At 39.6% G+C, this 124,990-nt stretch overlaps 1 protein-coding gene across 1 annotated transcript; it reads left to right on the plus strand.

The window, feature by feature from the left end:
- The first annotated feature begins 44,569 nt into the window (after positions 1-44,569).
- On the plus strand, positions 44,570-97,584 carry NCK2 (NCK adaptor protein 2). Its single transcript, XM_033053085.2, has 4 exons — positions 44,570-44,641; positions 65,699-65,940; positions 86,257-86,978; positions 96,208-97,584. The coding sequence occupies exons 2-4, from the start codon at positions 65,715-65,717 to the stop codon at positions 96,400-96,402; spliced, it is 1,143 nt and encodes a 380-aa protein (XP_032908976.1). The 5' UTR covers positions 44,570-44,641; positions 65,699-65,714; the 3' UTR covers positions 96,403-97,584.
- Positions 97,585-124,990: the final 27,406 nt, after the last annotated feature.

The raw sequence follows: 124,990 nt of genomic DNA on the forward strand, positions 1-124,990 counted from the left end.
CAGAGAGCAAACGTACCAAGACCCTTCTGCTCACCCTGCCCTTTAGAAGGCAAGGAATTGCCAGATGAGGGCCCATAAGTAGACAACAATTTGACCATGAGATACATAAAACCAGTACAGCACTCATCTGAGAGAAAATAATTGATAGATATTTTCCTCAAGCTGCTTATGTAGAATGTTACTTTGATTGAAGACATGAGCAGGAAGTACCTGAGAAATGACAACTGAAATGCAGATTTGCTATGTCTTAATTTTTCATTATAGCAAAAAGACATACAGGCCTATTTGAGATTGAAACCCTTTTTAAATAAGCATATTATTAAAGAGAAAGAAAAAGAGAGAAAGATGAAATTAAAAGGAAAAAAGGAAAAAGAGGAAAGAAAAATGTCTTTTTAGAGTTACAGTAGTTTCACGAATACAAGCCCCACGGATTATAAGCCGCACTTCCGGTGCCTCGACAATGTTGCTGTCTTTGTCAATAGATAAGCCGCACCCCGAATATTAGCCGCACTTTCGTTCGTCGCGAGAATCCGTGCGCAGCTTTCACAAATTGGCCAATTAGTAACAGGATCGCGGCATAGCGGGCTTTACTGGCTCGGGGTGGGGCCAGGAAGGCTCGGCCCGCTCATGGTTGCCGACGGGGCCGGGTGGCCCAGCTCAGCGCCACGGTTCGGCGGGGCTGGCCGGGTGGTGCTGCCGCCGCCGCCGGGCTCGCTGGCCCCCCTCTCCCGTCAGCACCGCCCCGCTGCCGCGTTCGCTAGCCCTGCCGGCGGGCTGCCGCTGCCGCTGCCGGGCTCCCCCACGCTGCTGGCCCCGATTCTGCTGGGCTTCCCCCGCTGCCAGGCAGCCCCACCCGCTGGCCTTCCTGCTTCTGCCATGCTCCCCTGCACTGCTAGCCCCAGTTCTCCCGGGCTCCCCAGCCCTGCTGGCCCGGGCTCTGCCACCCCCCTGCCCCACCCTGCTGGCTCAGGCTCTGCCGCCCACCCCCCACACTGCTGGCCCCGCCTCTGCCAGGCTTTCCCACCTCTGCCGGGGCCGGCCGGGCTCCAGCTTGGCTTGGGGCTGCCGCGGGCTCTCACTTCCGTGTTGGCAGCTTTTAGAATTTTGTTAATGTATTAGCCGCCCCGGAATATTGGCCGCACTTCCGGGTTTCCACCAAAATTTTGGTCAAATTGGTGCGGCTTGTATTCGTGAAATTACTGTAATTCTGCAGCCATTTTCATCTGTTTCTGAGCTGGCACTCCATGACAACATTTCCTTTATATGCTGTCTCTGGTGTATTGCTATCAAAGCATACAGGATTTTTCTATTGAGTAGAAAATTGGCGAGCCTTTCTTGTTTACAACTGCAAAGGTAACAACTGATAAAGTACTGGACATCATTATGACACTTTTAGCCAAATTGTGGGAAAAATAATGTTGCGTTCCCTTAGCCTGGCCATTGCACCTGAATGTGTTATTCTTGAAATCAACACTGATGTTGCCTGTTAACAGCATCCCTGCTCAGAGAGGGCTGTGCGCACTCAGTGACCTCCTGGCTTCAACAAATCTTAGTAAAAACGCTCTCCAAGTGTAGCTTAAGGATTTTCACAGCAATTGGTGCTCTCAATACCACCAATTCGGCTCAGTTTTGGAAGAAGAGTGTGAGATTGACTTCTAGAAGCAGCAAGTGAAGCTCTGGGCTAGAAGGGAACTGAGCAGTTGTATCCCTTGTAGCAGAGTCCCTCTACAGTCCTTCCAGACTCCGCTGTGGACTGCTGCTTCTTCCCAATCGCCCTTAAAAGATCAAGTCCCATCAAAAGCTGAAATATAAATGGGCAGATGCTTTCCTGTAATGACCATGCCATCCCCATTATAAAGATTGACAGGCAAAGCAGTGTAATGCAAGCCTTGTTAAGAAAAACACTCTGAATGCAGTGTAAAGTAGATCTAGGTTGCTTGGAAGCACTTAAAAAACCACAGGATTACTATTCATAGAATCATAGGATCATAGAATCATAGAATAAGCTGAGTTGGAAGAGACCCATCAGGATCATTGAGTCCAACTCCTGGCCCTCAGCAGGACACCACAAGAATCCCACCATGTACCTGAGACATTGAGTCCTTTCCTCTGCATCTCATAGTGCCTCAGGTATTGTAGTCTCTCTCACCACACCACTCCCTCCCCATCCTCACAGCTCAGGGAGTTGAGCACTGCAAACCTCTCTGAGCATCAAGCTCCAGATCTAGCAAGCCCCCTGAATCCTCATCTTCTTAAGGAAATTCCCTAGCAAGCAGCCTATTCATTTAATGCTTTACCTTTGTGGTTCTCAGAGTGCTTTATGAACGTTCATCAAGATTATGTTATAACACCTGTTAGAGGTTAAAACATTGCTACTTTCCCAAGGGTGTGTGATGCAATTTTTGGGCATCCACATGGAGATGTGTGAAAGTTTTAGAGACACAAAGCACCCTGAACTACCAGCTTCTGGTACATGTAACTTGTGACCCGAAATAAGCACTATTAAGAATGCAGTGGTGGGCTTGCTTTCACTTACCTCCTAGTAAAAAAGAGTTTAGAAGTAAAAACATTTTCAAGTGTGCCTCCACAGCTCTGAGAGCAAGAAACTTTTTATTTGCTTGTGCTTTTTTGCCTGAAGGGAGCTGAGACAACTTAACTAAAGATGCAATTCAGGCAGTTTGGTCTGTAAGTAAAACAAAGTACACACCATATTGGATGACTCATAGTGAAATTGCAAGAGCAGATTAAATCAGTGGGAGCCATGAGCTTTTCCGTAAACAATTTCAAAGTTACTGACACCAAAGCACAAGGCAGTGCAGTGTTAGGCACCTGTTAGGGGAAGATACAACTAAAATACATGACATTGTGAGGTGATGTGTTGAACAGGAAGTGTGGGGACCAGCACAAAACAGCATTTGTAACATCTCGAGATCAACGTGAACAACAGCATGTCATCATGAAGGCACATTTCTTTCCCTCTGGATTGGATGCTTCCCAGGAATTCCCCTCCCGGGTGTATTTTGGTGGAGGGCGCAATGGCTAGGAGGTTTGGGACAGGAATGAGGAGAATGCAACCACTCCCCGTTATCATTTTTCCCACCCACCCTCCCACGGTGAGGAGCTTTTCTCTCTCCCAACACTTTCACAGGAGCTCTGAAGCAGCTGGCAAGGGAAGGCATGCCAGCTACAGCTCTGCTGGTGGGGGCCCTTAAGGGGGGCTGCAAAGGCAACTGATCTCAACCTCTGACCCTCTGCAGGGTCCCTTGTGGTCTGCTGGGAAACTCCTAAGGTAAATTAAACTGTTCTTTGGGGTGAGGGCAGAGGAAATGGTCTTTTCCTGAGTGATCTGCAAAAGGACTATCATGACCTACCAGTATCAACACAAAGTAAATGAGCTGTGATTAAGTTTGCCTACACACTTTGTCCTGTCAGCTGGCGACTTCACCTATCAAATTTTAAATCACATGAGAGCAGGTTACTGCAGTGTTGAGCTCTACAGAAAGTCAAAGCGTAGGTGATTTCAAATCTAGAACAGACATGATTGTTAGTATTGGGTCAAATAACTCATTGACTGCTACTTCTTCATACGGCAGCTGAACAGTGCTGTGCCTCCTGCCTGGCATGCATTCACAGATATGGCAAGCAATCTCCACTCAGGAGAGGTTTGGCATTGAGAGAGCTGCAATATTTTAAATTGGGATTTGAGGGACATGCAGACCTTTGATCTGGAATAGACTATCTCTTGCTAAGTATTGGTCCTGTATTTGTCAGATGCCACTGACTCAAGTGTTTACCCAGAGTGCTCTGATGCATATGTTCATGCATGTTCACAGACTACAGATAAATATGTAGTGACTTAGGTTAGTGTGACAAAAGTGTTTGGTTAATAAGCATCAAAACTACCAACACAACCGATCCTCCCAAAATTTATTGAAGAAAAAAATAGCACCTGATATATGATATATTTCACTTGAGTACTGGATTTGTCAGCTAAATCAGGTCTGACTTTGCTGCTGCAAGCCGTATCACTAAAATATACCACTTGTATAGGATGCCCTCTGTGCTTTACATCTACAAATTATTCCTCCATCATCCCAGTGAACTATTACTATAATCGTATAAAACCCAGGAATACTGAACTATCAAAGCTCTCCTGACTAAGCCAAAGCTATAAAGCACTTGGGTGACAGTGACAGTTGAAAAACAAAGAATAGGAACACTGATTTCTGAATTATTTTTCCTGTGTCTAGACAATTTTTGTATGTAATACAGATCAGGTAAAAGAATGGTAGTGATGCAGATCTGAGTTTACATATGCTCAGTTGTTATTGCCATGTTGCTGTCTTTGCAATAGCAGCTTAAAAAGGGATTGCTTTAAAAAACTCCACTCAAAACCAAGATACTCCAACTGTATTTTGAAACCTAATAATTTCTTCATAGCTTCATTATCATTATTAGAAAGTTTGTTCCTTAAAATAATTAATTGTGATACAATCAATATTTAAAATAAATTTTACTTTATTTCAGTTAACAACCCATAGTTACAATTTTGTATAGTTGAAAATGTTCTCCATCTTTGATTTAGGAATTCGGTGTTTTCAGATTTTTTAATGTAATATTTGTATTTGACCACTGATTTTTATAATGCTGTCTGGTATTCAGTTTTTCTGTTATGTATAATCATTCAGCAATTTCAATTATGACTGATGGAGTCAGGAAAATTTCACTTTCAACCATATTAGTTCTTCTCACTATTTTTCTCCCTGCTAATTCTAATTATAATTAGATGGAGCAGCAATTGATTGTACTGATGTACAATTCAATTAATTCCACAGCGATGACTGAGCTTATTTGCTGAGTGACAGCAAAATACCAGAGTACACCAAATTTTACAATAATTATATACCAGTTCTACTGGAAACAGTGGTCCAATACCCAAATCCTGATTTTAAAGTCACACCTAAATAGGTATTTTTAACCTATTTCCCATTAGGAAATGAGGATGACTTAATTTGTTAAGTGTAGAGATCACAAGCTCTGTAACGTAAAGGCTGAAGTTTAAAAACTGACCACACAAAATATCTCAAATTTATATTTTTCATCAGAGGCAGGCGGAGTCTTGGTTTGTTGTTTTGTGCCCATTGTTTTTTGCCTCCCATTACAGTAGATCATGTAGAAACAGGGAAAATCATCTAGTGATCACACTACTTATGGTCTTCTCTTTTAATTCTGGATTGAAAAGTAAAATACAGACTACACTTCTGCATTTTCTGAACCAGAAAGAACAGATTAGACTATGACCGTTGTAGATGATGTTTGATCATCTACATGGATGGATTGTACATCTGTCTAGACAGTAGACTAAAACCTTGTGCACTGATCGGTAAGAATCTGCATTACCCATTCAAATAGGAAATGTTGCATGAAGGTAAAATTCATGCCAGCATATAATAGCAGACAATGACTTACACTGTCTGACCTAATTCAGAATCGTCAACCTCAAACATTCAAAAATTCAATCATGACACCAATCATGGAACTAATGTAAAATCCTGATTTAAAAGCACATTGATTTTTCTTTTATCTACAGGTTTCTAAGTTCATAGAGAGCAGGCTTCCAGACTTTCCCTGGCAGTCATGAAGGATGAAAACATTGTTTTGAAGGTTGCACTTTTTGCATACCTTCTTTCACATTCTTGGGATCAGTGCTCTGAGAGACACAATACATTTTGTAAAACAATTAAAATAATTGGCAAAACAGTTTTCAAAGGCAGGGCCTATGATTAGTCACCAGTTATTAGAAAATAATTGGGAAGGCTAATGAGGAGCATTTGTTTCCTTCTCTGCAGTTTGTGAAACTGACACCTGTCAGACCTCTAAAGGGTGAAGTCAGCTCTTTGATATTAAGTTGATAATTAAGGCTGTAGACACATAGTAGAGAGCCAAGCAGAAACTTTATCCCAAGTCAGTGTGATGTCACAGGACTGTTGTGCTGCTTTCACTCACAATCTGCAGCTGCTTTTTCAACCTCTTGGCCCAACTCAGTCTCATCATCCCTCTGCTCCATTTGCCCAGGCTCTTGGGGTGACACAATAATTTATCTATGGATCTGCAGCACATGACTTAGCCACTTTTTCAGACCATGACTGCTGTAGCAAATTGGGATGGACCAGAGAAGATGTCCTGTCCAGGAACACAAATGCTGCAAGGTTGTGGCTGTGGGTCCTCAAGGAAGCTGCCATGGAACTTGGCCCACGGAATTTGAGGGCCCATGAACTTCCCTGCATCAGCAAACAACTACATACACTTGGAAAATGCTCCTCTCAAGCAAAGAAAGCACTGGTTCTTGGTCTTATACAACTCATAAATTGGTCATGCAGCCTCCTGGATCTCCAGGTAAGATAACCTCCTCTATTTCTTTTCTGTTGCCCCTCCCTACACAATTTTTCGCCATGGGAGGGGATTATCAACTTGCAGTCCAGAGCAAAGTACAGTGTGGGCAATTCCATTTTGCTGACATAACCCACCACAGCAGTGGAATGCTATATCTGCACCACTGGCTCTGAACTGTTGCACAGCTGTGGCACACAGCTGGGGGGTTGTGCTCCTCCCTTGAAATGGCTGCACCTTATGGCTGGAAGATACAATGCCTGTGCAGAACAGCCAACTCTGGACTGAATTTGGTATTTAAGTGCAAAACGGAGATTACACAGCAGAGTCAAAACATTTAACAGCAGTATTTTGAATTTCAAAACTGTATGAAAGATCACTTTTAACCTTTGAATAGAGTTCAAAAGATGTCCCTCAGCACACTTCCACTTTTAAATAAACAGGAGAATCAAGGGCCCTGACATTTCCAAAGCCCAAAACACCGGTTTGTTTTCCTTACATAAATACTTTGAATCTCAGCAACTGTCTACAAAAGATAACAATAGAATTTGTCATAGTTAAATGTGATCTGCTGATAGATTTAGCTTGCAGTTTTACAGCACCTTTGGGGAGCTTTGGTCCATTGAATAGAAGAATTCAGATGTATTGTGAGCTCTAAGGACACGTTCTTCCCCTCAATGTTTTTCATAAATGTCATTGAAGATGCAGCAGCCATGCAGTAAGTGAGAAAAGCAGCTGCCTTACCGTCAGGCTGAATTAGAATCATAGTGCAAATATACTTAAGTGACTCAGCAGTAACTAAGTGACTATTTGGGATCTATTCTCCTCTGGTAGTGGTCATGTAATTCCCCTTCATCTACATGGAAATTGAGCACATGTTTTAAGCAGAAACTAAATGTGTAGTGATGTAAACCTTTCAAGATTTTTCTTGAGAGAAAAGACACTGACAGAAGTTTTCTGTTATCTTCTGTTGTTTGTGTTATTAAAATGAGAATTTTTTTCCAGGTTAGGGAGAATTAAAAATTACTTGTTTTTTCCCCAGAGTGACCATGGGTTTTTTACCTTTCCATTTGTCAGTGACACAGTATTAACAACCCTATGTGTATAAATGGAGTTTATTAAACTACTGATACCTTTAAAAGGCAGTTTTGAAAATCAGCTTTTGAAAGAGGTTAATCACAGAATCCCAGAATAAAATAGGTTTTGGAAAGAACTCTCACATCATGGAGTCCAACCTATATTAACTTAGATTAAGTATATTTTTACCCCAATGGACTAACACAGAGTGACCAAACACCTTTGCTGTCCACCTCTCAACTGGACAATGTTGTTTTCCAGATTTTCAACTTACCTACCAGTCCCTCTGTCTCACATCCCTGCTAAAATGTCTCCCAATGGGAGTGAGAAATAGCTCATACTCTAGATAGAACAGCTGGTGAGAAAACCTGATTCATCTGGACAAAAGATCAGATATTTGCACAGAAGGCAGCAGGAGCCACATCTGGGAGGTGGTTGCTGTCTCCTGCCACACTGCGTGTTAATACATTAGTGGGGTTTGGATCTGCATGACTGGGATCCATACATTCACATGCCCATCCTGTGGAAGCCACTCCTCTGCCAGGCCAGTGGTAAAGCATGAGCAGCAGCACATAGGGGACAGAAAATGGGTAGTCATGAAAAAGAAAGGTGGAAAAAAAATAAAGAACTATAAGCTAAAAGACATGCTATTTTTTTCTAGCCTCTTGTGCAAGACACACACATCAAGATGAATTGACTGCCATTATGTAATTGCAAAAATAGATGTATCACACAACCTCTGGGTCTGGGGTTTGCATGTAGCACTGTTTGAAGCAGCAGTACGAGGCATGCTGTTTCCTAGCCAAAGAAATAAATACATATTTCTATTACTTAGCTTTTTTTTTTTCCTTTTTAAAAATAATATAGTTATGGCCTTAGGCTGAGAAAAATATTTATGCTCTTCTCTCCGGTGTATGTATTTTCTAAGGACAGCACCACTCTTATGCATATGCAAAAGTGCATGCTTTACATATTTACTTTCTTTATACAAAACAGTGTGCCTGCCACATCATGTACTGCTTTCACTTCTGTGCATATTCCCCCAGATTTATCATCTTCTCATATTTAGAATGTAATTCTCACTCAAATCACAAGCAGCCAGCTCTTCTTAATAACAGTTATTTCAGAGATAACAGCTAATTATGACATTTTAAAAGGCATCCATTAATATTTCAGTAGGCTCAATGTTTTGAAATACTACTCAGGGCAACATCTTGGTTGTTTTTGCAGGGAAACCTAAGGATCCCTTCAGCAAACAGGCAGTGAAAACATCCTTCAACATACACAAACACTTTCTGCAGTGTCTTCTGTTCATCATAAGCCATACTTTGGGAAAAAAAACAGCTTTAATGGATCGCTTCTTAACGTAATTAAGTATATTTAACAACAGTATGCTTCAGAGTCCTTAAATTAGTCCTTTGCCTCAAGACAATGTATTCATCCAAATCCCTCCCTAAAACATTCTTATTCTGTAAATCCTATTAGCATTAATCTGCTAAAGTAAGGTGTGCTTTATAATTTTTTTCCAGATACCTGGAAATCTTTGAGAGCTACTGCTCATACAGCAGTTTATGGTTCCTTCTGGAGGTCTAACTTAGCCTGGAAACTCTGAAGGGTTCATGCCACCTTGCCTTGGACATCTTCAAAAGTGCTATAGGGAAAAGTACTAAGTGGAGGATTTATTGTAGGATGGCATTAGCAAGGGTGTGGTAAGAAGGGACAAAACCGAGACTGAAACCTAACTGTGTACTATAAATGCAAAGGAGAGAAGTAATAATTCACCTCTCTTTTATCACTTCCACAGTGCATTTTGTTCCAGAAACAACAGAGACTTTTATCTGAAAGTCCTTGGATGACCGATCCCATTTAAATTCAGCCTCAGCCTCTGCAGGCTGAAGTGAGGCCTGACATGCTGTGAGGTGGAGCCAGCAGGGACCCCAAATATTTTCCAGCTCTAAAAAAGCATGGTCAGATTATTGTTTCAAAAGGAAGATTAACACCTCTCTGAAGTCAAATGCATGCACAAAAAGCCAGGAAAGGGGATTTCTGTTCCTCCCTGAGGTGAATGCAAAGTCTTTCTTGGAAGAAAGAAGTGGCTGCATTTTCCTTTCAGGTTTATCTCACAGGCATGTGAAAGGCAATTGGGGCTTCCCAAACCATCAGTTAAATGCTGTGAGAATTTGTAAAAGTTAACAAGGGGAAGAGGGAGTTATCTGAGGATTTTAAAACCATTTTAAGCAGGAGCATGGAAAGATTGCCAAACAAATATTTTAAAATCATCATATTTCAAGCTTCTAAAATCTTTGTCCCAAGATCTCACTGCTAGATTAAGCTTGGTCACAGAACACAAGACAGCAGGGCTGCTGACTTTAATTTGGATTCAGAAAGAGTGGTGTTGCCTTGCCTTGCTCCCAAGCCAGGAAATGTCTCCTGACAACCAGTATGCCTAACACTCCAGCCTTCTCTCCCCCGAAGCTGCCGTGTTATACCATGTTTTAGAGTGGCTTCCCCCTTCCCCCCTGCCCTCCCCGAGGGATGATGTTTCCCCATAGCCCAAGGACACTACTGGGGAGGGGAAGAGCCAAGGGGAAAGAACTGGGGCTGGCAGGTTGGCCATTCCCACTACAGACCAGGGCCACCATGGGGTGCTTTCTGTCTTCTGCCTACAACCACTCGTGGTCTTTCCCGTGAGTGGAGGGGGACAGCGGTTGGCACGGACCGGACATACATCCAGCCACGGGGCTCTGTGGAACTGGCTTACCCCAGGGACCGACCTGAAGTGTGTAAGGGGTGGTTTAGGTCGGGTATTAGAGAAAGGTTCTTCAGCCACAGGATGGCTGAGCACTAGAACAGGCGCCCCAGGGAAGTGGTCACAGTACCAAGCCCGACAGAATTCAAGAAACGTTTGGACAACGCTCTCAGCACATGGTGGAATTCTTGCAGTGTCCTGTGCTTGGCATGGAGTTGGACCCGATGAACCTCGTGGGTCCTTTCCAACACAGGATATTCTCTGATCCCATGGCTTGGGAGGGCTGCTGTGCCCACCATGCTCTCAACATCCCCCAGTCACGGCCCGACCCTGCTGAACACGGGGCAGTGAAGGAGGCTGAAACTTCGCCCCGGGCTGGCAGAGAGCAGAAGGGCCGGGAAGAGCCGGGGCTGCGGCCGCCCCGCGGCTCATGGGCGGCGGCGGAAGGGCCCCGATACCGCGGCCGGAGATTCCCGGCGGCAGCGGCCCCGCGCTCCCGGCCCGCGAAGTCCCCGGCCCGGGGCAGCCCCGGGGCGAACCGCGGCGCGTCGCTCCCCGCTCCGCGGCGCTTTCTCCGGCCCAGCCCCGGAGCATACGCGTCTACCCATCCCCGGGTCTTTCAGCGCTCGCCAGTACTTTTCCCGGGCGCCTCCACTCCCAGCGGGGCAGCTTCCCCGGGCAGCGCCGGGTCTCCCGGGGATGGAAGGGGAGGAGGTGCCAGGGCGCTCCTGCCGGGCAGGGCCCCCTTTGCCCCGCCCCGCGGTCTGGAGAGGTCCTCCCGCGGAGGGGAGGGAGCCACCCCGGCTGTCCCTGCCTGTCCTTCCTGCGCTGGGGCGGGGGAGCAGCGGCCCTCCCGGCGGGCAAGGGGGAGCCCGGGGAGCTCCTCCCGCGCGATCCCGGCAGCGGCAGCGGCAGGAAGGGCAGGGCGGGGGCGGGGGCTGTGCCTGTGCCGGGGGGGCGGTTCGCGGAGGAGGGGCCGCCGCCGCCGCCGCCGCCGGGCGCAGCAGGCAGAGGGAAGGCAGGGAGCGGAGCTGCCGCCGCCGTTGCCGCCGCCGAGGGCCGGGGCCTTGGACGCGTCCGGCGAAGAGCGCAAGAGGAGAAGGAAGGGGAAGGGGGGGGAGCCAGCCGGCCCCTCTCGGAGGACGCGGCCCGCATCCGCCCGGGGAAGGGCAGAGGGAAACGGAGGGGGAGCGAGCGGGCGCCGCCGCCGCCGAGGAGACAAAGAAGCGGAGCCCGCCTGGGCTGGGAGCCTCCCCGCTGCCGCCGCCCGCCCCGCTCCGCTCCCCACCGGCCGGCCGGAGGTGAGCGCGGCCGCGGGCGGGACGGGGATGGGGCCGGGGCGGGGGCTGGGGCCCGCCGCAAACTTGTGGCGGCCGTGGGGGACGACGCGGGGAAGGGGCGTCGGGAGCGGGGGAAAGGCGGGTGTCACCTGGACGGCCGAGGCTCCGCGGCCGCCCCGCGCAGGAGGGGCCGGTACCTGCCGGGGGCGGCACGGGGGGCCCGGAGCGTGAGGAGGTGTTGGTGTGCCACGTCCAGTTGCGGGGGGGCTCGGGGGCGGCTCCTCCACATCCTCCCGAGTTGCTGCTCGTGTGTGTGTGTGCGTGCGTGTGACAGCCGCCGCTTTGTGCCGCCCGACCGGGGGGCAGCGCCGGGCCGGGACGCCACCCCCGACCCCGCGCGGGGCTCCGGTGAATGGAGGCGGCGTATCCGGCGGGCGCGGGGCAGCGCCGGGGGAGGGCGGGCAGCGCCTCCCGGCCGGAGCGCGGCGCAGCCCCAAAGTTTCCCGGGCGGGAGCGGCAGCGCCGCCGCCCCGCGCGGGGACCGGCGGGCGGGCACACCGGGCTGCGGAGGGCGCACGGCCCTCGGCCCGCTCGGTTCGCTTTGCTTACCGTCACCGACTTTCGACTTCACTAGGGCTGAGGCCGCGGCTTTTCTCGAGGAGCGGGGTGCGCTGTGGCCTCGGTCGATGCCAGTGTAGGTAAAGAACAAAAAGGTAAAATTGCATCTCGTATACTGAGTGTTCGGTGAAGCGCATCCCTGTATGTTTTGGGAAGAAAATTACTGAAGTTTGTAAGTCTTCTCGCCCTGTTCTTAATTAAAAATGTGCCCAGGCTAACAGATATCCCGTGCTGGCAGGGTAGGCACTTTGGCCTATCTCAGATCAGATTGTCAGATCGGGATTCAGGTTTGTAATTCAGGTCTGACCTGCAGCTGGCTGATCATGAGAGCTCTCGGCTCTAGTTCCTGTGTTATATCTTCCACTGCTTTGTAACAGTGATTGTGTGCATCAGTTATTCCGTGAATTCTATGTAGTGTTTCACTCGGAACTGTCACGCTTTTGTAAAACAAAGAGAAACCTTTTGGAATTTTAAAAGTTGAATGGTGACAGAAAGTCGGCAAGAATTTAAAGCATTTTTCAGCTTGATCAGTGTTTCTTCGCATGAAGCATTTTTGTTTCTGAGGAACATACTGCTGCTGTTCTAGCAGCTCAACGTGGGAGAATTAGACTTCTCTTTCATGAAATGCGGTAGTGGCCTTTGTAAAAACAAATTTTCATGGCCTAACCATGCGTGGTTTGTATCATCGGGAGTTTGGACTGGTAACTTAATATGGAGGAATTTGAAAGGACTCACTGGGTAGGAGATGATGCAGAATTTCTGTTTGAAAGTACTTGTTTTGCCATTGCTTTTTAGGGATCTGAGGCAGTCAGCACCACATAGATGATGATAATGGTACTATGTGTTCATTTTTGGGATTATAATTTCTGATGTAATGTTATTGCTTCTCTGAAGTATTGATTTCACAACTCTGGTAATCAAAAGCCTCTGTCTCACCCCAAGTGCGTTTAAGAAGTTAAGCAGATCGCTTTGTCTTTGTAACTGACTTTCTTCTTGTGACTTTGACAGAAGATGTCACTTTCGGGAACAGTGAGTAAATGTAGCAATAGAAGGCACCTGTACCATGAAGATCAAGGCTGTAATTAGAAAATATTTTTATATAGGCCATGAAACAGATACAGATTCATTATAATGTTAGCTCTTATTGCTATTGTTATTCTATCATTGCAACATTAGCTGTTGCTTTTACCTCCTACTTCTACCAGATTACATTTCCGATTGCTTTTGTGAAAAAAAAATACACAAAATCTCTTTTGCTGTATTTTCCAAGACTAGCAGTAGATAGTCTGCTGATAGTCTGGATGATCCTTTTTATTGCATCCTGGCTACTGAACATATGATAAATTCAGGACTTCAACCTTTGCCTTGTTGCTGTACAGAAAGGGAACTTATCTCCCCTTCTTCTCTTCTCTATTTTCCTGGCTAGCTGTCTGAAAGCTTAAGGAAAGGTGTTTGCTCTCTTCTCTGTCACCTTACATCTTCTGTTAGCTAAAGAAGAGGGACAAGGTCAGCAGTGTATGCTGCTTTTCCAGCCTTTGTTTTTTTTGTGCCTTGTGTTGCTGTTGGTGTGTTAATCCTTTGCAGTGCTCATGGCTTTCCTCAGTAGAAACTATAACAGTAGCGACTCGAAAAGTGATACCCGGATAGCTGTGTTTGCTGGTCGTGGTCTTGAGCACCCCGGAGTGTCTGCATTTTTCATGCTCCTTGAGCATAAAAGCTGCTTCCAGACTCATGGAGACAGGTGCTGTATCAATTTACTTGCCTCAGGTTTGCAATCAAAACTAAGGCATCTTTGAGTATAAAGCGTATGTTCTAGAAAAATATTTTCTGCTTGTATTGAGGGACTGATGGTTTCCAAGCCGTGGGTATTCCCAAACCCCACTCCCACTGTGTTTTGAGGTAGGAGAATTGGTGATGTGGATTTATTAGAGGTGTTTGAGGGAGTTTTTAGATAGCTGAGAACTGAAACCAGGTGCTGCTGTGTTTCGGTTAGTTTAGGCAGCCCAGGGTGAGATGCTGGATGCTCGTGGCTGGACACCCTCTTCCCCCAAAGTAGGTCATCTGGTGTGTTGGAGAGGCAGAGAATTGAGGCACTCTGCAGGAGAGCTGCTTTTTGCTTCTCATGAAATAATAAACTTAAAGGTAATACACTTTGTCCTTGTATTTACTGGGTACAGAAATGTTGTAGAACAATAATTTCCAGGGAGTGAAAGTCAGGAATTCTTGCTAGTTCCTGAAGTGAACGATGTTTAGAGAGCTAGGATGGTGTTTGTAATGTGGGAAATAGCATTGTTTTGTCATCCTGAGGTGAAGAAATGAGGCCTGCACTAATCATTTCACCTGTGCACCATTGTCCAGTCTTTACTGCAGGAGATCCTGGTACACCTTTTGAAAAATGACTTTTCTGTTCATCTTGTGTTGCAGATTTATGCATGTTGGCCCAGGAATCCAAAAGTTATTTCTGTTTTAGGTAGTTCCAATTTAAATTTTTTCCTGCAAATTAATTAGGCCCATTAGTTTTCTCATAATAATGTAGTCAATGGTGTTCTGCCCAATTAAACTGTTGCTCTGTTCAGTGGAGGGTAAAGTAATTCTTCCAAAAGCAAAGTTTTTGTTGTTTTGGGTTTTTTTTCCTTGAAGTAATCTTTTTCCTCATCATAAGAATTCTTAATTGTTTCATAAATGCTAATGACATGAGTAAGTTGAAAGTGCATTGAAATATGAAATATATGTTTTATATTCAATTAAGTATATGTGACAAAACAAATCAATTTGTTTCTCGCCATTAATGGAATTCGTCTTTTAAACGCGCATAAATAATAACTTTGTGTGCAATGAGGTGGCCTGACAGTGTACATTTTTAAGCTTTCATAGAGTACTACAAATTCTAAGAATTCAAGTGCAGAGGAATAAATCTTGATTAGAGAATAGCTACCCATTGCATTTAAATTACTGCAGCTGTACACAAAACCCTGATGCCAGTAAAGTTTTGGAAATACTCATGCTATGAAAAACATTTCTTAGAGTGGAAGCTCAGGCATGCTGAGATAGCCTGTGTTTGTTCACAGTTGTGGAAACAAACTTTGTAGCTTAGAGGCTTTTTTGTGCTGGAGGTTTGGTATGCTGGTTTTGGTCCTGATCTCGTTAACCAGTATTAATATGGTGACATGTAACTACTGTTGATTATTTGGTGGAGCAGACAGTGTGCAGCAGAACGTGGGACACTTGGCAGACCCCTGAATGCTCACAAGTGTTGCTTCTCTCTTACAGTCATGACAAAATGTAGATGCAAAGTAAACTGCTATATGGGCGTGTTTTTACCTTACCCAGTTTTCCTCAGCTCATATCAGTTACTGTATGCAGAGTACACACAACCATAGAAACAGACGTGAAAACAGGTAGTGAGATATATCACATTAGAATATCAGAATAGCAGAAATTTTATTGGACAAAAAAAGGTAGATATACTATGTTTACAGAATCAGATAGCAACTGTCTTAGGCAACCTCCTTTTAAAAATATTTTTTAAAAATTAATTAAATTAAATACAAACTTTGTTTCAAATAAGGTGTTTAATCAGAAAAAGAATTATTGTTAGGTAGCCTATTGTGTTTCAGCAGTTGTGCTGTTTAAATAGGTGGGGCATCAATAACCAAAAATAAATGAGCAGGCCTTCAGTTTATTACCTATTTGATAAAAAGGCAGATTTTAGCCTTCCAAGCTGTTTGAGGTTTCTACATTCCAGAATGATCAGAGTATTTATGAATGCCTTAATAAAAAGAAGTCACACGAATGTGAAAGCAGATACTGAAGTTTATGGAGAAGCTAGAGGCTGTGGGTGCTCTTCCTGATGCAGTCCTCTGAGTCCGGGTCATGTCCTCTTACAGTGAGAAGCTGCTTTTAGCCGAGTGCTGTCTCTTGCCTGTCTTTCCCTAAGGGTTACACTGGATCAGCTCTGTGAAAATACAGAGCAGCCATCAGATGCTGCAGGAGGACAGGGTTAACAAAGGCAGGTGCTTTCTGTTCGTGCTGGGATGGGATTATTGGTTCTGCTAGCGGTGCATAATTTCAAAAGTTTGTTTTTGTTTTTGTTTTTTTTTTAAGAAAACAGAGGAAAAGTCTTGGGGAAAAAAAGTCAATTGTGCTTCAAATTTAACTATATTGTTCTTATTTATATTATTTTTAAAATGTCATTAAACACTGTCTTATGACCTTGCCTTCAAAATAAGATTAGATTCTTGCCAGGTTGGGAAGGTTTAGAAAAGAATGATGGTATTCATTAAGCATATAAATTATAAATGAAACAGTTGGATTTTCTAACTCATCCTTGTCAAATTTAAGTTGTCTGAATAATGCTTTTTGTATACCAATTAATTATTAGTTAACTATATAGTAAAATAAAACACTTCAGTCCTTACATAGGTTTGGGAGAGAAGCTGAACACTGTCTTGTTGAAACTTACTCTGTATATGGAGAGTTAAACTGGTGTATTACTCAAAATTTTTTAGAGCATTCTGGACTAACAAACGTTTCAAGGAACAGCTGTAAGTGAAGCCTCCTGTTTAGCAAAACCTGGCACTGATACCAAAGAAGACTCCCAAGCATTAATCATACTGACCTCTTGGTTTTAATGCAGTAAGAGCACCCTCAGCATACCGTGGCTGCAAGGTTTTTCCTTCCTGTTCTTACAATAGCAGTGTATCCATCACACTTGTTTTCTCCCACATCCGTTGTGTGTCGGACTTGGCTCCCAGTGCCATCCTGGGCCACTGCTGTTTCAGGGGAGCTGACTTCTTAGTTGACATCCTAATGATGTTTTGGATGATGGCAAGGAAAGTATTTTTCAACCTTTTAATACAGAAGGAGAGATACGTGGCTCTATGATATGCTCTCGGGCTGAATTTTGATAGCTGTCATGACAACAAATGGCACGTTCATTTCCCTGAATGGATGGTGTCCTTCCAGACACACACTGAATGTTATCAAATTTGACAGGTCTTGAATGATGGCATGTCAAGGATTCTGGATTCCACCATAGGAGACTTGGGCTGCTGCAAATGCACACTGCCACCTGGCTTAGCAAAACTTAGTTTAGGCTTTTTCTTGAGTTTGAGTTTAGAGTTTTTTCAGTTTGTTTTTACAAATGTCCTTTGAGTTTATATTTTAAATACATTTAATATTGGTTGAAAATTTAGTTGATAATTTTAAGTTGAAAATTTGTTTGCTAAATAGTAGAAAAGAAAAAAAAGGTAGTTGGATTTTATCCAGTTACTTTAAAGATGTGTGTGTTTTAATTGTCTTCAGTATTTTTACTAAAAATTTCAGCAAAACCAGAAGGATAGGTTTTGAGTATTTGTTAGGTTGGAAACGAGCATTCTGTTCACTGGTTTTTTCATTTTGTCTTAGTGCTGTTAGTCAGTGATGGTGCAAACACTCCATGGTAGTTCATCTGCAGAGTGCAGGGCCAGGAGCTGACACCTGTGTAGATGGGCTGCAAACAGGGGCAGTAAGTGGCACAGATGGCTTATTTGGTTTATTTATAGGCTTGGCTGTTGTTTGTTTGTAAGGTTACAGTCTCAGTTGGCCAGGTGTTTCTGGTTTAACTGGACTGAAGAAGTCCTGTAAATTGGGTAAAACCCTATAAATGCTGAGTTTTGTGTGTTTTGTGTTGGGATGTTAAGCTGCATTATGGTGTGTCAGTATCTAGTGCTCTGGTAACTGACTCAAAGGACCTGCAAACAGCAGTTTTTCATGCATGGTAGTGTCCTTATTTATAGTTATGAATTACTTTTGTTAGCAAAACTGTCTGGCTATACCTGTAATATAAGTGAAATGATAACTGGTACTGTTTAGGTGCTAGGAGGAAGATACCATGTTTGTGTCTTTAATTAGTCCTTCCTACCTGAACTTGGAATTCTGTGTATGTAGCAACGTTGGAAATGTAAGATAAGACATAACATTTTTCCCAGTAAGTATTGAAATTTTATAAAAGTCCCTGCTATTTTTTCAGCTTTATGGTTTTAATTAAGAATGCTTTTGTTCCAGTCATAAAAGGAGTTGGTTATGGTATATCTTGTTTAATTGTGCTTTCCTTTAATCATTGCTTGTTGAATGCAAAAAATGTAGGTGGCATTTATAGGTATAAAGACAGGTATTTTTACATTAAAAAAAGAGTGAAGCCATTTAGAGTATAAACATCTTGAGCTTTACCTTTCCTGTCTTTCAGAAAAAAGATGAAAAGAAAAATTGATGATCAGTCTCCTTCCTTTACATTTTCAGGTCTGTTGGCAGTCTTTCTTCTAGTGCTTCAGGGATAATATAGAAATAATTATATTGTGGACTATTCATAAATTCACACTGTTTTGAATTCCATTTAATTCAAATAGAGAAAGAAATTAATGCTAATATCCCAAATAATTAATGCTATAATAAATGATCTGCCTTCCACTTGACACTAAAGGACTTATGTTCTGTTGCATCAAAAGACCTAAATCATTTTGAGCATTCAATATTAAAATTCTAGTTCATGAATATTAGAAATTTAATCAGATATCTCAGTAAGGGCTGTGTGGATTGTATTGAGTTTAAACACTGGTAATCACAAAGCTTGTGTTTAGTACATACAAGTATCAAAATATGACACATCATTTTTATGAGCTTTGAGGCTCTTAAGGGATGCATGGGGAATCATAATGAACTGAAATGTTATAGACTTCCTATGGCAGAAAACTACCAAAGTCTGGGTAATGTCATTACTGTGACAATGTCCTCCTCCGTTAGTCTTGTCTTATAATAATACTCTTGGTTGTATTCCTTTAGGATCTTCTCTGGTTTTGCTGACAGGAGATTCTGGATGTTTATTGTATTCAGGTATTTCTTTCACCTCTCTGGAAGACACAATGTCAAAGCTTTACCAAAGTTTCATTCTTTGTTTTGTATTCCAACTCCTTCCTCTGTTGCTGTGGCCCTGTGAAAATGCAAGCATGTGCTTAGTACCACTAGTGGTCCTATTGGAGTGAACGTCTCTTATTTACTAAACACAAAGTTGAGCCATATGCATGTCTTTTCCAAGACAAGAGCCACTGTTACATTGCAGGCCAATTCTTTTTCAGTTGCACATTCTTTGCTTGTCACAACATGTATATTGAATCATGGAACTTCTGCTGGAGTGTCACACAGACAGCTTATTTTTAGAGACAGACATTGTGCCTATACATTGTGTATGACATTAGTTTTCCAGCAGTCCCATAAAGTCAGTGTGGCTCCAAGTAGTTTAGGATTGTTTATTTAACAGGAATACTGAGCTGTTATGGAACAGGTGTGGATCAGGCAGTGCTTGATATAATGCCTGTTTAAGTTGATGGAAAAGGAAGTTAGTCCCTCAGCGGGGAAACAAGGAACTTGTTAGTTTGGTGTTTTATTTAAAAACGTGAAACGTAGAATTTAAAACAGAAAACTAAAATGAATGAAAGCAGGAAAAAATGGGAAAACTAAAATGTGATGCAAGAAAGGCTCTTAAATATATTCAGGGTTGTAATTCCTGGTTTGGAGGAACCAAGGTTTGAAAATAAGTATATTAATGCAGATCATGGAAATTCATAACTTTTAAAATGCTTTGCCCCCCATGTTTTAACTGTATTAGATTGTTTAATGGTGCTGCTAGACCTGATTTTAATGTTCTGTTATAAATGTCTTTTCAGCTTGCCCTTGTGATTTGTCTGTTCTTTGGTGTTTTTTGTTTCTTTCCTGTTAGATAATTTTAGTGGTTAAGTAGCTGGTCATTTGGATTCCTTTGAGTTAATATAAGTGATATACTTGTGGTTAAAAGAAGATAGCATACATAACTGCAATCTGAATTAATGGCCATTTACTTACTCTTCTGCAGCAATGGCATACATACCATTACTGAGTGTACATAGCATTTGAAGCAGCCTTGGTATTTAGTAGATTATACTGTGCTTGCTAAGCAGGTAGTAAAATTTTAAATGCTTCATTCTTTAAAAGTAGCAATCCTGAATCTGATGTTAGTGAGTCATGAATGCAGGTGAGTCAAGGTGGAGTTGTGCTAGAGAGGAGGTCATTTTTCCAATGCCACTCCTTGATCAACTCTGCCTGCCTGTTGCTCGCCTGACTGGTAGCAGCCCTTGGCTCTTTTTCCTGTGCCATTTTCCTGCCATAGGCTTTTTTGAATGTGAGGGATGTGCCTAGTTTTCAGGATGTTATGCCTGACGTTAAGCACCTGGATTTCAGTGGATTTTTAAATTGTTGATGCTGTTGTTCTAAAATTGTGGCACCTACTAGATATTAAGAAGACCTCCCCACAAAACCCAACAACAATCAAAACTCCAAATCTCAATATTAATACTTGCATGTGGTATCAATATAATTCATAGTTTTGGAGTTGTGTACATACACCTTTAGATTTTCTTAGGGAAGTACCATTTTATTTTATGAATCTGTAAATACTTAATTCAAGAAAAACTTTGGTTTAGTTGGTGCATACCTTGATTATTGTGCTATCTAAACTGATGGTTGTCACCTGTGTCTTTGCTTTGTTAATCTTATCCCTCCGGCTTTTCCATTGCACAGTATTTTGTAGATAATTAGGATTAGGAATAGCCTTGATTGTGAGAGGACATGTTTTTGGGTTGTCTGTAATCCATTAATGTGGCAGAAATAATTAAGCAAAGAAAATAAATTATTTGATAAAAATAGAAAAAAATGTATTCCGTCTAGCGTGATTACACACATTTGGGAATGAGTAAGATTTGACTGAACATTGCAGTTGTATGATGTACAGGAGTAGAGTTGATGAGATTTCTGAAGTGAGGATACACTTGAACCCTGACTTACAAAATTTCTGAATAATTGTTTTTAACTTCTTTCTCCTATGAATATACTCTGAAATTGTGTTAGGGTATTGGGGTGAGCTGCCACATGGATCAGTCAATATATGTCTTTTTTTAAGTAGCAAGAAACGTTTTCACATTGAGAAGTGTAATGAATAAATGTTTTGCATCATTTTTCTAGAATTTTAAGTGGCATTGATTTGAAATACTGTAAATTTATGGAAGACTAAAATGACTGTGTCCAACTGTTTTGCAGAGAAATCTGTTTTCCTGCAGCTGCTGTGTGTGACTGATCAGTTGCCTTGCATCCACAGCCCCTTGTTCCAATACCTCTTTCAAAGCATCCGAATCTGCCTCTTTCCCCCATCTCCCTTCTGCTCCCTTTGCAGCACCGGGGAGCACCAGTCGTCACTGCCTCAGAAATCCGCATCCTCTGGTTAATGCACTCTTTCTGAGCAGCACAGGGGCTGTCAGGTAGCTGAATGGCGTCCAGCTGCTGTGTTATGAAGCCCTTTGTCTAAAGATGTGCTGTTAAAGTTCCCGTGGAGGCTATTACTCATGTATTCTTCATGCCGGAAGAGCCTTTCCATTAAATTAACAGCTGTGAATAGGATTTGGATGAAGATATTTTTGTTAGTGTTTTGTTGGCTCTCTGTTCCAACTGAATATGTAGTTGCACACAGTCACAGAAATGAGGTTGTCTGTTTGCTTATATCTGCTCGGGAGAAAGTGTAAGGTACTTTACAGGTTATTCTACCGAACATCATATTCTCATTTTCTACCTTGATATATATATGCTTGCTCCTTGGTTTTGGGTATGATTAATTAAATCTAAACTTAATGTGGTACAAATTGGGGCAGGATTTACCAATATGAACTGGCTTTCGGCTAAGATCAATTGTATGAAAATAACATTGTACTTTCCTTCACTACACATTATCCTCCTTCTCCTTGTCCACTCTACAGTGTGGGAGAGCTGCTATAGAGAAAATTGTGTGATGAGGTTCAGCACTGGATCCCAGTGTCATAGGGTGTTGGGGGAATGGTGGAAGCAATATTATTTCAGTTTTTTCTGTTATCCAATAGCTGGATATTCTCTTTTTTGTAGTATTTCTTCAGAACATTGCTGTTCTGAAAAGTCTGTGTTGTTCTCTACTGAAATGAAATTTAGCCTGGGGTTTTCAGCTTCTAGATGTGCTGTAATATTTTAACTGACAGTTGCTGATTCTGAGGACTTAATATGCAACACTGATCTGATACTTACACATTCTAAGGGCAGGTAAAGGAAGGAGAGTTGGAAAATAGAAATCTTGAGTTCAGGAAGTTAGACAAAGGATATATGATTCACAGTTAGTAGCCTTAAATGTATATCTGCATTTTAAAAAGTTTCATGTGGGCATACTTCCAAGATTGTTTTTTAAAGTAATTGTTTTATGCTTATCAACTTTTACTGTGAAGTGGACATGATGCAGGTTGCTGAGTCATTGACCCTTATAACCAACAATTTGTATATCTTCACCTTGTTAGCTTCATACCAAGAAGCAGTAGAAATATAATTTTTTTTTAAATGTAAAATCACTAAGTGAATATACTTGTTCACAAAGGAAAGACTTAAATTTTTCTCTGGTGTGTCTAATTTTTTATCATTATGTGTGGACTTACAGAATGTGCTCAGCTGAGATTGATCACTGGTGTGTGAAATGACCAAATTATAACAATGGAGGGTTTTGAGGTGGGTAATATATTTTCATATGTAGCTTCCAGCAATGACTTTAATGCACTGAAGGCCACACTTTCAATGCTTCTGTTTATTGAAATGTAGTGCTCTGATCGTTTCTCTGCTGAACTTCAATTTAGAACTTCATCTGGAAAGCATCCAAGGAAAAAAGCATCAAAGCAAAATAATAATTGTCTCAGAATGCAGGAAGATCTTTAAGTATAGAATTAAAATAGGTAGCGGGAGCTTGAACAAGTGTACTGGACACCTTAAAGGCTAAATCTGTAAGTAAGAAAGGAAAAGACTGACATGTACCTTGATGTTGTAATGGTTTGCTAACTTTGCATACAGGAAGTAAGCTTCTGCATTCTTACCATTTCCCATCTTGAATGCTTTGGCTTTGCTTTACCTGAAGGATTGTTGCCACTTTACTGATAGATCCTCAGGAAGTATAGTGCCACTCACAAAGTTCTGAAATGGTCCTCTGCTGCACTTCAAAGCCACCAGGTGAACTCTTCCAAATATTTAATCTACTGAGTTATGATACTCAAACCACTTATGAATGTGTTTAGTTTACTTTTCTGAGGTTTGGATTTGGAACTTTGTAAAGAAAAGCACATATGAGAAGAAGACAATGATGATTAAAAGAAATGTATGCACAGCTGAGAATTGGTTCTGGCTCATTGGCATTTTAGGTGTGCCAGTGTGAGAACAGTTTCTCTAGTTCCTCTGTCAGTGTTGTAATAGCTGTGGGATGAGGCTTCAATAGCTGACAGCTTTTTTGTTTTCTACAACTGCAATTAGAAGTACCATAAAAGTTGAATTTCACACTACTTTTATTGGAAAAATGATTAAAGAAGAAATGTACAGTAATTTCACGAATACAAGCCGCACCAATTTGACCAAAATTTTGGTGGAAACTCGGAAGTGCGGCCAATATTCCGGGGCGGCTAATACATTAACAAAATTCTAAAATCTGCCAACACGGAAGTGAGAGCCCGCGGCAGCCCCAAGCCAAGCTGGAGCCCGGCCGGCCCCGGCAGAGGTGGGAAAGCCTGGCAGAGGCGGGGCCAGCAGTGTGGGGGGGCGGGCGGCAGAGCCTGAGCCAGCAGGGCGTGGCAGGGAGGGCGGCAGAGCCCGGGCCAGCAGGGCGGGGGAGCCCGGGAGAACTGGGGCTAGCAGTGCAGGGGAGCATGGCAGAAGCAGGAAGGCCGGCGGGTGGGGCTGCCTGGCAGCGGGAGAAGCCCAGCAGAATCGGGGCCAGCAGCGTGGGGGAGCCCGGCGGTGCGGGGGCCTGCAGTGCCGGCCAGGGCGAGCAAACGCGGCGGCGGTGCAGACGGGAGGGGGCAGCCGGCGAGCCTGGCGGCGGCGGCAGCCGCACCACCCGGCCAGCCCCGCCGAGCCGTGGCGCTGAGCTGGGCCACCCGGCCCCGTCGGCAACCATGAGCGGGCCGAGCCTTCCTGGCCCCGCCCCGAGCCAGTAAAGCCCGCTATGCCGCGATCCTGTTGCTAATTGGCCAATTTGTGAAAGCTGCACACGGATTCTCGCGACGAACGAAAGTGCGGCTAATATTCGGGGTGCGGCTTATCTATTGACAAAGACAGCAACATTGTCGAGGCACCGGAAGTGCGGCTTATAATCCGTGCGGCTTGTATTCGTGAAACTACTGTAATCTGTATTATCCAGGACCACCTCTGTGTACTATGCTGAAGTTATTCAGATTTTCCTTTCTTTACAGTAGGACTGGACCTGTCAAACACAAATTTTGGTGGTTCTTGAATTGTTTTGGCAGCATCAGCAGATGGTTTCAATGCCATCTGCAAAATACATGGAAAGTTCTGTAAAGTGCAGATTTTCTAGAGTTTTGTTTGGTTTTACGGTGCTTTGCAGTGAATATTAAAATGTTCAGAAAATTTAGCATACTCTGTCTACTGGGCTCAGTACAATTTTGCTGTGGCATATGGAAGCCTCTTCTCATCCCATCCACAAGCTCAGTGTACCTGAAAAACCCAGTTACTTGCTGTGGAATCTGTTGAGGGGAGATCTGCTCTTCAGCCTAAATCTTACCAGACACGGGGATTTTCTTCACCTCTTGTATTACAGAGGGTTCTTCTGCTTGCTTTAGTTTCTACATTGTCTTTTCAGCTCAGCCCACACATTTTTCTTACTTTTCTAGGAGTAGCTTCCCTAGATGGCAACACGAGTGGCTGGCAGCTCTGTGCTTGTTACGCCTGGGGAAAAAGCCCTGGCTTTCTCAAAGCCCACTGCCTCTAGCAGCAGTGAGCAGATACACTCATCATTAGGATATGTGAGTGGCAGGTATGTGGTATGTGGTAGCCTTGTCTGTGTATGGCTGCAACCCTCATCAGCTGCAGCAGCTGAGTGGATCCTGGTCTGGGATGAACTTGATGGATTGGTGTAGTGGAAGAGTGTCTGTGCTGTGTTACGTATTCCAGTTGATGCTGCCATGAGGTGCTTGCAAATATATTCTCCCCAACAGGTCAAAATGGTCTTGATATTCTTCTTTATTCATAGAAATGTTGTAGTAGGTCTGCATTGGACTCTGATCTTAGAATCATTCCTTGCCATTTTTTTCTGAGTCACCTCTGCATACTTAGATAAAGAGCACACATACACTGTCTCCAAGTTGGTATTTCTATGGAATACACACATGGGAATTTTTGTTACAGATTATAGGATCCACCCCTCAGGAGTAAGATTTTCTTGATTTCTCTGTGTGTTTAAAAACATAGTATCACCCCCAAAGCACATCAACAGAGTTACTAGTCCCTGTTAATTTTCATCTTTGAGGTAAAAGAATCTGTGTTAGGATAACTTAGTTTCAAGATGCAATGTGAGATTTAAGGTGCTGAACTGTGTGTGCCAGCCAAGAGGAGAATGATTCTCTGTTTCTCTGTATCAGTGATTCTATCCTTGAAAGAAAAACACAAGGAGGAAACTCCTTGTGGTCATATAATGTTATTCGATTTCAGCTTGCGATTTCGAGTTTCCTTTCTGAGAAAAGAGAGATAATTTGATCACAGATTGCAAATAGTGGAAATTAGACACCCCTGGAAAGTAGAAATGATATCAGAATTAGTTGATTTCTACCTACAGCACAGGATTCACTCTTTTTGGCAACAGCAAGATGTTTAGTTCAGCTCTGCCAATTTTTTTGGAAGTCTCACTCCAATTTGCTGAGCTTGGAGACGGTGTGATTATTTCAACCAGCAGGAGAGCCTTATTTCTTTTGTGAGTTTTTTTTTTTTTTTAAATCTGTTTGTTAATTCTTTGGGGTTTTGTTGGGGGGCGTTTGGTTTTTTTGGAATGTTACTTCATCATGTGCACCATTAAACATTTTATGCAGGAATGAGAAGTAATTATTTCTTCTTCAGTTGGTTCACACTGGAATAGCCATAAAACCCTTGGTCCTGATTCTTCACTGTTCTACAGCTTGTAAATCATTTACTTTGCGCTCCAAGTGCGGTGAGTTTGTATAAATCTACTATTGATGTTGATGTATCATTTCTTCTTCAGTCTCACTTAAGGCAAGTGTAAATAATTTTACAGTGTTGCAAAACAGTAGGAAAATAAGCCTCCACAAGCTAAGGCATCAGATTTATTTTCTGGGGCAAATGAAGAGGTTCTTTGAAGCTTGATCAAAGCCAGGCTCTACAGTTGTGTGTAGCATAAAGCTGATGGCGTTTGAGCAGAATTTGTTTGCTTCAGGAGTTTTTGGTTTTGTTTTCTTCTCATTTTTAATTTTTTTTTATTAGGGCTTTATATCTCTGGAACCCATATTCAACATATTTCTGGAAATGACAAGTGTACTGCCATATGGCATACCAGATTTCAAGCCGCTCTGAGGTGCATGTGTGAGTTTTAGAGTGCCTGGAAGAAATGAATGAAAACCATATTCTCAATTTTATCTATTGCTGAGCTCTGTAGGCAGAGAAATGGGAAGGCTTTGAAGTAAATTCTGCTGGAGGGATTGTGTGCTTATTTGAGCCACCATCCTAATGCAGCAAGGTGTAGATGTAATTTATGTTTCAAAATATGCACTAATTTCAGTAGGGCTGTCAGTTTATGTGCTGCTCTGCTATTCTGGGAGATGGTAAGAAATACTGAGCATCTTTTGCTACTGGCAACTGTTACCATTTTCAATTCTTCATTTCCAACCCTTTTTGTGCCTAAACTTCTCTTTCAGACTTTAATGCCTGAACCTAATTCTTAAGTATTGTTGAGCTGTTATTTCTGTATATGCTCTGCTTCCTTAAAAGGTTCTGTATTGATTATACTTTGAGTGGATTTCTTGAGCTTTTGTTGGTTAGTAAAAGCTGAGGAAGCATTACTGAAGGTATTTGTACCAGGGTTATTTTTCATTCTTTGTAAACTTTTTAAATGCAGAAAAGATGTTTGGGGAAGATGTGTCAGGTTTTGGTTATAAAAAGCATCTCCTCCATGCAGAAGGCAAGCTATTAAGGTAGTTCCTTTAGATTAGTTGTGTGAATTACACAATTCTATGAATTTTCTTCAGAATCAAAGACAATTAATTTTGAAGGGCTTTTTGATGGAGAAAGGGGGAAGAAACGTACTTGTGAGATAGCTAATTTGGGTGATTAATATTTTGTCACAATAGTTGCTTAGCTGGTAGAATTTGGTAAAATTAATTCTTTCTCCCTCTAACAATAAGAGAATGTTCACAGGGGAAATCATGTTACTCTACTAAATCCTTTCCCCCAAATTAAATTTTTCTTTTCAAAAATGTTCCTTGATACAGTTATTGTAGAAAATGTACCTGGATACATTAATTGGTCATGACCACTTCCAATGCACAGGCTCATGCTCTTCGGTTTGTGTGAAACCCTAAGGCTTTTCATAGGATTCTCAGTTTCCTTCATGTTAGGTCATCTCCATGATTCAGTTTAACTTGCTGTGTGCCAGTTAATTGCTATTTCTGACCTTGAATGAAAGAGTATGTTGTGTGTTCCAGTTGTTTCAGAAAGATGACGGCAAAGGAATGATCTTGCAGTGATGCAAAGAAGCAGTTTTACAGGTGTTTGTAATTACCAACCTTTCTGATGTTCTCACAACACATGGTGGAAAAATGCTTTCCTTCTTCCTAGAAAATACTGATTTGTTAGGTCTGTGTTATTTAATAAATCAGTTTGCCGAGGTTGAATGCTTTGAGTTGAGAAGCAGGAAGCTGTGGTACTTGCCAGGGGCAACAGGAGGGCCAGGATCTACCTTTGGGATCTGTGTGTGTGCAATCCTCCTCTGGCCCTTGGGAGAGCTCTGCCTGGTAGGAGGTCACAGTCAGGAGCCTGAACAGACACAGAGTGGGGGGTTCCTGATGCTGAGAGCATGTCCTCTGAATGACAGTGGGTAACTATTGGGAAATTTATGGAGTTTTCAAGGAGGAGAAAATGGTATCCTTTCTTTCTTAATTTTTGTTTTGTTTTGTTTTTTCCCCCCTTGGTGTGTGATGTGTTTTTAAATTATCTTCCTCTTTCTGACAACAGATGTTTTTTAAATAATTTAAGCAAACTTTTTTTTAAAATACAAAATCTTAGTTCATATCTGTATTGCACTTAAAGACTTCTAGAGTACAGAGATCCCCACAATAGTTGTAAGTCATTGTTCTTTGCTTTTGAAATTCTGTCACTGTATATAGCACCAAGTATACATTCAATGAAAAAATTTTATTTGAAATCAAGAATTTTGAATTCCTGGAATGCAATTTCTGTGTATTTTGGTAGGAATAAAATAAAGGACATTTTAGAGTTTTTAACTTTACCTGCTTTACAAACAAACATTTGAAATACACAAGGTTTTGTGTCAGAATGGCAATGCATTTCTCAAATTGCCATCTATATAGAAAGTGGTTTTGGAATGGTTTAAGAGGGGTATTAGTACACAGAATTTGTTAGTTAGCCCTCTTTCTTCATATATTTGTTTCAAAAATCTAACCTTTCTAGAAATTCTATGTATATTCATATCTTTAAAGAAACCTAGGTAAGAAACTCTTAGAAAAAAGAATTACAAAATTGAGCATGTACTCAGCCTTTTGAAGAATCCCTGTATGCCAAACTTTTCTTCATGTGTCTCTGACTTAGATCAGAATTAGCAACAAACATCTCCCCAGTTCTTCCCTTTGACAGACTGACTTCAATTTGTTAGCATTTTGTCTTATCTTTCAGTATTATAGTTTAAGCTGTCAATTGCAATAGCCTAGCTAAAACCTGAGCTCTTTTGGTGCAATAGTCACTGCAGGTGATATGTCTTTCCTTTATTGTGTATAAATGTTCTTAGATGCATTATCTCTGAAATTTCAGTGCATCAAAACCAGTGTTTGTTCCGAGGCTATTACCAACCAGCCCTTATTTTCTACCAAATTGTTCTGAGTACTGTAACAATTGGTGGTTGTCATGAGTTGAAGTTAAATCTAAGCTCTGCATATGTCTTCTGTGTGTGTTTTTCCTACCCTGTCTGTGAAGGGAATTGCTAATTGCTTAAAATCTTTCCGCATCTCTTTCAGTGTCCTTTTAACATTTTGGCTGTTCTTGTCTTGTTTCTTTGTCTGCTTTTTTACTGCTTGACCTTCTCACATGAGTTATCTTCACCAGCCACTTACAACTACACCCTCTGTCAACGTTCTTGTTTTGAAAACACCAGCAAAGAGCAATTCTGAAATAATATTGTGATTGTATGGCCACCCAAGCTTTATTGCTTGATAGATATTGCAGGTTATGGCACTAAAGAAGATATGAGAGCATGTGTTAGCAAACACCATGTAGACCTGGTAGATTTGAAATCTCGTTTACGTATTGATGCTGTTTGGAGAAGCTCTGTAGACCTGAAGCAGAACTCTTGCTACCCTTAGCCATCACCTTACACGTACTTCTGGTTCTGCAAGTTTCCTTTGAAATCATAGGTATGTGTGGTTGGCTTGTTTTGTGTTGGTTTTTTTTAGCAAAGAATTGTTTCTTAGCATTTGGTAGCAAATAGCCTGAGTCAGTCATTCGAGATGGAAGGGGGAAATGCTGCCCTGCTGAGAATCACAGAAATCTTGTGATTCTGATTTTTGAGGACTGCATGATCTCATACCATTTTTGGTAAAGCTTTTGTATAGGTACACAAGATGCCATTCAAAGTTTGTGGATGTGTTTGTATTAGTCTAAGGGCTTAGTCTGTAATTTGACATTATACATTTGACTGATTAGCATGTGCCAATAACTCTCCAAAGCTGGTGCTTAAATCGGGATTATATACTCTCCTGCTCACCAGTGTAAGCTGTCTTCAAGTAGCAGGTCCTCCTGCCTCTCTGCTCCAGGGAGAGAAAGCACTGATAGGAAAGAGAAGGTTTTTTGCCTGGGGAACATTGAAAGGCTGGACGAAGAAAGAGTACCACCCTTTTGATGTGATTCTTCCTTCAAGCTTTATTCAAACAGGAGGCATTTTTCCCCTGTGACGTATTTGAGTTTGGTGCTCAGACCCAAAGTGCTTATTTTGAATCTCCCATCAGGTTGTACTCTGCAGAAAAGAGGAGTCATGTTTCTGTGGTGAAGCCAGCTGGCTTTTTTAGGAGCAAAGCTAAAACTGGCTTCTGAAACACCAGCTAAGCAAAGTGTGTAACATGTATCCTTGCAGTTTGTAAGTGTGGCACTGTGTACTTCAGAATTTTGTTACATAGGCATAGAAACCCATGCTAGAAATTTTAGTTGGTTTGTCCTCTGTAGGGTTGTTCTTTTTTCTGTCTTCTGTTTCCTTTGTATCTCACAAAGTAAGGTAGTAATATGTCTTTAATAAAAATAAATTGCCCTGAGTTGCTTTGTTTTGGGTATGTTTTGAATATTGAATTGACTCTTCTTGAGCTTATTAATGCCTGTCATAAGCAGGAAACATAAGAATTCTGATTGAAGGAGGTTTGCACGTGTAAAATTGCTGCAAGCTGGTAAAATGCAAGATGGGAATAATTTTTTTGGCAGAGGAATGAATGAATGGTGTACTCCATTTATGGTGTCAGAACCAGTACTAGATGATGCATCATACTTTTTATCCTTGATATTGTTTTGTCATGGTAGGTTTATTTCTGATTCCTGGAGCATCACCAACATTTTGAATCCTATTCATGTCTGTTCCTGGGCTGATTTTTTTTTTTTTTTCCAAATTTTTCTTCAAAATTTTTTTTGTTTGCCACCATATGTCAAATACACTAAGAGCATGAAGCTTGTTGTACTGCTTTCTTAAGGTATCTAGTGCTTCTAAAAATTCAGTAGCTGTAATTTGTGCACTTGATATGTTCACAGTCTGTAGGTAGGTTCTAGTTTTGAAGATATTAAATTCTTACTGGGAACTGCTACCTTATATTTGTCAAGAAGAAAGCACTTGTGGGATTTGTGATGTTGCTGATTTAAATAAAAGGTTGCTATAACAATTTTTTTGAGAAAATTTGTGAGTATGCTTTAGTAATTAACAGTGAGTTTTTGCGATTGTTGCTCTTAGGGTTCATGTCATAGACTTGTGTTCTGAAACATGTGGGATGCTTGTCCTCTTTTGCAGTTTGAGACGTGTAACTTTCCTAAGGGATCTGTTCTTGTTATAGGATCCATGTTTGGCATCATAGTCAACTGAAAGGAATGATAAATTACAAAGAAAACCAATATAATCAAAATCGTTCTGCCTTCTTTAAAGTTAACCAGAATTTTCAAAATTATTTAAGTATACAAGTACCTATTTAGTGTTTTCAGGTCTTCATTAGTTTTTTAAAACTCACAGCTGATACTCTTAGCTTCATTTTTAGGCAAAGATGTTTGGATCATGAAGCCAATTCCTTCATATTTCTCTTAGTGAAGCTTCTGTTCCTGCAGGTCAATAAAACCATTTTAAAGTTTGTGCAGAAAACACTGTGGAAATACACCAGAAAAGCCCATGTGATTGAGTAATATGCATGGAAAATGCCTCCACCTTTTGTTTCCTTTTGTCACAGAAAGGAAAAAACCCAAGCAAATCCCAGCCTCATGTTATTGTCTTTTAATTTCTGCTGCACTGAGAAAGCTCTGGCCCAGATCTTCCCATTTGGATTGTGGAATTGGAGTACAGACCTTAAAACTACTTAATTACCCTCCATCCCCCCATCAGCATGCTTTCTCTGTCTGGAATTTAGCTGTTTCTCAGATTGTCATTAAGCGTGTAAAGGCCAGAATTTAATAAAACTATAGCTGTATTTGATTAATGAAATTACTGAAATATTTATGTCTGTTCTTTAAACTTTGAGCCTTTCTGTACTAGAAACAAAGCATTTGGAATGTATGTTTGAAAGTGGAATGTATATGTTTTCTTGGCTTTTTTCTTTTTTAGCAACAGTGTTTAAATGGCATCATGACATTTTAGTTTCTGGCCTGCATGAGGAATATGATTTAGTCAGGTTGGCTATTGAGAAAGAGCTATTCAGCAAGGCACTTGTGTACCCTTCAGAGAGAGCTTTGACTGTTGTGACTGCCTACTACAAATGAGGGATTTTTAATTTGTTTTCTTTTGGGAACAAAAAAACGAAAGAAAGGACAGGCCTGGACATCTATAAATGTTTGGGGTAGTTGGATGAGCTTGGGAAATACTGTGTGAAGAGAGGGACACATGATTATTATATTTAATTTCATATTTTATATCCATAAATAAACTGCACTGAAGTGGTGAAGAATTCATGGTTTCTGAAAGTTGTCTAAATTTACGCTGAAATATTTAGCAAGGATAGTAAAATCCAGATAGAATAAGAGCTTATTTTTTAAAATTTCATCATTTCGGTACCCTTCAGATTGGTGAGGTCTTGTTTTATTCTCCCCTCCATGTTTTCCAGCAAGAAATAACCCTGTGTCAGAAGGTTCCTTACCCAGGAAATCTTTAAAAAACAACAGACAGACAAAATGAAACAACCCCTAACAAACAAGAAAATGAGAAGTGGACACCATTGGAGTAAATGTTGAATTCACCAGGTGGTTGTTGTTATGGTGTACATACATTCTGAGCATTGAGAGGAGGACAAACTTCTGTGCCACAAGCAGAAGGAATAGTTGTTTGAGAACTATGAAATAGGAACTGGCTTCTTCAAGGAGTAGTGGGAAGAAGAGGCATTTCCCAGGTCTTTCTGACATGCCTGGCAGAGAAAGGTAGCTCTGAATTTTCTTCCTTGTAAAAGAAATTTTATTAAGCTGTGATTGCCATCTATGTCATGCTGTAAAGATGGTTGAAAAATGTGCTGATTCTCATTTCATTCAGTTTATTGTCATACCGTATGGGATTTAAATGAGACCTAATGGAGTAGTAATTGGATTTGATTGGATTTGCAGTGCCTGTGTGACATGAGGGAGGATTCATGGTACTGTGCTCAGTCCACTGTAGAGAGCAAATGCAAAAATTAAATCTCATACAAAACTGGAAATAAACAGATTAATTGAATATATCCTTAAACTTAAAAAAAAAAAGTTGAGGAAAATTGTAGCTGAAGAATTTTGTTCTAGACTTTGTCAAAATTCTTCTGACAGGCTCGTTGTCTGCATGATTCAGTTGGGAGATATTTTCAGTTAACTGTATATTTTCATATATATTGACTATATTGTATTTACATACAATATACAGTTAATATACTGAAAATAAAGTTATTATTAGTTTAGAAGTTTAGTTAAAATTATTGTGTCTGATATTCTCTGTTATGCTTTAATGGAAGAAAACATATGGGCTACTGATTTGAATTTGGGTCAAACCAGTAATATCAAAAATTGCTACCTTGCATAGAGATGTCTGTGAACACCTCTGAAAAATGATTTTGAGACTAAGTGTCCTAAGAAAATGGTAGCTGCTCTTCATTGGCACTGCTTTTGAATTAAGGTTATCTTGAATTTTGAAGTGCATTTGTGTATTAGGTGTTTCTTTAAATTTCTCTTTGAATTAACTCTGTATTCTAAAATGGACCAGATTTTGACCAAGGAAGTTTCTTGTTTTCAAACTGTTCTGAGTGTCGCTAATGACTGTATTCAGGAACAACCCAAACAAAACCAAAAATACCCGCCTCTAATTGTGTAAGTCTTGATGTAAGAAGCACAGGCTTGGAATATGCAGTCCTAAATATAGCCACATTAATAATGAATGCTTTACTCTCTCCTGAATTTTATACTGTCTTGATACCAGAAACACTTGCAATATGTATAAAGTGAACTATATCCTTATCACTGAAAATGTTCTGGACAGATCAGGATTAGAAGCTTTGTCTAAACCAGTCTGCTATTTTTGATCATAATTTACTTATATTTAAAGGTCTATTTGTCTATTCATAATAGAAGTAAGGCTTTCTAGGTTGAATGTATTTACTAACCAACACATATTGCTGCAGTTATTCAGCACATGCAATTTTTTTCTTTAGTTTCAAAATAGTCTCTTGAATAGCTTCATTTAAAAGCAGATAAGCTTATATTTTAATATGCCTGCAAAGAAAGAAAAAAATTCCTTATATTATTTCTTGAATTAAAGTACTGTTTCCCTTTCTCCTTGATCCTTATCTTTAAAACAACAAATAAACAGAAGTCTGTTGCAGGGTTAGTAAACTGCATTTGCCATGTAATTAAGCAGTAACACACACACTTCCAAAGAAAAAGGGAAATCTGCAGTTAAAATGGCTTAAGGAAAACAGCAAGAAATCATACTCTTAAATTAAAATACCATTTTTCAATGAATATCATCTGTCAAAATTAGGGAGAATATTATTTTCTTTTATGTAGATTTCAGGTAAATTTATTTTGTGCTTCTGAGAAGTTGGCATGGTGTACTACTGCTGTTAATGTTTTGTTGGGAAAAAGATGTTTTGGAAAAACCAAAATGGTAGTTGAGGATGAAGAGGTAAGCAGAAATCTTGTAATTACTTGAGTCAATATGTCTTTTTTCAAAGAACTGGACCTGGAAGCTATTATCTTGGGGGGTAAGTTTGGATAAGGTAATTGGCTTTGACCTTTTGCCAGATGTCTAGCAGTTCCTTTTCCCCTCTCCCTTGCATCCAGATAAATGTCATGCCTTTAGGTTTTTGTTCCCTTGTTCTGGTTTCAAGAGTGAAGCTGCTTATGTAGCTAATCTGCACTTAAAGTTATTTCCACTTCTAACCCCAGTAGGACTCTCTTTTGGGGTATTCAGACAAAATTGACATAATTGGATTTCTGCCCAGATACTGTATTTAGATAGCTTTGGAGATGTCATTAATTTGGCAGCTGCCATAGGAAATCTTTGTTTTGACTATTGTTACAGAGCCTGCAACGTTTCTATTGCATTTTCATTTGTAGTCTGCCACTGAATTGCTGTGATTAAAATGAGTAGAATAAGGCACCATCAAATGTGTATAAGACATGAAAGAGAGAAAATCAGTGCTAAAACCCTCAGAAGGTAGGCTGTTGCCAAATTTTATTTGGGTATGATGAGATTCTGGAATACCTAGTTATCTTCCAAACACCAATAACAGCACAGCCTGCGGCTAGAGCTGCCGAGTGCTGTGATGGAACCAAAGCTGCGTTAACATTTCTTTTGTTGCCAGCCTAAAGCAAAGTTTCTGTGTGGTTCAGGCGAAAACTACTTCAGCTGCTTTTCTGATGGTTAACTTGGAAGGAAAAGCAGATTTTCTGGAGGACTGTGTTCATGGAAAGTGGAGATCCTGGCAACTCAGCCATTATTTCTGAAAGGAAACGTGGATGTAAGGATCTTTGTCCTGCACAGTGAAGGTGGAGATTCTGGGGACTGCTGTTCTGCCATGTTCAAAGACGATGGTCACTGTACCACCTACCAACTTGTGTACAAGTGGCAAAACCACTTAGAAATTCCATGTGTTTGTCTTCCAGTTCCCTATGGCTCCTAGATGTGAACCGGTAGTTTGGTAATTTTGTACTTGAACCTTATGCAGGTTGCTGAAACTTGAACCTTGTTCTTTTTCACCAGTCACATCATCAGAGGAGACTCAGAAAAACTTCAAATCCGAAATCACAGCCTTTGATATACAAATAGACTGTTGAAAAAAATCTTACTCCTCTCAAAGAAGATAATTTTAATCAGAGTATTACTGAGTACTAACACCAAATATTATTTGAGACTATTCCAGTGCCAGTAAGGGATTTTATGTTGAGTGGTCTCGCCCCACGTCAATTTTACTACTGTATTCTAGCTTAGTGTCTGTTTATGTGAGTTCTTCAGCCCTGGGCTTTTTGATATTGTAAATGAAATACTGTGTTTCAGTAGAAGGTAGATCTCAGCTTTTCTTGATGGTGGTCATTTAGAGAGGTTTATTCAGCTTACTCCCTTAGCTGAAGTCATTATAGATTTCTTCACCTGAGGGCCAGGATGCCTGGACTTCTTCCTGCCATCCTCTCCAAGTCAAGTGGCTTGTTCATGCTGACGGTACTTCAGATGCAGTTTGCCTTAAGAGAATAGTGCAGAGCTTTCAGAATCTTCAGTGTCAAATACTCTACATGGACAGTAATGCCTAGAGCATCCTTATTCCTAGTGGCTGAGCATCTGGAGGAAGGGTAAAAAAATCCCAGACACCCTCAGCAAACAGGCTCAGGTGTGGGGTGATGGCTGCAGCTGTTGGTGATGGCAACTTTTGCTGGGGAGTGCCCAAACTAGGTTTGTTCTGTCATTGTAAATTATCCACTTGCCACCTTGCAGTTTCAGTTATAAAGAAGTTTCTGACAGTGGTTTCCTTGAAGACATCAGTCACAATCTGCTCTGTGCATTTTCTCTAGTTTTCTGTATCTGCCTAGTGGCTTCAAAGACAAGCACTGACCTTGACCTCTCTTAAAATCACCATTGCCATATATTTTAGCACCAAGACAGCAGTGGTAATATTGTTTTAAATTCAGACAGTGCTGTCTTGAATGTACACACAGGAAAAGTTTTCTTCAGACTAAGAATGAATAATTTACCAGAATAGAAACTCTAATAAGGATTTCAGTCAGCCTTTAACTTTGAATTGCCAGAAGGCGAAGTCTGCCTTACTTGACTGTAGTTCCTGGTACGGTACATTTTCTGTTAGATCTCACCCCAAAGCAAATCATCTCAAACTGTGTAACTGTGAGATTTATTTGCTTATTTTAAATGTTAGTCATTTTAGCCATGAGTGGTAACCAGTTGTCTCTGTCTAGTATTTCTCTGATACTGACTTAATGTTACATTCTTCTGTGGTAGCTAATTCATTGGAATATGTGATCTTCAGTTCTGCAGAAGGCATCTGTGAATCTTTTTCCAGTGGAGAGGTTAATATTCACTAATCTAGATGTACAGATTACTAGATTATTACAAAGAGTATATTAACATGCTGTCTGTAGTCATCTTTGACAGTCCTGAAATCCAGAAGTATTGAGTCAAAAGTATTGACTCCAGTGGAGAGGTTTGGAAGACCTGCTATAATTCAGTGGGTTAAATGCATCTTTGCCTTTAAAATATTTTACATAAAGATGCAATAGGCAAAACAGATTTGTGAAGGAACTGCTTGGGGCTGGTAAATTGCTAACCACTGAGGTCATCCTCAAAGATTCGGAGCTGATTTTATATTTAATGGAAAAGACTGTTGTACAGTTTTTACAAACAAAACATTAAATTATTGATAAGAAAAAGGCTGAAGCTCAAATTGAACCAATTATTAAAAAGTATGTACAAAGCACTAGTTTGTTAAATTCTTACTAACTATAGATGGTAAGATATTTCTAAAAATGGTATCTGTGATTTGAAGAATAAAGCATCCTGTTAAGGAAACCAAAATAATTCTTATGCTCAAACTATGGCCTGAGAAGCTCACTTAGTGAAGTATTACCTAGGGCTGAAGTCTAATCCTTTCCTTTCCCTAGAGACGCTGTGAGACAAAGTTTAAGAACAACCTTAGTATGTGTAGTTCAATTTCTGCTTATCTATTGGCAGTTATAATTGGCAATGCAGGTCTTTCCACGTACATTTATAAGGGTTCTTGAAATGGTTAGAGCTGTCCTAAGCATGAATTAAGACCTTTGTTGCATCTCTTATGGGCTTTAGGGATATTTATCCATATCCATACAGAGCTACCTTGTAAACCCTTAAAGAAAGAAAATAAAGGTTGCAAGCTCTGTTTTCTTATTGCAGATAAAGAAGAAAAACCAGGGGATTTGTATAAAATGGAGTTTGAATACTTTACTTTGCACTGATAGTTCTTGAATAGGAGTGCTAAAAAGACCTGGAGCTATGATGATGGCACAACACGTTTGTTGTGAGCTTGCAGAGTGACTGGTCACAGCTTGCACTGACTTTGGTGCTTGATTTTTGGTCTGAACTACAGATGTGTGGGATTTTGGTCATGGGGGTTATTTGGTTTTGGTTTTGACACTGCAGTATTGCATGTATTCTCAAAGAGTTCATAGCCTTCCTGTTGGTGAAGCTTTCTGGCCACCCATTCATGATTTTTCCACTGTGCTTCATGGGGCTTTTTTTTGTCTTTTTCTCATGCAGGGGATGCCACAGAAGTTTAAAGCTCAGCATAATCAAATATGAATTAGATCAATATCAGCAAGTATCAAGATAGAAAATCCTGCTTAATCCAGGAATTAAAAAAATGGCATATTGAGATGAATTTAGGTAGTAATTTATCAACAATTGTTTGGGTTTTCTAATAGCTCAGACTTTTGGGGAAGAGCTAGAGCATGTAAAAAGCATGTGATTTCTCTTAAATAATGTAAATTTGTACAATGTATGTTGTAGAAGTCTCATCAGATGCTTCCACAAACAAATGTAATCCTCCTCATTTCTTTCCAGTTTAAAAAATGCTAGTCATGCAAGTGATTGGAGAATATATATACAATGAATAGGAAGCGTGCAATGGCAGGCTTTGGAATAGGTTTTGGAAGACAATATTTATTTTAAATAGTGATATGATTTAAACAACCAACTACTTGTGTGTTGTGAGTAGATCAGGTGGTTGTGCAAATATATGCAAAAATAATCTTGGTTTTTGAAAATATATCGTGTATTCCAGAGAACATGCATTTGACTGCAGGAGTTAAATGAGAATACAAGTCAGCATATATTTTTTTAATTGTGTGTCATGAAAATGTGAGCCATGCATGTTTTCTCTAGCTGCATTTCTCTTCCTATTGCCCCCCAAGTATATGTTTATTTTAAAAAAGAGAGTTGTTTGAAGGACCATTAATATGTGTCTAAGTGCTTCCTCTTTGAACAGACAGTATGGCCAGAGGTGCATGACAACCCTTGCATCCAGACAGGAGCACAGAGAAGATGCACAACCTCCTGTGTGCTGTTCAGTAGGGACATGAATTTCTTACACTTAACTTTTACAGCCTCTGGTGATGGCTCCAAACCTGGGCTACTTTAAAAAGCCCATTTAAACACAGAAATTTCTCTTCACTTCAAGGGCTAGTCTCATTTTTATAGCTGGCATACAAGCTCAAATCTTCCCCAGTGTTTTAAGTATCTCGCAGTGTTTTCTGCATGCAAGGCAGTGAACCTATTCTTATGCCTCATTTCACTTGCTTCCTTGGTGTTAGGGAACCACAATCTTAAGAGAAGAAAAGCTTTGTTGTATAGATTATATAGTATGAAAGGATTTTAACTCTTTTGTTTGCTTTTAAAAAGTTATACACATTGTAATGCAATGTTGTGACTTGCTGCCTTTTTGAAACCTTAAATATGATGTAAATCCTCTTTTCCTTTTTCTTTTCTCCCTGTGTTTCATACTAATTCTAAAAGTGTATTACTATTTTAACATAAACATTTTCTTAGCTGTAGAAGAAGGTAATATTGAATTTTTGAGATGATATATATGACTAGGAGGTTTAAAATACAAAGCATATACCAGAGTATTATAAAACTTGTTGGGTTTCTTTAACCTAAGCAAATTCAGGCATTGGGCTTTTGAGTGCTTAGGCTGTGTCTGCTGTTACATGGAACTGGATTGTGCTTGCCCAATTGTCTGCATAGTTAAAATATTTTGAACATAACCTATTCTAATGTAACTTCTTTTGAAATATCTGCCTAATGGAGAAGTCTTAATGGAATACTTTAATAGCCCAAAGTGGTTACCTGCAATTGCTCCAGTGTATTTCAGTCAATTACAAAGGAAGGCAATATTTAATGTTGAAGTGAAGCTAGATGGTGTAATGAACTGGCAGATTGCCAACTTGATCTTCTCCACAGGAGAATTTGTATTAATGTGATGCTTTTCATTTGTTCTGCAGAAGGTCACCAGTAATATGTCAATTGGAGTTAAAATTCCCACTCTGTGCAGTACAGGTTTATGGTCAGATCATTCTTGTGTATTAGCATATTAAGTATCAAAGAGATTATTTTAGCTATTTCATGTCAGAATTTAAATAGGAGGTGGTTGGGTATTGGGAAGAGAGCCTGAGAGAATTGTCATCGAAATTGTTGCTGTAAGGCTGAATCTGGATTTTAGCCATGGAGATAAAGAAAATGGGGCACGTTAGAGCTATTAGTGAAAGAAGAGGTGGTTAATAACTGTGGATGTTACTTGCATTGTAATCATTACAAACCCACTAATTTATTCTGTGAGGTAGTAACCTTTATAATAAGGTTCTTATTATATTAGATGTTACTGATATTGCCTTCTGGTGCTCATTTGCAAGCATCAAGTTCAAACTTTTATTTCTGACTATTGGCAGAGGCTTTTTACTGTGGAACTTTTATAGTTCTTGTGTTTGGAAGACCTTGATTTAGAAAGCAAATGAGTGACTAAAGTTACTGTTGAAGACTGGATAAATCTGTCTTTTTGCTTTGTGTGTTTGTACCTGTGTTCATCCAGTTCCTATACTCTGCCATTCCTACAGTGTTCTGTTCCTATGCTCTGGGCCTCAAGGGAAGTGTAGCGTATGGAGAGACTCATGAGTGGTGAGGAGCTGTGGCGTTTTACACGTGGCAGGGTTGACATTACTCCAGTAGTAGATGCACTGAGTGAGGTATGGCAGGTGGACATTGTGCTAAATGGTACAGAAGTGATGGGCATTGGGACACCATGGGAGGAGAATGCTCATCTCTTTGCATCCATTTGCTTTGCTGACTTCCAAAAAAAAGTTGTTGACTTTCCTTAGTTTTCCAATGTTGCGCCAGTTTGTCTTTTGGGTGAATACTGAGTCCTACACGCAAACACTACCTGCTGATACAATTTTTTGACCCTTGAGAAGAAAGGTCTTTACTTTTGTAACTGAAGGTTACTTCAAGGAACACATTTTAAAGGAACATTTCAAGGAATGTTTCAAATGTAAGTGAAATATTTGAGGTCTGGATTTCCATCCTGAGTTTGTGTCACTTGGCAAATCACAGTGTTTTGGGCAAAGCTTTGGACTGTGGGGGTGTGTGATGGAAATTGGCTGCTTCTCTGGGGAAGTGACTGTTAGTATGACTCGTAGAAGAAAACTTCCTCTGGCTCTTCCAAAGCCAAGTGAAGATTTTTAACATGAGAAAAATAGAAAATGGAATCGCGATGCAACAGGATTGAACCCAAGGAGGACAGAGACCAGTCTGCTTCTTGTGTATCTGTTAGATTAGCAGTTTTATTTCAATCTAGATGTTAGAAGTGATGGGTTTTTGTACATCCTTTGTCCTTTGACTATTTCCACTATCACCATTAACTTTCCAATGTGTGTTAATTGAGCTGCCAAAATAAAACCATTCTTGCTCTACAGAAGGAAGTTAGCATTGTTATGTTGAGATAAACACATGACTCATTCTTTTCTTATGCGTTTAGATGAAATTTCGACTCTTTCTTTTCCCAACTGTACTTCTCTATTTGACTGTCTTTTTCAAACCAAGACAGGCTAATAAATACTGGGCTAGTTTTTCAAGTATTGGTGATGAATAGTGCTGTTTTTCAACTCACTTTCAAAGACATGTTCTATTTGCAAGTGTGCATTTGTGAAAGTGGAAGCAATTATTGAGGAAGGTGTTGTGGTTTTTTTTAAGGAACAAAGCAAAAATACCCTAACAAAATCAGAGGCTTGGTACTGCACTTCAGTGGTAGATGGTAATGAGCAGTAGATGATTTGTGAGGTAGGACAAGGAAAGGTAGTACTACTCAGAAGATCTTGTGCCAAAACCATGAGATTTTTGTTTTCTTATTTTTACCTCTTAATATTAAACATGTACTTTTATTATTGACAGGAGAAAAACCACGTGCTGCAAAACATTAAGTCAGCAGGAAAATAGATCTGCTCTGCCTCAGAGTTTTAATGTTGCTTCATTAAAGTATCTCTCCCATTTACTTGGTATTTGTCCTACAATTTCAATAGAGCAATTTTCAGTGGGAGCACTGTTAAGGTCTATAATTGGATAGAAAAATTGATACAACAAAGTGTTGTTGCCTGTGGTCTGAGTCTGCAGAACGCTGAAAACCCAGGTGGGGCAGCAGCTATTCCAGCTACCACATGGCAGAGGAGAAGGGATTGATCACCTTGTCCTGTCTGATTTCTGCTGTCACAGGCAAATCATTCAGGTGGTGAACTGGATCAGGAGGCTCTTCTGTTGGAATAACATTTCCTCGTAATTTGCCATCCTCTATTATTCTTTTTATTTTTTGATCTTGTGTGTTTTTCAGGAGAGCTGGCAACTGTTTGTCTCCCCCTGCAGCTGCTGGGGTGAGCTTCCATGAGCTGAGGGTCAGGGAGTCTTGTGTTCTTGACCCCCTAACAATATGTTTAGGTTTGAATGTTTGTCAAACTGTGTCTTTAGTTGTTCTGTTACTCCACCTATTAATGAATGGGAGAGTAGTGATTTCACGATTATAAGCCGCACCATTTTCACTAAAATTTTGGTCCGAACCCGAAGTGCGGCTTATAATCAGGTGCGACTTATATATGGACAAAGAACAAAAAGTTGCTGTTTTAGTTTGGAGGACAGGTGTCTGCTGAGAAAGGCAGGAGCTTCTCTTTGAAATGGAGAATGTAAACCCCCTCCCTCCAAATTATTATAATTTTGAAATCAAGGGACTCTCAGGCAAAGATATGGGAATTAGGAATAACAGCTCTTTACTAGGGAAATTAAAATAGAAATACAGTACTACAAAGAAACAAACTCCAAACCCTGACAAAGTCAGAGTACAACCTGACACCCTGTCAGGCAGGGTGTTGGTAACAGTCCCATTCAATGGTGGCTGCATCCTCCTGCAGTGACAGATGTGGTTCAGTTGGAGCAGTGCTCCTGCAGAAGGTGCAGTTTCCCTCTGGAGGTCCAGTGGTGATGTGGAGAAATCCGGTTTTCCTCTGGAGTCCAGTGGAGAAAGGGGCTCCCTTAGTATCCCAAAACCTCTGTTTTATCTTGGTAAGAAATGTTGGGCTCTTCCCCCTGGCTGGAGCAACTTCCAATGGGATGCAGTAATTTTATCAGTCACACAGTGGGACTCAATGGCCATTAGCAGAAAATGACTGGCTGGAGGAAGGATGGGTTGTGAAAAGATAAAGAACAATGCCCCGCCTGGTTTCAATGGATGGCCCATTAGCAGAATATCTGCCGTTGAGATAAGGATCACTGCCCCCACCCTCCAGAGATGGTGATAGAATAGATACCTTTTATCACACTCTGTATTGTAACATGTGGCTTATAATCCGGTGTGGCTTGTAATCGTGAAGTTACTGTAAATCTCACTTTGAAACATTTGTAAGGTATTTATATTTGTAAGCTATTTATAATACCTTTGTCAATACCTTTTTTATTCTCTCCTCATTTTGTTATAGTGCACTGCATCACTTGCTCCTTTGAAGTTAATTTCTTCTATGATGCTTTTGTGAAATCACAACTGCTTGGAATCTGTTCAGAAAAGACTTTGAACGGAAACATTTCTGCATGAGTGGCCTAGGGTTGTATAGGAGTTTTAACAAATCACCCTTATGAGAAAGAGGCTGCAGCACAAGAAGTTACTGAGAATTTTTTTCTTCTTTTTGAATTAGATCTTAATGGGTTTACTCTACCTGAATTTGTCAGACATCCTGTGAAGTTAGAAAGGTCATTAAAAACAGTAATAAGTGTTTGAATACTCTGACCTTTCTTCTGAACAGTTGCTTTTGTGGCTAGAAATACTTAACAGAACAATGGAGAGCAGGAGGGACCTCTGGACAAGCCATCCACATTCTGTCGGGGTTGAGACTGAACCTGGGCCATGTTCAGTAGAATTTGAGACTCCCAGGAAGGAGAGTTATCACTTCACAGAGGGTATGTGGCTGTGCTTAGCCAGCCTTGTGCCTTCTTTACATCCAGCCAGAATTTCCCTGAATGTGTTTTTCTGACTTTCTGACAAGCTTTACCAGTGCTGTCAGAGCTCTCTTGTTGGGTCACCATCTCTTGTGCCAGAAGGCTTCAAGCCACATGTGGTAGCAATCCAGCTGAATTACACATCTGTATGTGTGTGAGTGCCTTCTGGATGGAAATATTCACTGCCTCACAAAACTCCTGGCTATGCTTTTGTTGTTGTACCTGTTTTCCACATGAAGAGGCATTTTCTTTTTCTTAGAAAGTACAGTCAAGTTAAACTTTCTAATTCAGGAGTAAAGGAAACAGCAAATAATGGTGCTTTGTAAAATACAATCTTTCTAAAACTAGGATGAATTTTTAATTCAGTTTCTTGATTGATTTTTCTCTGTTTTATGAAGGCTTAACTTGTACATGATTTGGATTGTTTGGGGTTAAAATCACCTAGTATTCATTGAGAGGAGTTACTAAGTCTGAAGATGGGGTCTGTTTATGCTAAACAGGTGGATCAAGTTCAAGCCATTCTGCCTGCTCTTTGACATCTTATCGGATGAAAGCTAAATTACCTATTTGGAAGTGTTCTAAGTTTAGTGCTAGAACTAAAATATATGTTTGTTGTTTCAGGTGGTGGTGTATATAACTTTGTTGGAGAGTCCTGCCTTTCACTGCCTGGATCCTTTTAACAGTGTGTCAAAGGTGAGTGGTTCAAGTTCAGTGGTTATTGTAGTAATTTAAGACAACAAGTGAACTGAATGTATTGCTTGGTTTTGGTTTTTATGTGATAGCAGTGCAATTGTGATTTACTTTTTTTTTAACTGCTGGATGAATAATTAAGTAGCATGTCTTTTTCTGTCAGTGATCTGGGGCAAATCAGTTTTAGCTCTTTCAGAAAAAACAGAAAAACAAGAAAAATTATAGACTCAGACTATTAATGAAGAACTAGGTATCGCTTCCACTATTTTATGGCTTCTGTCTCCTGATACCCACTGCTTTGACTTGGGCTGTTTTCCCCTGAATGTGCTGGCTGAAAGCACAACATGATGGTTTGGGAAATGTGGAGGAGAAGCAGTCATCCATAAACCATGGTGTGGGGCAGGCTTCATATTATTCTTTGGTTGAATTGTAAAAACTAACTAATGGCTTTAAAAGTGTTGAGTATTGAAAGTATTGGGTGGAAAGGAGGTTTTTGTGTTTTCTGTGAGAGCAGAAGAGAATTGCATTCAGTGTATAGAGAGCATCTTCCAATGCTGACTCTAAAGACCTGAAATAATCTAATGATGCTGATGTTCCTGTAGAAATCTTTTTGTGGTAGAGTTCAACTAAGTTCTTCCTTTTAATTTGTGCACCCTGTTGTCAGTTTCTGGTAGCTGTAGTTGATCTCTGTGATTTAGCAGGAATTTATTAACAGAAACCTTTAATAAATGACACCTCATTACAACTGTACCAAAAAAAAGCAAAATGGCAGAACACTGAATAAACATTTAGCATTGTAGTAGCTCCAGCATGGAATCTTGGCTTTATTCAGTACTTTACCAGGTGGATTTGTTACTTCTTACTCAGATTCTCTGTTTATAAAACAAAAGTAATATTACCTTCTTTGGGGGAAGTTATAAAGTCCAATTATTGACATTTTGGAACCTTCAAATGGAAAGCAATCTATTAAGTTCTGTGTGCCTTGATATTTCCTGTGGGTTCCGTTAAATAATTGTTCAATTAAGTGTTATGAGATGTTGAAATTAGATTTATTTATTCAATGAAGTGAAGGTGAACCAGTTAGAATTAAAAATGCAATTCAGTCTTAACTATAATGTCTCCATGTGTTTTTGCAAATGATTGATTTTCCTTTCAATTGAAAAGGAAATTCAGAAGTAGTACTGAGATAGTGAGCTTTTGCACTATATTGTCAAGTTATCTGATGTACGCCTTTAAATGTACAGAAAAAAATTTATAAACCTGACCTTTCTAACAGATCAGTGCAACCTTGAACTCTTAGGTGTTTAAAGACTTAGTGAGAAACTTTTTGTACCTGTTTTCTGGCATAGAAATTGTAGTAAGTTTTCTTTAATACTCTTTCTATGTTGTAGATGTAGCAAAATCAAAATATTCTTGAAAGAACTGAACCATTAATGTGGAAACAAAATAAATACACAATCGTAAAGCAAATGATTCATCAAGCTGTTGACATTGTCATTGTGAAATTATTTTTCTGCAATAATTTCTTCTCAGAATTAAGCTGGTAATTTATTGACTATGAGCTAAATTATGTTTTTATTTCAAATGTGTAATATAAAACACATTAGAGTTTTATCTTTGGAATCTCTTTTTTGCCCTTTTTAATAATAGTTTTAGGTTAAATATTCAGTGAAAATAATTTTTTAAATAGTCCACTGCTCACTTAAAGGAAATAGGTGCCTGAAATCTTGGTTATGTACTTAGTCATCTTTATTTCTTGAGCTAGTTGCTGTGATACATGGCATATTGAGTAATTTTCTTTTTACTCTTTAATCCAGTAAATGTGGAGGGTAACCAGACATGCCCAAAGTCGAGTTCTTTACATCAAGTGAAGGTTTTATGTATTTTGCCAAGAGGCAGTAAGTTCCTAACAGCTCACTGAAAGGAGGTGACAAAGAACTACATGGACATGTCAGTTGGTGGGGGGTGTAAGGAGTGTCTCTCTTTTTGTATCTTTTTTTTCCCCCCTTTTTTATTGAAGAATGAGTACCCAGGATATTTGCTGCATATGATTAGATCACACTCAATTTCAGTAACAAAATTAAATCTAGCCATATTAATATTTTACGCATTTTTCCATCCTTTGCTTATTTCTGATGGACTGTATTCAGCTTGGTAAATGTGTGAATCTGCAAAACCTGGAGCATTCTTACTGCTGTTCTCAAAAGGAAATTAATGTGTAGGTGTAGGTTCAGTAAAGTCTACATTTGTAATGCGTTGTTGAACCAGAGCATGGTAAAATCTCTTACCCTTTGAAAAGGAAATGAAATTAGCAACAAAGTAAATTTTCAGAAATTACACTCAAAGTCCTTAAACTTCACCTAACTGCAGGCAATCATGTATCCTTACAGGATTTTGTGGTGGTTATCAAGGGCTGCCAGGTGTTCTTTTATGTAGCTGGCCAGGCTGACTTTTTTCAGTTGTTTGCTTTCCTCTCCCTCTCCTCTAACATCGTATTCTATGTAGTAGTATTCTGTACTTTTGAACTTGTCCCTCATTCACTTGCAGTAATTGAATCAAAAACAAAATCTCATTGTGTTTTCACAATAAAATATTGTGATAAATAAGTGGTTGCAATATTGATATGTGCAATGAGCATTTTGTATTTTGGATTAAAATTTTCTGAGAAATATTTTGGGATTTTTTAAGACTTGATACTCTTTTATGGAATGATTGGTTCTTTAGAGTTACCTCTGTACATGGGAGGGAGATTATTTGATGAGATCAAAAGCAAACTGGTATGAGTGAAGTTACTGATATCTTCATACTCAGATTTGTCAAAGGCTATAGTGCCACAGCATAGAACAGAAGTCCTTGTCTGTAAAGATTCTCAGAGCAACCATGACAGACTTCTGACAGACTGATCCTCCTCCTCTGTTTGAGAGCAAAAAGCACCATAGACATTTTAACTCGATGGAGCTGTTTGTGATGCTGTATCAGAATATTTCTTGGTATTTTTCTGTGCTTCAGCATGTTTGTAGTTGTTAATTTTGGATATTTTTTAACCCAAGGAAAATTATGCCTGCTCTCAGTGTTTTGTATGAGTTAGTTGTGGGAAACTTTGATTCTGACAGTTATGAAGAGAATGAAAGGTATGTGCTGAGTGGATGTCTGGATTCCTTTCCCTTAAAAAAATATTTCTGTAGTTATGCCAATTATCTCAGGTGCCCACAGTGATTGTAAGACTTTGAATGCAGCTCTAGTGTTACTTAAGTATATTTACAGACACTTAGTATAATGAATGAATTTATAGGATACTGCCGGTTATGTTATGCTAGTGGCATACTACTTTCAAACCAATAATTGAGGACAGTGGGGTAGAACACTTTCAGCCCACTCTTACACTTCCATTACCACAGGTACACACCCAGAATTGATCTTCCCTGAATTACATTATTTTAGTATTTAATTTTTTTAGATTTTTCTTTGCTGCATTTTTTCTGTTTATCTTTGTAGTAATTGTAGTTGTTTGCTTCAACTATAGGCATGTTGTAATTTACTAATAATATGAAAGTTAAGAATCATTTGTCTAACTTCTTCCAGTTTTGAGTTTCAGGTGCAGGTCATTTTTGTAGGTATCTGCAGTACCTATTACAGCCCACAAATGTCCTTTACAGGGTGCTTTAACTGTCCATATGGATTCGTCATCAGGGAACACTGTACAGCTTTCATCAATACAGGAAAATTAATTTCAGTAAAAACACAACAATAACCACATTTTTTCTGTCATGGAAGTAGTTTTGGCATATGATAGCCAGTGTAGACTTTGTCTTGTCATCCAGCATGTCAGTTTTTCTGGTTTGGTGTTTTATCTAGATACTGAAATTGGTGAATTTCACAGAAGAGAGGAATATTTAGAAGTTACTGTGGTATATTTCTTGTGGAATTCTTTTTCTAATAACTTGGTTAATTAATCTTGGATTACAGTTACTGTTTGCACTGTAGTAACAAAGCTCCAATTGTAAGCAGAGAGGACTGAGAAAATGAGCTTGTCCTGTTTATTTTTTAAGCCAGTAGCAACACGAAGCATAGAATACCATGCATACAGGTGCAAACCTTTTACAGTTTTTCCTTCCCTGATTTTAAGTTTGAGCGCCTTATTTTATGACATCACAGATGCCTTGCCTTCTTGTGGATTTAAGCCTCCCTTTCCTTTGTACTGTCTCTTCAGACCTTTTTGTTTCAGGGATCACTCTCATCCCACCTTACTTTGGAGGCTGTTGTTGGTGTCAGCTGCTCTTAGTTGCTCACTGAAATAGAGCCTGGGTGTAGCCTATTTTCTACCTGCTCCATCCTCTTTTATCCCCCCACCTTTCTTTTAAATGATCCTTCTCCTGATTTTTAATTCTGCAGCTCTGTGAATAATTCTGTACTGTACAGGCACTGTTGTTGCCACTCAGACTATTTTTTTGTTTGTTTTTTTCCTTGCTGGTTTGGGTTCTTGAATTTTTGTAGTACTCCTTTTCCTTGTGACTGCTTGTTCACCTCTTCCTACCAAAATTTTAAATTTACCAGTAGCCTGATTTTTTATTTTTAATGTGCAATACCATCATCTTAACAGACATCTTCCTCTATGTGAACTAGAAATCTGCCTCATGGAAGCAGCTACAACAGGTGATATCAGAGAGATTATTTCCCTGAAGCAGCAGGTAGTTGGAGGAATCCAAATTTTCCCAAGAGGCTGATTTTGTATTCTCTATCTTCCACCAAAATCCATAGCTCTTAGCACATTCCCCGATAAACTCTGTTGTCTCATACCATTACTTCTCAGGTTATCACATACCAGCCCCAAAAATGTTGTTGAATGAGGGTTAAACTTCTCTTTATATTTAATCTCTGAATTTGTTTTTCAAGATTAAGCAGTCAAAGTATTAGTTTTCCTTGCTTAGTTCTCCCTGAAGATTACTGAATGGTATTTTCTGCCAGCCCAGGATTTGCATGGGATGTGGAAAGGTCTGTTTCATTATTATTGCTGGAGAAGAGGGCTTGTTTATGATGGTGAGGATATGAATGCATGGTAATGTGAAACATCTCAAAATGAAAGGGTGTTGATATCCCTGACTTTACTTGAATGTTTGGACTAGAACTGCAAAACTTGTCTGTGTACGTATGTTTATAAAATTGGTTTTGGAACTACCTCATAAGCAAGGCTTTGACAATTGTGCTCCGTAGAATTTGAATTGACTGTCAAAGGGATGATGGAAGCTAGCATTCTCAGCTGCTGACTTGCACTTCAGACACTCTTTGGATGCATGGCTGCTGCAACATACTTTCTGACTGCAGTAAATGACTGAAACTTCAGGGAGTCTTGAGCTGTGAACTGTAAGTTTTCTTCCATGTGACTGCTCACACATCATTATGTGGCCAAAATGGGGGTGTCCCATTTGTGCGCTGGGCTTATGTCCGTTGTGTGAAGAGCAACTGCTTCTTTGTATTCTTCAGGAAGAAAAGTGGTGGCAGAAAGATCAGAAGCCTGCTGATTGTTGTGGCCTGCTTCCTGCCTGTGGTTTAGGAGAAGGGGAGAGAAATGACAGCACAAAGTAGGTCACTGGACAGCTAAAGATTCTGGCCTGTAGATGGTGGCTGGGCATTTTGGCATTTCCACATCCTGAGTCATACCCTAATTAATCCTGCAAAATGCTTGAAAATAAGAGAAACAAAACTGAGGGCAGTATTTGATGAAATTACATGGTGCTGCTTAGCGTTACAGACTATAGCTTGGTTTCAGGGTGGAGTTTTTTGAACCTAAATATATTTCTTCCACACTAGAGGAGCAGGAACAAGTCATCAAATAACAATTCAGACCAAGACCTGTTCCTCAGAGTTTAATTTGCAAAAAGCTAAAGAACAATAAAATAAAAATACTTGGTATTAGTCACTTGAAACAGCCAGGGATTTTGTGGTAGAGGAAAGGAAAAGGAATGTCTCTTCAATGAGTTCTCCTTGGGTTCCAGAGAAGGAGGGGATGATTATATCTTCCTACTTGTCCCTATTCTCTTTTTTTTCCTCTATTTTTTTAAAATTCTGTTTTATTCTATGTTACCTTGAGGTGGTTTGTGAATTTTTACATACTGGTTCCTATTTCTGTTTAGTCATGGGATTGTAACCTGCTGCTCCTTTAATGCTCTGCTCTACAGCTGCCAGTATTTGTGAATCAGTTTTCTTCAGAAAGCCTTTGATTGAGCCTTGATCCAGATTTGGTAACACTGTTGTCTTGTTTAGTAAGGTCTGATTCAGATAATGAACAAATTGTCTACTTCTGTTGTAACATTACTTTTAACAGGGTTGTGGTGTGTTGCTCTTGATACTGACTACAAGTAACTCGTAGTTGTCAGCGTCTTGTAGTACCTTTGTATTTTGTGTGGCTTCCAGCTGATGAACTGGAATGTTTGAGAGAGGTGACAGAGTAATTTTTATTGAAAAGCTGTAGCAGTATACATTTTTAGCAGTATATATTTTAAAATTTATATTTATCTAGAAGGATCAAGAACTCTGTGGATAAAGTTCCACATTTCAGACCTGTGGTTTTGAACCTGTTTTTTTCCTTTATATAATCTTTGTTCTTGTACAGCTGTTAATCCTCACAATCTCTATCCATGCTTAGAAATTATTTGGCTTCTGTTATTTCTCTTATTTTTATTGATGCATTTTATTGTTATCTGGCAGGAGTAAGGGAGAAAATATGTCTGTGAGTGTGTGAGGGTAGCATGTCTCATCAATGCAACAGTACATAACATTTCTGGATGAAAGGGAATGCAATGTAGCGGCCAAACCCAAATGTTTAATTTTAAACCGAGTTATTGCAAGGAGGTCTTATTCAGGAAAAGCAAGCTTTGGAGAAATTTGACAGAAGATAAGAATAATAGGAGGAGATTTAAAGGTGTTTAGAAGTACTCCATTTTGGTCAAGCACTGAAGGTGAGAGGAGGAATAAAGGAGGAATGAGAGTCTGGCATCATAAGGCAATGTTCGTCTCTCTCAAATGTATATTTTGCTCTTAGAAATGCATGTTTTTCTAATTGCTTATTTTTGGTTTTGGGTAACTGTTTCTGTGGAAAAAGTCAGATATCCCTACAGTGAAAATTTACTTTCAGAGGCTTATCCTTTTGAGCAGCAGATCTGGTGCAATGGAAAATTGTGTTGGGATAATAGCAGTAGAACAACTTTTGAGACTGTCTGTGTAAACCGTCTTAGAGCAGCTGGCACCTGAACTGCAACATAAGAGCTCAGAATTAGGAGCATCTTCCTAATGTACTTACAGCAGCATGTGTTCTCTGGAGCACTCCTGAGGTTTTAGAAGAAGGGTTTTAGAAAATCCGCTTTCATCTTTTTCCCCTCTTCTGTGAAAGGTGTTTCTCTCTTGGCTTTGTGTCCCTCTCCATTGACTAAGGAATTGCAGCTAGCTGCTGTAATTGTGTAGCAGAGCACTCACAAGTACAATTTTTTGGAAGAGGTCCTCATTTAAACTGGAGGAAGATATGCAAGAAATAATTTGATTGAAATAAATGAAAGCTACCAACAATCCAGACCAAAAATGTGGTCTTGGATTTAAATTTAAAGCATGCTTTAAAAGTTATAGGACAAGTAATTTTGAAACCTGTTTTGTTTGGAGGGAAGGTGTTTCCTCTGCATTTGTGTTTTGGGAGCAGTAAGAGAAGATTCCTGTATTGAGTGTTGCTAGATGGAAGAATAAATAATTTAAAGGGGAGATTGGGATTGCCATTTTTTTGCCTAGGCTTATACTTTCTTTGATAGCACAGCAGTCAGTGTGACTGACAAGAGACTTGTGAACCTACAACATTCACTCACATCTCATAAAAGATCCAAGAGTGTTTCTTTATATGAATTGTGCTTTTGCTGGGTACATGTCCTATCAGGAAATTAAAAGTATAGCTTTCTGAGTAACTATCTCATGTTCCAGTCTTTTTCAGGAAGATGTACAGATTTATACAGGAATAAATTTAATACTATTAGCTGTCTCTTAATGAAATCTAACGCTGCATCTTTCAAGCTGCCTCTTTGGTTCCATGTGTAAGCACAGAATCAAGAATGGTATCTTATGTCCAGTGATTATTTTTACCTGTACTATTCAAATACCCTGCTTCTAGGAAGTAGCTTTTTGCCTGAGAAACCCTCCTAGATATATGAGAAATAGGTGTTCATTAACCCAAATTCAGCTTTGCTACTTTGCCTTGCGATTTAAATTCAAAAGTATCTTCTTCCCCATCCCCCCCCCACCCTGCTGCTACATGCACCCTTTCTTATTGGATAAAAAATTTTGGTCCTGGTGACTTGGTAAGAAAGTCCAGAAATCTAAGAATTTATTGAGCATTCCAAATGACAGTAAACTGGAAAGTTCGTGGGAGAAGAGTCTGAACAGTACCTTTAAATTACTTAGTGTTTTGTGAACTAGAAAGTTTGAAATATTATAACAATTAAAATTGTTTTCTCGTTTTCCTGCCATTACGAAGTAGATTGATGTGGGGTGATTTTTGGAATAGCAAATATTGAATTGGTGAAGACTACTGACTGAATGTTGTCTAGGAATGTACAATATATATATATATATATTTCCCCCCCTTAAAAACTTTGGAAATGAATAGGTTTTTGAACGGAACAAACATCTCTTCCTCTTTCTAGTTAAAAAGTGAATGTATGGTTTTTCCATTGGGGAACAGAAGGTCAGCGGTTCAGTTTTATTTTCAGCATTTTATAGCCAGTTTAAAGTGAAATCCCTTGAAAAGTAGGTAGCGGTGTTTCAAGGGATTAGCAGTAAAACGTAGCAACCCACAGTGATTCAGAGCTTTGTCCTTCTGTGCGAGATCAAGGTTAAACTTCTTATGTCTGAGGACTGTTCTTTGTTTATACAATACATAAATGTACTAATACTCCCAGTGAAGTATAACTCCTGCAGACCATTGAATGTTTGAGCTATGGGAAAAGAAGCAGCAGTGGAAGAAAATCTTTCAAACACTTTATTAGTTGAAATCTTGGAAGAAATTCAAGGATGTCTCCTTTATAAAATCTCATGGTGTTTACCGTTCACTCAAGTTCACCAAGTCCTGAGTGGCTGCCTAGTTTAATTTCGAGAATAAAGTTTTGTTGATAACAAGGATGAAAGTCTGTGAACAGGGGTACACTTAATTTGTTCTTTCACAGAGCATATATAACCAGTCTGTCATATAGCTAAGTTTACCTAAATGTCCTCTCAGTAGAGCATCTGAGGTTTTATTTCTGACCTTGTGTGCTTGGCTCTCTCCTACTCTGTTTGTGTAAAGAGCTGTGGAGAGGTTGTTAGGTGTGAAATGATTGGTAATTTTGTCTTATGTAGACACCTAAGGTATGTTTTATTCTTCCTGGACTTTCCCTTCTTTTATCTTGTTTGTTTTTGGTTTCATGTGTTTCTGAATAGAGAGGTAAACTTAAATGCTCTCTGCTGGGAGGAGTGGAGAGAGAGCCATCCAGAGCAACAGCAACAAACATTAAGCTTATCTGTGTCTCTTTGCAGAAATACCAAAACACCCATAAACCAATGCAGAGATGTGGTCATTAATCAGTGCTGCTGTTTTAGAGGTGAAATGACATCTCTTTTCCAAAAGTTTTCTTTAGGGCTGCAGAGTTTATTAACTACATCGTTTTTATGGAACTGCTTTTAAAAAAATTCAGGAAGAGGTGATCCAATGCTCTTTCTGGCCCTCTTGCTACATCTAAATGTGAGGCAATTTGAGATTCTGTTGTATTCATACTCTGCACCCAAGAAAAATGGGCCAAAAAAGCTGCCACCTTCCTGTTTGTCTCGTGTTGTTTGCAGTCAAAAGGTCTGCAGATATTTTCTCTGCACAGTCTGGGTTTTCCCACTGCTGTCTAGAATGTACCATTGCTCTTGATTGCCTTCAAAATAAAGCAAGAAGTCTTTTCGAGCTAATAGTGGAAAAAGTCACCACAGGTTGGGGTCATTCACAGTTGCTGCATCTGCATTAGGCTGCTTATGGAGGCAGAAAAAAACCTTGCAGCTGCTGCCTGTACTTGCCTGAGCCCTGCCTGCTGCTGGGGATTGCAGCAGCAGGTGCTGGAAAGGGAGGTTGAGGGCAGATGGCACAAGCACAGGGAGGGTAAAGGCTGGAGGAAGGGCTTACTAGGAAGAGGGGTATTAGCCAACTGTCTGTTATTGGAGTTGCTTTATATTCAGACATCATTATTTTTACTCATCTTTCAGCAAATTAAAATCAGCAAAGGTGGCAGTTCACATTCCTTGTGTTTTCTGCTAAGTATATGATACAAGGGCATGAAACTATGTATAGTCTTTAAGATACAAAGAAATACCTTCTTCCAAAAATACCATCTGAGATAAAGCAGTAAAAATCATCTAACTACAAAAATCCTCTCTCTTAGTGTTGTTTTTTAGGGTTTTTTGCTTGGTCTTTAGAAGGTTGCTGGTACTGTCTGTTAATCTCTCCTGTTTTCTGAATGACATGCAGATACGCATTTCTTAAAAACAACACACGCCCCAAACAAACTGAAACATGTTTGTTTGGTTTTCTTAATCCTTTAAGGTTGTCATCCCATATTTATGGAAAGATTTGAGCTAGGTTTTTCTTACAAGCCCTTTGCCTTGTCTGTTGGTGACTATAATAAGCTTAGTTAAAGATGTGATGAGATGTTTTCTCTGTAATTTCAATTACTATTGCTATTTGTCTTCTAAGCATAGGTAAGTTATAAGGCTTGTGGCTAGTACTGTGTAACTGTAACATGAGCTGCTATAATACCAGCTTGTTCCTGTAAAATACCAGCTTTTTGTCCTTTGAAATAGAACTTTAAATTTAAATCATCTGTCAAAAGCTGAAAACAGAACACTGCCTACTTTATAACAGGCATACTGTTCCAAAAAATGCTATAGAAATATCCTTTTCAAGTAAAACATCAAAAGAGTTTTAAAAACTCAGCTTCCTGAAACAGCAGAGCACTTATGTAAATAGAAAAGACTGTAGTTAGTACTATGTATTTTAAAGTCTGCCCCTTTGATTAAGCATTTTTATCTTGAACTGTACCAGATGAGGAAATTTTGTGGTGTAGCAGCGCATTACTAAGGAAAATCTTTAAAAATATTGAATTGGGAGGGTTAGCTTGTGTGAAAGTCACAGCATGAAACAAGAGTGAATAGTGCATAAAATTAGAGTGGTATTGCATGATTAGTAGACCAGAACCCAGATTTGTGTTGTTCTGGTGTTGCAGCAGCCTAACTTATAACAACCTGGATGGCTTTCTCTTTGTACTGCTGGAGAGTTTGCAACCTAAAGTATCCTCTACTTTTCATAGCATCATATAATGTTTAGGGCTGGAAGGGACCTCTAAAGGCATCTAGTCCAACCCCCATGCTGTGAGGAAGGACATCTTCAAGTAGATCAGGGTGCTCAGAGCCCTATGTAATCTGACCTGGAATATTTCCAGGGATGGAGCATCTTCCACATCTCTGGGCAGCCTATTCCAGTGTTTCACCACTCTCATTGTAAAAAAGATTTATTCCTTATATCTAGTGTAAATCTACTGTCTTTTAGTTTAAAACCATTACCCCATTGTCTTATGCCAATAGGCCCTGCTAAAATGTCTCTCCCCATCTTTCTTATAGCCCCCCTTTATGTAGTGGAAGTTTCTATAAGGTCGTCTCTTTTCCGGGCTGAACAACCCCAACTCTCTGAGCCTGTCTTCATAGAAGAGGTGCTCCAGCCCATCTCAGTGGCCCTCCTTTGGACCTGCTCCAACAGGTCCATGTCCTTCTGTGCTGAGGGCCCCAGGTCTGGATGTAATATTCTGGATGGGGTCTCACCAGAGCAAAGGGGCAGAGACCCTTTAACCTGCTGGCCGTGCTGCTTTTAATGCAACCCAAGATGCAGTTGGCTTTCTGGGCTGCAAGTGAGCATTGCTGGGTCATGTCCAGACTTTCATCTACCAATTTTTCACAGCCCTTCTCTGGAGGGTTGCTCTTAATCCCTGTATTCCTCAGCCTGTACTGATATGGAGTTGCTCTGACCCAGGCACAGTACCTTTTATTGACCCTTTGGAACCTCCTCAGGTGCCCATGGGCCCAGTTCTTGAGCTTGTCCATGTCCCTCTGGATGACATCCTATGCTGCAGTTTTCTCAACCATAGTTTGGTGTTTATGTAGACTTGCTGAGGATGCACTCAAATCCCCTGTCTGTGTCACCGATGAAGACTGAACAGTATGGACTCCACTTGCCACTCATCTCCATCCAGACATTGAGCCATTGATCAATGTCCAAATACCCTCTGGATGTGACCATCCAGCCAATTCCTCATCCACTGACTAACCTATGCATCAAATCAGTGTCTCTGCAATGTAAAGAGAAGGATGTTGTGGGGGACTGTGTCAAAGGCCCTCCTGGAGTCCAGACAGACATCTGTAGCCTTTCCTTATCCACAGTTGTAGGCATTCCATCCTACAAGGCCACTAAGTTGGTAGGGCTTGCATTTGGTGAAACCACTTTATCACATAATTAGCAATTTTATTCCTATTGGAAATTTTTTAAAGTCTTAGTTGTGTTTCTTATTGCAACTTTTTGATACTGTATGCCTCAAATTATGAAGCTGTATTAGTCTGAGTAATGGGCAACTGTGACTGTGAGGTGACTCTGGCTTTCAAGAAAGGAAGAAAAAACGTGAGCTAGAAATTGGCACTCACTGCATTCATGGTGCTTGGCAGCCTTTTCTTTTGAGGACATCCTCACCACTCTTGTACAATAGACACTTGTACTACACCTTCCTGCTGAAGTGGAGCTTGGAGAGCTGGAAAAACCTATAGCCATCAGACATTGGCATCACTAAGAATCTGAACTACAAGCAAAACATAAGTGGGTCTTGCTGAGGAGATGAAGCCTTTTTGTTTAAAACTATTCCTTTTCCTTAAATGTTCAGTTTACATTTTAAGAGATCATTTGAAGCAGTCCCTGCTTGCTTATTTTACCCGAGCAGACTCATTCCTGTGATAGACATTATGAAAACTTTGCATAAGAATTTTTTTTACAAACGTCTCTTTTATACGTTCTTAGATAAACACACAAAGATTTAATTTTTGTTGAATGGTAAAATGCTGTACTGACTCCTTAGCAGCAAGGATGTATTTCTGGATGTTTCTAACATGTATTCTCCTTTATTTCTTTGTCTATCTTTTTAAAAGACTTCTAAGCTACTTAGAAGACCAAAAATTGTGCTTAAGCTCTGTGCTTTATTGGAGCTATGCAGAAATTCGTTACCACTAAACTAGTGTTGAGGTTTCCTGTTTGCAGTTGTTCTGCAATGTGAGATGCAAAGTGCTAGTGCACCGTTGTTCTGCAATGTGAGGTGCAAGGTGCACACAGCTGCAGCTGTATTGGAGATTGGGATATCAGATATGCTGGGGGCTGGGAGAGGCCAACCTGACCTAGCAGCTGTCAGAAGCATTTGGCTGCAGAAACAAACCCCAGCCTTCACACCGCTGTACCTGTAAGGAGTGGCAGGGCACACCGAGGGGTCAGGGTCTGAGGCGTGTGAGTAGCAAGGTCAAATTAGTTAGTACAGCTCTAAATTACTGGATTATGAGTGATCCTTCACTTTTTTCGGAGATATACCAACTACTTATGTTAACAAGAAGTATAATCTAAAAGCCCCGTCCTTTCCATGCCTGTAGAAGGGGACTGTGGCAGGGCTGTCCTGTTGGGTTCATGGGCTGTAGTGCTTCTGGTGCTATTGAGTGTTGCACTGGCCTGTATCCCTCTTACCCTTTCATCTATAATTATGCCTTTCTGGTTGTTTTTTAATTTTTTTTCCCCAAGTGACTTGAAAGGAAACCAAGCGCTTTTTTGCACTTTAGAACAAATGCCCTGGTCCTGCCAGCAAAGCTGGCACCTTCTGAGCCTGCCTTTCCTACATTGTGGCTAGGGCTGTCCCTCAGCTGATTGTTAAATCTGTTCAGCTTGCGTGGATGGGTAGACCTAAACCAGGATCTAAAAAGAAGTGGAAAAAAATATATAGTGACTAGTTAATATTCTGTAACAGCTTTGTGGATGTTTCTGATATCTTGGGGTGTATTTGAACATTAAAAATGTTTTAATTTTTCTTACTGCTTTTATATGCTAGTTAATTACAAAGAAGAAAATGGTTGTCTCTAAAATAATCCCATATATAAAAATAAGTATTGAACCTTTTTCCTGCGTCATGTGCAGTCAGCTTATTATTCTAATTCTGTACTTATTATTTCGCTAATATTTAAACTGTTTCAATGCAGTTTTAGTACCTTTTTTACAGTTCTTGATGAGCTGAATTTTACTTCTTTCAATATTGCTATCAGTTTTTCCTTTTCACAGAAAGAATCAGGGAGAGAGGAAACAGAAAACCTCTACAACTTTTTACCTTACTTTTTTAACAGGTTATTTTTTTTAACCAATTCTTCTTTTGTAAATGTTAAATTGTGAAAGTAGGTTGCAAATTGTCATAAAACATTTCTCCTTTACAGTGGATTAATTTGTTTACATCTTTGTTCGCGTTTACCTTTTACAACCTTCCACTCATCTCTGCCTTCATCTTTGGAAAACTGAGCCCCTAAAATACAGACAGCAGCATCTATTGATTGTGTCTGTGTCTTCAGTTTGCACATCAAAGTAAATTAGATAATAATTACTTGTACTTATTCAGCTATCACTTTTAGTTCTGTAATCAATGCATCCTAATAAGACCTAATAGTGAAATACCCCAAATTAATTGTGCTAAAACAGTCAACTATTTTAGGTTGCCTGGTTGTGGGGGGCTTTGTTGCTTAGGTATCAGTTTGACACCTCAGAACCGCATAGCTGGGTGATGAATACTTGTTCACTACAGCTGTTTAGTTAACTTCCTTTAAAAGAGGGAGATAGTTTTTAATGCAATGACCTCTTTCCAAAGAAATGTGTCTTTTGGGGTGTGTTGACTCCCATTAGATAAAATATTCAAGTGCTAAACTGCAAAACCAGTTAGACAAAGTGGCCTTTATGTGATCTATCTCTGTTTGTCCAAGCACCAGCAAACAGCCCAAGCAACAAAACATGGAAAGGGTTTTACTGGTTATAACAAAGGTTATAATTATAGGAACTGGTTATAATTTGGGTCAGTTTGTTTACTCTTTTTTTGAGGTTTCCTTGTAACAATCATTAGAAATCTGTCTTCCTTGGTTTAGGTTAACTTTGGCCTTTGAATGAAGGAGATGATACATTCCTGTTTCTTCAAACATATTCCTCTGGAAGTAATTAAAAATAAATCCTAAAGGTGTATTGTTTTTCACAAGTGTTTATTTGAATTCACATTACTGGCTCTTTTTAATGCCTTCTGAGTTCTGCCTTTGTGTTAGTGTTTTACTAGGCCTCGAGAACTGAACGAAACAATTTCAAATGTAAAGATGTGTTTTTTTGATATTTCTATATATCAAAACTATTCATCTAGGCTGATATAAAAAAACTAACCACACACCCACACATGCAACAAAGACAAAAACTAGGTGAAAACAAAAATTCAAATTTCCTGAAACTGTAGGCAGGCTAACCAGCATCATCATAAACAAGAAAGCTTCAGATTTAGATTGTACTTCAGATGAAGTGATCTAATAGGAGTTATTAATTGCAGAATACAGTAAGTACGTTCAGGGAGTATGAAACAAGTCTGTGTGAACACAGACTTCTAAAACTTTATTTTCTGCATCTGTGTTACCTTAGAGGACCGAATATTGCCTGTTTGCCATAGCTGATGAAGCATTAACCAGGTGGGCACCAGATAGCCGGCCTGTGAGCAACAAATGCTGCATGGTCCATAAAACATTTTGATTTTTCAGAGTTTGGGGACAGGAGGAGAGGTTGTTTATTCTTCAAATCTTAAAGAAAACCATGGTCCATCATTAGCTAGTTTTCGATTCTTCCCATGTAATTAACTAAATATCATATAGTAATTATATTTTACTTAATTTTGTATAGCAGTTAGGTGTTTTATGTACATCAATGTCATGTAAAAGCCTCTGTATGAATTCTGTCCCTTTCTTTCAGTGTGGCTTAGGAAGACATCCAATTCCAGAACAGTCTATTATATCAATTGGCACTGCCTATTATTAGAATTTTTGCTTGTTCCCTTGGTGAGGGATTAAATTTCAAGCATTACTGTCAGTCAATTTTCAGTCATGTTCCTTCTTGCGAAACAAATTGTGAACAAGGAGAGCAACTGCTTCCTTTCTCACTGCATCTTTACCTTCTGTTTGCATGGTCCTAACTAACCCTGACATAACTGTGAGCTTTTCTCTTTAGGGCAAGAAAAGATGCTGCTTTTCTGCCTGCCAGACCAGGGCATTAAACTAGTCACAGTGTTAACTTGTGTCAGTCTATAGGAGAAAATTCCAGTTCAGGTGGCATGCTGATAAGAATTCTTTCCTATTTGTCATTGTGGGAGAAATGCATTACTCCTATGTGGGGAGGGGGGAGAGTGAGGATTGATATTCCAACCCGGTAAAAAAGAATGGGATCTGCATAACAATTCTTCATATTTTGGTATTTAAAATGACCATCTGAATAAATATTTCATGTAAAGACTCTCTAGTAGATGAACAAGCTTGATGGAGCAAATTCTCTTAAGTTCCTCTATGTTTAAGTTTCCATCATCTCAAATATTACTTGCATGGCTCGGTTTTAAGCATGGCTTCAAAATGGCGCAGGTGTTTCTTTGTTTAGTTTATCTTCCTGCCATTGCTAAGTTGTTGGATTGTTGAGAGTTTGTTGAGTTGACTCAAAGTCATACAAAAGCTACAGTACCAGATATTCCACCAATATCTGCATTATCCTTCCTTATGGTTAGTTAATGTTCCTCACCTGGCAGAGCAGACTTTCAGTACAGCTGTAACTGTCTTGACTTTGGCTTTTGTTCATTGCCTTCTTGGCTGGGCAATATTTCAGTTTTTGCCCTCTCTCCCAAGGATAATTTTGTGTAGAAAAATTTTCGTATGTGCTTCTGCAATAGGGCAGCTTCCATTGAAGACAGAACTCCTTTCCTAACAAAACTTAAGATGAAGGGAAGTAACAAAGTGGCTGAAAATACACAAACTCAATCTAAACTATATTAGTTTTAACATTTCAGTAAAAATGCAATGTTGGTAAAATAAACTAATTTTTTAAGACTGATAGCAGTGAAGAAATTGCAGGATTAAAAGGAGTTGGAATTGTGTATTGGTATTATAAGAATTGCCTTTTGAAGGTCGGAGTTATGGAGTTCTGTTTGCTCTCATTTAATGTGGTGTCTTCATTTTGAGTTGTTTTTGATTTTTAAGGTTGGAAGTTGGATTGCCATAAAAGTAAAGCAAATGACTTGATATGATAAGGTAAAAACCAGGGCCATGTGAAACAGTATTGTATGGAGGAAGGACTTGCATTTCATCGATTGTATGGAGAAAAGACTGTTACAGTTTCTTGCAGAAGTATTTGAAAGCTTTTCTCTGGTGGTTTTTGAAGTGTGGAATGTTCTTCTGTCAGGTAGAAGACCACACAGTATTGCAGGAAAAGGACTTCTGAGCTTTTTGAGAAGGAACTTTCCAGAAAGTTGAACACTTCTAGCAGTAATGGATTTTCATTTTCTTGATGTGAAGGCATCTTATGTTGCCATTAAAACATTTGGGAACTGTGATATCTTTTATTTTGCAGTATGTAAGCAGTACACTAAAGAAATTTAATGCTTTTCGTCTGTGTCAAGTTTTTACAGTACTCTCAGATGCTTTGGGAGGCTGTGTTACTGTGTTTTCTTTTCATTTTCCCCAAATCTTGTTATGTTGTCTGCTTATAATCATTGATTTGGCACATGGCTGTGTTGCAGAAGCATTTCAAAACTATTACTTCTACAGCCCTCCTTCTGGGAAACAAATGTTTATTTACATACTAGGAAATCTTAACTCTGCAGATGTCACAGGAAGAGCCATATTGTCCTTGATGGAGACAGACTAATGATGTAATCATAAAAAAATAATTTTAAGAACTTTAATGTATTTCTCCACATTAAAAGCAAATGAAATAAAACAAAACAAGCAAACAACCCCAAAACACAAAACAAAATTCGCTCCCCCCCAAAGAACAAACCTAAAACTAAAAAAAATAACCCAACACAATAAATTCTATACACACATATACAGCTTTAAATGGAAAAATGTTTAGCTGCAATTACATTATACATTATGACTCTAAATCCTGTTTCTGCTTGGGAAGGAAAGTTTGTGCCACTAAACATTTAGTAAAACCTGGACTGCTTTACTGAAAGGGGTTAAGTGTGAGCATGGTGCTCAGGAAAATTGGCTTCTCTATATCTGAATACTTCTGCCAAAATTGCATTGTGCAAGGGCCTGCTTGTGAAGTGACATCATTTCTCAGACATGGTGACAGTTTTACATGTCTACACTAATGGGAATTTAAGAAATCGAGTGGGTTTGAGCACCCTATCCTGGTGACTTTCAGAGGACTGCCGTTGATGATGTCAGCCCCAGTATATAGTTTCTTCCTGTGCCTCTTGCCCAACACCATGGGGATAAGCTTGATGACTCTTACAGTAGGGGTCAATTAAAATTCATTTTTCTTCAAAGGTATATTAATAGTTTTACACCAGTCCCTACTCAAATATTATTCCTAATGTGGGAATTATTTTTATTTATTTTTAATATTAATATGCTATAATATTGATCACTTTTACTTGCCTGTATTGTGAAAATCACCTTTTTTAGAAGGGGAACATATGTAGTGGTGACATCAACCAACTGCATTGATGATGTCCTATTTCTTCACTTTCTCCACGTCCCCAGGAATAGTAAGAATTGACCATTTTACAATTGCTGAGATAAAATAAACCAACCTAAATTGGAGAAATAGATTATATTGACAACACCAACCTCCACAACATGTTTGATTGCAGTCCCCTGTGGCTACATCAGCTTATCGACCAGTAGGGTCTGTGTCCATTTTATGTCAGTCAGAAAGCTGGGCAGTTTATTGAAGGCTGAGGTCCAAAGTTCAGGCTCTTCTCTGTCACTGTCAGATGGGATTATTACTTTAGGGGGAAAAATGTATGTGAATGGTTACTGGCTTATTTATTGTAAAACTATCAGTTCCACTGCATAAGTCACAGCCCGTTTGAGTTGTAAGGATTGTACTTCTCAGTTATTCAAAGCATCGTAACTCCTTTTTAAATTCCTCTTGGGGAGCTCAGCCATGCAAATGCATATTTGAATAATGTTTTAATTGTTGTATGTTCTTTCTGGTTTTTGATTGATTGGAAAATGAGAACTTAAACCTGTTCAAATCAGTTCTAGACTTTCAAAAATCATACCCTACCTTGGCCATGAGGGGTGATTTTGCTGGTGCTTGCCAGAGCTTTGCTGTCAAATGTCAATAGCTCAGGCCTATGTGATGTTCTCCTAGAAACAAAATTCATTATAAGAGGAGGCTATTAATTTATAATAGGGCCCACTATTATGTTTTATGTTTATAGATGAAATAAGGAAAGCATTTATTTTTCCTAGAGTAGATAAGCTGGCTTGTCTGTCTGGCATGCACTTTTCACAGTTTGTGCTGTAGCTAAAGGGGGAAGTGTGTGTGTCTGAGTTTGTGCATGTATTTACAGACTGCAGAAGGAACCCTTTTAGAATATAGGTGATATAACTTACATGCTGAACAGAATTTCTGAATGAAGTTTGGTTTTTAATTACCTTTCTGTCACGTAAACCACTAGGTATCAGAGAAGATAGGGTTGTGGACTTCCAAGACCTAGGCAACAGTCAAATATTACAGAAATCTTTGGACATTAATAGTTTGAAGTACTTCTGCACCTTTTTCTACTAATCTGTAGTTTAAATTAAATCTACACCTTTTATTTAAAAATCCCAAAATCTGCTGCATCGATTTTCAAATATGTTCTCACCTCCTGCTCTTGCTGTCCTCCTTCATTTCCCTCTCCCCCAGCCCCCACGGCAGTAATTAGAACGTTTTAGGTGTCTTCTCAGAATTTAGAAGGTAAAATCAACATGTCTCAGTTGGCATTATAACATATTGGAATGTCATTGGTACTAGCGTTGGACTTTTCCTTGCACACTATTGTGCCTGCCTCACATTGTTCCTGGTAATTGCTGGGATGCGTAGGAAAACGTGGAGGCATGCAGCTGTCTTTGTGCAGCTGACAAATAGCTTTGGAAAAGATCATTGTTCTTACAGGTAAGTGAGGGAAAGACAACTCATTCAATCTTAATGGAACTCTGGATATGTTTCAGGTAGGGAAGAAATGAAATCTGGTGGGTGCTCTTTTCTACCCCACTGACTAACGCCTGGTGCAGGACTGTGCTGAGCTGGGATCTTCTGGGAACAAAGGAGGAAGTGAAGACTCTTAAAGGCAGTTTTGTGCTGCCTGCACAAAACGGTGAACAAAGGCTTCCTAAAGACAGTGCCCTCTTATTGATGGCAGATTTCCTTTCTGGGTTGCATTCTTCTTGAATTATTTCTTAACTTTCTACTAAATGAAGATGGACAACTTTGTTTAAATACAGGAAATTTAGATTGTCATATTAGTATGAGGATGTGGAACTAGTGCAAAAGGAAAATACATTTTTGGAATGCTTCTATTGATGTTTTTTTTCTCAGAACTTGGACTGCCACACGTGGGATACTTTTATAATGTTATATGCAAAAATTAAACAGATTTTACAAGTAAGCTTCTGTTAATATATATCTGTGTAATATTTTATATACATTCTGAGGAAGTGAAGGTGATACATTATGACTAGAATTTAGTATCAAGATGCTGTCATATTTTAGTGGCTGAAAAACCAAGAAGTCATTATAACTTCCCTTATTTTTAAAAGAGGATTTTCCCTAAATGGCATTCTCATTTTCCCCTAGTCTTTTTCTTGCATATTTTAGAAGAATTCAAAGGAAAAAATGAATGAGAATTATATGACATAATTTACTGAGGATAATGTTTTAATATTTTGTTGCAGAAGGACTCCATGAAAGATGACAGAAGAAGTTATTGTTATTGCAAAGTGGGATTACACTGCACAGCAGGACCAAGAACTTGACATCAAGAAAAATGAGCGTCTTTGGCTATTAGATGATTCTAAGACATGGTGGAGGGTAAGAAACGCGGCCAACAAAACGGGATATGTGCCATCAAATTATGTGGAGCGAAAAAACAGCTTGAAGAAAGGTTCTCTGGTTAAAAATCTAAAAGACACATTGGGTAAGTCATTTTGTATTTTGGAATAAATTTAGTAGACTTGATGAGTTTCAGGTTGGGAAAGTAATGTGGATATAAATATTTCATAACATGCGTGTTTGGATTGTCTTTATGCTTAGTTTGAGGTGACATGATGGGCAGATGATTGAGGGAGGGAGAGACAGAGAGTGGGTGTGGGTGGAGAATCATGTGTAAAAATCTGTAATGTGTTTTCTTGCACCGCATCCAGAAGAAAAAGATGTTACTTTTGTTTCAGTTTGTCAAAGGTTGTGTATTTTCAGTGGCTGACAAACTGTGAGTTTCATACACGTGTCAACTGCTGAATCCTCTCTTTTCATGCCAGCTCCTCTCACTTGAAAGATGAAGGATGTAAACTGGATTGTTCAGCATAGTATAATAGCCAAAGATAAATCACTTTGTGAATGGGATTTTATGGCATGGCTACGTACAGAATCAGGGGTTAACTTTCTGTGGTCTGCGATGTTCTGTTGACTTTCAAGTCCTTAAATAGGTATTCTGTTTTATACTTGCACATAAAGTGTTCACAACAGTATCTCATACGTATAAAATCTAGCTTTGAAAAATTTTGTGTGTGTTTTAAAGAAATCTATTTGAAAGTTAAGTGAAATGTTTTTTTCCTGTGTTCTGTGAAGTCATACATAGGGAAAATATGTTCTGTTGCAGACTACTGTAAACAGCATGACTCTTCAATAGAAAAATTAGGATTTGAGATTATTAGAAGCAAAAAGGTTCACTTAAAAATAACATGGCAATAATTTATGTGGGATTTTCCTGTGCCAGTGTTGTTTCTAACAGGTTTTGTTTCTTAGTCACTCCTTCATTACCATGTCTTCCACTACTGAGCTGCCATAATGTATGTAGAAATTGAGGACTAGAGGATGGGTAGCAGGCAAACAAGGTTATCATAAAATTTACTGTGGTAATATTTAGTACCACACTCCTTTCTACAGATACTCTTGGAATATACTGATTACAGTGCCAGGAAATGTGATTATGCCTTTTCAAAGATTTGTGTGGTTAAAATCAAAGTCCCAGTTGTGACATTAAGCTCCTTTTATATAGATGTATGTTGTTTAAAACATAAATTTAATGTATGTATTTTGTCTGAAAGGTCCTTAAGGAAAGGATTGCAATCCTGTTGTAATAATATTTAAAGTGTTCATGTAAAATGTGGGCAATATTTACTTGATGTAAACACATTTTTATTTATGTCCAACAGAGATCTATTTAAGTGAAGGAATAGAGTTGTGTCCTAGCCTGTGTGTGTGTTTGTTTTCAGTGGTGAAAGGTGCATGGTGCAAGGTTCCCTTCACTGTGGTGGGGAATGATGAAAAGGTGTGAGAAAAAAGCTTGGTGGTTTAATGGCTGAGCCATCCCTAGGTGTCACATCTTCCAAGGCTCAGCCCTTTGTGCACACCTGCACAGGTTTTTAAGTTCTGAAGCACTGTTAGGACAAGTTAGGCATTCCCTGTTCCCTTTCTAATGGTTTTCTCTGTGTTTGTTCAGCTGAGGCAGTAAGTGCCTTAGGATGGAGTCTGGCTTTTTTTCTGCAGTGTCACCACACTTACCTGGTGAGCATCCAGAGTGTAAAGCACTTCTCATGCTCTTTTAAGCTCGTACACCCTGGGACACTGAGAAACTGCCTAAGGCATACCTAACTCACAAACAGATTCAGAATATTTTTAACATCCACCCAAAAGAGCTGGTACTCTCAAGAGTATTCTTTTTTAATAGTTTAGGTGCTGTGAACTCCTTACCGTAATGAAACATGTATGTGCTGTGCACCACGTATTTGTACAACTTTTTTTACCTTTCTTGAATCAGAATCCTCAACTAAACCATAGTCTTTAAGCCTTTCCTGTTTTGTTATAATTTCCCATTCAGAACAAGCAGAGCATATGTCCTTCCTTAGTGGATCCATTGTTTTGAGAGGCCATCAAAAATGTGCTCCTTCTTTTTAAACAAAGACTTGCAAATTGCAAGACTGATGCTTCATCTAGTGAAACAGCTTTTGAAAGTTTTGCTTTGCCCAGTGAAACAAGTTCTTAAGTTCTGTTTATACAAATATGTCTAATGTATCATCATGCCTGCCTCTCCAAGGATCACAAGAAAAGTCTCATTAAAATACCTCCTAACCCAGCACAGTTGGGAATGATGGTCATGAGTATTAGTCCTTAAATCAAATCTGTTTCCAACTTTGATCTTGAAGCTACTGCCAAAATATCAGGTACTGAACTTAAAATAAACCCAAAAAAGTGTCACCTAATAGTCTTGTCAATAATTAATCATGAATCTTGTGAAATCTCGAGAGAGAAACAGCCAACTCATAGCTACTTCCAGTGACGTACTTGCATCCCCCTTTCATACTTGTGTCGCTCAAGCACATGATTGTTCCCATGGAGATGCACTTTTCCCTGCCTCTTTCCTAATAGATTACATTTCCTTGTGTTAAAAATAATAATTCATCTGAAAGCATCATTGTCATGCAAATGATGTCATGCGTTGTCTGTGTGATTATCTGCCACTCTTGTGCTTATTCACAGTAATTACCAGTGTTTGATTTATATTTTTATAATCAATAAATATGAAAAGTGCCAGCCGTAGTTCAAGTTGTGGCAGACCCTGTAGGAGCTGTAACTATTTAATTAATAATTCCCCTCATTTGCTGTTGAAGATACATCATCTGAATAGTTGTTCATCTTTGGCAGCCTGTGTTCTAATGAAACTTTATGCCATGAGTTATGTTGGTGTCTTGTACACAAAAACACACAAAAGTACACCGCAAAAGTTGGCTATGTTTTCAAAGTTGCTTTTATCAGGAGAATTTATAATCTCATCAGACAATTAAGTCATGCCTGTTTGATGCTAAAAACTAATTTTCCCAGAACTGTTGGCTGTCATTAATTATATCTCAACCCTTGAATATTTTATTAATAGTCCTATCAGCTTTACCATTTTTTGGCTTGGGGTTGGTGGAAGGTTAATGAACGTGTGGTTACCTAGAATAGGCAGCTTGATGTTTTAAAATATCAGCCCATTTTTAGCAATGTCTTAAGGCTTCTTGAATTTCCATTTTATTTCAGTATTTTTGAAAAAAACATCAAATAAAATGTATTCAGAGACAGCTCTCCTAAATGTGTTGGGTACTTATTAAAATGCTGATTAACATTTGTTCAGCATATGTTCATTAAATCAGTTCCTTGTGGACTGAAAAATAGCTCACCCAAAATCTCAAATGACCCCCAGTAATTTCTGAAGAGATACTTCAGAATCATCCTATGCCTTTTTACAAAACAATAGCCTTTTCTATGCTGTTTGCTTCATCTGTACCTTTTTAAGGGCTTGCTCAGTTCTATTGTATCTTTTTTTAGGGACATCAGGGAATTTTCCATAACTTTTAACTTTCCTTAAATTACTTGGAGGAACTTCGAGTCTTGTAATTCTTGAATTGATGGATATCTGGTTTTGTAATTTTTCTGTTTGATATGTGCTACTTGTGTCTTCTTAAATCTCTTTCTTGAATGAGGTCTAATGAATAGTCAGCTACAATGGTCTAGTTTTAATTATGGAAGTATAATGTATAGGCCACCTATAGAATATTTAAAATGATTCATCTTCTCATTCCCATTTTTGTCTTAACTGATTGATACTGCTAGTAAAAAGTTAATGGTAATTTGGCCATTTCAAATTGCTGTCTTCTGTTTGCTCATACTGAATGAAATCTGGTAATTATGACTATTCTTAAGGCAAAAGTCAGCTTCCATGCCTGTGATTAAAATTTCATCTTCATTCATTATAATGAAGTTTAAAATAGATTCCTCTTACAGTATTTCATTTGTGGGGAGGGTATTTTTTGTACATTTTTAGTAGGTCTTGCTAAGTAGGAGACCTCCAGCATGCGTCTTTTAAACTGTAATTTTCTGTAATATAATTCTTCCCATGTGCTGGGGGGTGGAAAGGAATTCCCATATCCATTTGGTTGGAGTGGGTGTTTGCCAGCACCACCCCCAGAGCTGCCTCTGAGTGCGGCTCCACGGGTTTCCCCGCCTGCAGCAAAGATGATCTATGCCTGCTGGCTCATCTCTGTCATGCCAAACAGAAACCTTATCTGAAGGAAGCCAAAATAATTGAGAAGTCAGTTGTTTGTGTACTCAAAATAAAACTTCTACATTTTTTCCATCCCTTTGCAAGTCATTTTCCTGGCAGCAGCACAACTCCCCAGGCAGCAGAGTGCCATGAGTGACTGAAGCGTGTGATCCAGCAGCAGGGTGCCATTTTCATGGGAATCCATGGTTTTCTCAATGTTACTGCTTTTGCTTCACAACCAGCACTGCATATAGGCTTTTCTTACAGGTTTCTGGTCTTGTTCCCTGTGTAAGAAACCCTGAGGACATTTCTACTCTGCTGTTGGTGTGGACTTTTGAACAGTTGCCCTGCAAAAGAAAAAGGTTTAATAAAATGTGTGTTGAAAAGGAGATTGCACACCAAGAATACAGGAGAGGTATTTCCAAATCTGTAGGAACAATAGAAATGGATGAGTTTTGATGGTGATGGCAAGTAACACCAACCTTGATAATATTTCAGAGACACGTTTGAGTGGCATGAGAGACTTTTAAAATTGCTCCTTTATTAAGCTTCTGGAAGTCTGCAAAACTTTTCAGTAACTTTTTAGTTTTAATTCACCCAGTATGCCGGATTTGGAAAGGAAGAATTGTCGAGTAAGATGTAATGTAGAGAATCTTGCTTGCATCAGTGTTCCTAGCAGGTTAATCCAGAAGTGTTGTGAGCATCCAGGAGTATTTCCTATGTTTGTCAACCCCTGTGGTCTATGTCTGCTTGGGTCAGGCTGTAGATCTGCAGCAGTCCCTAAATGCCATATATACTGATGCTTCCAGGAATTAATAGTTTTATATCTCTCTCCTCAGTTTTTTTTATGAAAATGCTGGGTGTTTTTTTCAAATTTATAACTTCATATTTTCCCATTTGAGAGCTACTTAGTACCACTTTCTCAATGCGCATTTGAAAATTGACAGGGAAGTTAGCCCTTTTTTGTTTGCAGAGTCACTGCCTAGTAAGAAGAAGAAATGAGGAATTGGACATTCTTTAATGCAATTTTTTTAGCAATGGAATGCTGTTCCTCTTGGTTGGTTAAGAGGCTTGGTGTACTTCCTTTTTACATATAAATATTTCAACTCAGATTTACACAGTTACCATCATAGTTCTGTATAACATGATTATGAAATCTCATTCTCCAAGTTCTCGTGTGTGTGCTATTGGCCTCTATTTTTTTTGTTTGTTTGATTTGGTTTTGAGGACTTTAAAAAAATATTTTAATATTACCAAAATATATTTTGGTAGTTCTGATGTGACGTGTGTGGCAGATTTAATTATATAAGTTTGTATTTTGACATTCATCAGATTGGTTCTAAATCTTGTTTTAAGTATTGAAATTTGATTACTAAAGTCTTTCACTGGTAAAAGTTACTTATATGACTCTAATGTTGTGGGTTTTAGCTGAATATTTTCCAGTTCTTCCAGACTAATTTTTAGAAGTGTAATCAGAAGAAGTATGCACAGTATTTTTGGCACAGTCAGAGCTTGATGAATTTGTTTGTTTGTCAGTGACCTATCTGAGCCTCTTCTACAAGATCGCAGAAAACATATTAAATTCATAATAGAACTAAGTCCCAGTTTGAAAATATTTCTGTTAGTTCTTAATTAGTTATTTCCAGTTCTTGTCTTCTCTGCACACCATAAGGGTATAAAATTTGCTAAAGAATTAAAGAATGGTTGAAATAAAATAAATATGGTATCATTGTATAATAAGTACACTGTTGTATAGCACAGCCTCTTAAAATTTATACAGCTCATGTTAATAAAAACAAGTCTACCTTACAAGACAAACAAGTTGTTTTAATCTCTTTAGAGCTTCAAGCTCCCAGTGGTTTTGGCCTTCCTTGTCACAGACCTGTAAGAAATGCTAGTCTTTCCATTCAAAAAACAGCATTTAATGAAGTTGATTTTTAAAAAATATATAACTTATTAAAGAATATAGCTACTTGTCAAATTATTTATCACGTATTAAAATTCCTAAGAAGGAATTCTGTGAAGTTTTTGTTTAGCCAAATATTTCTAGCTGAAATTAATGGTAAAATCAATCCCTTCATAGGAATTCAGCAAACATGAAAGTATTTTTTCTGTGTCACTTATTGTTGCTTTGAAGCTTTCTAGCTTGTCAGAAAATGTGGGCATGACAGTAGTGACATGTCTGTTGTGCCTCTTGGAGAATTAGCTGAGGGCAAGTCATCTCTATTTGCACTTTAAAGGAGTTAGCACTCTGGAATTTTAAGTTCAAATTTAGGGAGAGGAAGTAGTGGAAGTGTTTATGTACAGCACAAATTGTTCCTCAGTTTCCTAGAATAGCTCATTTCATGGTTGAATTTGTTCAACTGAGGCATCTTCTCTGCTGTGCATCATCCTGCTTTGTAGTCGCATTGCTCAAAGTAGGCATGTTTGTTTGTGAGACAGTGTGGCAATGGTGGTGACTCTTCACCAGTGATGAAATTGAGGAGAACATGGTTTTGTGGTAGTGAGAGAAGTGATGGTGTCCTTTAGGTGTGGTGTCTTTAGTTTAGGGGAAAAAAAAAGCTGGAACAATTGCATTTCTTCCATGTTCACAGTAATAATAGATTATGTGGTTACCTGGATTGGTAAGAAAGGAGTAATGGGAGATTTTCACAATGATTTCAAACACAGGGAAGAGATTTCTTCCATTCCCACCTAGAGCATGTGGAGTTAGGTGCTGGCAGTGCTGGTGCCACTGGAGTGGTAGCAGATGATTTGTATAATATGTAATTGTAATACTTTGCTGCTTTCTGAAAATATGTCTACGTCACAATTATCATTAAGACTTAGACTTAGTTAAAGTAGCAATTTTAACATTTTTGATGAATTTGAAGATACTGAGACGTACTCAATGGCAGTAGTTTTGTATATGGAAAATGACACAAGAATATACTGATGACAAAGTAGGGTCTGCCTTCCTACTGTCATTTAGATACATAATTTCAAAAAAATATATTAATTTTTAATGAGTGTTACTATAAAATGTTAAAATGTTTATCTAGAATCCAAAACAAACACATGAATTTATGATTTTGGGCATATTGTACACCCACAAACATTTAAATAATTTTAAGATGCATATCAACTGTGTCCACCAAAAGTAACATTAAAGAAATCCAAGTCTCTGTTTGGTGCAACTAAAATCAGGCTTTCTAAAAAATATTGTGTTGTAATTTCTAAAGAAACATCTGCTTGGAGAAAGAAAAAGTCTGAAGTTGCAGAGCAGACTAATTCCAAACAAACAAACCCACAAGAAAAATCCCCACTGAAAATGAAACACAAACTTGAAACCTTTTAAAGAGCTAAAGGCAAAGAATTTTGGTGGATATTCTGGAGAGCATGTGGTTCAGAATACTGCTTCTTTTATTGCTTGATCAGACTTTCTCTGCTGGATGTATGTACAAGGCCATTTATCTGCTCCAAAGTGAAAAACCAAAGCAACAGTGAATGCAGAACCTGAAGCTTGTTGCAGTGCTAGCTTGTAATGTTTCAGAAGTTTGCTTTTATCAGTTTACAATTATACATTATATTCTGTTGAAGTTTTAGCTTTATTGGGGTAGATTATCTATTAGAGTAGATAATTCAGAGGATGTGCTGCTTCAAGAATTTTAAAAAAATATATAATGGAAACCATGATGTGTGCTACCTTTCAGCAGATTTTTCTTCTGTGACAGTTGCAGTAAAATGTTGCAAGGCTGAAGGCATAAAGAAATCCTCCTATTTTTAGTCTATATTGAGTAAATGAATGTGTTAATTGTATTAGAAGTTTTATCTAATAGATAGACTTTTTTCCTCCTTTCCTGTACAGAATGTCTGCATGTGCTTGGAGGTACATTGACATTTACAGATCAAAGAATGAGCCTTTATTTTATTGATAATTATGTGTGGAAAGATAAAAGGATCACCTTAACTCAGTGTGGTTGTGTGTACTGGTGTCTTTGGTGTTATTTCCCTCAATCATCACCTTGGAAGACCCTTGGTCTTGCCACTCTCTGAGCTATTTATGTTTCAACCTGTAAAGTCTGGCCTTGAAGCAAGCCCAAAAATTAGCTCCCGTGGTAGTTTCACAGCTCACTATTAAAGAGAGTCACTCCATTGCCAGTAGCACTTCCTACACCCTGTTCCAGCTGTGGAGGCAATCTTTTACTTTCTTACCATTAAAAGTTTGTGTCTGAGCTCTCAACCCTTTTGATGTTTCTTTTTTTACATAGAATAAAATACTTTAAGCGTTCTGTTAATTATGTCTCTTCTTCTGAACCAGTGAAAATAGAGTAGTTTTTTCTTTTTTCCCCAGATACTGTCTTGTAGTGGATTTCTTGCATAGTGTTCTCTTCTGTCTTCCTTTCCCTCAGGTTCCTGGGAGAACTGAAGTTGGCTGAGGCAGCAGAACTGGGGCTGCAGTGTAAGTCACTGCATTGCACCTATCTACCTGGGTTGGGCTTTTTCCATAAGCACACGTTTGTAGGGGTACATGTGTTTGTGTGCTCTGAATACTGTCATCCCCTTTGGTTTCACAACATATAAAGGTGGTAGCAGAGAGAAGAAACAGATGACAGTAGCTGAGGTATTAGAGGTATTGTGTACTTTGTTTGGTGTGTGGAGCTGAGTCACTGTTCTAAAGACCAAGCTAAGGTAACTGGCAAAAATCAGTGCCCTCTATATGTACTCTGGGGGACACCATTTTCCAAAAAATCACAGTGACTCGAAGGACAAGAGATTCTTCAATACATAGGTGACAGTGACTGTTCTTTCTCCCACCTTAGAATCATTGGGGAGTTCTTTTCCTTCAGATGTGGCTATGTCCTTCAATATGCAACCCTGAGTAGTTTAATATTCCCGGGAATTTTAAGTATTAACTTGTTTCTTTTTCTCTACGTGTTTGCACTTGGGTTCCATTGCTTTCTGTTTCTCAGGTTTTTCAAAGACCTGACCAATAGGTGGTTATTCTGTGGCACATTCTCATACCATGCAAACAGAATTTGTAAGTTAGCATTCATGCCAGAAGAAACTGGGCTTTGTCTTACAATGTGTAAGGAAGGGTTTCCTTCTATTTTTTGAGTCTCAAAAGTGTTCTGTTTTGTGGAGTCTGTCCATAAAACAGGAATTGACATGTGTGGAGTGTATGTAGACATAAAGTGCAAAGCTGTAATGCTGGAGGGAATGCCTATCTCCATTGTTTTAAGGGGAAAGGTTCCAGCACAGATGGCATTTTATGAGAGTTGCTTCAGTGGTGAATGTGACTGCTTACTGACGAGTTATTTGTGTGATCTCAGCAAGTTCATTTGGACAGACACCTCTCTTAATGGTTGGTCAGCTTGGACAGGTGGACATTTAAGCGTGCTCTTTCTAGTAGATGAATATTTGTAGCTATATTTTGCACTAGGAATTGATTTAGGACTTAGGCTGTAGACTCTCTAAATTGTATGCAATCATTACCATCACTCCTGTTGGCAATCTTTGGGATTTTGTAGATTAAAGGAAATGGAAAATGAAAGAAAAAGGAAAGGAAAAATGTATTTTGATGTGGTGGAAATGTTATTCTTCTTGTTTATGGGCTGTAGCAGTTTACTAGCCAACCTGTAAGATACTTTTTAAATTGTTCATTCAAGAAATTGTTCTCCAGAATATGAGATAAATGTAATACTTTATTGTTACTCTATAGTTATTGAGTTTAAATCTACGGAAGAAATTGTTCTTGTTTGTGTGGGAGTCCTGGGTTTTGTGTTTTGGCTGTGAGGACTACACCTCAGAGGAGATGGGCTGTTTTGTTAAGTGAGCCATTTCATACTGTTACTTCTCCTTCAAACATCGAGAGGCCTGGCTTTGTGTATGTAGCTGCAAATAACCTGAGAGGCCTTGATTAACGGAGCTATGTGCATTGAAATTCAGAGAGGAAATTAGTACAGAAAAGATGATGTTTAGTTTGCCTTCCCCTTCCTTAAAGGAGTTTGCAAGAAAACTGCAGTATTTGGCTTCTAAGGATTTTTAAGGTTTCTAAAGAGAAAATGTAATAAACATCTTGTATTTTCCTGTAACGCTAATTTAATGTTGGAAAACATTAGTATAGTATAATGTGGGCATTCTGGCAGAATTTCTAAGGCTTTACATCATGCTTGGTGTTAGTATGGGTCAACTGGAGTAAAACACAGTAAACTCAAAGGGTAGAAGACTGTTGTACTTTCAGGAGGGACTGTCCTGAGCTTTTTGATGCTGAGATACTGTCCTTTAGTCAGTATTTGGATCATTGTCTTCTAAAGCATTTCTTTGACTTGAGGGGCTGTATAATTGCTGCTTTGTAGTTTCTCTGTTCTAATTTGGGCTTGGTGATCCAAACTTCAATCTCTATCTGTAACATCTGTGACATCTTTGCTTTTAAGATACAGAATTCAGAGTAAATATGAGCATACAAAAAGTGAAAGGACGAAGTTAGAAGTATAGTTACGTGTGTTTAAAATAGAATAATTCCATCTTGGTTATTTGGAAGCGTCTTTAAATTGCAGGGTTGCCATCTTGCATTCAGGATAGTCTACTTTGTACTTGCTGTGGTTTTTTTCCTCCATTTCTTTTTAATTGAGTGGGTTAGTGTTAGGAAGTCACATTTGTATCCTGAGCTGTCCTGTGCACCTTTTTTGCTTCATGTAAATGTGAGATAGCTAGCTATAAATCATCTTTCCACAAGTACTGGAAGGGGAGAGGGAACATAAGGTATGATATGCTTCCTGAGGGACAGGAGTATGCATTGAGGTAGACAGTTTGGAGCTTCTCATGCATATTAGTGATTTTTTTTTTGTCAATATCCTCTGTTAGTGTTCCTGAAGGAAAGGCAAATCAGTGTAGCTTCTCTCCTCTGCATCAAGGGAGCAGAAACCAATGGGAAGTCTTATATGGCTGCTGTGCCTTCTCCTCACATTTTATAGATATGTTCTCAGAATTATAGGGCTACCTTAGACTTAAGGTATTTCTGATTATATTCTTTTATCAGTACATCTTTCAAAATTGAGATAGCATAACTTATAAGATTACAAATTAGGTGGAAATATTTTTGTGTTTGAAAGCAGAGACTGCATACTTAAAGCAAGCAAGCTTCAATTTAAATGTGTAGAGAGAAATTGGAATGGTAGGTCTTGAGAAAGCCCATTCATTTTATATACAGTAATTTCACGAATACAAACCACACCATTTTGACTAAAATTTTGCTCCCACACCAGAAATGTGGCTTATACTCAGGAGCAGCTAATATGTGAATAATTTTCTGACATTTACAACCCCAGAAGTGTAGCCAGGGTGCCGAGCTGAGCACCTGCCAGTAAAACCCAGGATTTCGCGATTGTTACAAATTGGTTACTGTGTTGCGCGGCAGGTGGGGCCAGCTCAGTGCCGGCAGCGCGGGGTGGGGGGTGAGGTAGGGGAGCTCCCTCCTTCAGGCGGGGGAGAGGCGGGGGGCTCTGTGTTCACATCCCCACGGCTCCTGGGGTAAGCGGGGGGCTCCTGACCCCGCCTGCTGCAGCAGGAGCAGGCAGGCTCCGCCTCTGCCTGCCACCACCACGGCGGGAGCGGGGGTGCTCCTTCCCCTCCTGCCTTCGCCACCACGGGTGCCGGCAGGCTCCATCCCCACCCGCTACTGCTGCCATGGGTGCCGACGGGCTCCGTCCCTGCCTGCCACCACGGCGCAGCGCCAGGCCGGGGAGAGTGAGCCCAGTGGCAGCGGCGGCCAGCCCCAAGCGGCCCCACCGAGCTGGGCCCCCTGGCCCCGTCGGCAGCCCCTAGCGGGCCAAGCCTGCACAGCCGAGCCGAGCCAGTAAACCCCGCCATGCCGTGATTCTGTTGCTATTTGGCAACTTTGTTGCACGCAGGTCCTCACTGCGAACGACAGAGCGGCTTATACTCAGGTGCGGCTTATTTATGGACAAAGAATGAAATGTTTGCCAACACCCAGAGATGCGGCTTATAGTCCGTGTGGCTTGTATTCGTGAAATTACTGTACCTTTGATCTGAGACCAAGACAGCTGTTTTCCTGTTATATAGAGGATTTGAAATCCCAAGACCATTTAAATTTGCCGAACAAGTCTTCTACTTCATTTTGCCACTGGGGTAGGAACATATATGAAGCAGTTTATGGAAACCTCCATATCATGCATTTGTTTCTGTCCACATATGTCACTATATTACATCTTTATAATTTTAACCTTTTGCTCTAAAATGCTCTGGGTACAGAAAACTCAGTACCTGGTACTGGAGTGTACCTTTCCTAATCACAAATAGGCATGTGTAGTGCAATGTAAATTACAGGAATTAATCCAATAGTTGTTTTTAATACAGCTGTTTTAATAGAGTTGATTTCTTTATAGAAACCTCCAGACTGAATAGTGTTTGATGCATGGAAAACTTTCACGCTGCTTTTTCCTGTATTTGAAAAGCAGTGATAAAGCAGCCTGGTTGTTGAAATGTCAGAGTTTCACTTTGACATTTAGAGAAGAGTTTCCATTTTCTGACTAGTTCTAGAGTGGCTTTTCTTTATATTGAGCTTCTTAAAGAAGATACAGAAAGTCATTAATTGAGCTGTAAAGCTTCATTTCTGTATTACAAATGCAGTTGGAGATTTCTGGAATTTATGGCAGTGTCCTTTAAAGAGTGCTGTTGATGGATATGTTGCTTCTAAAACACTGACTATCCCATATGGATCTTAGCCTTTGAACATTTTCTTGGAAACTGGACGTGTAGGTGGAGGGGGAGAAGGAGTGGGAGGCTGCAGTCTGAAAATGTGCAGAAATGTTTGGTTTTTCTTTCTGTGTAACAGAAGAAACTTTGGTCTGCTGAATTCCTTAGTAATAAAGAAGCAAAGACAAGTTAATTTGAAATTACAAAAGCAATAATAAATAACAAAACTACATGAATGTCTGATTTGAATATTCCAGTTGACAAGAAGTTGTGTTTAGCTCTATACTGGGTGGATGAATTACTTAATTTGCATTGCATTATGGTCGGGGTTTTTTTGGAAAAGTTAATTGCTTCTTTCTTAATACAATTTTTAGTTTATTTTAAAACAGACACTGTACACTTTGCACTCTTATTAAATGTATGCATTAATATGCAATATAATTCATTGTCATAATATTCAGAGATGAATAACTTGTTTGTGAAACAAGAAAGGATCTTTGTTTTTAACTGCATCTGTATGAGAACAGATGGAATTGCAATTGTTAGAATAGACAAGAAAAATAATTTAAGTATCTTGAATCCAATTGGCTAAAATGTCAAAGAAATACTACTTCTAAATAAAAATGAATTTTGAGAAATTTGCTTGTTTCTGTTGCATCTAACAGAAAACACTAGATTAGTAAATTGAATGAAAATTTCTGGTTGCTTTACCTTTGAATATTTTTAAAACAAGGAGAGCTGTTTTCTGTAAAATTTAATGTAATGTTTAGGGGAATTAGAAGATATCTCAACTTCAGATGAAATTTATTTCTTAATAATTTCTTTATTTCTTTTTATATTGCTCTGAAGTTAGAAGCAATTATTATTATTATTATTATTCTTATTTTTTCCTCTGGGTATTTATATTGGGAGTTCTCCTAGTTAATTTATTTGACTTCCTCAAATTTATCAGGCTCAAACCTGTTTATCTTGAATCTTTCAGCTGTTTAATGGAAGTTGTTGTTTTAAAATATTTTAAGAAGGTTAAAGTTTTCAGTGCTCTGGAGTGCTTTGTTCCATTTTGAATTGGAATGGGTTTATTTTTAAAGAACAAAACCCATTACTATAAAAAAATAGTTGAAATGAAAATATTTCCATTAAAATTGTACTGTACTCATGTTCTTTGTGTGGCTTCTATGATTTTATAGGGTTCATTGGGTGTTTTTTATAACCATAAAGCAAGTGGTACTGTTAAAAGCGTTTTGCTCTAGAGGGAAGGTGCCTAAATGAAAACGCATTAAAATTAATATGAAAAATTTTACAAGTAATTACTTTGTTTTGGGTAGTTTTTTGTTGTGTTTTTTGGTTGCTTTTTGTTTTTGTTTTTTTTTTTAATTCAGAGGGTAATGATCAGTAATATTTTTAGAATTTGAGTTACTGGGTAATTAATATTTCCCATCAAAGTTTTTTTTTTTAAAGTTCTTTTTTTCCCATAAATAAATTTTCAAATATTCATGTTAAGTTTGAAATCCATGCTTTGACAACCTGTATGAGAGTTGTGGGTGTAATGTGTCCTTTTCAGCTCTGGTATCAGTTTCTGTGTTTTCATTAGGTGATAACAGCATATTTTAGTTTTTTAATTGAAAAAAAAGCTTGTTGTATTTGTAAATAGACTATGAAAGCAAGTACCTGTTGGTATTTGATGCACTATTAGTTCATGATCTCTTTGACTATTTTCTTGCTCAAGTTACTTTTTTGCCAGTTTACAGCTTTGTAGTAATGCATACTAATTTATCAGAAAACTTCTTTCAAATGTAAAGGGTTTAATACATTATAGAAAATTCTGGCTTGTTATGATGAAAATCTATTAAGATATGTAAATATGGCAGTAGATTAAAATGTACAAATAGTTGGCTTTCTAATTGCCGTGGGGAGAGCTAACAGCTTTACTCAGCAGCATCCATTTTTATATTTTCAGCTGCATATTTAGACTTAAAACTGGCTTCTCCAACACTGATGCAGGATATTTTAAGAACACAATTTAATAGAACTCTAGTCCCTTAAAGACAAAGTAATTTTCAAAACTCAGTTGTATTGAGACACTTTTGTTGTTTTTGCATGTATTCTATAATTTAAAGGTCCTTCCTTAATTGTTCTTGATATTTGAATAACAAGCTATTGGAGGATTCTTAAGGAGTTGTATCTATTATATTTAGTAGTATTTGGTCTTTTTCACTGAGTTCTGAATTGAGGAATTCTGTTTTGGATATTTGGTATTGCACTTATGATTTCTCAAAGCAGTCATTTCTTGTATTGCAACATTTTTCTGAAAGAGTTTTTGGGGTTTTTTTTGTCCTGTGATTTTGATTTGATGTGCAGGTAAGCTGCAGAAAATATCTTTGCTCATCATTTGTATATTAAAATTATGTATTAAAATCAGAGAAGGTTTTAGAAAAGGTGGATTGGGGGAATTCAGATGACACTGATGACTTGCCAACAATTTCTCAGAAATTCATCTGTACTGAATAATGATTTTTGTATATGGAAGAGGGAAAAATATAAAAGACAGTGATATCAAATCAAAAGACAGTAATAGCAAATCAGGTATCAAATGAAATTAAATTTTTTTCAGAAAAGAAATGTAACTGTATTTAGTTTAAAGTTAAGTTACGTACAAGATTTTACAAATTTAGGGAGCAGTCTTGGGAAGGGAATGCTAGAGAATTTAACTACCTTTAAATACCTTTAATGTTTGATTCATGTTATTCTTAAGCAGAACTTAATAACCATGAGTATGGATAAGCCTGTGGAGATGTTCTTTTATCTCTGGGGATGATCGGATGCAATTAAAATACAAAATGTGGTCACTCATCAGTTTCAGACAAGGATACCAGCTTGCAGGAACATGGAAATACTTGCCAAATAAAATTTCATTAAATTAGGATGTTGTCTGTTTTATAAATAGACTCTTTCTAGTAATGGTAGTATGGAATATTAAACTATAATTAGCAAATTAAATACAAACCTATACTAGTGGCAAAAAATCCCTTTCTGTGCAAGTGTTATGTATGTGTTTGATAAGGTATGTTATAAGATCATGTTTTAAATATAATTAAACTGGTTTATCCTATGAACCAATTTTCAGAGAGGTTGTAGCTCTGCAGCCTTGTTTCAGTGCCATCACTGAAGGCAAAAGACAGAGAGAAAAATCCTTTTTTTTTTTTTTTTTTTTTTTTTTTAGCAGGAGAAGGCTGGACAGGTGGGGCATCTGTTCTGAGAGGCAGCCAAGCTTTGGCCAGGAGCGTGACCAGCATGGCAGGAGACTCATGTAGGGGTAGGGGAACTGGCACTGTCCCAGCATTGGGCCAGAGGAGATTGACCAGAGGGAAATTCCACCACTTTGAGCTTTGGGCTTGGGGGAGCTCAAGGGAAGTCTAAGGAGGATGAGATGGGAAGGCTGGAAAAGCTGTGTGGAGAGGGAATTGGAGATGCAAGCTCGAGGACCTTATAGGTACAATGTCTCAGGCAAAAGCTGGTAATGAAGGGATGCTTGCACAGTGGAAACTTAAGGGACAGGAAGCAAATTCATAGGAAACTGGTCTTCAGCCTACTGCTCAAAAAACAAGCTATTCTTTGGAGCTGCAGCTGAGCTAGGAAAGGAAGACAGCACGTAGTGATGCGACAGGCACGTTTCTGAGTTTCCCTAGCACTAACCATGGGGCCAGAGCATTTCTTTCACTGTAGAAAAGAGGAGGAGGATTTGCACTGATTCCCTTCTCAGTAAATGTTGCTAACTAGTTGATTTTTTTTTTTTGTCTCAGTAATATATCCTCAGAATTATACCAGCTCACATCACTTGCCAATGTATTTATACAAGTGAAAATGAAGTAATTACTGTGGGTAACTTGTAGATTGTGAATAGTATTACTTCCTACAAATTGCAGTAACAAGTCTTTCTGCTCCTTTGCAATGCTTCTTTTCCTCTCATTTGAAAGCTAACCTCTTGCTTTAGATTACTCCTTATGACAACTATTTGTGTTACAAAGGATTATGGCTTCCGTAGGTTACAGATGAACTGTAACCACTGAGTTAGAATAGGAAAAACACAGTTGTAGCAGATAGGTAGATAGATTTGTAGATAGGTTTTCATTAGAATAAGGCAATAAAACATACCAAAACTGTGTCTGTAATTGCAAGTATATTAAACTTTTCAACATGTACCACCCAAAGTGCTCGAATGTTTTGTTTTCCATGAAATCCTTTATATGGGTTTCATTCCATTTGAACATAAGAATAGGGATCCCTTTACAAATAGTAGTAATTGAACATTTCTGTAAGTAGGTAGGTAGTGTTTACTCTTCTAGAGAGGACTCATGTAGATTGTACTTTTTTAATGGAGTTGTGTTTTTTGTTATAGATCCATATACAAAGTTTATAATTGTCCTGACTTTATTCTTGCTTAGTTGTGATGAGCCATCCCACTAAACTGTATTTTTAGACTTCCCCAAGGAAATGAAGCTTACATTAGTCATGCTGTCGCAGTCAGCTGTCATAGTCCGTCCATCTGTCCATCCTTGATAACTCAGCCAATTTTAGACAAACTTGACAGACTGGCAGAGATAAACTAACTAGTTTTCTCCAAGTCTGTGCCTGGGAGAGTCACTGCTGGTGTCCCTCACTGGGGGAGAAGCCAGAGCAACCCCAACTCTTTGCTCAGCCCAGGCAGAGCTGAAAGGCAGTGGGGCACCAGGCATGTGGGCCAGCCCAACAAAGGTAGAGAGGAGGGCAGCACCAGGGGACAATGGAGTATGCTATGAAGGCATTCTGGACATGGCAGTGGGGAGCTAGAGATATGAGAAGGACCTGGGGATGTGGAAACAATCATATGATATGGGGACTTAGTATGAATCCTGCAGGAGATGGGGGAGGAAGAGGAGGAATAGCTTGGCAGGAGGTATAAAGAGAAAAACAGGAACAGATTTCCTTCATTCTGCTCATGGAACAACTTGTTTCCTCTTCAGTCATAGACATAGTTGTGAATGTTGCAACCTCACATAAAAAATGATTCTTAGATAATATGCGTGCCCTTCGCTGTGCCTGACTGCAGATGGGTCTCTGCATAGTTCCTGTGGTCAAACCACCTGGAAAGTCTTCGGTGCACTTTGCTGCTATTGCAAAAGGTTGATCTCTACTATGCTGTCAGCCTTAAAAAGTTTGTTCACATGAAATGGTAAGCTTAAACTGAAGAACTCCTGTTGTCTTTATTGACAGAAATTAGAAATTTTCCTTTTTTTTTTAATTTTCCCAAATTTGTAATTATTTATGTTTAATGGGCATGATAGGAAGCAACATTTGAAAAGTCAGATACACCATTGGAAGGTCTGTGAAAAAAAGAGGGAATTTATGAGACTCCAGATGGAAGTGTTTGAATTATAACTTTTTCCTAAGTGTTTAGATACCTTTATCAGATTTCAGAGGGGGTTTTTTGAGAAATGTTGGGGTTTTACCTGTTTGTCAACAGTTTTTTCTCTAGATACTTAAGTTTATGGCATTTTCTTGTCACACTACATCCCCATTTCTCAGAGTTATGCTCTGAGTTTCACCTGGTTAGGCCAGCTACTTCACCATCTACTGCTTTTTTCATTAGTTCTACATATCTTCATTAGTGAGCTGATAAAATCCTAAGTTTTTAATCTGGAAGTTTCAGTCTCAGTGGAGGGCTTTATGTAGAGTGAATCTATTGAAATACAGTTGCTTGTTTTCCATGAATTTATAACAAGTAATTTCCCCCTTTTCTTAACAGAACGACCCTTAAGTTGTGTTTGTTTATATCACTGTAATTTAATGCTCGTTAATTCTGAAACATCCTTGTCTTTTTGGTTAAAAATGATCTCTAAACTGATGAAAATTTCCAGTCTTGGCAGAGATCAGAGCCTGACCACCTTCTGATTAGTACTTGCTTGTACACTCTTTTCCTGTGATTGTCTCCCCTAGTACAATAAGCTGCCTCCCTCATTTTGCCTGAAAGTGCAGCCACTGGCTCTTGGCTGAAGTGATGTAGTTAGAATGATATTAGGATGTAGCAGGCTCCAGCAGGAAACAAGGCTCTGCTGGGGAAGGTCAGGAAACACTTTAGGATCATCAGAATTTTCTGCCATCTTCTGAGACCATAAGACCATGTATTAATGTATTTAACCCTTCTAACCAGTGATCCCTGCATGGTTATGTGTGCACTGTCTGTGCTGCCCAAATAACTGTGAAGTAAGCATGAAGTTTTGTGGTGAACAAGCAACTTTGCTGAAGATGCCCACTGTATATGCAAGTACATGTATATCTAAATATTAAAACACACTTTTTGGCAGCAGAGTGGCTGGATTGAATAGGCCTGGATTATTAAAAAAGAAATAGCATGCATCTCCTTGTTTCAGATTATTCGAAGAAACAAAGTACCTTTATTTATTTTCCTTCCATGAAGTATTCCAAAATCAGCATGTGTGCTCTTGTGTCTCAACAAAATCTTTCACCTGCCACCCAGGCTCTATGTATGGAGAATGGAGAAAAGTACAAATGCTCTATTTCTGTGATGGTTTTGCTTTCTGTCCCTTGTGTGACATTTTGGGTGTTGCTTGGTTGTGCTAGACTGAGACATAATCTCTTGTTTTTCAGATATTCTATAAGTGAATTTCATAAGAGAGGGCTACTTGTTCACTTTATTTATTATTTAGTTTATATGTAAACTTGGACAGGGGTTGCTGCAATGTTTGAAATGTTTTTCTGTTTCAACAGACATTAGTATGGTTTCTGTAATGTAAAAAAAAAAAAAAAAAAAAGATGATGTGTTCAAAGTTATTGTTGTTTCTTCTGTACATTGTATTTAACACTATAATTAAAGCCATGACAGGACATCAGACTTTAGAGGTTATAGGGAAACATATGCAAATGGTCTTCCTCATCATCAGGTTTCTGCTGCTACAGTACATGATGAAATGTAGGTGAAAAAGGTGTGGGTTTCAGAAGGGGGGTTACAGTTGGAAGGAATTACAGCTGTGCAGCCTGGGTACTGCCAGAGCAAAGAGAACAATACAATCTGCAGAGAAGCTTTAGCTTTTATTTCTGTGCTTGTTAATTTTTGTAGGTTTTCTTTCACTTTTTGTTTGAGCCAAATTGAAGTCATCTCTAAAATTAAAAGGCATGGTCATTTGGCTGGAATTTAAAGGTACATAACAGCAAGCTCAAAAACGTTTCAGTGATTAGCTATTCTCCTAGTGAAGAAATCACTGTGTTTAAGTGTTTAAACTCTGCTACTTCTGAGAAGAGAAGTCATTATAACACAAGTTGCTCGTTACCTAATGGTGCATCAGGTGGATATTGAGAATCTCTTAAAGGTGTTGATATTTCGTGGCTATGTAGTGTTGCAGAAGAGATCTTCATTTAGCAATATTGTTGAAGTGAAGATACGGCATGTCACCACATCCAACTTTAGCAGTCTGGGGACGAGCATTCCAAGTGACCACTTTACATTTCTGTCTTTAACAGGCTTGGGAAAAACCAAGAGAAAGACGAGTGCGAGAGACGCCTCCCCCACTCCGAGCACAGACGCAGAGTACCCTTCCAACGGCAGCAGCGCCGACCGGATTTATGATCTTAACATTCCTGCCTACGTGAAATTTGCCTATGTTGCCGAGAGGGAGGACGAACTGTCCCTCGTTAAAGGGTCCCGAGTGATTGTCATGGAGAAGTGCAGCGACGGCTGGTGGAGAGGTAGCTACAATGGACAGATCGGCTGGTTCCCTTCCAATTACGTGGTAGAGGAGGTTGAGGAGGCAACTGCAGATTCACCCAGCTTTCTGAGCCTAAGGAAAGGCGCTTCCATGAGTAACGGCCAGGGCACCAAAGTACTCCACATCGTTCAGACACTGTACCCATTCAGCTCGGTCACAGAAGAAGAGCTCAATTTTGAAAAAGGGGAAACGATGGAAGTCATTGAAAAGCCAGAAAATGACCCAGAATGGTGGAAATGTAAAAATTCCAGAGGTCAAATCGGTCTTGTCCCTAAAAACTATGTAGTAATCATTAGTGATGGTCCTTCCATGAACACTTCCCATCCACCTCAGATAAGCTACACGGGACCATCTTCTACTGGACGATTTGCTGGAAGAGAATGGTATTACGGGAACGTTACCCGGCACCAAGCAGAATGTGCCCTGAACGAAAGGGGAGTGGAAGGAGATTTCCTTGTTAGAGACAGTGAATCTTCGGTAAGTGGTGCTCAGCCTGCAGGTTTGTAACCCCCCAAGCACAGCACTTAACAGATTCACTCTCTTTCCATCCTTAAAGAAGTGAACAGGGTGTCAGCAATACCAACCAATACCCTCCCTGCTTGTGGGAATTGGTCTGTCAGTGAAATGCAGTGACATTTACACTGAAATTTAACAGCTGTGGTCTGTATTATCCAGGGGTTTTTTAGATTTGTGGACAATCAAGTAAATATTTCAGGTTTCCATTTGGATTTTTTTGTGTGTTTCTCATGCAATCCTCAAATTTAAAGCACTACAAGGTGAAATGATTCTAGTTGATTGAAAATTTGGTCATTGATTTGATCTTAAAGCTATTTTCAAATAGAATCCTTGCATTGGTCAGTTCTGTTCTGTTTTTAATTGAACAATTATATAGTTTCTTTATTATAGTCCCATTTTAATGTATTTTTGATCTACTTAGATTGTTTAGATAAAGTTCTTATTGTATCTTATTGAGGTTATGTACAACAGAGAGGGTCAAGTCAGCAGCTCATATGCCTTGTCAATTGAGCCTTGGTGACATCAGAGGGATCTGAGTAATGCTGGTTATGGTTCATGTAATTCTGAAAGTTCAGATTTAAAATTCAGCTGAAAGGACTTTCATGTATGCTGAGGCCAGAGAATTTGCAGTTAAAGCACTAAAATTTAATTAACCTTTGACTGTGATTTTGAGAAGGTGATGGATTTTAATCTTACATTATACATAACATTGACAAAACTGACAAAGTAAAATTTTATAACAGTCCCAGATATTTTTATCTGAAGACAGTGTTGTCTGATTAGGTTTCAGGCACCTCTCCTTGATGAATTTGCTCTGCAAAAAACATGATAGGTATCAAACTACCCTTTCTTTGAAACTCTGTGTCATTGAATTCCTATTTCTACTTAATTGCAATCACTAAACAAAGGCAAATGCAAATAAACCACAGGAGAACAGGAAAAAGATTAGAGATTAAATAAAAATAAACTAGAGGAAGATAGGAAGAAAAATAGAAATTTAGAAAACATGGCTGGTTTGCAGAGGCTGAGTGGAATCAAGTTTTAGTCAACAGAAGAAAATACTGATGTGGGACACACAGTCTTCTAAAAAGTAGAAAGGCACTGGAGAATTATGGTAATCATTAAATTATAGTAGTTCCTTTTTTTCCCCAACATTCTTTTTCTACCAGCATCCTGTCTGATAGGGGCATACTGGATGTGGTGGATTCTTGGCATGTCTTTCCAGCAGGTAGAAGCTTACTTTCAGATCTAGAGGCTGATTGTGATTTATCCTGAGACTGAAGCTATCAATTTCCTTTAACCTCTTGGGAAAGTGCCAGAAGGAGAGTTTGCAAATTAATACATTACTTAAAATACAAAAATGTTTACCTATTTCTCAGTGCATGACATGTCACAGTGACCACTATGCTATTGGCTTCATTTTTTGCTCTTAAGAGTCTGCCTCTCTCTGGAGTAAACGAAGAACACAGTAACCTTTTAATTTAATGTGACATCATAATACTAAATCCTTTTATTCAAAGCAATTTCAAACTTTTTGCCTGCATTGTTGCTGGAGAAGTCATTGCTTTGGAGTACAAAAGGAGTACAAACAATTTTAGTATCTAACACTTAGTGGGATAACAGAAAATTTATTCAGTTCATATCACGGCAATGTTTTTGCACACCTGCAGGGGAAAAAAAAAGGACTCAGTTGAGGAACTTATCTTTTTTCCTTTTTATACTCTTTATCTGGTCTTGCATACCCTATATTTGAGATTCTTAGCAATGAGAAAACTGTAGTTATGCATATAAATGTCTCTCTTGTATTAGTACTGCATGAGTGTTTTAGTTTTTATTAGGCTTTAAAAAATAATTTACTGCATCTCAAACTTCTGTCTGCCCTAATCTTTGTGTATTATTCCATCATATAGTGTGTTTATGTATGTGAATTACAAAAATAGTGAGGATTGCTAGTTTTTTCCCTGGAGAGTCTCAAGTGATAAAGTGAATGGACATACTTGATAGCATTGAGAAAAGGATTGTAAAAATCTATTTCAAACCTATTATGTATGGAATAAAGAAAGAGTTTAGCAATAACTCATAAATTTCTGGCAGTTGCTGTATTTCACACGTGTGACTAGAGAGGTTGTTCGTACTGTGGCTAAAAGTCACCAGGAGTGTCTTCACAATGTGAGCAGATGGTCTTGATTAGAGAGAGCAGACTGAGCAGAGCCAAGTTGTCAGCTCTCTGATTTGCTCATCTGACCACCAGACCAGCACTTCCCATTACACTTAAACTCACCTATTAAAGCTGTGGATGCAGGGGTTATTCCTTTCTAGAAAGGCCCATAGATAAAACTGTGAGTCATGCTGCCAATCCTGTGCCTGGTTTTTGACCTGTTTTAGAGTTTTCCATAGCCTTCCATCACCATAGTTACAATAATTGGTCTGCATAAAAGTTTTCCATAGATTTCAATTTTTTCTTGTTACTGAGCTATGAAAAGGTCTCCTTGGATAGATGAAGGTTTGTATTATTCTGTATTCGCTTGATGGGACTGTCATGTTTTTGTGTTTCAAGTGTTAGTAGCAGCAAGATTTTGCAGTATTTCTCTAGGTTTATCAGATTTTTGTCTCACAGCTAGATTCCTTTAGCCAAAAATATGCTGCTCATTAACACTTAGATCTACAGGATGCTGCCATAGATGAGAATAACCTGAGATGAACTCTGTAAGGTAGCTAGAAGCCTGATTATCTTCATTAATTACGAAATACTATTATTAGAACCATAAACTTGTTTGAACCATTTAAGCCTGTAGTTTATGTAACAGGCACAGTTGCCCACTGATAACATTTTTGCCAACTGTGTTATACCTATTTAATGTCACCTTAGTTCTGGAGATGTAAAAGAACTGGGCATGTGCCCAGTTAGAAATACTGCTAACTAGTTGTTCTTTCTGTTGTAGACTGCTAGGTTAATGAAATCTGCAGTTTGTCTCATTTAAGTAACAAAACAATGAACAAAAAAATGCAGATTTAATCTATGCGGTCTCTGCAGAGCCACTTTTTGGATTTCAGGCTCTTCAATAGTCAGATTTTTTCCTCTCTTTGTGTAGTTACTAACCCAAGACAAACATGTCTTGGTTGATACTGGTGGTCTTGGTTGGGTGGATGATTTTCATGCTTTGAAGATCTCAAATTTCACTGCATACAGAAGCAAATTTGGGTGAGAAAGGATTGTTTTGTTCAGATTCACACCAGGAAACAAGTGTGCTCACTAGTACTGTAGATAACAGGAAGCACTAGTGTGTCACCTCCAGCTTCTGAGCGGAGCTTTTGCTGCAGACACCCTTCAACTTCAAAGGGAGCTTCTGTCAGAGCTTGTGGGCCCCTTGCAGTCCTCTGCAGGTGGGTGTGAAACTGGTGATCAGGCAAACACCAGTGCTTTGTAGTCCTATGAAGTCTTCTCATGAAGCAGAGAAGGTGTTATTTTTCTCAGACTATGCAAATTTTTGGATGATTTCAGGAGCAGTTATTCATTAGGAAGTAATGGCTACCTTCTGTTGATAGTGTCACAGCATCCAAAATGCAGCAATCTATCCTAAACAGGGTTGCAGGGTATAGTTTTAACATGATACTGATGATTTTGGGTGTATTAATGTGATTTAATACTGAGGATTGTAGATGTGACTGGATTTGTCAGTTTTTTGAGGTCATATTTGGCTTTTCTGTTCTTCGTCTAGCAATAATGACAATGGAGGGAGGAGGCAGAGGTTGGGAGTTGGTATGTTTTTTGAGGTGCTAATTCCATAGCATTCAGAGTGTCTCATGTTTTCCTGGGGTTTTAATCCTGCAACAATCCTGGATAGAAGCAATGAAATATGGCAACTATTTAAAAAGTGAGCATTGGTCATGTTCTGTGACATGCAGTGATTGATAAGTACAGCAGACATGAGGAGAAAGTTTTCCTTTGAAAACAGGCATAAGGAAATATCCTAGTGACTTATTTTAAAGGGAAGAACAGAAATCTTATTAGAGCTATAGTTGAAGATCATTGATACCAATTTGTATTTCTGACCTGTGTCATATTGATTTTGGAACATGACCATTACATAGGGAGGAGAATGGTATTTGGTTATATCCAAATGAAACAGAAGGGGTAGAAAAAGGAATTAACTCTCCCAGATGGTTCTTTCCAGCCTGACCTTAGATCTTTGAGCTATGACTTTGAGTTTTTTGGCTGGTTGATTGAGTAAGAGGAGAATTGAGGGAAGACTTGGATATGGAAGTGGAAGGAGTTGGGGACCCCAGGACACACTTGCTGATGGGAGCTCAAAGAATCTGGAGTACTTTGAAGAATGAGTGCCTGAGAATATCTTTTTTTGGAGAAGGGGCATTGGTAAATGGAATTGGACTGAAAGGGAAAATTTGAAATAAGTTACAGGATGAGTAAAAGACTTTCAGAAGAAACTGTTTTTCACAACCTTGCCATTTATAAGTGATAAAATTATAATTTCATTCTCAAATTGAGAGTCTGTGAGAGTGTGAAGAGGGAACTCTGGTTTTGCCATTTCACTTGTTTTTCCTTATATTGCTTTATCACTTGTTTTTGTGGTAGTTTTCAGTTGAGTTTTCTTTTTAAAGATTGTTCATTTCCTCACTGAAGAAATAAAGAAACCAACCTTTCCTACCTTTTGTTTTCCACGTACTGTAGGCACCAGCTGGCTCATGGTCATCTCTAGATATAAGCAGGTGTTAAAATAAAGGAATTGAAAACAATTCAAAATACTACTACACCTGGACTGTAGGGGCATTTAGAGCTAATCTTTAATTTTCTGCTTTAGGAATTGATTTAACTTCAGGTTAGGTTTTTCAGGTTTAGGTCTTTCCAATTATGATGGTGCAGAAATATTCATAGTTTCACTGTCACAAAGCTATGCTCTGTAACTCTGTTGTAGAATCATCAACTCTTCTATAGACTTAAGGGATTAAAACTTACTTCTGATGTGCCTTTATATGGTGTATCTTTTATTCCTGGAAAAGTTAGTGTGTAAACATCCAAATGTAGCAATTAATTTAAGAGGAAGAAGAGAGAAAAATTGACCAGCAGTTAGAACAAAACAACTTAACCAGTAAATAAATTAAACAGACTTGGAGCAAATCCAAGGAGGACAGCAGGGAACCAACTCAAACTGCATTGAACCAGCATACTTTAAAATGGTAGTGTTAAGAGCAATAGTTTATTTAGATTTTTTTTTTAATAGTATTTTTAATGAATTTGCATTTGTTAGGGCAGGAAGGAACCGACATAAAACCAAAAACTAGTCCAATTGCTTTTGCTGTTCATTCTTGAGTCATATAAAAGTTACTACTCTGAGAGCAATAAAGGGTTTCAGGATTTTTGCAACAGCTGTTTGAGCTCTTCCATCTCTTTGCACCGGATGATGGCTCTCAAAAGAGTTAGATCAGCCTTTCCGCTTTCTACATTTTTTAAAATTAAATCAGATAATGAAAAGAATAAACTTTGTAACATTCTACAGAAAATATGATAATGTCTTCTACTTATGTATCAATCTAACAAGCAGGCTCCAGGGCTGTGGAGAATAGACAATAGTTCATGAGAAATGTACCTTCGCTAAGGTTATAATTAAACTGGCAGAAAGAGGATTTAATGTATTGTGTGGATCGCCTCAGCGGGATAGAAGTCTGACCAGTGCCTGGGTCATAGGACAGTAGGTCAGAGGTCCAGCCATCTCTCTGTGTGTCATTAACACATCCTTTATGGCCTAGAAATAATGATTCTTAACAGATACATGGAGGTTTGAAATCTCATAATTTTGGCATGCTAAAAAAACCTGTACTTTGTTAGAAACTATTGAAACTTTTTTGAGAGCAAAGTGATTATTTAATTTATTTTTAAGCTTTTGCCATAGCAATGTTTCCTGTTCCTAAAACAAACAAAAAAAAAAAGTTTAGTTCAGATTATGAACTTTCCGTTTTTAAGTTCTCCTGTTTTAATTGAGGACCTTTTGGTTGCTGGTTTTTGTTTGGTGTAGACATCACCCATGGAAACAGCAGAACTTAGTCAGCAAGATTTGATACTGTGTTTTGAATCTTAATTGACTAATTTGTACTTGCTGCCTCCATCTGTCCTTGGTGACACCCTACAGACCTTCCTGTGTTCAGGGCACAGCGATGAGCACACTGCCCAGAGCACATGCCCTAAATTTCTCCTCCATGAGCCCAGCATCCCAAAGCTTCTGGAGAGCTTTGTGCTGACCTGTGCTTTGTTACTGTTGAATGGCTGCAGCTTAGAACTATGGAGATTCCACTGGAACCAGGTCCCAGCCTGTATGGATATGGCTACTGGAGGGTTTGTGCACACTGCATTCTGGGCTTTAAAGTGTTTATATAGCCAGGTCAGTTTTAACCCAGTGGGGTAGGTGCTGAAACAAGCCAGTTTCAGTGTGAGTTCTGTGCAACCTTCTTTGTGATGCTGCTGAGCCAGGGGCTTAATATCAGAGATATCTGGCTTAAAATAGCAGATTTCATACTTGGAGTTAGGGATGGATGACAGGGCACAAAATGTATCTTGGGTGGAGTGTTGGAAATCCCAAAGATACACTCTTATGCACATTTCTTTCCATCACTTTCTCCCACCCTTCCCAGTCCCCCTTGGCAGTCACAGAAAATGTTCCATGTATTTTGAGCCAGTGGCTGCTCAGTGCCAGAAGAAGCCTTCCTGATCGAGCCTGTGCTGACCTGGTCAAGGCCTGGTGTCCCTGGATTATAGATAGAACAAGTAATTATCCTATGGGTGTTGCATAAAATATTTTTTTAAGAAGTGATGCCTGTTGATCTAGAATGTAGTGACTTGAGGTAGAAGAGGGTTAGGTCAAGGGTGTGGGGAGGTTGCTGCTGCCTTTAGTACAGTGCAAAAGGAGAAGAACTGCTGCCCAAAGCTGAGCCTCGAGTCTGAGGAATTGGACCAGAGCCAGATCAGCAGGCATGACAAGAGCTTTGTTTGCTGTGGGCAGGGCATGTGGAATCAGAAGGCAGGCAGTAAAAACATTAGTGCTAAAACAGGTGAGGGAGAGATTCAAGAGATGAGATTTTGGGATAGGCGGGATGTGAGGGATGTGTGGAGAGAGACCCATTTTATTGCAGGAACAAAGACAGCATGTCTAAGAAAATGCTCTCCTCCAATTTGTTCGGGTATGTACTCAGTGTGTGTTTGACCCCTCACAAATGCAGTGTAGAGGACTTGGGTTTCATAAAGTCTGGTGTCACCAGTAACACGGGCAGGCTCCTGACTCCTCCACTTGGTTCTCTGCCGTGCTCAGGATTGTTCCTAAGGCAGTGCTGTGAATCAGGTGGTTTTGTTTAGCCTGGGCAAGCACAAGTTTGCAGTGCTGGCCCAGCCAAAGCAGTGGCATGGTGGGGAGAGGACTGAGGGACACAGTAAGGTTGTGTCAAAAGCCTGGCATGTGCCTTTGGCAGGTTGTGCTTGAAGCCATGCCTTCAGTGAGCTGAGACACTGCAGCAGTACCTGTGGAGTAGCACCAGGCATTCCTTAGCTCCATTAAGAGCTTGTTGCAAGCTCCACTGTGTGCTTTTTATTATTCATTTTCCTGCTGGCTGGTGACACCTACTTCCACACACTTCTCACAGGGCAAACCCGTGTTTCCATCTGTCAAATCCCACTCCGACATGGAAGGGAGCACCCAACATTCATCAGAGAATGACAAAAACCATAAGGGTCCAAAAGAAGCTCATGAAATTTTACTAGCAAACTACACACTTGGCATGGAAATCCATGTTTTTCCCCTAGTCTCTAATAGTAAGAGGAATAATAAAAGAAAAGAGGGAAGAAAGAGAAAGTGAAAGGGAGATCAGGTTGCAGAGGAAAGGAGCTCTGCAATCCTGGATCCAGGATCAATCCAGCCAACAGGGTATCCGGGCCTGGGTGGTGCATCACCAAGGCTTTGTGGGGCTACCTGGTTATAGGTAAGTTTTCCTCTGCCTGGATTAGGTTTCTTGCTCTTCATGTAAATGAATCAGTATATGTACTCTTCTGGACCTTTATGGAAATGGGGGTGTTTTCAGGGTCTTTCGGTGGTCTTGATCCCCCTCTACTGGACTTGTCTGCTCCTTGACCTCATTCCCATGCCTGCACTGTTTTGTGTTGTATGGTGTCCATGGACCAGAACAGGAAAATTGGCCCCAGAAAGGTGCTGCCCTGCACATCCTCTCCTCTCTAGCCACATCCTTTTCTAGCTTGCCTGCTTGATTGGTCGTTGGTATTTGAGGCATAGGTAGCAGCACATTAAATCCTTATTGCCCAGGCTTCTACACCATCTCTGTAGTCAGCCAGCAGCAGTAAGTGGCTGGAGACAGAGTTCAGCTGGAAAGCAAGGGACATTGTGTCTTTTCTACTCTTCTATGGTGGTGGCATGTGGTAAAGAAAGTGGAATGGTCTCATTCTGGCTGTTTGGATGACAGTGCTCCTTGTTAAAGCGACTGATTGCCAGGATGAAGAGATTTATCATTAGAAATTATGTCCTGAGTAACTTAATTAGTGCATAAATTCTGTCTTTTGTGGGTGGTGGTGTGATGGTGAGATTTGTACGGTGTTTTTCTTCTATGGCTTCATCTTTTTTTACAAAGAAAGTGTACTCAGTGGGAGAAATTATTCCCCATACATGTGGTAATGAAGATAAAAGGTGTATGTGTTTTTGTTTTTGCAATGTAAAGCAAGAATGGCCCTCTAGTGGTCATGGCTTTTAAAAAAGTGAAATGGGGAATTTTCCACATTTCACCCAAGCAATATTGCAGTAATTGTTTTCTCCAGGGCACTCTAGTGAGGAAGACATGCATGATAAAAATTCTTCTCTTTAACATTCTTGTGCTTCTAGATTGAGTAACTAAGATAATATTTGCAATTTAGTCATGTAATTGGCAACTTCATACTGTGCATCTGGGGAGCTTTCACTTAACTGACTTAACAGCGCACGTTAATAACAATGGCAATTATTTATTGAATAATAGGCTATTGGGTTTCTTAAGTAGCTAAAGCACCGAGCTGTGAAACAAAGACTAATGTAAATTACTGTCAACTATATAGCACAGTTTATTCCTGAAACTGCAAAATTATTCTGTCATTTCATTCACTTTTATGTAATATTTTTTTTTCTCTTTAAATTCTTCTCAACAGCCCAGTGACTTCTCAGTATCTCTAAAGGCGTCGGGGAAGAACAAACATTTCAAGGTGCAGCTCGTGGACAATGTCTATTGTATTGGGCAGCGACGATTTAATACTATGGATGAGTTGGTGGAACACTACAAAAAAGCTCCCATCTTCACCAGTGAACACGGGGAAAAGCTATATCTTGTGAAAGCACTTCAGTGACGTTGAAGATGGACTTGGCCACCTGGGCCTCTTATAACTTACAAGCCTTAGGTCCTAAATTCACTTTTATAGAGCAGAGCAATATCTGAAGCAGGCTTAAGGAATAGGCTCTTTCTAAAGTGTTTGCTCTGTCAGTTGCGGTTTGTCCTTCTTTCTTTTGTTTGCCTCTTTTTGTGTTCCAGTTTTGTTAACCTCTGACCACCTCTCTTCAGGTTGAGAGTTTCCCTTGGGTGGCCATGGCAAACACTCACCTTCCCGGCAGAGTTCAAAACGCCCCTCTCCTGTGTACGTTTACATAGTTAGCTCAGATCAAGGAGGGGCGTTTTCAATTCAAACCAGTGTTAGTTAATCTGTTCAGACTGCTCATGCAGGCAGAACTCTCCGTTCAGAGACATCGGGCACAGTTTGAATGCACTGAAGCTGCAGCTGCTTAAGTGAGAGAGAGTAGACATAACAGTTGTGGCTGTGAGTTCTGTAGCTATATTGCTTACCGAGTAGGATAATACAAAATCTCCTAGTTCCTAGAAGCACTCTTTACACTGTACTCTGCTGTTACATTGCCTCTCTGACTCTTTGTAAAGAGTACACTAATTAAAAGCATTTTATAATAGTACTTCTTAAACTACTATGGTAAGATTGTAGTAAAAGAAAACTAGTGTATTTTGGTCTGTAATTGCAACAAAGAGAAATTTTATTTGAAAGTTGATTACTAGAGAAAGAATAAATGAATTGTAAAGGCTGAATGTTTTGGTAATCTACAACCAAATGTGCCATCCACATAATGCTTTTTCCTCTTGCCCTTCTGCTTGTTTGAATTAAACGATTATGTATTTAATTCTCAAAGTAATATGTATCTGTAGCTGATTGTTGACACTAATACAGAAGATTAATAAAATCTGATCTTGGGACAGGGTGGGGCGGGCTACCAACACTATATATATATTTGCTTTATGGAAAGAAATCTTCGGGTTTTACAGAGGATGGCGTGGTTGGTAGGAAGACACACACAGAATGTTTATGAAGAAAATGCATTTTTCTCTTTTCTTTACATTTAAACTCCTTTATGGTTTAAATATACAGTCTTTAGATGGCACATTCCTGAGATTGAAGAAGGGATCATGAGATCTCTAAATCTTGCATACTCAGTTTTTTGGATATTGTAATAAAAAAGGTATTACGTCATGATGGAGTACTGGATTTATCCTTGGGTGGTAGTTCTGGTGTTACTTTAGCAAGGTGAAATAGAGTAAATAATGAATTTGTTTGTCTTGGAATTTGTGTGGCATAAAAAGAAATTATCTGCGACTGCAGAGGACAGTTTTGATATGAGACAGTGTCTAATGAACTCTGTGTTTCTTGTTTCTGTGATAATTAAGTCCATTCATAGCTTCCATGAAAACTGCAAGATGGACCTATTTCCTGGTACCTCTTTGCTATTAAAACACATTTCTTATCTATGCTGTGTTTCAGCCAGTAGTAGTGCAACTACCTCTGTGTGTAACTCTAGAGCAGGTTAAGCAGCTACCAGCACTGTCTGACTTGCTTTGGGGTAAATCATGCCACTGCCAGGAGACTGCACTGGCACCTTTGCAAATGAACTGCAGTCTTGCTCAGATCCAAGAGGAAAATACAATTTCTGAAGTTCTATGCACATACTACTTTTACACCACTCTTGAAATCTTATTTCTGTAAGGTTTTCTGAATTGACAGCTTGTATTGGAACTAAAAAAATGTATTTTTCTGTATGTGCGTTAACTAAAAATTGGGCAGTGACACTTATGGTTGATAAAGCTTAATGAAAGAAAGCAGTGATTCAGAGCAATCCAAAATGGTCATGCATTATCCTGAAGAGCACCTACCCACAACTGTCTTCTAAGAAGATAGAATTTTCCTTAGGAAGTTCATGAGAAGTACCAGTTGTTTACAACTTACCTACGTAAGGACTCCACAGTGGGCTTCTTAAACCTCATGACTGAATTCTGCAGAGAATGTAGGGATTTGCCTTCTAATACCTAGTTTTTTCTTTGGGTGAATCTAAGCATGTAACAGGTATGGCAATAACATTGAGAAAGTCAGCTATATGTTGTATAAGTATTTTCAGGTTTGAGTGAGTTGCTTTTTAGTCTTACTGTCCCTTGGTAGTATTTACAAAAATTATATATGGCAATGGTTTACCTTTTCAGTAAACTGATTAGTTACTGTTTCATGCTGCGTGTTCATTTTGTTCCTGAAATACTCCATATGTTTCCTGTTTCAGGAGCCTTCATATACCTCTTGCAATCTTTTGTCACTTTTTTCTAGAGTCCATTTTTACAAGCTCTCTTAGTTTCTAACTCCTTTCTAGTCTTAGTAGCTTAGAACTAAATCAAATATCTGAATGAAGGTTTTACTATATGCTTTATATTTTAATGAATTTATCAAATTTTCTTTGCTTGCTTTTGTTGCCTCATCCTCTGTAAACACCTTCTGTGTCTTGAGGTGTGAATTGTAAAGTACTTTATTTTGGAAGCAGTTAGTTAGTTTATGACCTGTGAATGACTAGCTCAAGTAATTTCTTTTTTTTCAAGTAAGTTGCGCCTTGGTTTTTCGATGCTGTATTTTATCAGCATGCTTTCCATTCAACAAGCTCATTAATAGCTCTTCAGTTGTTCCCATCGTTACTGAGATATATTGCTATGAATTTTGCCATTTTTTCCTGCCCTTTTGATCTCATTTGTTGGACTTAGCTGAAGCATTAATAATCTTCATTACTAAATGCTTCATAAAGGGACAATAGACACGTATTTTATTATTATTTTCCTATTTTATACATGCCTTTCAATTATTTGACAAAATCTCAATTTTTTTCTTTTACTACTTACAGCCTCTTTGTCAAAGCTTGCGGTGGGATTTTTTTTTTTTTTTTTTTAATACAAGTGGAGTCATGGTGACCTGAATTTCTTTGCTTGCAGTATTCATTAAAGGCTCAAATAATTTCTGATGGAGTAGAAGTTGTGATTTTTCTTTATGGTGTTTAGTTTGGCTTTTGCCATCCTACCTGATTTGTACAGGTGCATAAGTTGTACTTTTAAGTACTGTTCCTGTACAACTGTTAATGTTTTCTTGCCTTGCTGGTGTCTATGGAGGAATGTGAATGACTTGTGAGTCCATAACAGTTGCTGTACTTTCCACTCAGTGGCAGAAATACTTGGTCCATGTTTATAGTTCTAGCTCTGGGAGTTTGATGACAGGCTCCCACTTGATGTTATCTTGACTGTTTGTGGTATCACCCTTTTTGGCATCACATATTAGGTGGGGACAAATTAGTAAAGGATTAATACAAGAGCACACTGAGAACATGCCAGGTGAACTCACATGGACCTAATGTGTTATAAAAGCAAAGGATTTGCTTACTCTTTGCTTTTGAGGAAAGAGAAGGCAATAAAGATACATGCAGTTGGGTATTTAATGTCATTTTGACTGCATGAACAAACTCTGAAGTCCCATACTTGAATGGTTCTGCTTAGTGTTCTCTATTCAGATCTCCATGTCTCATAAATGTATATTAAATCCTAAAAGTTTACAGCTGTTCCTCCAAGCCTTTACTGCAGCTTTTCTGTACTGTAAAGTTTGGTGTCTGGTGTAATGGTTTCACTATGGGGAAATAGAGGTCTTCCACACTTAGAACAATAACTTCTGTTACAACACAAAGTTGAAGTACTTTCAAAATGCCACCATACAATTTCACCTATAAAAATGAGCCAAATTGCCTAAATTGTAAATTAAAAAAATGGATTACAGATCCTTGGAACTAGGTCTGACAATTTACTTGGCAAAAGCTATTTAATAACTGTAAGGGCTTTCACCTCTTCTTGATCTTAAGATAGTTTATTTGGTGCTTTAGAGATAAATGAAACTTGGGCAATCTCTATAATCTGAATCTGAAAGGTTCCGTTTTCTTACTCCAGTGGGTTGGGATGACTCATTGTTAAATGTGTTAACACATAATAAGCTGTGAAAATTGTATTGCTAAAGTAACACTGATCTCTTAAAATTCTCTAGGAACTGTGAACCTTCCTATTCCTTTCTTTTCAGTACATTCGAAATTCAGTGCCTTTTTTAGGAAGTGGAAAAATGCAAGCCAGCAAGAGTCCAGCATGCACAGTCCTGAGGAGCATTACAGTTCATCTGTACCATGTGAATGAAAGGATGCAAGTAAATGCTGCCATTCATTCACTGTTTTGACTAACAAATAAATCAGTTGTGCAATACTCTTCTAGAAAATATACAACAACTGCAACCCAAACGTCCATGCTTAAGTATGTGATAACAATACCTAATGTATGTTCTTGTGCCAGTGTCTTGCAAAAGCAATAGCTTGCTGTCTTTTTCTCTTTTTTAGGTGAGAGTTCATGTTGTTGGATATAAACTTATAATTTGTTGGAGAAATCAACACATGTTTTTTGACCTAAATTGACTTAATGTGAAAAGTAATTTATATATAGTAAACTTAAAATGTAGTATTTTCTGGTCTTTTGCATGCTGCTGGAACCCTACACTCCTTTTGTATTTTAAAATGTAATTTTTTTTCTGTCATGTTCTTCGTGTCTCTTTTCTTGATAGAAAATAGGCTGTTTCCCCTATTGTTACTTGAACTATCCACCCAGGCTGATACAGAAGCTGACTAATAGAAGTGGCATGTAGCCATTGACACATTAGACAAGTTTTTCCTTGCATTTTCTTTCCCATGTGGTAATATTAAATGGTTTAAGAGTGGGAGGTTAAACAAAAAGAATCAAGAAAGAAGACTTTCTAACTTGACGGATTATCTTCAGCAGTGGGAGTTCACAGTTATGAGGAAAGAGTAACGGGTAAGAAATGTTTTCTATTTTCTTAAAAGGATTTAGTTTGGAATTTATCTTGACATCCTGTGGCATGAGTGCATGAAGTAATACAAAGGTTAACAAATTAATGCTGATTTAGTCAATTTTATTGGAGGAATGGATGGATAAAGCTGTTGATCTCAACGTCTTACTATAGAAAATAGTCATCTTGATAATAGGAGAACTGGAATTTTGGGGAGTTCCTTGTTGGTGGTGGGGCTTTTTGTTTTGATTTTTGAGGGAAAATTTCAAAAGAGGTATCTCACTCCAGTTTTCAAGACAGATATTGCTTCTAAGCTTCTTCCCGAAAAACATCTCTTGAGTGTGGGCCAGGCCACAGGGAATGTGTTAAGTGGAATTGTTCTCCCACCTGTAATTGAAACTGGTGGTGAATAATGGGCTTTTTTTTTTTTAATTTTGATCTCCATTAGATTGAATACATACATCTATAAGGTAATTAATTAGTGGGTTCTGTGGGTTACTGACTTAGTTTTTCACCTGGGTTCAACTCTCTCAAATTGAAATAAACTTGATGACTTTTTTTTTTTAATTCCTTTTTATGTCACAGAACCAGTAGTGCATTCAGTGCAATTATAATCGGTAATGCAAAGAAGCCCTTCAGTTGTGGGCAGCTGGTATGTTTGGAATACTAAGTCCAGAGATGATGATGATGATAATACAGCCATAAAGAACTGCGGATAAGGGCCCCAGCAGACAGTTAGAGAGAACAGGCTCTGGAATCATTAACCAAGTGTCTTTATCGTTTTTCTCTGGAGAATTAGGTTGTTTCTTTTCATTTGAATATACATAGCTAATTTGTAGAAGTTAAACTTAACCCTTTTTTGGTGTACAGTGTGTTTATACATAAGTAAACTTGCAGGAATTAGCACTACAGGAGAGAATGTGAATGTTGAGGGCTCAGGAAAATTAAGGATACTGGCATTTAGGACAGCTTTCCTAATGGAAATCCTTGCAGGTTTATGTCCCAGTGAAAAGTGGGGTGCTACTTCATGTTCCTTATTTTTGCACTGGCATTGGCCTGACTTTGTGCTGTCATAACCTATCTCCACAAGGACAGGGTGAAAGAAGAAATCTCCATAGTGTCAGGGCTCTTGTGCAGCTGACTTGGACTAAGCACAGAGTGCAGTGTGAAGAGAAGAACAAGGTGTTAAAGAAACCACCAGGAATGGGTGGGTGCCACATTAAACCTAGTAATGTTTGTCTTTGCCCTTACTATTTCAGCAGTGGATGCTGAAATTATTTGATGTTTTGTGTTAATAAGTCTCAGGGTTGTTTCTTGTGGTAACAGAGATCAGATGTGCCACTTCTCTGGCTTGTCTCTGTGTAATCATTTTGGTATGAAATTCAGAATGCTTTAAGAGAAATTACATCTTCATTTTAGGTGGCATTTCTGGTGGGGTATATAATCATACCTACATTTTCAACCTTCTAATACTCTTTAGTATTACTTTTTCTGTAAAAATTAGAAGTGTGAGCATGTTTCAAAAGTTATCATTCTCAACTCAGTCCTTTGCCGTGTGATGAGCATTAGATTACCAGTCATGGGCCCCTCCATGGCAACATCCCATATTGTTTAACAGTGGTCTTGGAGACTTGTCTCCCTAAATTAACATCAGATTTGGTTTATTGTTTTTTTCATTCTCCAATTTTTTTTTCTTAGAAATGCATGCGCATCTGTCTTTACAGTCTTGTTAGTTCCTGGAAGGTCCTTGGCTGGTGTTCTGGAACTTTGTGGATCATTTGGAACAATGACCTTTCCATCCAGTATTAGCTTCTTGGGAAATAATACTCTTCATGATGAACTGTGTTATCCTGTGCTGGGGAAATAAGAACCAAAGGTGCTTTCCTACTTCATGGTAGTTCTGGGAAGTACTTTGTCCTAATAGAATGAACTCCAGCCATTCTTTATGAAAAAAAAAAAAAAAAAGAGCAAACAAGTTACCCTTTTGGTTTAAACCAAATGCTCTGTAAAAGCTTGCAAATCATTCTAAAACTGTAATAATGGAGGAGTTCATTATATAATACAATGTCAGGAACTGTTTTGGTTACTTATGAAAGGAGAAGATTGCTTTCCTCAGCATTAGCAGGATGTTAATCCTGCAATAGTCTTAGAATTTCTGAAGAACAAACCCAACCACCTTCAGGAATCTGTCTGAAATCAAGCTGTGCATATTACAGTTCTGAATGTTTGAGGGTAGGGTACCACACAGTTACCAAGCTTAATTTTTTATTATTTTACTGTTAACTGCAATGATTTTACTTTTATGAGGACTTGAATGTGTTGTTCTTAGTGCAGTTGAATGTGGTCCAGCATAATTTTCATTGAAGCTGGTTGAGCTTCCAGGAATCCTGCTTGTCCTGTGCTTTTTTCATCTGCACTGCCTTCCTGCCTCATTTGTACTTGGTCTCCTACTCTGCTTTTTTGCTTTTCTCACCTGTTTTCTCTTGTGCCCTAGAGCTTCTTCGGTTTTTAATCTCCTTCTTGTCTTCAAGTATTTCTACTCTTACTTCATTTACAACCTTTAATATTTAGAGCCTGCCTAATGAAGAGAAGTGATTGCTTTGCTCCACACTTTCTCCCTTACACCCCGAGCTTGTAGAGGAGCAGGCCCACTTCCCTACATGAAGCTGTTTTTGTGCTGTGGGAGCATCAAGGAACAGATCATCAAGCAAACAGCTATATGGCCTGAGCAAACCTGTTCTTACAGAGGTGGTTATTGGATGGTGCAATGCCCACTTGAATCAGCAGCTTGACTTTGAAACTTCAGTGCATATGTTCTTATGTGGAAGGTGCTCAAACAGGCTAAGCATCTGCAATTCTGAAATGGGGAGTGGGAAAATATATGACCAGTATTTCTGCATATTTACCACAAATGCCACACAGCATGCTCATCAAAATGGGCAGTGAAATTCTTCTGTTGGTATTTGGGAGTGTTAGCCCATCCCTCCTTTCTTGCTTGCTGAAGTTTCTTCTTGACCTACTGGCTGGTATTTTCCAGCACTGAACTGAGAGAATAGCAAGGATTCCTCCAAGAGAGTTGCAATTCATCAGTAGCAGCTTTTGAGATGTGATTTGCTCGAATTGCATTGATCCATTTTTAGGCTGATATAGTGGAGCTGTTAAATTGGCATATAACTATAACACTGTGTGATAGCTGTAAATACCAGTTTGTGCTGTTTATTGGAACTGTTATAATTATGGTGTGTGCTATAAAATCTTAATTCAATCCCTGGTATCATAAACAAAGCCCTTTAACTAGAAAGAAAAAAATAGCCCCCAGCCCACGTACAAAAGGAAGGAACAGCTGAAATTGAAAAGAGGAGCCAAAGTAACTGTTATGCACTGTACGGTGGATAATGGAGAGCAGACAAAGAGCATACACCAAGGAACCATGGAAATGAACAGCATAAAAGGACTGGTGACAGCACCATTGGGAGTGTGCTCACCCACACGAGTGGAGTGCATGTATTTGCACCAGTGAGCAGGAGTGGAGTTCAGAATGATCACAGGAGGCATTTGCTAAGAGACAGCGATCAGCAGGCCCAGGCCAGAGGAACTTCTGTTTCATTCTAAAGATGTTCATGCTTTTTCTCTCAAGACACAGCAGCAGGATATAAATAGCAGTGGGCTTGAATAAGCAGTCGGCCTCTGCAGCAGGAAATGAAGACATCTAAGAAATCCCCTTTGTCCCAGATAGATGAGTGTGTGTGCATGTTTACTTTCCCTCCATTTAAAAGGCTACTTCAGATTTGATTTGTTTTGGAACTAACTCAGTTCTCCATTCAGAATCAGTGCAAACCTTTTTACAGCAGATTGGTCACCAGGGAAAGGTTGGATTACCCTTGAGCCTGAGTGTAATCTACAGTGCAGACTGCACATGGTTGCTTTAATCCTTGGTGAGCTCAGGACCTTAGGGAGGGAGAACCAATACTTCAACAATTTTAGTACAGTACTTAATTGTATTGAAAACTCCTCTGCTCTTCCTCCTTCCCCACCATACCAATGGATTGGAGACTTATACCCCTTTGACTTCTGTGATATGTTTTGTGGCCCTGATACTTAAGAAAGTAATTTTAAGTCTTGGAAAAAAACCACCTTGAACTTGCTTCTCACACCAGCCTTTCCCATTGAATATGAAAAACGTCTGCACTTACATAGTCCTACCCGTACCAGGGAGCCTCATTGCCCAGTGCATAAGAAGAATGTGTTGCCTGCCATCAGTACACAGAAAATGCAGGATTGCTCCATCCCCAGTGGAAGAGCAATATGAGACTGTCTGTCAATGCAGTGTCATTTCACATCATCGTGGATATGAGGTGGATTGGGAGATGGTGATACATAAAATGTGATGAGGAGAGGTAAGATATGGTGTGTGTGAATACTGAATCACCTCTTTTCAGTGAAGAGGTTTTAATGTCTGTGCTGGCCCTCTTATTTATACAGTTGTAACAGTAGACTTACCAGTACACATACATTAGGGAGATGCAAGGCCTTAAAAACACTGACTGACTGTCATGCTTCTGTTTTTAAAGGAAGAGAACATAATTGTTGCAAAAGCAGTGAATCTGAGCTAAAATACACCTTTCTTGTTAGTGATAGTGGCTGACCTGGTCTCTGCTGGTTTATCAGTCCTTGTGGGGACTTCTTGTACTTTTGGATGGGACCCATCTCCTTCCAGTCATGATGGGTGCAAGTGAGTTATGAACTCTTAGCAGGGTGCTCTGAACTAATCCTTCCATGGCCTTTCAGCTACTGGCTTCCCAGTCGTGAAAGCCATCTTTTAATGGCCTGAAAAAGAGAGATTTTTCCAGGTTTTATCTGTGTCAGCAGACATTAGGAGGAACAGTCTTGAAATTAAGTCATGGTGAATTGTGATCTAGACAGCTATAGATTTTTATGCTCATCTAAGATGATAGACAGGTACTGAAAAAAAATAAGGGAAGTTAATGAAGACACTTCTTTCTCTGAATGTCATTTACCCTTCTTGTAATCCTTATACTTTCCAGCTGATAGAGAAGTTTGACAGTGCTTCCCCCTCTCTGAATTTCTTGCCCTAGAAGTGAGGAAACCGGCCAGTCTTGGTACTGTCTTCTGGTAAATGATTACAGTTTACACTCACCATGTGTTTTGAATATACAGGCTTGTTAAGATGTTCCAGCAAGATTTGTGTGTCATTATGTGAGCACAGACAAAAATCACTGCTCCTCAGTGATGCTGCCTATACTGAGAAGCACACATCTACATTACCTGGCATCATGATGGTTAGTTTGAGAATGCTTTTATTTTTAATGGACAGTGGCCATGAACTGAGATGCAGAAAAAGGAAATTATTTGCAAAGAACCTTGCAACATTATGCAATAACCACAAAGAGCATCAACATTTACTTTACATGCTCTCTAAGGGCTTATACCAAGGCAGGCTGAAATTTAATGGAAAGATCATAATGAGTAGACTTGGCTTTGGATCAAGCTTTAATACAATTCATTTCTTACTGGCTTCTGTTTGATATCAGAAGGTATTAAGGCACTTGCGCTTAGGATTTTAAGAAGCCTAATTTTAGAAGATATAGGGGGTCAGAAATGTTAAACTTGTATTCCAGAGCAGCTGACTCAATTATATATCTGTGTTTTCTAAACTGTCTTAGGCGGGGCATATTTACTTTACCAATATTGCCAAAAGTATAAAAAAATTGAGATTATGCCAAATCTGCAAAGAGACTGTCATATGAAATGGGATTTTGTGCTTACTTCAGTATGAACTATTGCACTGTTCTTTATCTGAATCTGACTTCCTAAGTTTTCTGCTGTAGAATTACTGTGGCTTTTCTCAGATTTTCTGGTTATTAAAATTCAACACTCCAACTTCAGAGCTCCCTTGTCTAATGTTATTTGATCCTACCTAGGGGAATGTGTTTTAAGTACTAGATCTTTTAATGGATAAAACCTTAATAGTAGAAATTTAAAGAATATTATACTTTGGGACTTAAAAATCTCAAGTTGGAGAACAAAAGAATGTTACTTCCTTTCTCAGTTTATTTCACCTTTGTTCCATATGGAGCTGGAACGGCTCTTCACTGCAGCTCTGTTGCAGTGCCCCATCACCCTCACAAGTAAATAGTGCCTTACTAATATCAAATCTAAATCTACCATCTTTCAGTTTAAAACCTGTCCTGTCACTATGCCCTTGTGAGAAGTCCCTCTGCAGCTCTCTTGTCAGCACCCTTTAGATACTGGAAGGAGCTATAATGTCTCTCCAGAGCCTTCTCTTCTCCAGACTGAACAACCCAGATTCGCTCAACCTGTTTCCTTGGAGAGGTGTTCCAGCCCTCTGGCTGTGTTTGCAGCCCTCCTCTGAACTCCAGTAGGTTCACATTTTGTGTGCTGGAGTCCCCAGACCTGGATGCAGCACTCCAGGTGGGGTCACCCAAGAGCAGAGTAGAGGGACAGAATCCCCTCCCTTGCCATGCTGCCTGCACTGCTTTTGATGCAGCCCAGAACCATCAGCTTTCTGAGCTGCAATGTGCATATTGCCTGGTCATGCCCTACCTGTATTTGTGTAAAAACAGATTTTCGTCTCCAGTCTTTTGGAATTAGAGAGGAAACAGTGTCACATATATTCCCAGTTTCAGGACTTGCCTTTGAGATAGTCATGTGTTGCACCATGGTAGTGAAAAACTTTTTCAGTGTATGAAAGAGCTTAAAAAGTAGATGAGGAATGATTGCGTTCAATTCCTTCATCTCCTGGATTTTGATGATTATCTTTATGATGGTATAGCAATACAACTGTAGCTGAAATTTAGCAGTTTGTTCCTCTTGAGTTCTCTGGCAGCTTCTCTGTATGAAAAAGCATTAAGCTTACTGCTTAATGATGTTCCTTTCTTCTCTACTGGTTGGAACAGGCTAGCTTCACAAGCCTCGTATTGCAGTGACCATTATAAGATGTTTAGTATTGGAGGTTGGATACTTTAAAGAGTAGTGAGTTTCCAGGCAGAAATTAGATCCTGAAAATTACTTGCAAAAGGATTTAGTGAACTTACACCTGTTTATCTACTGCAAACTGGTCTTTTTTTTTCTTTCTCTTGCTGCCGTTTTCCCATGTCTTCAGTGATTCACAGCCTCCTACACTGCAGTCCACTGGGACTGCCAGAGATGACTTTGTTTTTAGTTGATGTTTCTTGAATGACCCAAGCTTTCCTTGTAATCTGATTCCATCAAGAGGATGGTGTTAGGCCTCTGGGATTTTCAGGAATGACTTGCATTGCACACACTTAAAGGAAGCTTGTTCAAAGTGACCTAAAAACTTTAAAGTCTCAAAGGAATCACCACTTCTCTGTTCTGGGCTCAAAACAGCTTCCTCAAATGCCTGTGCTCTTTTGGACAAGCACATTCTCCATGCCAAGCTTTCCTTTTTGCTTCCCTCTAGTCCTAAGCTCTTCTGTGCAAGCAGGGTCACAGTCCTGCTTGGATGTGACCATGTCAAATGGCCTCCTATGACCCCAATGCTTTCACTGTTGTGCCGTCCTGTTGTACCTCTGTGCTCAGTATGTGAGATTTCTCAATCACATATGAAGCTGAAAACACAGCCTTGGTCTCTGCTTATGAAACACCATTTTAAAAGCCTCTACAGACTTCAGCTTGTCTTGAATGTGTGAAGATTGAAACACAAACTTCTTGACAGAGTGGTATGTTTCCATTTTCTGTTTATGAGAATGATCATGAATCACTTATAAGATTACTTCTGTGCACTATATACATGCTTTATAGATGCTCCCAAAAATAGAGAGAATTAAATAAGGAGTTAGAAAAAATGGTACTGTGCATTTTCTGCCATTGGTTTGTTCAAGCTCCTGTTCTTCCACATCCTTTGCAGCGCTGAGAAGTATAAACACAGCTATTCTCTTCCTTTTGCAGCATGGCTTAGACAGTGTATCCCTCTGCTACTCAAATTTATTGCCAGAGTTGCCAAGTGGCAAATCACATGGATTCATCACATGAATGGATGTTTGTTCATGTGGAGTTGCTTTGGTGCTGTGAAAGTTTCCTATGGGTCACTGATTTGCTGTCATTCAGGTGCTCAGCGATGTTATTCATCATTTCTTTTTGCTGTTGATCAGAGCCACACTTCAGGCTGTGAAGAAGGGTACAGAGGATATTCAGTATAAATCTGAACTGTGCAATTCTCTCTTAAGGTGCATGTTGTAAAGAAGGCAGAGAATTAATTCCTCTACTGCTTCTGCCACAAGTGGGATTTAAGGTGAGCCAAGGAACTTTAGCTGATGCTCCATATTTTATTGTGTGTCAGACAAGAAACTGGAAACTTTCTTCATGAGGGCTGTGCATGTTCTTGACTGATGAAATATTTCACCCGCTTTAGCAGTGGGAGGTTGTTTAATTAAAGGGAATAAGTAGCGTGTACTATATCAAACACTTTAATTCTGAAAACTTGGAAAGGAGAATTAATAGATTCATGCAGAAGTGTGCTTACAGGGGATTAATGACTGTTGTTAAGCTGGCGATTATTCGTTTCCATTTTGAATACATTGGTTTGAGAATATTCTTAGGCTCCAAAAAAATTTAAAAATGGAGATGTGGAGCCTTGGGGGTTGCAGCTCTGGAGCTGAAATGTGTTTCCCTTCAGTGCCATGGCATTAAAATGTACTGTCTGATGCTTCAGGTAACTGTGACTGTCATTTCCACCCAGTATGTGGCCTTGAGACTTTCTGCTCAGTTTTCAAGCATGCCATAATAGTGAGGGTAAGGTTTAAAGTGAGCAGTGAAAATAAAGGTTTGAAATACCAGTAAAGGCCCAATTTCATGCCACTGGTTGAGGGGAACCACAGTGAAGGTTTGTATGATGTTCACATGGGCTTTGGTGCCATGCTACTGTCACTGACATCCACAGTCCTCCAACAGTCTCTGAGACTTGAATCAGACCTAGCTTACCTGGATTATCAGTGCAACCTGTTTCCTCCCATCTTGCTTCATCCAGAATAAAAGAAACTGCTTCACAGTTCTAGGACTGAGATTTGAAAAAATTGGCAGTAATAAGAGTAAGTCCTTTTTTAAAATGTGCCCTGTGGAATGGTTTTTGAAGAAAAAGTGATCATGGGGAAGAACAAGAGAAAGCTGAGGTACACAAGTGTGATTTTTTCATGCAGCAAACATGGGGTGGGGGTGAACAAGAAAGATCAGGATGAGCAATGAGCCTACACTGATATTCACACAGAAAGGGAAGAGCATTAAATTAGGTCTATTGATTGGCACTGATACAAAAGTGATGCTTTTCTCTTAAGCACGTCTGCTGTCACAGCTTTTTGGTTGCTGATGTGTGCTCCCAACCAAAGACATTACATTAATACAGAGAGGCTGCTGTGAGCTGCAGGCATAACTGAGGCTGTGGCATATTCTCAAGCATGGTTACTCAGACAATTTTTTTCTAGTTCATTTTCACATCTGTTTTTTTCCTCTCCTGAATGCTTCTGCTGATAGTCAGACTTTCTTATTGCTCACATTAAGTGGTAGGAGGGGGGAAGAGTAAAAACCTGAATGCTTATAATGTCCTTCACTGTTGCAGAAATATTATTGGCAGTAAGTGACATCCACACAGGTTTAGAGATGCACAGAAATAGTACATGAGGGGTTAAAAAGACAGTGTAAGTGGCTGTGAAACATCATCTTCCCTTTCTCAAATAAAATGCTCTCATCCACTAAGTCATCTATCTCAGTCCTTATTAAAGTTAGTGGGAGCCTTTCCATTAACTTAAAAGGATATTGGATCAACCCCAGATCCTCCGTGCTGGGTGTAACGGGCACAGTTGTTAAGCTCAGAGGTGAGCAGGGGGAATTTTATGACTGAAGAGTCAGTGTGAAATTTCAGCCCTCTTGAATCCACTGGTGAAACTCCCATTAACTTCATTAGTGCTGGGATTTTGCCACTAGACTCAGCATGGAGTGAAATCAATGTGGCAGGAGATGGCAGGATGTTTGACAACAGAGAAGCTGACTGTATTTTATCCATGGCTGGAATGCTGAAGTATAAACTGTTTTCTCTGTTAAAGTTTCATGCTGCCATTTCAGTGGCAATAGGACAATTGAGCCTGACTGCAGCTGCCTGTCTTGTAAGGAGAGAAATTCTGTCATGGCATCTGGCATGGGCTTTCCTTCAGAAATGCTCCCTGGGGAGATTTCTAGTTTACCCAGAGGTGCTGTATCTAATATGCAGCAGATAACTGGAATATAGTACACTTCCACCCAGCAGCAGAGACCATGCCCATAATCCCTTCCCAGGTAGAAGAAAGCATAAAGCTAGAGTTCAAATGAAAACAGGGAATTTGGAAGAAAACAAGCTTCTTAGAAAGTAATGAGCTGTATCCATCCAGCTGTGCTATCTGCAAGGAAATGATACATTTTTGAATTGGAAAGAGATGCGTGTGTTTAAGAAGGAGGAAAAAATGATTGAAAACACATGATAATGGAAAGGGTTTTTGCCACACTCTTCCTGAATCTGAAGGGAAAGATGTCCATTATAATAATTGCAGTGTAAGCCCCAGAAATATGCTGCAGTGTGAGGCCAGATCCATCCCTGGAGGGCTTTGCAGGCAGAGATGAATATAAAAAGTCACAGAAGTTCAGGGATAGGTCAATACAATGATTTCAGTTTTTAAGCAGCTAGTACAGGGTTTTTAGAAAGGGCTGGAAATCTTATTTCCCTTAAGCAGTTGTAGTTGAACTCCAAAACCCAGAACCTCTTAAAACACCGGTTGCTTTCTCAAATGTTGGTGGTTATCAGTATCTAACTCTAGGCTATTTCCCAACCTGGGGCTGCCTTTGAAGTATCACTACTGAGAACTTCTGTGTGCTCCTCTCTGCCCTAGCCTACTCCCTGAGCAGGCTCTGAATGAAAGGGTTTGTTGTAGGCATGTGCTTCACCTTTTACTTCTACTGCTGTTGACTGGTATTAGCAGTTCCTTCCTCAAAAGCAAGGAGGATAGTAACAAGGTGATGCATAGTTGAGGTCCCTGAAAGGGCCTCACTGGCTTTAGGCTCTGTCTGCAGCCACCAAAGATCTGTCCCTGGGGAGAGCATAGGCGCTGCATTGTAGTGCCTGCCTTTGGATGTGCTGCCTCTGACTCCTCCTGGGGTTAAATGGCTCATTCTTTCGAATACTATCTTATTGGTTGTGCCAGCATGTCATTAATGCAGTGAATCATTAAATGGGGAACGTTTTTCCTGCCTACTTTTCTGTGTGGTAATGTTAAATGTAGTCCCCCATTCCTGCCTCCAACACCCACCCTCCACATCCCCCATCCAATTTCTCTTTCTGGAGCATTCAGAGTGCATGACTTCATCTGCTTGATTATCTGGAGCCTTGGGAATGCTGGCTTTGTCTCGGAAACCACCAGAATGTGCTGAGCAAACACCGCTCCCAGTCAGGCTGCATCAGGGCTGGCAGTTAAAGCCTCCCATGCAGGAAAACTTGCTAGGAGCTGCTTTTCGATGAGATCATCTTTAATGATAGGGGGTTGTCTTATTTTGGTGAGCTGGATTGTACACGAGGGCAGTATCAGGGCCAAATAAAAGAGCTGTTGTTCCTGAATGTTTTTGTAGCTTTCTAGGATTGCATTTTTGCACAAAAGTGGGCATTCATTCTTGGTTACGTTGCAGTTTCATCTTTCATACTGACAATGTGGTTTCTGTCATTGGCAGCAGTGCCAGTAAAATCTACAATGGATTTTTAAAAATGTAATTGGAGAAGGAGTGCTTTTTCTCTAAGAGGCATGAAGAGCTGTATCTTTGATGATGTAAACTTCTTAAGAACTGTGCTGTTCACTCAAGTCTGTCTGGCTGTAGAGCATTGTTGCTCTTGTGCATCACTCAGCAGGAGCAGGCTGAAGCAATGGAAATCCTTATTGCTGACAGGTATCTAATGGGAGCCATTTCATGGGAATTCCCATGAATAGAGTGCAGGAGCTGTCTGTGCAGCATCTCCAACTTGTTGAGTGTATTTGCTGCCACAGATGTTCTGGTGTGCAGAACAGGAAATTAGGATGGGTTAGATATTAATGGGATACAAGGAAAAATATTATGTTTCCATGTTAGCTGATAATATCTAAGCTATGCAAATGCAATCTTTCATGGTCTGCAGACATTTCCTTCTGCCCTCCATGAGGAAGGTAAGTTTTTAGAGCTTGCTCAGAATTCAAGCTGCATCTTGACGCTGTCAGAAATGATCCAAAGGAGGGGAGGTAGCGAGTAAAACAATGGACAATGTGAGTTGCATACCCTGACCCCCCTGTCTGTGAAGCATGTCTTGGTGTCTTGAATTTCCTCCTTTAATATTCAAGGAGGAATGTGGGCCTGCCACTGTTTTTACACAGCAGAGGCAAATAATGCAGATGGCAATTACAACCACTGTTCAAATCTTAGTCAAGCATGTGCTTATTAATTTGAACAGTGTCAAGGTCCCAGCTTTCTCCCTGTCAGGCAGCACAACCCCCGCAGGTTTAGGAGCTGCCAGTGCATGTGAGGACATTTCATGTTTTCTGTCACTGCTCTTGCATGTATATGAAGTTGAGTGTTACCCTGGTGTTACAGTGATTGCTCCCAGCATAACTTTTTGAGGGAAATAAATAATGCCAGTCAAATTAGGAAGTGATCCAATATCTTGCTCATAACCCAAATTAAGTTAAACAAAGCTTGTATTTTGTTCTGGTTTAGAAGAGGTTTAACTCTTTGGCATGACGCCCTCTATACTCTCTTCTAGTCCATCACACAAACATCAAAGGAATTGTAGCTTGGCTAGAAATGCTTAGAGATGCTCTAGAAAAGAGCTTATTCTCACTGAGCTGAGAAGATAAGCTTGTGCAGAGCTGAAACCAGCTTTCAGAAGATTTGCAGGTGGAAGCTTTGAATGTCCAGCTAAGAAACTGCTCAGTTTTGATGGTTTCTATTAAGGTTAGTGATCAAGACAGTGTCAATACACAGTTTTGCATCGCCTAACAAATAGATGTAGCTTTATCACAGGTGATTAAATGGAAGTCTTTTCCATTGAGATAGAAGCTAGAGAAGGTTACCGGGGACAACTGCTGACTCTGAACATTTTAGAATTCTTAAATCCAACAAATTTGTATCTATGAATTTTTAAAGGCCTGGAGATACGAGCTCTGTTGCTCTCTGTATGTTGACTTTTAGTCAGTGAGTGGGAAAAAGTGTACTGCTAACAGGCAATGAAAATTGAGTGATGGTGCTAAATATAGGTCAATCAGCTTGACATTAATCCAAAGCAAAACAATGGAACTACTAAAATTGGGGTCCTTTATTAACAAATAAAGGGAACAGCACTTCTCTAGCATCTCTCTACCTGAGCATAAGAAAAATGGATCTTGTCAAAGCAGCCTGCTGTATTTTACTTTACCAGGATTACAAGCTTGCCTGATAAAAGTTGCAGTAGTTGCCCAAGTGGACCTTCTTCACATCTTGATCCAGAGAGAAAGTGAACAGTGTCCAACAGAAAGTGATTTTGATGGTAATGGATTTCCAGGTAGAGATGGATGCAGGGAATAATCTCTGAGCTGTTGGTGTGTATAGCAGGGTTCCTCAGATATCGTTTGCTGGGTTTTTACTATTTAACACTTTTGTCAGCAGCTTCCTAAAAAACATGAAATGATTGCTGCTACTGTTTGTAGATGTGCATGCAGATTGGACACAGCTGAGGGAATAACTAAGCTCACTGTAAGAGCCACCCACATTATTTGATAAACTGTGAGAATATAAGAAACACTTATACATTGTTTGCCTGGTACAGGGTCTTCTCTTTAAACTCAAGACAGCAGGTCTTGAAGGGGCCTGAGGCTTTGGTCCAGCAGAGCAGTGACCAAGAGGCCCTGGTGGATGGAAAAGGGAGTATAAATCCCAAAACCCTGCCAGGCTGTGGGGTTTGATAAGGCACCATTGTGGATGTGGAAGGAAACATTAGAAAACTAAACTCAGTATTGGTAAAAAGGAAGTGGGTTGTTTACAAAGTCACTGTACGTTGGATAAAATCCACTTTTGTGCAGAGGGCTAGCACAGATGATATCAGGGCTTGGAACGAGATTTTCATCTTGGTCTGCATTTCAGTGCAGAGGTGGAGTTTAACCTCAGTATGTTATTGTGCTACATCAGGATTTAAATTCCTTATTTACTGTTTTCTGACAAACATTTAGGTAAATGTTGCATTAAGTAGACATGTATTTTTAATAACATTGACATTTATCTCACTTTTCTTCTGACATTTTTAGTATCTTCACAGATACCTGCATAGCTATTTCTGTTCTAAGATTTGCAGTAATTAATTGCTTTTCTGCATATCTGTGGGAGCAGCTATCAGCAAAGAGAAAGGGAGGTGCTCTAGTTTCACATCCTTTGATTAAAGGTAAATTGAAATAATTAAAGGTGTGGTATTCAACTTAGAGGCTTTTGGGCTGAAAACCAGCATCCTGATACTTGCTGAGAAATACTTACTCCACAAATAACTCCTGTTCTGGTAACTCCTGCCATGGCTAAGGCTGGCATTGGAATGTGGCCCACAGTAATTACCGTTTTGAGACAAAGGGGACGCTTTCTGCTCACCCAGAAATAAATCACTTTGATTGCTTTTTTCCTATGTTGGAGTGCTGTATGTATAATTTAAGATGTACAGCACAGCAGTGGGGCCTTTTAGAACTGGATCATCCCACTGGTCAGCAGTGAGAAAGCTGATGCAAGTGATGGGTGAGCAGATAAACACTAACAGGTTTGGGAGCTGGCAAGTGCCAAGGGTGCTCTGTGCACAGCTAAGAGAGCTGTGAGTGTTTCAGTCTCTGGTATCAGCCTGTCTGGAGGTGAGACCCAGCTTGCCTGCTAAGCTGCAGGAATGTCTCAGGATTGCTCTTGGGGGATTGTCTGAGTGCTGAGTGGAGCTGCAGTCGTGTCAAGAAAACCGGTCCATCGTGTCAAGTGCTAATAACAGGAATTAAGTAGTTCTGTAAACACTTTTTATGAACAAGTATAATCAGTTTGGTGTCTTTTAACAGGTTGGTATGTGATGACTCTGGAGAGTCTTGGAACAGCTTTAGGAAGGGGAGGCAAGGCAGAGCATCATCCCCTCTTAGAGGGCATTTACTGGAAGTGTGGGGCTTTCTTGTGGCTGTGAGTGGGGCTGCTCTATGCACAGCTGGGGGCTGACCTCACAAATATTTGTTGTTGTAGTAACCACCACCTGGGAAAGGTTTCTAAAAGTAGTTCTTTTTTCATTACTTGGTGAACACTCAAAACAATTATAACCGTGGCAGGAATTGCTGATGAGCTTCTATCAATTTCCTTTTGATAATTGTCCTTTCTTTACTGTGGGGTCTGAGATGGTTTTGGAATGGCAGAATCTTCATCCCTCTCTTCCATTGCTCCAGCTCCTCTCCAGGCTGTGAAATCAGTTTCAGTCTGCCTGTGTCTCTTCCTGCTGTGAAGTCATTAAACTTTTAACCAGTTCTGTAGTTAAACAGCCCTTTCTCACAGTGGCACCAAAGCACACCTCACTCTAAATGCCCCCAGTTTCTGTACTGGAGGCATGGCAAGAATTGGAGGAACCGCCTCTGCCAGCAGCCACCCACCTCTTCCAGGGCTTTCCACCTGAGCAGGCAGCTCTTGGTGCTTGGTGTCATCCCTGCTCTGGCTGAGAGGAGAGGTGAACAGTGAACATCAAGTTCTGTGTCACAGAGCATCTGGTGAAGTCAGTGAACCTGAGTTTGATACCATGCTTTGTCTTCTAGCTCAGCTGAAAGGCTGACACAGAAATTTTAGTAAAACACATTAAGTAGGCACTCAGAACCTGCTACATACAAGTTCACTTCATTGTCTTGTCTATGTTCATCTGAGAAAGCAAATATATGTAGTTTGCATGTCTAATGCAAATAGAAGAGACAGAAAAAGATCAGAGAAGAGGTTGTTCTATTTCATTTCTAGACATTCTACTTTTGTGTAAAATCAACATTGTGATTGAGGCATTCTTATTATAATTTTGCAGATACTTGTAATGCAATGTAATGGGGGGCATTGACAGGTGGTATTCTTACACCCCTTTTTGTTTTGTCCTTTATGAAATCTGTTTTCAGTTCTGAGTAAATTAAAGGGGTTGGATTGGCAGTTCCAGATGTAGATGCTCTGTTCATAAAGCAGACTGACCTGTACAGTAGCAGAATAAACTGCCAGTTTAGGTGTGCTTGAGCACCTCTGATTTGATCTGAAGAAACCTCCATGCCACTGGAGAGTTAGCAATTTTGTCTTCAGCACCAGCATGATCTTTGATGATGCAGATGTTATGCAGCTGACTGAAGTAAGCTGACTGGTGATATTGCTGCTCTTCCCTCCCTATCATTACTTTCTGATTGTAAAACCCTGCCTCTTTACTCCTGTTGATAGCAGGTTTTGTACTTTCTGCTTCTGCTGGGCTTCAGTAACATGTTTGCTGAGAAAACATCCTGTTGTCTAATCTTGAACCTCGTGTTTTTTTCTGCATTTTAATTATATTAAAAAGGAAAAAAGCAGATGGGGGAGAACGTGGATCCTAATAATGTTTTTTAAGCAATGAGTTCAGCTTGGAGGCTAATCCAGACCTTTTGCTTTTGAGTCATTCTGTGGGTGGTGCTGCTTCTGTACGAGCACAAGGTGCCCTTACTACATTTGTAATTCAAAATAATTTCCAGCAATTTGAGTGCAGATGGAGCCAATCATTGGTGCTTATTTCTTTCTACCTTCTCATGGAGAAAAAAAAGTCAGTCTGATGCTCTTTTGAAGCTGATCATGATGCAAAAATCAGGCAGACCTTTCATCTTCCTCTCCTGATGCTTGCCATCTTCTCTGTTGAGACATGAGGACAGTGGGTGTGTTTAGCATATGCATCAAGTCTCCTGTGCTCAGGGCTGGAGACAGACCATGGTTGTCTCTCTGGAGGGCCCCAAACTCTGGAACAAACAGTTTCCACGAGGTCTGCACCTATTCCTCTTGCAGTCCTGGCTCCCCCTCTCACACTGGCCCCAGGCAGACGCTGGGATGGGCTGTGTTCACACAAGGACAGCAGCACCAAGGCATACAGCTCGTGTCTGCACCAGTTGCTATTAAAACATGGGGGAGGTTCCTTTTCCAGAAGCCTAATGGGAGATGTTTCAATCTCTTCTAACTGAACAGTGCTACAGTACAAAATGCTACTTGAAAATCAGTGTTGCTTTGTATGCAGCTCTTCTCTTCCCCCTCTCTCACCATGACCAAGGCATGGAGCTGGATTACAAGCCCTGCAACATCTGGGTGTGGCTGACAACAGGCCATGTTCACAAGGGGCTAAAACTTGGTCCAGACTGGGAATGGGTGTAGGCAAAACCATTCCTTTAAGGAAATCTGACAGCTCCAACAGGCTGGCGCAGTTCCTCTGTCCCTCATCCAGACCATGGTTAGCCACTGGTCTGACACACCAGCAGCATGCTCTCCACACCCATCCTCTCTCTGCCAGGCAGAGTCTGACCCTCTGTGCTGACCACTGGAAAAGCTTGTAGGGGTTATGGAAGCAAGGTTGCCTGTCCAGTTGGTGAAGTGAGAAGTGCTTGCTCTCTGATAAAAACGACAACAGCTTTTTCTTTTTTTTTTAACCAAATTATTTATTTGAATAAATGAAGCAGTAATGGTGCACTGTATTCACAATTTAAAACCAAATTAATGCCATGCACTTATAAGCCAAGACATAGGGAGGCAAGTAAATCCTTCTTCCTAGTCTCAGAGGAGCTGCTTTTTCCCTGTAGCACAGGAGAAATGCTCACTAATGCTTAAAATGCCATGTATTGGTTACAGAGCCTGTGCTGCTGTTCAGATGACTCCACTGGTTAGCACACAGTTTTCTTCCCTCTCTACTATTAATGTGTGTGCCCTCTCATCATCATCCCCCATTTCATTTTAATAGGGAGCAGGCTACACCAGCAGCATAACAATTTGTTCCACAGGGCTCTTCCTCATCTCAGGATGATTGTTGGGGTTGGAGTGACGCATGGGAAATCATCATACTAAAGCTGGAGTGAATGAGGAGTATGGCCTAGCCCATCTGCATTCAAAGGTAATGATGCTCTTGGTGTTTTAGGATTTTTGGGATGGAAAAAGTCAAGGCTGGGTGCAGCAATGCTGCTCTTTGCAGCTGGAGGTGCAGGGAGAGGTTTGCTGCTCTGTTATGTACCATCTGCTGTTGGGCTGCTGGAGAAGCTGGCAAGCAGCTCCAGATAACCACCTGGGTAGGGTATTTTTCAGAAACAGCTTCTGGGATTGTCCTCAACCCAAAGACCTATTAAAATCAGTGTTAGACTGATGAACAGGGATTTCTGCTCATTGACATAAAGGCTGAAATGGCTGAATAGAGAAAGATATCAGTTTCCAGTTCTCCTTGAGCAGATATTTCTGCTCAGGAAAATGCCCCTCTGGGGGTGGAGAATGAATGGAAATTAGTTATAGGGAGTTCCAAGGGAAGGAAAAATGAAAGCAATTTAATCATAAGGTAAGTATTTATGTTGCAGAGATAACTAATCAGCATTGAGCAATAAAGATCTTAGAATATAAAACAGAAAAATTAAATATTTTATGCATGGAATTACTTTTGATAGATTCGGAATACTAGATTGTATACTGGAGTAAATTTGCACCATTGGTTCTGTGCAGAAAAATATGAGATTTTTGTAAGAGAAACAGTAGCAGGATATAGTCTCATAGAGAGAGATAAAGAAACAGGGGCTTTTTCTCACCTTACATTTGCATCCAGAAAATTTTGGTTTTCTCTTGTTAGTATCTTGACTAAAACCCCAAACATTTTTTTTTTAATACTTACTCTGAATGCTGCTTGGCACTGTACTGCACAGAGCAGGGGCAAGTAACTGAAACAGGCTGATGGGGAAAGTGTAAAAATTATTGTACAAAGAGAGATTGTTTAGATATCTTTATTTAGCAAGTGAAGTACATTGCCAATAGGAAGGAGAAAAATGGAGGCTCAGCTGTTTACCAAGGCAACAGAAATTTTCCTGAAGTGAGGCCAGCTTTGATATGAGCTATTAATTTTGCTTGATTTTTGCAGGGCTACTTCTGAATAGGATTTGAATGTCATGTTTTTGTGTGAGGGCATAAACATCTTGCTTTCAGTTCACGTTAGTTTTGCATCTCTGCTTCTAAAAACTGATGGTTGGTCTGGCCCTTGAAGGCCCATAATGTGGCTGAGGTTGTAGCATGACCTGAAACAAGTTGTGCCCTGTGTGCTTTTGGGAAGGGCTGGGATACTTGAGGCACCAGAACAAGGTTCTTGAAATGGGGCCAAGTGCATTGTGTTAGTCCTGTATTTTTTGCCCTTCTCTTCTTCCATCTCAGCAAAGCTTTTCCTTGTGGCCCTGATCCAGGAAGCAGTTTAACTGTGTGCAGGTGCAGACATGGGATGGGACCTCCTGGCACGTCTCACTATGTGCTGAATTGTACTTTCATTGAGGAAACAACTACAGGGCCACCTGCCCCTGCCAGCCCCAGTCTTTGTTAGTGCTGAGTACAAACATCTTCCCAGAGCACCAGGGTCAGGGTGACAAACCAGGAAATACCAAGTGAAGGTGCAAGTCCCTACACTTCACTCTGACCTTTGAAGATGGGTGCAGCTGCCAGGATTTATCTGCAGCTTTGTCCATGAGAGCAGTTGTGCTGGGTGTTGCAGCAGGCTGTGCCTGGGTCTCACTGCTCCCTGAGCACACTTTTTGTTTGAGCACATGTTGGCTCGCCATGCAAGGCCACCTGCAGCTCTCGCACCACAGTGACCCACGTTGTGCCAGTTGTCAGTGGCCAGTGCAGGTGGTGATGCCCTGGAGATTGCCATCTGTGAAATACTAGAGGAGGGTGAACATTCTTCTGCAAGATTTCCTATGGATCACATCTTTTAGTGTTCCTTAGGTACAGCTATTAGTTGGTGGTTTTGATACCAGCAAACCTATGAGATGTCAAGTCTATTTCTGCCTTCATCCTGCCTCAGAAGTGCCAGACATGAGTTTCAGTACATGAATATCCTTTCTTATCTTATTAGGCTACTCAATTCCTGACCCATTGACCATAAGCCAATCTTGCTCCTTGGCCCCTTTTCTATTGCAGATGTGAGAATGAGCTCCAGTATCTCACACCTACACTGATAACTACCCTTCCCCATTAACAGGAGCCCTCAGCCTTCTCTTCCCCACTGATACCTTTACCCACAATTTCACCCTATTATTCCCCCATTTTCCCTTAGTTTCTGCCAAGAAGAATTTGTTCAGCTTCAAGTGTGTTTTAGATTTCTCACTGGACTCAAATTGCAGTGCTACAGAGTGAGCTTGCATGTCCTCTTCACCTTCCTAGCAGACCCAGGTTGTAAGAGCATACCATTACTTTCTTCCACTACCTGGGTGAAAGTGAGTTTTGTAGGTATTCAGGTTTTGGGCATGGTGAAGTGTCCCACTGATTCTGTTGAGAAAAAGAGAAGAATTGAAAGCTAGAAATTTTCTTGACCTGCCTAAGTGTGTGTACTGTGACCCATGTGCCTGAGCTCTTGCACGTGTGACTGCCCCCCTAAGAGCTCAATTGTTTTGGCAATGCCGTGTTGAATTGGCCACATCCCAATAGGGAATTACTTGGTGTTACTTAAGTGGAAATGTCAACAGGCTTGCAAGTATGAAGTTATGACCACAATCTGCTTTTGGACAAGTCCTAGTAGACTTCTATCCACTTCAATAAAATTATGAATTTTTCTGTGGATCATATCCTCTGGCTTGCACAACTGAGCAGAGTCAGTCTCATGGAGTTATTTATGGTGTTTACCTCATATCAGTAATATTTTCCTCCTTTTGAGCACTGTGAACAATCATTTTGTACAGTTCGTCAAATTTGTGAGGTTTGGGAGTTTTATTTCAAAGGATTTCTAGGTAACATTAAAATAAGATTTGATTTTAACTCTGAGGAGGAAAATAAAACTAATGGACATGACCAAATTCTCACTGACTTAGAAAAAAATCTTTGAACATCCTTTGACAAACAGACTTGAGTGAGGCTTAACCAAGGACCCTAAGCCATGGGCCCAGATTAAGAACTTCCCAGAGAGGTCTTTGTGCAGCTTGCTCTTTCCTTTGACAATCCCAGGCTTCCTAGGCAAATGAGAGCTCTAAACTTTGTTCCTTTCCTAACCCAAACCCTAACCCTAGGCACAGACTAAACCCTTTTCCAAGGACCACAAACTGTAGCAGAAATCAAAAAGCTATCATGGGAGAAATATTTTTACATTCTCCCTTGTCAGCCTCAACACAACTGGAGTTCAAGGGTTTTCCCTCTCCTAACCCAGAACACTGGCCTTGGCTGGATTATCACAAGCCACACCAATGATGACATTTTCAGAGACAAAACCCTAATGAATCCAGTCCCTCCCTCTGAGGGAGCGCCACGTCATATGCAGTTCTAAGCTTTGACATTCCCCTGAACTAATCCTAGCCCTAAACCTTCTGTGTGAGCTGAGCATTTGCCAAAGAGACTAAGCCATGCCAAGATAACAAACTTGTGAGGGGAGAAAGCTCTTTGCAGCCTCTCCTTTGCCTTTGGCAGTGCATTAACAGCCCCATGCCAGCTGGAGCTGTGGAACCTCTGAGTGCTCAGACTGTAACCCAGGCCCAGGTGTGGGCTGCTTCACAGGTAAGAGCACCCAGCTCTGGCTGAGATGGAAAGTGTAGCAGGGGGTAAACTTTTTTAGTGTTCATTCCAGCCTTTTCCAAACTCTTTGCAGGCCTTTGCCATCTGGCTTTGTCCTTCTTCCATTCTTTACTCTAAAGCCTGAGGACAGCTGATCCTCAGTTAAGCACACAGAGCAATGGTCCAGATGAAAAAGCAATCAGAGGAGAAATATTTCTGTGACCTGCACTTCCTTTCAGAAATCCCTCACAGTGCCATGCTAACCATTGCTGTAGGCTTTCTCCCTCTCCCAACACTGAACTCATCTCTAAGGCTGTGCATGAGATAACCCTTTGCTGGGGAAGCAAAGCCCAAATCCAGAAATTGTCAAAGGAAAGACCTTCTAGGACACTGCTGCTTCTCCTGACAGTGGGAAATGCAACATTTACTGAACCTTCAGGGAGTCTCTCCCTCCTGAAGCAAGAGCCTGACCTTGAGTTAACTATAAGTAGGGATAACCTGCTGTGGTCCCAACAAAGATGTCAGAGGAGCAATCTTTCAGGAAACCCAAACCTTAATTCTAACACTAAATGTGGAATGAGCCCTGGGCCATCATTTAAATGAAAAAGGCACAGGGAAGAAACATTTCCTCCTTTCCTCCTCCTTACTTTGGAATTCCCTTGGCAGCCCCATGCCAACAGAGCTCCCAACTTTCTCCCTGTTTCTGTCCCAAACCTAATCCTAACCCAGACTCTCAACTCAGCTTACCTAGAGCCCAGGGAAAAAGGTTGTCTGGAAGAAGTTTTTTTTCAGCCTGTACATTGCTTAGGCAGTCCAATGCTAACGGGGGGTTTAGGCTTTGTCCCATTCCTAAACAATGTTACTGTAACCTGCGTTTTATCCCTAAACTGGGCTCTTCAAGAGATAATCATGTAACTCCAGTGTTGAAATACTGGCAGTCTCTAGCCTTCCTTCCAGCTGCAGTGACTCCCTTTTACTATTTGAGCCCTGTGCTCCTTTTGACTCTTCATGCCACTGCCAGGCGCAGCACAATTCAAGATTATAACAGACATGTATTACTTGTGTGTTTGTGAGCCCTGTTTAGGGTTCTTTCTCTCTAATGGAAAAAAACAACAAACCAAACCCAAACACCTCTGCCAGGTAGCACTGTTGTCTGTGGTTAATTATGGGGAGGATTGAAGACCAGATGACATCCTTGTGAGATGAGCACATTTGTGCACTAACCTGGGTGTACTGTGTGATGAAGTGGTGGGGACAAGAGCTTCAGACACCAGCTATCTTCCTGCCTGTTCTGGTTCAGGCCATGTACTGTTTGACCCCATGCTGAAGACTCTCCCCTGGCATCCAGTCGGAAGAACAGAAGGATCAAATCAGCCCCCGGTTCTTTTGCATCCAGCTCTTGCTGTTCCTGCCAGCAGCACCCAGAGAAAGACCACGTGTTTATTTTCATGTAGTGTCTCCCACCCATCAGCTGGAGCAAGCCATGGATCCCTGTGATCTAAATCCTGCAGGCATTTCCTCCTGCCACCCCCTTCAAATCTGTGTGCACGTTGGAAAGTCACTTATTAATGAAATAAAAAGCTTCCCATATTAGGAGAGATTATTTCTGTAACTTCTGTTTATGTGTTCCAGTATTCTCAAGGACCTCTGCATCTTGCCTATTGTGCTTTAATGCTGGGAAGGATGGGGCATTCACCCCCCTGAAATATTTTCCATCAGGAAAAAGAATGAGTCATGTGTGTCTGGAAAATGGAACAGTAAATGTTAACAGGTCCTCACCCTGAGGTATGGTCTCTGATAATTATTGTTTCAGATGGCTCTGGATTAGGGTTATCTCCTGTAGCTTCTCAGATCTTTAGCAAAATAATAAAATCTGCTCGTTGAGATCAGCCAACTGCATCTAAAGCTGTGACTGTACCACAACTCAGAGCTGTAGGATTGAATTTAGACTGGCACAGTGGAAATCAAGGTAAATGTGCAGTAT

Source organism: Catharus ustulatus, chromosome 2, assembly GCF_009819885.2.
Source record: "Catharus ustulatus isolate bCatUst1 chromosome 2, bCatUst1.pri.v2, whole genome shotgun sequence".
NCBI lineage: Eukaryota > Metazoa > Chordata > Aves > Passeriformes > Turdidae > Catharus > Catharus ustulatus.

What these genes read in the sequence shown, in the direction of transcription:
- NCK2 (XM_033053085.2), top strand. Translation starts at nt 65,715, where the DNA reads ATGACAGAAGAAGTTATTGTTATTGCAAAGTGGGATTACACTGCACAG. An exon ending in AAATCTAAAAGACACATTGG is followed by an intron (nt 65,941 to 86,256) that starts GTAAGTCATTTT and finishes TGTCTTTAACAG; the next exon opens with GCTTGGGAAAAACCAAGAGA. An exon ending in TTAGAGACAGTGAATCTTCG is followed by an intron (nt 86,979 to 96,207) that starts GTAAGTGGTGCT and finishes TCTTCTCAACAG; the next exon opens with CCCAGTGACTTCTCAGTATC.